General features: G+C 34.3%; 4 protein-coding genes and 1 pseudogene across 4 annotated transcripts; 3 read left to right on the top strand and 2 right to left on the bottom strand.

The window, feature by feature from the left end:
• Positions 1 to 10365: 10365 nt before the first annotated feature.
• LOC133185682 (uncharacterized) lies at positions 10366 to 14220 on the bottom strand (annotated as a pseudogene).
• Positions 14221 to 22825: 8605 nt separating this feature from the next.
• LOC133185794 (serine/threonine-protein kinase PknD-like) lies at positions 22826 to 25412 on the top strand. Its single transcript, XM_061321087.1, has 2 exons — positions 22826 to 22908; positions 23008 to 25412. Exon 2 carries the CDS (start codon positions 23948 to 23950, stop codon positions 24686 to 24688), a length of 741 nt encoding a protein of 246 aa, XP_061177071.1. The 5' UTR covers positions 22826 to 22908; positions 23008 to 23947; the 3' UTR covers positions 24689 to 25412.
• On the top strand, positions 23028 to 23603 carry LOC133185683 (E3 ubiquitin-protein ligase TRIM36-like). The gene has a single exon (XM_061320988.1). The coding sequence runs from the start codon at positions 23028 to 23030 to the stop codon at positions 23601 to 23603; it is 576 nt and encodes a 191-aa protein (XP_061176972.1).
• A 4634-nt stretch (positions 25413 to 30046) lies between the features above and the next one.
• Positions 30047 to 51265, bottom strand: LOC133185194 (translocator protein-like). Its single transcript, XM_061320287.1, has 4 exons — positions 51152 to 51265; positions 39950 to 40053; positions 37009 to 37224; positions 30047 to 30711 (listed from the first exon to the last, which is right to left on the bottom strand). Exons 2-4 carry the CDS (start codon positions 40049 to 40051, stop codon positions 30529 to 30531), a joined length of 501 nt encoding a protein of 166 aa, XP_061176271.1. The 5' UTR covers positions 40052 to 40053; positions 51152 to 51265; the 3' UTR covers positions 30047 to 30528.
• Positions 51266 to 51609: 344 nt separating this feature from the next.
• LOC133185199 (uncharacterized) lies at positions 51610 to 109683 on the top strand. The gene is made up of 23 exons (XM_061320291.1): positions 51610 to 51730; positions 54404 to 54493; positions 55291 to 55361; positions 56321 to 56423; positions 56981 to 57127; positions 57446 to 57561; positions 57764 to 57822; positions 58439 to 58458; positions 60286 to 60347; positions 60549 to 60617; positions 60831 to 60932; positions 81774 to 81846; positions 83160 to 83225; positions 99369 to 99496; positions 101208 to 101387; positions 101770 to 101801; positions 101982 to 102141; positions 104018 to 104080; positions 105154 to 105261; positions 105466 to 105524; positions 105727 to 105808; positions 106043 to 106195; positions 106346 to 109683. Exons 1-23 carry the CDS (start codon positions 51628 to 51630, stop codon positions 106457 to 106459), a joined length of 2160 nt encoding a protein of 719 aa, XP_061176275.1. The 5' UTR covers positions 51610 to 51627; the 3' UTR covers positions 106460 to 109683.
• Positions 109684 to 124985: the final 15302 nt, after the last annotated feature.

Raw genomic sequence — 124985 nt, forward strand, 5'->3', positions numbered from 1 at the left:
TCATTCTCTAAAATATTTCTTTTTTTATATAGATTTTCATAGAATAATTCAGTTTCATTCAAAATGTCATACTGTTCAGAAACAATAGTACCATTTTCTTTTTCTATTCTTGGTATCTGTTTACTTATATAGTTTCTAGATTCCAACTGACTAAAATATTTGGTTGGTTTTCTCCTTCATCAATCCATTTCATTCGAGATCGAATAACCTGTCCCTTCAATCTAGTCTTATGTATACCTTCAAGTTCTGATTGCTTCTTTGTAAGGGTTGCGAGTAAATTTTCCGTCAGATTTTGTTCTAAATATAGAATCTCTTTTTCTAAATTTAATTCTCTTTCGATCATCTTTTTTTTCTTATATGTTGAATAAGAAATAGTCTTTCCTCTAATTTCCATAAGTAAAAAAAAACAAACAAGGATTTGGTGATCCATCTAAAAACTACTGGATTGGTAACATTGATTTTTACTTATCTAATAATAAACTTTATTTTCTCCAATTATAGATGCATGTTAACTGGGTATATTATTTATTTAGCATTATTTTCTTTATATCCGGAGGCTTTCCTGGGTATTAAAATTTCTTCTATTATAGAAAGCAAACAAGAAAGATACTCAATCTACACCCATTTGTTATTTCTTGTTAATTTTATTATACACCGGTTAGAATAAAGCTATTTCACTTGGATTTTAGATAAACTGAAAAGTGTATAAGACAAAAACCATTTGAAAGAAACATTTAAAATAGTTTTGCTTCTAAATAACTGAATATGTTGCATAAATACGCAACTAATTTGGCATCCACTTGCAAACATTTGCTTTATAAGAAACCTGTAATCATGAAGTTTGGACAAGATTCTTGATCAATCACTTCGAAGATCCGATTTCGGTTACTACGACAGAGAAAAGAAAACTTTGATAAACGTGATGACTTCAACTTTTCTAACATCAATTTCCTATTTATGAAGGAATAAACCCTTATCACCTGCATATGCGGTTTATGTCTCCAGTTGATTCGATACGCAAGAACAATTTCTAAAACGAGGAAAGCTATTGACAAACAAGTTGATGAAACAAGGATATCAACAGAATCGTTTGAAGTCAACATTTCGCAAGTTCAGCAAAGTTGTGTAGACATTTTTATTCTTTATATTTTCGACTATTTTTGTATTGATATGAGCTAAATATGATTTCGAAATAAACAAAATAACAAAAATACCCGTACTTGTGATGAGATAAAAATGTCTATTTTAAAAACCGAAGTTTATCTATATCATTCTAATTCGAACATCAGCAATGATGATAATATGCTTTAATAAACAAAATAACAAAAACAACCGTATTTGTGATGAGATGAAAAGTGTATTTTAAAAACCGAATATAATCTATAGCATTCTAATTTAAACGTCAGCAATGCTGATTATATGCTTAAATGCTAGTTATGCTTATATCAGTAAAAGGTCCCTTCGCTTTAATGATGACCACTCATATTGTTTATATTGTGTTGGAAGGTTTTATTATTCAACTGTTCTTGTTTGCTCGACAATTTAATTTTAATGACATTTCAAGCTACACATGATATAAGGGGAAAAAATATTGCATAGTACTGCTTGGAAAATGGGATAGCAATAATTTGTAAAGAGAATAATTATATATTCACTTGTGCTCATATTCATCGTGCATTAATCCAAAATCGCACATCTCATGTAAATAAAGTCTTTAAAAAAAATCGAGACTAAGACATTTAACAATCAAATATCGATAAAAAGTGGGAAAAAACTTAAGAGAAAAATACTACAGTAGGCATAATTAAGTATGATTCATTGAAAAACTCAATTCCTGTATATGTGTCATTTATACTGTAAGCTTCCCTCTCACCATGGCCGAGACCATCCGAGGGCTGATGCCAGGGTCGTGATCAAAACAGTGGTGTGGTGTTGTTTGTATCATATACAATTATTAAGATATTTAACTTTCTAACAAAAGGTTGTAGTAAGAGTTATCTTTCTTTATTTTCGATTGATCTTCATCAAGTAGGTAAAAAAAAAGCTGCTTGACGAAGGTGATTAATCATGTAGAGAAAGGATTCGCCTGGTTTGGTCATTTTAATGATTAGTCCTGGTGTTTTAAAATGTTACTTTCCAAAGCATATTAGATTATCATTACAAAGACCTAAAAGGTCCCAAACTTTTTGATACTGTAAAATCACTTGTTTTCGAGGGGGCAAATTTTCGTTGTTTAAGGAATAATTACTGTTTCGAGGGGGTTTGAATTCCGGGTTTAAGAAAACCACTGTACTGTAGTACGAAATTTTAATAGCGAGCGGCGCGAAGCGCCGCTCGTCACTGCGAGCTCTAACGACAACGCCTGGGCGAAGAGAAAATTCGGACTACTGCACATTCATTCAATAGAATTTTTTTCCGCAGTAATTCTGGACCCACAATGCATCGCTTCTTGTTCTCGCTGCTAACTTCGTTCGCACGGTAACAACAACTAAAAATTCACAAAAAATAAACTCACCTTAATTTAATGGATATTGCAAACAGATAGTAGTTTAAACGTTCTTTGTTAGAATTTTTGCACTTTTCAAACTTCGTTTATGAAATGCAGCTAACATACGACGACATGTGACGTCACAGTCTAGACGTTGCAAATGTCTCGTGCGGTTTGAAGAGACGGATCTAATTGAACAATGCGCTCGCCCCAACGGTCGCACCGTCAACATATTACATCGTGGGGGATGTGAATTCGTGAGTCTCTTATCACGAAAATTATTGATTTCAGAGCAACAACTTTTACTCTGAATCGAACTGGGTTATAATATGTTCGATGAATTGTTACAGGTCCGGGATTTATAGATACTGTGACTGTTTGTTTTGTTAACGATTTATATTACACTAAAAAAAATGACACCTTGAGGGAAAACTTGGTATTGTCTTACTGTTAAAGAAAATAAACGTCAATGTAAAACAGAAATGTTTATGTCACTTCAATATAGCATGCGTAAGAAAGATGACAGACATTTAATGCATAACACGTGTTATAATATTAAAAACAAAAAAAGTAAATTACAGTCGTAATATGGTAGATAATGATGACAGATTGACATAAAAGATCTCAATTTCACTGTTCTTTAGTGTTTGTTAACAATACCTCACAAGACAGTCTAGCAATACAAAATTTTTTATCTGAAAATGTCAACAAAGTAATTTTGCATTACTTTAATAAAAATTAGCATTCGAAAGACTATTTACCATTGAGTAATATGCCTGTTTTACCTTTTTCTAAGGAAATGACATAATCTATGAGTTGACAAAGAACAAGGACCAGGAACTCCGTGTTGAGCTACAAAGTTTTGATGGCGCTGAAGCATACGCTCAGTATTCCACATTTTATGTCGGGGACGAAGACAGTAAATACAAACTCACTGTATCGGGGTATTTAGGAACCGCAGGTAGGTCTACCCATAATAATATTACATAATGTTCAGTTAACACAAGAGATTGGAACATCAGTGTGTAATTTAAGTATGCTTACAACACCCATTTGACTGGATTGAGAAATTAGTTTATATAGTGTGAAATGTGTTGCCTGAGTCAAACTTTGACTTACATCGGAAGAATTCAAACCGCATGACGTAACACTTATTACGCTATTTAATGCGAATAAACCTTTATCTACAAGATCTCATTTCGGTTTGATTATTTTTATCATCTTTAATTTTACAAACATACAGCTTAGTGACAAAATTTAAAAAATAAAATAAAATGATGTTTGAGATTAAACTGTTATGATAATTATAGACTATAATATTATCATGCTCTGTTCTAGGTGACAGCTTGGATTATCACAATGATATGAAATTTAGCACTAAAGATCAGGATAATGACAGCCGGATTGATAACTGTGCTGTAGAGAGACACGGAGCCTGGTGGTACAATGCTTGTGACTCCTCAAACCTGAACGGAGATTCCGCCCAGTCTGCTTTGATTGGTGAAAGGTACATGGTATGGTATCGATGGAAAAGTAAAGATGTAGCACTTCAAAAGACCCTGATGATGATCAGGAACAAAAACTAGAGATCATATATGATCAGATCTGACGTGTTATTACAAATTTCGATATTTTATTTTTGACAAACAAACAGCAACTTCATTTTGTTTACTACGAACACCCATTGGGCTCATTTTCGAAAGTTAAAAAAATAATTTTTTTGCGTTATAACGCGAAACTTTCGCGAATAAACGCGAAACTTTCTAGTTATATCGCGAAATTATATGCATATAGTAATGTTACTCAGGAACCTTGATCTTGACTGACAGATAAGGAACATGAACGCAGACGGGAACTTCTGTGAATTCCTTTATAAATGTCATTTCCTCAGAAAATGTACTGGAGAAATGATGCGAGAATAGGATAGATTTGTCTTTAGAATTCTTTAGACTGATTATTTTTTAAGGAAAATCTCCACTTAACACTTTTCTCAAGCTGTTTTTTTTTAAGTTCACTACAATTGTACCACTAGTAAATTAAGCAATCCATCATTTTGGACTAAAAATTATACCCTGTAGAAACACTGCTTAAAAGTGAGGGAACAATGTATCATTTCATGACCTTAACGTCCCATATGATGCTTTTTAAATAATAATTATAATTGGATATTAATAATTAGAAATTTTTATGAGGAGGAGGGGTCTCACTACTAAGTCAGAAACGTACTGACATTCCCATTTTTTTACTGATAAACTTAGACAATTACTGACAATGTGCTGTCTTTACTGCAAAACTTAGACAATTACTGACCTTTTTACTGCCGGTGCTGAAAAACTTAGAAAAGTGCTGACAATCTTAGTCGGTGCTGATAAACTTAGACAATTACTGACCCGTTTTACTGTCCCTGCTGAAAAACTTAGACAATTGCTGACATTTACTGATAAGTACTGTCCCTATTGTTCTCGCTCTCGGGGTGACTGCAGTGGCTACTTTTCTTAAGAACAAGGTACGATTTTAATACAAAGCTGGCCCTGTTTATTTTCTAAAATATAAAAGTGATGTAAGAAATTAAAATTGATGCTTTTTGAATCGATGAAATCCCATGTAGTAAGCATATACAAATCGTATTTCTCATTTGACCTCCTAAATGCTAATTCTGACGTCATGAACATGTGCATTTTCCCGTATTTTCTTAAAATGTTGCAGAAGACATCAATTTTCGGTGGAATTTTTTTTCAGAAAAAATAGAGCACATACATCGCCCACAAAGATTTTGAGATACGTGATTTTCCAAAGCATTTTACACAATGTATCCAAAAATTGAAGTGGGCGACGGCTGTGGACACTATTTTCTAAAGGAAAATAAACACAGAAATGAGTCATTTTGAGGCTTTTCTGCTTAAAACTTAGAAATGTACCAAATTAATGACGTCATATTTCCAAAATGGTCCTCCTTCATGCCATATTCTTTAACGATTTATCATATTCATCTACTCAACTCATATTAAAGCCAATTTTATAACTTTTTAAGAACATAAAATGTTTAGGGCACAATAAAGCCCAAACCGTACCGTCTTCTTTTTCTCCAATATTTATATATATACGAGGGATTATTGAAAAGGTCGTGGACTAGCGCCATAAATTAAAACTATTAAGGTGTACAGCAAAGAGGTTGTACACTTTGAATATTAACAATGTTTTCGTAAGCAATGGTATGACCACGTGGCGCAACCTAAAAATACGATGTCGTATTTCTACAGTGAGTTTAACGGAGACAAATGAATATTTGCCATCCGATTTTTACCCATATGGTGGAACAAAATTGACAAATTTACCTTATTTTGTCAATCTTCTGAGATCTTAATCTTAATTTTATTTCAAAATTCTCTAGAGATTGTTTAAAAATGACTCAGGAAGGGGGTGATCTTTTTCCCGAAATTCATAATGATAAAGTTTCACTTTTGGAAAAATCCAATAGATTTTGAATTGTTTGAACAGCGTTGAGAAAGACAAAATATGACGGTAAAAAAGATTTAGAAAGAGGAAAGACACATCCAATGGCAAGAAAACTTAAAATTGTAGCTTGTGGATGGTCCAAGTTCAAAATAGCCTTTTGTTTTTATAGAAATGAATAACCTAGATGATAAAATCAAAAGAAAGTTGAGATTTAGGCAAAAGTCTTGGTTAAACAGCAAAAGTTTCGCGTTATGACGCGAAAGTTACGCGTTTGTCGCGAAAGTTTCGCGTCAATTCGCGAAAGTTTTGCGTTATAACACGAAATAAATTCGCGAAAGTTTTGCCTTATAACGCAAAAATTTTATTTTTTTAACCTACGACAATGAGCTCAATGGGCTTTCGTAGTTTACTTTTTGCAGTAAGGATTTATTGACTTTTTCCTTGTAATACACAGTTACATTAAGTCCTTTCTTATTCAGTATTTTTAACATTGAATTGAATTTTAAACAATCATGTTTTCTTCATACGAGAACATAAATGTTGTTCTTAATAAATGAACTACATAAGTATGACACGTAAATATGCATACGATTTCAACGTTGAATTTTATCAGTGATATATATATATATATATATATATATATATATATATATATATATATATATATATATATATATATATATATATATATATATATATATATATATATATATACATAAAGCACTAAAAACCAACAACACTGTATACCCCAGGTATCCTAAGTGTCGGATCTACTAAGTAGATACAAGGTCACGGATGGAAATTTATATAAAGCACTAAAGATGACTAACGACACGAATAATAATTGTCAAATTTTCGGGACGACCTGTCCCTTCCTCAGGACAAAGAAAAAAGTTAAGAAGTCATAAAAACAAAGGAAATAGAGAAGCAAAAACAACTAGCACTACTACTAAACTACCAAACACTAAATATTTACAATGTTACATGTTTAATTTGGAGTTTATAAACAGTTGTGAACAAAGAAATCCGGAGCACTAGGAATTGCGTCCGGTCTATCGGGTGTACTCTGGTGAAGTGTGATTTACATAATTGAACGAATTAATTATCGCTAATTAATTACGACCAACAGTAAATCGTACATTGTCTTATTCTCTCAAAATAGCGTAACTCTACATGATAAAAAGAAATTAAAGAAAGATAATATGGAAGGACAATTTTGAAATATGAATTTGGATATATTATAAATTTGGAAATCGGAAAAAGGAAATAAACAAAAATGTAAGCTGTAAATATTTGGGTAGGTTGTTCCAGGATTGCTTATACGAATTAACGGTAAAATTTACACTATATAGAGAGAATTAACTTGTTTGTTACAATCCGGGATTGGGTCTAGTTCACGTTCATCCTGGTGAAGTCATTAAGTTTGTTAATACCATTAGGGCGGGATGACTTCAGCCTGTGCATCCAGAACTTTTCCTTGCCTTTTCTCTGCGCGTCTGTCCATCTTGGATTATGGTCAATAACCACTACTGTCATGTCCTCCCATTTGTGACCTTCAAGGTTGAATTGTTCCCCAACGGGTTCATTAAGTTTCTTGGTCCTAATGGTAGAACGGTGATTATTGAGTCTCCTGCGGAGATCTCCTGTTTCACCAACATACTGTTTGGAGCAAACTTTGCAACTGATGAGATAAATGCAGTTGTCTGTTTGACAGGACAAATTCCCCGAGCTTTCTTTCGGAGACTTCGGTTGAAGGAGCACTTTTCTAGAAAAAACTCCGAAGATGACTCATATGACTCTTCTCAGCCACAATTGCACGACCTAGAGGAACACAAACTCTATCGGCCAAAAAGTGACTGGGAACCGGCACCGGGCAAATGCGGAGCCCTTGAGTCGTATATTGACGGCGTTGAGTCAGACATAGAGAAACTCCTTTCAATGCCAGACAAGGCTCCCGACAATTTGAGTAAGGAAGAGAGATCCGCCTTACAATCATTAAAGAATCGGGATGACATTGTAATCAAGAAAGCAGACAAAGGCTCTACAGTAGTAGTACTTGATAAAGAGACGTACATGGCGGAGGCCCATAGACAACTCTCAGACGAACGTTTCTATAAGAAACTGGACTCTGACCCTACTAAAGAATTCTCCACCGCCATCACCAAAACTCTTGACGAAATGTTTGAGAAAAACGAGATTGGTATCAACGTCTATGAGACACTCAATCCTATTGACTGTAGACCAGGTCAATTTTATCTGCTTCCTAAGATACACAAAGAAGGTATGCCAGGTCGCCCTATAGTTAGCGCTATTGGACACCCCACGGAGAAAATTTCTGAATACATCGATTTACATCTCCGTTCACACGTAGAGAATTTGCCATCCTATCTCAAGGACACCACGGACTACATTAACAAGACGCCCTCTACTGGCCTTCCAGATCATACCCTTCTCGTGACTATGGACGTCACATCTTTGTACACCAATATTCCGCACGATGAGGGTATCGAAGCCTGTAGAGAAGTCTGGGATAGTAGATCCATACAAATTCCTTCTACCGAGTCCCTTGCCAAGCTCCTTGAACATGATCTCAAGTATAACAACTTCATGTTTAATGGAGAACATTACCTGCAGGTTAATGGCACTGCTATGGGTACGAAAATGGCACCATCTTATGCCAATATTTTCATGGGCAGACTTGAACGCAACTTGCTACTTCAAGCACCATTTAGGCCCCTTAGCTGGTTGCGTTTCATTGACGATATAGAGATGAAGTGGGTGGAATGTCGCGAGAGCCTCGAGGCATTCATTTCGTTTGCCAACACCTTTCATCAGTCTATCAAATTTACAGTAGACCTATCTAATTCGAAATACATATTCCTAGATACTACATCTACCCTGACTGATGGTGAAATCGAGTTCAGTCTCCACACGAAACCCACAGATTCCCATCTGTATCTTATGCCAACTAGCTGTCATCCCCCACACACATTTAAGGGTGTGCCTAAGGGTCTAGCCACCAGAATTCGGCGCATCTGTTCATCCCCTTCCTTATATCAAGAACAAAGCGGTCTCCTTAAGTCCCACTTATGCAATAGAGGCTACAATGCCCTCACCGTACAAACTGCTATTGATGAGATGGCGGAACATGACAGGCAAAACCTATTACGCTACAAGGAAAAAGACAATAGCGGCAGGGTCCCTCTGGTAACCACATACCATCCCGTCCCTAAGAACCTCAGCGGTATCCTTCAAAAGAATCTGCCAATTCTCCACTCAAATAAACGAATGGCAGAGGTCTTTAAGAAGCCCCCATTGGCTGCATACAGACGCCCGAGGAACCTAAAGGACATGGTGGTAAGAACCAGATTGGACAATCCATTACCTAACGGGGGCTTTAAAACTTGCTCTGACAGAAGATGTCTTCTCTGTAAGTACAGCTCTGACACAGACGGTTTTAACAGCCCCGTTACAGGCCGCAGCTACAAAATACTAGGGAATTTGTCCTGTCAAACAGACAACTGCATTTATCTCATCAGTTGCAAAGTTTGCTCCAAACAGTATGTTGGTGAAACAGGAGATCTCCGCAGGAGACTCAATAATCACCGTTCTACCATTAGGACCAAAAAACTTAATGAACCCGTTGGGGAACAATTCAACCTTGAAGGTCACAAATGGGAGGACATGACAGTAGTGGTTATTGACCATAATCCAAGATGGACAGACGCGCAGAGAAAAGGCAAGGAAAAGTTCTGGATGCACAGGCTGAAGTCATTCCGCCCTAATGGTATTAACAAACTTAATGACTTCACCAGGATGAACGTGAACTAGACCCAATCCCGGATTGTAACAAACAAGTTAATTCTCTCTTTATACAAATAGCAAGAGCAATTGAAATTTCAACATTTATTAAAACAAATCAAAACATGAAACTACAATGTTCACAATCACTCAACAAGCTACAAAACTTGTACACACACAAAAAAAAAATCATACGTCCATCTTGTTTTATACCACATATCTTTGGCCTTCTCGGGGGCTACTCACATATAAAGTAAAAAAACAAATTTCTGGGTTGACACCATCAGGAAATTGTTACGTAACCATAGAAACCTGGGTTGACACCATCAGGTTGTGAGTAAGGGTACCCGGGTTGACACTATCGGGTTTTAATGAATGGGACCTGGGTTGACACCATCAGGTTTAATTTTTGAGATACCTGGGTTGACACCATCAGGTTTACATGAAATGACCCGGGTTGACACCAGCGGGTAGCTATATTTAATTAATTACATAATGCAGAAAAATTGATCTGAATTGGGGGTAAACAGGCCAAAATGAATGAACATCATATTATAAGTGGGCATTAAGAATTGATGTGAGTGAATGCCCCCAAGAAGATAAATGAAGAACAGAAAATCTTAAGATAAGCACGTTTTTGTTTGTGCAGACTGAATAGTATTTTGATTGATTCTAATATATCTTGCATAACAGTCTGAATTCCAGCGACCTAGTGACTGAATTAAATGATCTTGAATACCAACAGCAGCTGCTGTAGTGGCCGCTCCAATTCTGAAGGAATGGCCCGAGTACCTAGTATCATCTAAACCTAACCTAGATAGGACTTGTTTTACATGAAGTAGGAAAAAATTTCTAGACATTTGATTACCTTCATCATCAACAAATAGAGCAGCATTGTTTTGTGTGTGGCAAACATTTAACCGACCCTCCAGATACGTTTTCATAGTTTTAACTGGCTTTAAATGAGAATTTTCAAACACTTTTATATCAATCCCCTGTCGAAAAGGATCTGTTTTAGAGGAATTAAGTTTCAAGGTATAAAAAGAACAATCTTCTGCAAAAGTGACATCATGTATGGTTAAATAATCTTTCTGCTTATGAAAATTTGTTGTAAATTCTCCACATCTCAGAAAGCCAAAGAAAGCCATTTTACGCATACAACACAACATGAGATCTAACCAGGGTGAAAAAACACCTTTGTCAAGACAATTACATATTTGAAACAAAATTGAGAAAGTGATAGGTAATCTTTTCGATATGCTGTTGCATTGTTGCTTTTTGACACCTCGCAGAACACAGTGAAGTCTCTCAAAGTCTTTAAACATAAGCCATTGGCCCTCTTTCAGGTAGAAAAAACGTATACCTGCGAGGTAAGTTTTGATTGTTTCGTGCCTTAATTTCAAATGAAGTTGACAATGTGTAACAAAATATACAAGTATATCTTCATTTATGACAGGCAGTTTACCTAAAGCTAGACACACGCGAGACATAACAAGAAATCTTTTAAAACATTCTAATCCCGCTCTGTAGGTTGCTGCTGTGCTAGGCTCAATGGAGGCATTAACTAAAAGTTCAGCATGCTTCTTTAGATCAAGATGAGGTTCGAATATTCTGGGCACGGTTTCGGTAGAGGGTCCGCTTGTGGGGCAAGACGACGGAAACGATCCATCTGAAATCGAGACAAGGCATCAGCAATGCAGTTTGTAATTCCACTTATATGACGAGCATAGATAATAAAATTGTTTGATGCTGAACAGAGAGTTAGTTTTCGCATGAACTTCATGATTAAGGGAATTTTCGAACGACCTTTATTAATAATATGCACTGTAGCTTCATTGTCACAATTGAAAACAATTTTTAAACCAGACCACTGTGCCCCCCGGATGCAACAACGATTGGGTACAGCTCAAATAAGGCCATTGACAAAGATTTGTCCTCCGACATCAGTTCTTCTGGGAAATAACCTTGAAACCACTGATTGTTGAAAAAACCTCCGAAAGCGGTATCTGTGGCATCGGTGAACAGATGTAGATCAGCAGCATCAGTAGTAGCATTGTCCATGAAAAAAGATCTACCATTCCATCCCTTTAGGAATTTGGACCACATATGCAGGTCAAGTCTACATTCCGAATTCAAAGTGACATGATGATGTAATTCCCGAGCTTTGGATGAAAGTTTGATCAGGTATGACACAAATGATCTTCCCGGAAGAACCACACGACTGGCGAAGTTAAGGTGACATAGAAGACTAAGAAGTTCACGTTTTGTGCAGGATTTCCGGTTTGAGAACTGTTGTACTAATTCAGATATTCTGATTAGTTTTTCTTCCGGTAACCTGGCCTCCATCCTTACGGTATCAAGGGTAATGCCCAGGTATTCAAGTTCTGTACACGGTCCCATTGTTTTCTTAATTGATAAGGGAATACCAAGTCTAGCAAATACGTGGTGTATCAAGGCCATTGTTCGCATTGCTTCAAAGTCTGGTGGATCGATCGTTAAGAAATCATCAAGTAAATGAAGAATATTTGAAATCCCATAATTATTCTCGAAAATCCAGCACACCACAGATGATAGATAGTCGAATATTTTGGGGCTTGACTGACTACCAAAGACTAGTCTTGTGAAGAAATAATATTTGTTGTTGTTTTTAATGCCATGATATGGCCACAAAGAAGGGTGGATCGGAATGAGTTTGAAGGCGTCCATAATATCAGCTTTGCAGAGCCAGCTTCCCTTACCCATTGATTGAATTACATGTATTTGAATCGCATGGTCAATAGTCACATATTGGAGAGAAAATCCTCTTTGTTTATAAGATCATTTAAACTTCGGTGGTCCAGACTGTTATGTGGTGCCGACATATCGACTATCAAACGTTTCTTTTTTGAATATTTACTTTCAGCTAATCCTATGGGGTTAATTCTGTAAATTTCAAAAGGTACCTCGCCATATGGTCCAATGAGGTAACCGTTCTCCAGTTCTTCAGCTATCAAACGGTTAATGGTGAGAGGATCCTGTTTCGCCGATAAAAGATTTTTACATTCCAATGGTTCAGTTGGTAGGGGGTAAATTCCCGTATGAAAACCTTCTACTAATCCTTTAATAAGAAAGTTTGCAAACTCTTGATCTGGATATTGTTTTAATTCCTCCCGCAGCACAGATATTTTAATAGTCGATGGTACACATATCTTAAGGTTAACCCCGCTTAATGTCTCCAGCGGGGTGATTGCCCGTTTTTTGAGTCACTACACTTTTGAGCTGTATGTCCCCCCTGGCAGCGTAAACAGGCATGGGCGTTTCCACATCTTGCATTGATACAACCTTTCTCAGAGTTAAAATTGTTACAAATTTCCTTGTCTTGGAACACTATTCGAGGTCGACCTTGGCTGTCGGACTCCCGTCCCTTCTTTTGAGTAGGTCCTGCTGAATAGTTCTTAATCGAAAACATTGGACAAAAAGCAGCAGTATGGTTGATACTGCTACAGACATAACATGCGGAGGGTCGCAAGTTTGCAAATATATTGCAGAAAAGGGTATTATCCCTCACCGACCAGTCAACAGGAATGTTGGAATATCTCAAATGAGCAGCTGCCCGGGCTGAAAAGGTTTTATGGTACTCATAAAATCCTTTACCACCATAACGATTGGACATGTCAACAATGTCTCTCTCATATAAGTCTAACTCTTCTCTTCTTTGAGGGTAAGTTTCGCACATTATGTTCTTATAAATGCCGAAAGCATATATAAATTCCGAAATTGAAAGGTTTTTGTGAAGTCGGGGGTCTTTCTCCGGTTTCTCATCCGCGTGTTTCCCTTTTTTTTCCCTGACCGCGATGGCGTTTGTCGTCGGAATTAAAAGCTGCGCCAAATTTACATCTTTCCCTTCAATTATGGCCTTTCGTAGTGAAGGGGGCACAGTTTCTATGAAGGGCAACGACTCTATGGCGTAACCGAATCTAGTTTTTTGTAGGAAACCAGACCTACCCCCATTGCTCTGCCATGGACTTGGACTCTGTAGCGCTGACTGTAGCGTGTATCCTTCGTCCGCAGTTTATGTCCGTTCTGGAGCCGGGAGCTGAACTGGATTCCCCGCCGCAGCTGATATTGTAGAGGGATTTGAATTCACTTTGTTGGAAACAATCCTAAGCTCCTCCTGCAACTTCGTGACTGTATTAGTAAGTGTTGAGATCGATTGTAGAAGTGTTTCTAAGTTTTTGGTGCCGCCATCTTGGTTGTTTGAAGAGGAACTCGAGCCCGAGCTCAATTCCACAGGGTGATCCTCCGATGAAACATTATCACTGCCACTGAGAAGTTCTTTAACTTTTTTGACCAAGACACTCTTTTTGTCCGATTGACGAAAGGATATATTGTTCTTATTCAGTTCCTCCCGTAACTTAGACAGTCCAGTTCTCAGGTCTTGTTAGGTCGTACGGGGCACTGGATGAGCTTGCCCGTGCGCTGCGGCGTTCGGCCATAGTTAAGACACAGGTTATCACAGGAAAAACAATCAATTCAGTTAAAAATAGTTGATCAACGATTTCTAATAAAACAGTACACCATAAAAGATCTAATCCATCTAATAATAACGAAACAAAAACACAGAGCATGTACATCCAGCTTAAGATAAAACAAAGGAATAGTGATGGTAAGTGAAATTTGATGCGGATTGGTTTTCAAGGTCACGTGACTACTGACCACTAGAGATGTTGCTGCCCATTACGCAATGCATTACCTAATATGGTCAAGGAATACTGGTTCCTAAGACAGATAATCTTTTCTAAGAATAGCCTCCTTATCAAAGTGTCAAACAATGATTGTTTTACGAGTTCAATTAGATGTACACAACTTTACATAGACTAGAATGTAATCCTTACTACATGGCTCTATACAATGAATGTTTAACCAATGCTTCGTTAATAGTACCAACAATATATATATAGAGATAATATTATGTACACATGAAAACTAATAAGTTATGTATAAACAAATTTTTTTCTTACAAAAAAATATCATTATATAGTGTAAACTTTACCGTTAATTCGTATTAGCAATCCTGGAACAACCTACCCAAATATTTACAGCTTACATTTTTGTTTATTTCCTTTTTCCGATTTCCAAATTTATAATATATCCAAATTCATATTTCAAAATTGTCCTTCCATATTATCTTTCTTTAATTTCTTTTTATCATGTAGAGTTACGCTATTTTGAGAGAATAAGACAATGTACGATTTACTGTTGGTCGTAATTAATTAGCGATAATTAATTCGTTCAATTATGTAAATCACACTTCACCAGAGTACACCCGATAGACCGGACGCAATTCATAGTGCTCCGGATTTCTTTGTTCACAACTGTTTATAAACTCCAAATTAAACATGTAACATTGTAAATATTTAGTGTTTGGTAGTTTAGTAGTAGTGCTAGTTGTTTTTCCTTTCTATTTCCTTTGTTTTTATGACTTCTTAACTTTTTTCTTTGTCCTGAGGAAGGGACAGGTTGTCCCGAAAATTTGACAATTATTATTGTTCGTGTCGTTGGTCATTTTTAGTGCTTTATATAAATTTCCATCCGTGACCTTGTATCTACTTAGTAGATCGGACACTTAGGATATACAGTGTTGTTGGTTTTTAGTGCTTTATATATATATATATATATATATATATATATATATATATATATATATATATATATATATATATATATATATATATATATATATATATATATATATATATATATATATATGTTTGTGGTAGTTGAACTTAGTTTTATTTTATTTTAATTAATGCTATATATTTTATTTCAGGAATTTCATTCATTCATTCATCCATACATCTATACAAGCGCTGCGCCTGCATTACTAATATATAATTTATTTATATGTTTAAATCATAAACATCCCTATTTAAATAATGGTTTAAACCAAAGACTATGGGTTAAGGTAGATATATGGATTAGTCCATTTATAAATAAGGGTATTGTTTGTTTTCATACATTCTATTGGTCAGTTTGTATTGTTTGGTCTGAGTTGTCCATTCAGGCGGGAAACCTTAGTTTAATTATTCTATTCAGAGATTTTTGTCTAAGAAGGATGTAGAGATCTGGTTGTCTGTTATAATTTGATTTATATATATACTGGAGTATATTAAACATAAGTAAATAGTAAGTAAATCCTTTTCTTAAACTGATTAAATGACCATAAACTAAAATTAAAGGTAATGAATGAAATAATAAAGTATTTTAATATAAACTTGCTAAATGAGTATGAATGTGCTAGAGTGAAAGTTCTAAAGTTATTAAAGTTAAGATTGATATTGTAAAGTAAGAGCAAGTTATGTTTTAATCTAATTCATGTAGATCATTGGAATTAAGATCTGGGTTTGAATTATTATGATTTTATAATTTATTAATCCATTAGGTCATCATGTAATAACTCTTAAAGTCATCCTGATCAAGAGATAAATCACTCAGTTCCATACACTGGTATGTTAAACTCATTTTTTAAAGTAGTAAATATTTCAGTATAGAGAAATATAATTTAAACTTGAAACTTGAAACTTGAAACTTTTATTTTCACTAAAGCCCCCACATGGGGTATGTTCGTACAATAAGAGTTTAACAATTGAACAAATCAACATGTGAACAGTTAACATAATGAACCACAAAAAGAACTTTGATATGGACAGTACTGACGGTTGTATAAAAAAAATCGTTTAATGTTTACATTGTAGGAAGTTCAGGCATGAAATAATTCAAGAACAGTTTTACAAAACTTAGCTAAACCTATTAGTTCATATATATCAGAAGTATTCATCAAATTATAAAAAGATATTGTATTTGGATTTGTGTAAATATTGCTAGGTATAAATTTCTGTCTTTCATTCTTAAAAAAAAAGACACTTAAATAAATAGTGAAACTCATCACCAAGTTCATTGTTATTGCAGAGGTTACAATGTCTCTCAGATCTATCAATACTATAAAATCTACCAGCTTCAATTGGCAAGTTATGACTGACACAACGAAATTTACATAAATATAATCTAAGATCATTTGGTAACATGTTTAGATAATTTTCAAAACCAAAATCACACTTGTACATTCTATAATTAAGGCATTTTGGAGAATTTAATACATTTACATTCCAGTCTTGGATAAAACTATTTCTTAATGTATTCTTAACCAACACACCAATTTTGCATGATTTATCAACATACTGAGCATTCCACATTAGATCCAAATTACAATCATGTAAAATATTCTTAATTTCCATGAGCCATTTTGAATGGTAAAAACCTTTTGAGCTAAACTGATACAAAATTGAGTACAATGTGAAGGAAATTTTCTCATTTTTACCACACAAAATCCTTTGCCAGAAACCAGCCATTCTAGACTTCACTAATATACTAAGTGGTATTCTACCCAGCTCTCCATAAACAATACAATGAGGAGTAGTTTTTTTAACTTTCAAAATTTTTTTTTACAAAATTCCATATGAAAGGATTCTAAATTTCTGCAGTTTTCAAAACCCCATACTTCTACACCATAAACAAAATAGGTACAACCATGGTGTCAAAAAGTTGCAGTTGCATATCAATAGGTAAATTTAATATCTTGGATTTTCTAAGAACAATATACATAGCTTTTCTGGCTTGTTGTACCAGATGTGACTTTGCGTCATTAAAAGTACCTTTACTAGAAAAAATTATTCCACGATATTGAAAGTTTCTAACAATTTCTAGTCTATCACCATTATAAGTAAAATGTAAATTATCAGTGTTCATGTTAGAGCGAGAAAAAATAACAACTTTCGTTTTAAGAGAATTAACTTGCATCTTCCAAGTTTGACAGTACAAGTACATTGCATTTAAAGAAGCTTGCAGTTCAGCAGCTGACTCTGCTAAAATAACTGTATCATCAGCATACAACAACAAATACAAACGTAAATAAACAGTTATCTCGTCAGTATCTAATAAGTGAGCTGCCGTGTTCATATCTACAAGACCATTATAGGCATGTGACATAAATTCAATCAAATCATTAAGGAAAATGGCAAACAGAACAGGTGATAAATTTTCACCTTGACGTACACCAATATTTGAAATGAAAAAATTGGAACAAGAACTGCCTTGCCTTACACAAGACTTTGCATTACTGTATATATTTTGTATTATTTTTAACATATTTTCATCTATAGAATGTTTCAACATTTTTTGCCATAAATAAGCCCTTCGTACAGTGTCAAATGCTTTACGATAATCAACAAAAGCACAATACAATTTTCTACCTCTATGTAAATACAAATCAATTAAACATTTAAGATTAAATATATGATCTGTTGTGCTATAGCCTTTTCTAAACCCTGCTTGTTCTTCACAGAGCATGCCAGAGTTTTCTAAATATTTATGCAACCTATTATTTAAGATACAAGTGAACAATTTTCCGTAACAGCTTAGAATGGTAATACCACGATAATTATCTACATCATTAGGATCTCCTTTGTTTTTGTATATCGGGCAAATATAACCTTCTGACCAACTGTCAGGCACAATACCAGTCATAAAAACAATATTAAAATTTTTTACAAATACAAGCATTAATTTTGCAGTTGTATTTTTCAAGAATTCATTCAATATAAGATCACCACCACATGCTTTGTTGTTTTTCAGTGATTTTATAGCATTCAACACTTCCGTTTCAGTAATAGCTTGGTTCAATTCAATATTAAAATCAGTTACATTAGGAAGCTGATTGACATCATCATCAGAATCATTATCTAAAGCATTCATATTCTTAAAATGATCATAGAAAACATCAAGAGCAATTTTTCCAACATTTTTACTACCCTTTCTGTCACATTTATTTAATAATGACAATATGCTTTCGCATCAGTACTACGTAAATTTCTCAGTTTGTTAATAAAATTTTCTGATATTCTCCAAACTGTTTATTTAAAGTTTTTTATAGTCTCTACTACTTTGTAATAAACTCTGTTCTGTCTCAGCTCTTTTAAGTCTCCAATGGAGATTTCTACACTTGTGATACTCTTTACGTTTCAAATAACATTCTTTGTTGAAATAGGGTTTACATAGTTTAGAACTTACAGACCTCTGCACATTGTTATTAGTCACAATAAACATATCTGCCTTTTCTGCTGCATTCTTGATTATAGAATTACAATTAGTAACAACCTGATTTACAAAACCAATATCGACTTGATTCATGTCAACATTCTCAAGATTCATAAGCAATTCATTTATACTCTCTTCACTTAAATTTTCAATAAATACATGTGCATTGTTACTTTTCCACTTTGGTTTTAAAACAACTTGATTTTCTACAGTATTTTCTTTAAACTTACAAGAAAGCTCATTTATATCTGTTTTTGTCATAAACACAATATCAAAGTGCACAATAACAGGACAATGCATATCACTCAACATAGGATCAAAATTACAAATTTTGAAAGAAGAAATACTATCAAATAAAGATGGAGACACAATAACATAGTCAATAACGGTATCTTTACTTGTGGTTGCAGCACCTACAAAACTATCATCACCGATTCTACCATTTGCAATATATATATCTAAGCTTTTACAAACTTCAAGTAGTTTATTTCCATAATTATAAACACGCTTGTCCTTTGAATACCTCTGTATTGGAATACCGAGTTCGTATAAGGAATTCAAACTGTTCATATCCTTCCTCGAGTCTTCATCAATCAGCAGAATATCGAGAATAGTGTCATTTACAATAATATAGTCTGCAAGAGACCCTGTATGAGCATTAAAGTCTCCAAGTAGGCACACTTGGTAATTTTTATCAACTGTAACTAACTTATTAACAATTTCATCAAACATATCAACAGAACTATAAGGACTATTTTCTGGGGGGAATATATACAACCCCAAATAAAATGTCATGTTGCATAATATTTTCAACAGAGAATAAGTAAATGCATTGACTAGATGTATCAACGACCTTAACATATCTATAAATTTCACTTTTGACAAAAACTGCAATACCACCTGATTTATGTTTACAATTCTGACGAATGATTGGTGGTAGTAATTCATAATTATGAATACCTATATCATCATAAACATCAATTTTAGTTTCAGTGAAGCATAAAATATCAAATTGTGAAACATATTCAATGAAATCAGGGGTTCTAATTTTAGACACTATCCCACATACATTCAAATGCAACACTTTAATCTGCTTATCAGATTTCTGAAATTTACAAATTGGTACAGTAGCATTTTCACCAGAGTCTTCTTCATTTGTATCATCGTCTTGACAACGCAAATCACCGGAACTTCCTTCCTCATCCTAAAGCACGCTTTCTGACAGTCCCAAGGCTTTAAAATCAATCGCATCAATTCCCAGCTTAAAGAGATCATCTGGTGTATCGACCACTTCCTTCTTGTCATCCTGAAGGGTGCAGATTATTTTCCCATCTTTTGGAAATGCAGATTTAACCTGGCTTTACATGTACATATTGTAGCAATTTGAACTTCAACTGGGACAGATCTTCGGAAATGAATACTTTTTCAAATTGTTCTGTTTTTCGAAGATCGAACCGGTTACGAAGTAAATGATGTCTAGGTTCAAGCTGTACAAACCTTACTATGATTTGTCTCATTTTACCTGGGCGTTTTTGCCCCATCCTATGGATGTCGTTTATGTTTTCTGGTTTGATTTTTACGTTTATTGGATCATAATTTACATCATTAATTCAATGAGTTTCAAAGAGTTATCGCCCTTTGAATGCGTTTGTATGAAGTGTAAAGTAATGGCCTAAATGAATGTTTTATGTGTTTAAATTGTGATCGTTTTTGTGTTGTAAAGTGAATGTGCTTGTTTATATGTTGTTTATGTACTTATATGTTGTCATTGTTATTTTAGGGTTGATTTAAAACATTTATTTCATCTTGAAATCAACTATATATCTCCACGGCATAAATATTAAGAATTCAACCCTATATACCATCTTGCAGTTATTTTTAATTTCTACAAGAACCGGTTATATATATATATATATATATATATATATATATATATATATATATATATATATATATATATATATATATATATATATATATATATATATATATTTAAGGAATGTTTTTAAGTTTTGTGTGAGTTATTGGTGTGTAAATCACACAGACTTGTCACGTAGGCATATTTCATGAAGCGCGCTAGCACTAAGCTTAAAAACATTCCTTATATTTACATTTTACAAGTTTAAAAGCACCAATAATATACTAAATATTTGAATTTCTTGCTGCCCTATATCGTTACATTTTTATTTACGTCTCTGTAGCCTCATTGTGACGTCACTTTAGCACGAGTTTCACCGTGTATATTTCTACGCGTGAGTATACACAAAAATGACTTTCAAATCAATTTCACAGTTGGCTTAGTAGAAAAACCAGCAAATGTAAATATATATATATATATATATATATATATATATATATATATATATATATATATATATATATATATATATATATATATATATATATATATATATCCCCGGGTTGGGGCATAAGTGGGTATCCTTGTAAAAAGTTATTTTTCTGTGCTCTCTCTCTCTCTCTCTCTCTCTCTCTCTCTCTCTCTCTCTCATTGATGTAGATTAAATATTTAAAATATTTAAACGTTCATTGAGCTAAATCAGTCACAAATACGTTTTCAATTTTCACGTCCAAGAGTAGTATAAGTTTATAAAACTAGATGTTGATTCACTAATTTCGAGCCATTTTAAATGTGTCTCAACACATAATGAATTTCACACTTTCTCCGTAGATGTAAACTTAAATCCGTCTATACAAAGAGTGCGCGTTACATGTGGTATAACTTAACTCTGAAATGATCTTGTTATATTTTGTTCATTGCATATTCTAAAAAGTGATTTGGAGAACCCACCCCGCTTATGGGAGGAATTACCACTTTAATACCACCCCCTAAACCCCTTCCATTTCCAAATATTTTATTACAACAAACAACATTATTTTGAATTTGAACTTTCGTCCTAGCTGAATAGTGAATAGACTTGATAACTAACAATAGTTTCTTCCTTGTGGGCCTGGTGCATAAACAACGTTGTTCAACGACATTGAAATAGCCTTAAATGTTCTTTGCCTATCATCCGGGATTTAGCTCAATACCCCGCCTACAGCAAAGCCTAAAGCGCCATGAACACAAACGGGAGGGTTTTTTTTTTTATTTTCATTGCATTTATGTCCCTCGAGTCACAGTTTACCTTTTGCTATCTTTTTTTGTCCCTCGGTTGCGTCTCTCCCAGTGTATTCTTAGCAGAAAAACTGTACTGAATGGTTATGATGACCAGGGGTGCCACTCCCAAAATTGTGAAATACTAGACCCAAGAGTCGGGGCTAGATATGAATCATATTGTGGAATTTTTTTTTTTTAAATTCTCCCTCTTGGATAATTAGCAGAGAAAAAAATATCCCTAGGAAATGCGTGTCGCAACTCAAGGAGATGCAAGCTTTACACATAAATAGGAAAAATTCTTTTCTCGAAGAACAGTATGGGCAAGGTTACTCAGATGGGGGTTTTGACGAAATGCTTATAGTGCTTGTTTTTAAAGTCATCATTTCGTAAGTTCTATGGTCGATACAATGACCTTGTCAGCAAATACAATCTATCATTAAGTCAAATGCTGACTGACTTTTTTCATACTAATTTTTAGGCCATTATTTACACACTGAATTGTCGACGGATTTTTCCGTTATTTCCCGATCATGACAATGAGCACACGGCGGGTGTGACCGGTCGGCAGGGGATGCTCACTCTTCCATGGCACCTGAGCCCACTTCTGATGTCTTAGAGGTCCGTGTTTGCTCTGCTCCTATTATGTAATGTTTAATGGACTTTTGAGCTCGAATACTGTTCGTTATCTCTACATGTTTCATTTTAAAAATATAAATCACCTGAATTGAAGCTGTAACATTTGCAGGTGGCCCTGACGAGCTTAAACTAGATAAGTCTACATTTAGAAGTTGAAATACGTGTTGGTATGCATATAAGTGCATATAAACATGCACTAAATGCTGAAACCGAAAGTAAATTATTAGAATTATGAAAACACGATTTAGTGTGAAAATACTGTTTCAAAGATAAACAGGTCAGTACAGAATTCTGTTCGGTATATATAGAAAAAGTATCTTTTTTCATAGATACTGAGTAAAGTATCATTTTATGAATATAAATTAATTTCTTGTAGGTATCGATTTAAACAACAAAATGGCGACGGGTGGTGATCCTGACATTGGGTTTGCTCAGATGTTGATACGGTGCAAGTGCTGCCCTAACAAAGCAGAACTTTTCTGTAAGACTTGTGACGTAAAGCTGTGTAGCAATTGTGTTGGTTCACATACTAGTACACTGTCTCTAGTACAGAAACACGCTGTTATTAAATATTCAGAAAAATTTGATGTTTACCCCAAGCCATGCTGTCCCAAACACTTTGAACAAAGGTGCAACCTTCATTGCCAAGTTTGTGATATTCCTGTCTGCACTGAATGCATTGCATCAGGAGAGCATATACACCATGAGATGCAGAGAGTCAGCGAAAATCAGAAAGCAAAAGAAGGGGCTGTGGTCAAGGAAATACAATTTCTGGAAGAGAAATTAGTTCCTGAATACCAAAAAATCATCCAGCTAATAAAGAAAGATTTAGATGAGTTACCAGCGATAAGTTCCAATTTGAAATCAGAAGTGTCAGAACAAGGTGAAGAACTGCACAGCGCAGTGATAGGGTCATCAATAAACGACTTTGTGAAATCGATGCTATGGAAAACAAAAATTTGGTTGAACTAAAGAAAAGTCTGGCTGAATTCGAAAATCGTTTAGCTGCTATTCTGGAAATTATCAGGAAGAATAAAGAACTTCTGCAATTTAGAAAAACTGACGTCACCAATGTCCAGTCTGACTTGATCAAATTTAGCCAGGTACCGCCAAGGAGGAAGATTTCATCAGGATGATTTGAACCAGAATCAGTAAATGACGAAAAAATATCTTCATTATTTGGTAAGCTGCATCCTTCGTCAGTGATAGCTATAATTGAAGACAAAGCTGGGAACAGAATAACAGAAGAGCTGTCGTTTCTACAGTGCTACCAAAGAGAGTTGCTTGACCCACCAGAAATCATTGCTGCAATAGATATGAAAATCAAAGAACCCTGCCTGGTCAGTTGTCTTGGAAACAATGAGGCTTGGATAAGTGGTGGTCGTGGTAATATGACACGGGTTGACAGTGAAGGGTCAGTTCTAGAGACGGTCATCACAAAATCTGGTGGATATCCCGATGGTCTGGCGGTGACCAGCGATGGCGATCTCCTATATACTGACTTTACCAATAAGACCATTTGCCGTGTAAGGAACGGGAAAGCTGATGTCTTGATTCGCACTGAGGGTCACCCGTCTGGGATCTGTGCCACTTCGTCTGGAGACATATTAGTCGTTTTGTATGACACACATGTAAAAATAGTACGGTACACGGGTACTTCAAAAACACAAGACATTCCTTACGGTGAATCAAAACGAGCTTTGGTCGAAAATGATGAATTCTGGCTACAAATAGCTGAGAATAGAAATGGAGATATCTGTGTCAGCGACTTGAACTCTAAAGCTGTTGTTATCCTCAGTCAAGAAGGAAAAGCCAAATCTAGATATGTCAAGGTCACTAATCCACATTGTATTACCACGGACAGTCTTGGTCATATCTTGGTGTCCGACAATCTCAAACACTGTGTCCACAACCTAGACAGTCATGGTGCAGGTCTGTCGATCATAAATAACTGTTTACTGAATGTTCCTGTTGGTGTCAGTGTTGACAATGACGACAGACTATGGGTGGTGGAAGAAGACTCTGGAAAATTGAAGATCATCAAGTACATGAAATAGTACATTCTTTCACTTTCCACCCCTGATATGGGTTAAATTGGCAAGAATTGGACTATCTATTAACAGCTGAAAAATATGTGATGCACCTAGTGACAGAAAAAAGAACACAGGCAATAGTCTCAATGAAAGGGAAAAAAACGCTTACAAAGTTAACTTTAAATGACAGGCAATAATGATAAGGTTCCAAATGATCTTTTTAAAAAGAAAATCCTGATATGAACAACCCATCAATCGCAAGCATCTGTTTAAAATGTTTTTCCTTACAGATGGGATCAGAGCATGCAATATTTCTCAAGCAATCTTAGATTTTTAGAGATGGTTACTGTATAAAGTCCTAAACACTAACGGAAAAATACACACGTTTTTTGAAGAACTTTTTCCCCTTTTTCGCTACCATAATTTTTGTAATAGAATTTATTTTAGTATCAGAAATAAAATGATACAAACTATTCTTGGGCAGAGTGATAAAGACATGGTTGTTGTTGTTCTTAAATATGAATGTGATTAAAAAGATTTTGAAGCATTATGGTTAATAACTTAATATGCATAAAAAAATCAAGTCTGTAAGTTTGTATTTGGATGTATATTGTAAGTACACAGTTCACAAAAATATGTGTAAATCTTTACCAGATGCATCAAGTTGTATGCTCCGAACGGCCTCAGCCGGTCGCGGAAGCAGCCATTGTATCTTTTCCAATAATCAAGTCTTTCAATATTTTTGTAATTTTATTATATTCACTGTATTTAATTTATTTATTATTTTATATCAATTGTAATATTATTGTAGTATTTTGTTAATAAAGAAAATATTGATCATAGTTTTAAAAAATGAGGCATATTTCCCTAGAAATATCAGGGGTCACAAGCATAAAAAGTAGGTCATCGACTAGTTATTTGAAAGTTAATAATAACACTACAATCATAAGTCTACATTGTACATTAACTGGTGTTTCATTCCTATCAGTGGAATTTTTTTTATTATTTGAGTAAACGTCATCCTTAAATTCTCGAAAATCACGGGCCCGAAATTCGCAGAAAGCGTACCTCGTTCTTTAGTATCATATAGCATCCATAGCTTAAGAGGAACGAAATTTTGAATCCAATGGTCTCTGCTTCCCTGAGGCCTGAGGACTGGAACAAAACCATCAAAAACATCCTTTTTTTCCCTCACTCCTGATTCAAGTTGTCGACCTTTTGCCACGATTTTAATAAGCAATATGAGCTCTCTACCAAGATTGCAAAAATCTATGGCCCCATTAGTCCATGGTTCAGGCCATAGGATAGAGCTACGCTAGAGGGGAATATTTATTTATAAAAATAAATAATTATAATCGTTCTAATATTCAAGCATTCTTCGGTTGAGTAAATTCAAGTTTGCTCAAATAATGGTTTACGGGGTAGTGTGAGGCCAAGATAGGGGGTTAAAGTAAATGTAAAGATAATGAATATTAGAGTCCAATTAAACAATACCTGTTACTATTTGGGAGCCGAGCCAGCAGAGCTCTGAAAACATCAGAGGTGGTGTCACGTGCCTTGGAGAACATAGGAAATTCAGTCGTTAGAAATATCTACTCCAGAACAGGAGGGCCATCGTAAGTCATTTTAATATATATAAGTATCTGTAACTTATAAGCATCCAGAGATAACATGGATAATGTAGACACAAGTTTGTTCAAATCATGCCCCCTGGGATAGGCAGAGGCCACAATAAGTGATCAGAGTATTCATTGGAAATTTAAAAAAAAAATCTAGCATGGACCTTGGGTTTAGAGTGAGGCTAAAATTGGGATAAAATTTTGCATAATGCAAGCAAGGCAATGTAAGTTATATTATTTTCAAAGCATCTCCATGTTGCGTGGATTCAAATCAGGGCCAATCTTAACTCATTTGGGCTAGGCTGGAGAATTTTGTACAACTGTTCTTGAAAAGAAGATGTTTGTTTAAGGTTTTTTCTGAATGAAAAGATGAAGAAAACGAACAGTGAAAAAAAATCTATAAACAATACTAAACTGTTAACAGGGCAAAACCACGGATCCCCAGGAATTCAAGAGATGGGATCAGGTGCCTAGGAGGAGTAAACATCCCCTGTTGACCTGTCACACCCGCTGTGGGCCCTATGTATTGATCAGGTAAAGGGAATATTCCATAGTCGAATTCAGTATAAAAACGAAGGTCAAACAATTAATATGAAACACGTCAGCCAAAATACGACCCAATGATAGGTTATATTTGCTAACAAGGTCATAACAAGACCATAGAATTTAAGAAATGCTGACTTTTAAGGGGGTTGTTAATATCCCTGTAACATCAACTTATCTGTCAGTAGCCTGTCTCGGTTTAAAAGTTGATAGTACTCCCAGCATGCTCTTGAGTAGTAGGATATTACTACATAAATAAGGAAAGTTGACGATGGAAAAGCTGAAGTCATCTCAATTGTCATACAATTTAGTTGTTAGTTGGCCTTTAACGTCCATCCAAATATGAAATAGATGTGGCAGACTCTGTGGTAACTTTTATTTCAAGTTCACTGGAATATATCTAGTCGACATGTGAATGGAAGTAACCATTGTTAATTGATAATACTTGCCGATATATCTAAATTTCGAATTGAATGCCACAACAAGTTTCTTCTCCTCGCGTAGAAGTTTCTGAATAAATTGTGCTTCATAGGAATATAAAAACAGATCAGCTAACAACGGGGCACAATTAGTGCCCATCTGAATTCCAACAATTTGTTGGAAGACCTGGTCTTCGAAGACTACATAAATGTTGTCAATGAGGAACTCCACAATCCTTTTAATATCAACTTTTGTGTAGAATCAGAGCGATTTTTAACAAAGTAATTTTGTTGATGACCAATTTCTGAGGTCCATTTTTTTTTTTTTTTTTTTTTTTTTTTTTTTTTTTGGAAGAAGCATGCATTTGTCGATGATATCAAAATGCCTAGTTAATAATTTATCATGAGGAATAGTTATACATGTATAAAGTGTAGAAAAGTCGTACGCTTTGATGTTAATGACTTGAAAAATTTGGCAATATTGAATTTTCTTAAAAGTTTTTTGGAGTTTTTGAGAATCCACATCTGACTTAAACCACTTCTAGAATATGCTGTAGCACAGTGCGTCTGAAGTTTCTCCTTAACAACAGTTCGTATTTTTATGCCCCCGTATCGAAGATTCGGGGATATATAGTTTTAGCCCTGTCCGTCCGTCTGTCTGTCTAGCTGTCTGTCTGTCTGTTTGTCCGCAATAACTTTAACCTTGCCCATAACTTTTGATTGGTTGGAGCTATCGCTTTCATATTTGACGTGTATTTCTTGTGGCAAGACTTTTCTTTGGGTACCACCATATTTGACCTGTTGAATTTGACCTTGGAGTTTGACCCAGTTTTGCAAAATTTTACCGAACATTATCCTTGGCCATAACTTTTGAACAATAGTTGCTAGGACTTTCATACTTCACATGTGTAATCCTTGTGACAAGACCTTTCTTTGGATACCAACAACTTTGACCTTTCGACCTTGACCTAGGAGTTTGACCTACTTTTGAAAACTTTAACCTTGGCAATAACTTTTGAACTGTTAGTGCTAAGGCTTTCATACTTCACATGTGTAATTCTTGTGACAAAACCTTCCTTTGGATACAAACAACTTTGACCCTTTGACCTTGACCTTGGCTTTTGACCTACTTTTGGAAAACTTTAACTTTGGCCATAACTTTTGAACGGTTGATGGTAGGGCTTTCTTACTTCAAATATATAAACCTTGTGACAAGACCTTCCTTTGGATACCAACAATTGTAATCCATTGACCTTGACCTTGCAGTTTGACCTACTTTTGAAAAACTTTAACCTTGGTCATAATTTTTGAACGATTGGTGCTTCGGCTTTCATATTTCACCTGTGTATTTCTTGGGAGAAGGCCTTGAGCACCATTAATTTTGACATTTGACCTTGATGTTTGACATACTTTTGAAAAAACTTTAACCTTTTCCATATTTATTCAATGGATGCTGCTAGGGCTTTCATATTTCATAGGTGTATTTCTTGAGACAAAACCTTACTTTGGGTACCAACATATTTGATTTGCATTTGAGAAAGTTTAACGTTTGCTATAAGTTGCCATACGGGGGCATCAGTGTTTCACAAACACATCCTGTTGTAAGGAGTAAAGATAGGGGCTTGGTAGAGCATTTGCTGGACCCAGCAATGTATCTTTGTTTGTAAGGACTTTTATGAACATATTCCATTTCTAAAGCTTTACACCCCATTTTGGCCTGAATCTAGGCTTGGGGACCATTATTTGAACAAACTGGAACCTTCACTACCTGAGGATGATACGTTTAGAATATATGCATATTTCATGAACATTTTGGAGAAATGGTTTAGGTTAAACATCAGAGAAAATGTTATGTGAATGGTAGCATTAACTTTAAATTAAATGATGATAACATACTTTCAAACCTCCATCTACTACATCGTAGCCATTTCTCTGAATCAACCATCCAATAAAAGCACATGAAGTTTTAATACTTAAATGACTAAATGTTGCCCTCTGTTTTCTGAGTTTTGTGTATATTTCTGCATTAAACTTTGACCTTCTCTTGTGACCCCACTCTATCCCCAGGAGTCATTTGAATGTTCACTACATGGGGATGCCTGTATCAAATATGACTAATTGTAGACCTGGGGCCCATTTCACAAAAGAACTTACGACTAAGACCAAATTCAATTCTGGTCATAACTTTCTAATTTACACTAATTTGAACATGGTTTTAATCTCTTTAAACGGAATGTAGAAAGCTATTTTTACACAGGCAATTTTAAACAGAATCATTAATTTTGGAAAATTTTACAATGAATTGAAGTTGTTGGTCTTAGTCGTAAGTTCTTTTGTAAAACGGGCCCCTGTTTCCCAACATATTCCTACAAGACTTAGACACCTTATAGTTAACCACCCTAGCCTTAGGCCCATGATTTGAACACATTTGAGATTCTAAACCCTAAAAGGAAGATCAGTCTTTTCTTTTTCTGTGGTTATTGAGATTTTTTAAATGAAAACACTCAAATTTTTACTATTTCTTATTTGTCCCCCTTTGAAAAGGGCCACAGTCGTTCATTTTAACAAATGAATCTATAGAAGAATAATATTTTGTGTCATGCTCGATTGAAATTCAACCCTGTGGTTCTCAAGACAAAAGAAAAAATGTGAAAAGGTAACAGACAGATGGACAAACAACTAGACAATGGACAAACTGACCAGAAAAGCTCTACTGAGCCTTTCATTCTGATGAGCTAAAAACCAAATGCTTACATCCACACAATTTTAAATAAAAGTCTTAAAAGCAAAAACTGAGCATATAAAATGAAGAATCATCATTTTTTTTTATTTTTAAGCCCTTCTTTTACATACAGGCTTTCTTTCAGATTTGCAGGAAAAATTCAAATGAAAGTTAAATAAACTTGAAGAAAGCTATATCTGGAAAGAAATCTTGAAAGGACACTTTTTGAAAGAATGTAAACAAATAAATGGATTCACAGGTCAATTTTATGTAAATCAATTGAAATACAATTGAAATAAAACACTTTATCTGTTTTGTTTTGAAATTTACATGTATTTGATTTTAATAATAGTACATGTTGCATAACTAAAAACCATTCAGTCTTATAACTGTCATCAAACAGTATACTTCACTTAAATGCATTAAAAGGTTCATCAATAACCTATAGTAAACAAAGAAAACACAATTCAAATACACTAATCTCGACATTAACTTCTTGCACAAAATGCCATCATGACTAGTCTGTCTATATCATAACAATAACTAAGTTGTATTTTGTCTCTATGATGTCTTTGTATCCTTATCCTCTTTGTTCATTCTCCAAATTTTAAAAGTCAGTGCTGAGGCGAAGGTCACCCAGCCCAGGTAAGGGACCAAGATGTAGGCGGCTGTGGTGTTGACCTCACGGAATGCGAAGATTGTGGCTACAATGGTCCCCCATAGACAGCCAATCTCTATGGTAGCCTAGAAATATCATAAACAGATGCTAATTAAGAAATAATTTTTAAGCACCTTTTTTATGAAGGAAGAGCTACCTGTATCTCTCTATTTCAACAAATTATGGACTTGAATTAGAAAAAAGAGCCGGATGAATAAAAAGTGTTTTCACTCTTACATATACTTATCAAAGGCTTTCATTGAGATACAAATATACATTTATTTCCTAGTGTTTGGAGTACATGGCAATTTACACTCCTAAGAACACTTTTATATTTGCCATTGGCCTGCTTATAAGTTGGAACAATTTTTTGCCAAAATCAGTTGCTAAATTCAGATATTAAACATTCTCAGACTGTTGTATTAACCTGTGTTTTGAAGTATGTTTCAGGGTTTGACAGCTATATTTTATCTATCATTGTAATGAAACAATGTTGTGAAAAAACATACATTTTTAACAAAAATGGCTGTATTTCATTTCTGATATTTATGCCCCCAGATCGAAAGATCCCGGGGGGTATATTGTTTTTGTCCTGTCTGTCTGTTTGTCTGTTTATCTGTTTGTCTGTTTGTCTGTTTGACTGTTTGTCTGTTTGTCCATTTGTCTGTCTGTCTGTTGTCAACTTTAACCTTGCCCATAACTTTTGATTGGTTTGAGCTATGACTTTCATATTTCACATGTGTATTCCTTGTGACAAGACCTTTCTTTGGGTACCAACATATTTGACCTTTTGACCTTGACCTTGGAGTTTGACCCACTTTTGCAAAATTTTATGAGACTTTAACCTTGGCCATAACTTCTGAACAGTTGGTGCTTGGGGTTTCAAACTTCACATGTGTATTCTTTGTGACAAGGCCTTCCTTAGGATACCAACAACTTTGACCTTTTGACCTTGACCTTGGAGTTTGACCTTCTTTTGAAAAACTTTAAACTTGGCCATAACTTTTGAACAGTTGGTGCTTAGGGTTTCAAACTTCACATGTGCATTCCTTGCGACAAGACCTTTCTCTGGATATCAACCACTTTGACCCTTTGACCTTGACCTAGAAGTTTGACTTACTTTTGAAAAACTTTAACCTTGGCCATAACTTTTGAATGGTTTCAGCTAGGGCTTTCATACTTAACATATCTAATCCTTGCGACAAGACCTTCCTTTGGATACCAACAACCACTTTGACCTTTGACCTTGACCTATGAGTTTGACCTACATTTGAAAAACTTTAACCTTGGCCATAACTTTTGAATGGTTTCAGCTAGGGCTTTCATACTTCACATATGTAATCCTTGTGACAAGACCTTCCTTTGGATACCAACCACTTTGACCCTTTGACCTTGACCTAGGTGTTTGACCTCTTTTGAAAAACTTTTACCTTGGCCATAACTTTTGAATGGTTGGTGCTAGGGCTTTCATACTTCACAGGTGTAATCCTTTTGACAAGATCTTCCTTTGGATACCAACCACTTTGACCTTGACCTTGACGTTTGACTTTTATTTAAAAAACTTCAACCTTCGCCATAACTTTTGAACAGTTGTATCTAGGTCTTTCAAATTTCACAGGTGTATTCCTCGAGACAAGACCTTTCTTTGGGTATCAACATTTTTTATCTTTTGGCCTGGATTTTGACTTGCATTTGAAGAAACTTTACCCTTTGCCATAAGCTGCCATACGGGGGCATCAGTGTTTCACAAACACATCATGTTTTGAAAATGTTTTCTTTTCTGGCAGTTTTTACTTTCCATTATCATTGTTAAATACAGTCAAACCTCGTTATCTCAAACTCCATGAGACTGAGAAATCAAATGGTTTAAGATATTGAGGGTAAAATACTTAGAGAAAAAGGGCTTGGGACTTTCAATTCACTTTGACATATCCATGGTATTCAAGATATCAAAGTTCAGCTGTATCAGTTTTCTGGCAAAAAAAGGAACTGAAGATTTCCTGTATTAATAATTAAGAATAAATCACTGATATCCAAAAAATAAGCTTTGCTTGGCTTTTAAAATCAAATCGGTATACATATATATATTTGAGAACAGATAGAGATTGAGATCAGAACACCCTTGGAGTTTCCAGGGGTCCATGTTTTATACCCTGTTCACGGATTTGTATTGATTGTTGATTTTTTTAGATCAATCACTTCATTATCATTACCTTTTTCATAGATTAATATGGAAAACAATAGAGGTTTTGTGCAAAATCGTACAAACCTTTTAATTATTGCAGCAGTTTGTACAAATATTGTGATGGTTTTATTTTGTGTTTTGAAATAAATCTAATAGTAAGACACTGGTTTTTTTTGTTCTACTTCCGTCTGCCTGGCCTCACCCTACCCCCGGGGGTCATAATTTGAACAATTTAGAATCTACACTACCCCAGGATGCTTCCACATAAGTTTCAGCTTTTCTGGCCCAGTGGTTCTTGAGAAGAAGATTTCTATGCCCCCGGATCGAAAGATCCCGGGGGTATATTGTTTTTGTCCTGTCTGTCTGTTTGTCTGTTTATCTGTTTATCTGTTTGTCTGTTTATCTGTTTGTCTGTTTGTCTGTCTGTCTGTTGTCAACTTTAACCTTGCCCATAACTTTCGATTGGTTGGAGTTATGACTTTCATATTTCACATGTGTATTCCTTGTGACAAGACCTTTCTTTGGGTACCATCATATTTGACCTTTTGACCTTGACCTTGGAGATTGACCCACTTTTGCAAAATTTTATGAGACTTTAACCTTGGCCATAACTTCTGAACAGTTGGTGCTTGGGGTTTCAAACTTCACATGTGTATTCTTTGTGACAAGGCCTTCCTTTGAATACCAACAACTTAGACCTTTTGACCTTGACCTTGGAGTTTGACCTACTTTTGAAAAACTTTAACCTTGGCTATAACTTTTGAATGGTTAGAGCTAGGGCTTTCATACTTCACATATGTATTCCTAGTGACAAGACCTTCCTCTGGATATCAACCTCTTTGACCCTTTGACCTTGACCTAGGAGTTTGACCTACTTTTGAAAAACTTTAACCTTGTCCATAACTTTTGAACGGTTAGAGCTAAGGCTTTCATACTTCACATATGTAATCCTTGTGACAAGACCTTCGTTTAAATACCAACAACTTTGACCTTTTGACCTTGACCTAGGAGTTTGACCTACGTTTGAAAAACTTTAACCTTGGCCATAACTTTTGAATGGTTGATGCTAGGGCTTCAATACTTCACATATGTTATCCTTGTGACATCACCTTCCTCTGGATACCAACCACTTTGACCCTTTGACCTTGACATAGGAGTTTGACCTACTTTCGATAAACTTTAACCTTGGCCATAACTTTTGAATGGTTGGTGCTAGGGCTTTCATACTTTACATATGTAATCCTTGTGACAAGACCTTCCTTTGGATACCAACAATTTTGACCTTGACCTTGATGTTTTACTTACTTTTAAAAAACTTTAACCTTCACCATAACTTTTGAACAGTTGCAGCTAGGGCTTTCGAATTAAACATTTTTTATCTTTTGGCCTGGATTTTGACTTGCATTTGAGAAACTTTAACCTTCACCATAAGCTGCCATATGGGGGCATCAGTGTTTCACAAACACATCTTGTTCCTACATGTATATATTTCAATGTAAAACTTTGATTCCCTATTGTGGATCCACCCTACCCCTGGGGGCCATGATTTGAACAATTTAGAATCTACACTACCTTAGTGGGCTTCCAAATAAGTTTCAGTTTTTCTAGCCCAGTAGTTCTTGAGAAGAAGATTTTTAAAGAATTTTCCTATATATTTCAATGTAAAACTTTGATTCCCTATTGTGGCCCCACCCAACTCCAGGGGTCAAGATTTGAAAAATTTAGAATCTACACTACCTCACAGACTTCCTTATAAGTTTCAGCTTTACTGGTCCAGTGGTTCTTGAGAAGAAGATTTTTAATGACCCTACCCTATTTTGTCTTTTCTTGATTATCTCCCCTTGGAAGAGGGCTTGGCCCTTCATTTTAACAATTTAAACTCCTCTTTACCTAAGGATGCTTTGTATCAACTTTCAATTGGTTAAAATTGGCCCAGTGGTTCTTGAGAAGAAGTTGAAAATTTGAAAAGTTTACAGATGGATGGAAGGATGGATGGATGGACAAAGGGCAATCAGAAAAGCTCTCTTGAGCTTTCAGATATAGTGAGCTAATTTTATTTGTGGTATGGGAGAACTTGCAGATAAGAGATGGATACCCACAATGTTATGGAAAGAATGGCAGATTTTTGCTATAGGACACTCCAAATATCAATTCCATTGAATTGAACAGTAGGAGGTACACAATGGCACTATGTAATTAACATTCTGTGAAAGACTCACTAAATTTATTTTGTGGTATAGGCAAAGTTGTGGAAAAGAGATGGATGTTGTGAAAGCACAGAAGAATGTAGGGACGGACATCCCCATCACTATATATCTCCCACTTTATTAAGGGGGGGGGGGGGGGGGTATAAAAAAAATGCCGGTAATGTAAAAGATAAATGCTCAAAATGAAATTAGAAAAACATAGGAAATTGTGAGCATAATATTGGAAATGAAAAGACAAAAATAAAATAATTAAAATCTGTAGGTACTTGTCCTTTATACATATTGTAATCAAATTATTGTAAATGTTCCTTTTTTGCATGAAATAATAATATGATCCCAACTTTTCTCAAGGATAATTTTGTTGTCCAGTAAAATACTGATAATTTGAGGACTCGCTTGTAAGTTCATCCTCACAATACTGTGATGTCAGAGGTGCTTTTTTGGGCTTGCTTCTTTCACTTACAGTGGCTGCAACGTTATTGTTGACAACTTACACGAACGATCACGTTACACGAACGATTCCGCACGATTAACGCACGATAAAATCTGTTACACGAACGATCCTTCACGCACACGATTCTACACGTTACACGATCTTACACAATTGCTAACGCAAACGCACGATTCTTCACGCAAAATAGTTCAAATTCTTTAGGAATGGATATTTTCAAAACGAAATAAGGCTTTAGTTAATACTTATTTTAGATCTCAAATAATTATTGATATTATTTCATTGACTTTGAAAAATGAAAAACAAAAATAGAAATGGATGTTTCTGGAACTAAGTACGTGTAAGACTTATTAATTATTTTAGATTACAAATAATTATTTACGTAATTCTCCGACTTAAGAAAACTGATGTTTTTTCGTTCTATCAGAAGATGTACATGTAGGTGGACCGTGAGTTTTGATTGAATTGGATTTCATAATATACAGAAAGGGATAGGTTTGAAAAAAATGGGATGAAAATGAATTAAATTATATAAATTATATCCATGTTTCCATTTGTGATCTCTAAATGAACAATTATTTTACAAATCATTTATTTGCAGAAATTATAAAAATAATTAAAAGTAAGCTCCAGAGATAAACACTGATAAACGAAACCCCGACATGTCGTGTACATGTACATTCACCGACTAAATATTTATGTAAGCATTGAGAATTGTTTATTTATTTATTTGTAAAAATATCTATTTTTGATATATTGATTTTTAAAATATCTTGACCATAATAAGCAGTAAACATAATTAACATTAGAGAATTTTTTTTAAACATCTAAGACTTTAGAACGATTTATCACAAAACATCATGCTATTTGACGAGAACACAATATTGTACGACTTACTATATTGCTTATTTCCAAGCGATAATTAGTTCGTTCTACTTTCAATTATGTAAATCGTGTTTGATTTATTTTATTTAGATTGAGAAAAAAGAAACAGTCAAGCGAAATGCTTGTATAACAAATAACATTCCGATAAAAACTTACAAAACGAAATTTACACGTTTCTTAACGCACGATCACGCACAATTAAAACCGCAAACGATTGAGTGTGATACACGCACGATCTCGCACGTTACACGAACGATCACGCACGTTACACGAACGATTCTACACGATTGGTTTGTCAACAATAACGTTGCAGCCACTGTAGAAGCAGCAATAATTTGAGGCTTTTACATGTAGACAGAAAATGTAAACAGAAAGGGAGCAGTTGACATTAACTCTATACAAGTTACAGGTTGTTTATAAGAAAAGCAATCAGGATTTGTAATTTCTCCATTGTCACTGTGGTCAGTCCATAAAAAAAATGAAGTTTGTCAGGGGTCCGACTCCCAGACCACAAGTGAACTCAGGACCCCTGACCTTGTGAGTAGTAGTCAGACAGAGAGTTTTGAATTGACCAAGGTTTTACTCAAAAAAAATATGACTTATATGCAAGTACATAATGGTAAATATACTATTTATAAGTAATCAAACAACATACAAGTCCCAATCTGTGGGCTCCAAAGAAGATGGGGGTCCATGCCCAGTTCAGAGCCAGCTGAGTGCCGTACAAAGCCAGGGGTAAGGCTGCATCCCCCTGGAATCCCCCTCCATCCTTCCACACCAGATATGAAGCATAACCCATACCTCCATACAGAGCAGTCCACACGGGTCCAAAAAGATAGTTGGGGGGCCTCCAAGAGGGGCGCTTGATATTCTGTAAGAAATAGATATTGTGCGTTTTGTCAATATAAAGTGAACAGTTATAAATTCAGATCTGCCAAATCTCTTAATTTCAAGATTTTAATTTTATATATAAAGAAACAAGAGGCCCATGGGCCACATCGCTCACCTGAGCACTTTGGCTAGGAAAAAGCATAAATCAGTTCAGTATTGAAAAGTTCATGATTTGAACAAACTTGATTCTACACTACCAATGAGAATGCTTCCACATGAATATGATCAATCAAGGCTTTGCTGTTCTTGAGAAGAAGATTTTTAAAGATTCCAATGTAAAACTTTGATTGCCCATTGTAGCTCCATCCTACCCCTTGTGGTCATGATTTGAAATAACTTATTAAATCTATACTACCTGAGGATGCTTTCACATAAGTTTCATATTTTCTAGCTCAGTGATTCTTGCGAGATTTTTAAAAGATAACATTAATTTTTCACTAATTTGTAATTATCTCCCCTTGGAAGAAGTTGTGGTCCTTCATTTAAACAAACTTGAATCCCCTTTACCCAAGGATACTTTGTGGCAAGTTAATTTGAAACTGGCCCTGTCCTGGTTCTTGAGAAGAAGTCGGAAATGTTTAAAGTTTACAGACAGACTAACAGACAGACAGAGGCTGGACAAAATGTGATTAGAAAAGCTCAACATAAATATATTGACAATGATGACCTTTATCAATAAGATAGAATGTGCACTGAATCAAATGTGCTCTCTTCCTATTGTAATTTTGATAGACATGATAATGACGAAGATAATACAGTTAAACCTCATTATCTCGAACTCAAAGGGACAGAGAAAAAAACTTTGAGATATCCAAGGATTTGAGATATCCAGGGTAAAATATTTAAAGAATAAGGGGATAGGACTTCAAAATCACTTCTACATATCCATGGTATTTGAGATATCAGTGTTCAAGATACTGAAGTTCAAAGCATAAAAACAAAGCAGTGATGTATATATACCACATTCACTTCCCTAAAATTATGATATACATTTTGTATTGTGTAAATATAAACTAATCAGGAAAATAGAGTTTGTTGTTGGCCCTGTGTGGAGGAAATCAGAGACCTGACACAGGATACAACCACTACAAACTCTGGAATTCTAAATATGAACACGATCAAGAAACTAACACGGTCTACGGACAACGGTAAGGGGAAATTTATATTTATCATTAATCAAACTTTCTTGTCAGATTGGAAAAGACAAACTTAAGATTATATACATGTAGATTTAACTATATGTGATGCATTGAAGAACAGTTTACTCTTAGCTGGAGGGAACTCTATAGTGAATATACAAAATCTATTTCCTTATTTGGTTCTCTTTCTTTCTCTCTTCTCTCTCTCTCTCTCTCTCTCTCTCTCTCTCTCTCTCTCTCTATCTCTCTCTGGCACTCTCTTAAACACAATCTCTGTCAATTGACACCATGTTATTTGTATGCATTACAATTTTCCCTTTCACATAAAGATTATTTGATAAAGACTTATATCATACTTTCATGTAAATTAGTTGAACATGATTCATCGAAAAACACTCTAACCTACTGAATGATGAAACCACCCCCTCCAATGTGATAGAACTTAGCAATAGTCAACATTGCTTGACGAGTGATATTCCCAAAAATTGTTGACTGTGCAGAATTTATGTGTACACAGTTCACTGTTTATTTAGTGTGGAAAAAAATCAGTATAATATAGATATTGCATGTAATTGAGGTAACATTGAAACCTTAACGGTGCCTCACTTGACAATGGTTTTCTTGGGGTGAAAATTTTCCATGTTACCCTCTACTAAATGCAATAATTCTATGTTATACCACTTGAATATTTTTGGAGAATACAATGAGATAATTTTCTGTGTTATGTAACAGCACTGCATGTACATGAGACATTCTGTGATACAAAACAAGATTGTTCATCCTATCTGTGTGGTATTATCCCTTTAGCTAACATTGAAAACTTGTTTTTCTATGTACATGTATTGTTAGTAGATCTCATAACCATGATGACATCATAAGATATTTATATCCAATGAGATCACAATGAATTTGAAATCATTTTACATAGCAAACTTGTTCCATATTGAGAAATATTCCATATAAACATATAGTGAGATATTATTATACATTCACCCATAAAATTTATTCCATGAGTTTCTAGCAAAATTGTTTTCTTATTATTGATATAATTAAACCACTGAGATATTCCCTCCAGTTTACAGTGACATTTTTTCTATACTCTTCACATATCACTGTGAGATAATTTTATTACAGTGAACTAGCTATTTGTATGTTATCCTCATTCTACTGTGAGGTATTTTTCAATACCCACCTAAAACCAGTGAGATATTTTTCCATATCCAGCTCATACCACTTTGAGACATTTTACCCTGAGATTACAATGAGATATTTGTATATTCATTGTGAGATATTTTTTCTACACTCTCCTTTTATCACTGTAATATTTTCTTTTTCCTGAGATTACATGGAGATATTTGTATACTTAATTACCTCATACCATGGAGAGATTTTTTGCCTCATACAGCTGTGAAATATTTTCTATACTCATCTCAAACAACCGTGAAATATTTTTTTACTCACCTCAAACAACTGTGAGACATTTTATTATACTCATCTTATACCACTTTGAGAATTTTTTTCATAACACTCATCTCAAACCACTGTGAGATATTTTTCTATACTCACCTCATACCAGGGTGATTTATTTTTCCTTGCGATTATGGAACCAAATGCTCCTCCAACATATGGCAATGCAATGGCCGCGGCGGGCTTCAAATACTCTGACATATCTGTAAGATGCTGACATTATAACGGAAAACCAAATTTTTGATGAAATGTCAAAGAAAATTATAGCATTGATTTTACAAGGAAATGAGGGTGAATTGACACATCTTACAGGAAACCAAAGAGGATAGAGTCGAAAGTTCACATCTACAAATAATTAACTTTATCATAAACAGGTTAACAAACTACTGTGTGAGTGGATTTTCTCGATGTGCACCAATTTTGGATCATTAAAAACCTAAAATTTTGTAAAAAGTTCCACGGTGTTCTTTAAAGTTTTAGGAGTTGATCGACCGGTGTAACCGTGATTTCTGTCGCTAGTGCTCAGGGTCGCTCTTAATAGAATATATAGGGAAAAGAGCGACTCAAATCACTGGCCTCTGCGCATGCCTGGGGATTTTAGTCGCTTCAAATCAAAGCGGTGCTCTACTGGTTTTAAATCCACGGTAATAGTATCCGAAGTCTTAGCTTTTCGTGTTTTATTTATTTATTTTAATCCTAAAAGTATGCAAAACAATTATATATGTTATTTAAAACTTAATATTGAATTTTCTTCGTATAGGATTATTAAATGATGTTTTAGATTTCTAAAATCTATTTATTTTCTAAAAGAAAATAAACGACTTCAAATTTAATTAAAAATTTTGTAAATTGAATATATATTTAAAAGGAAAAGAAGGGGGGAAAACATGCTACGGTTAACAATCTCTCAGTCATTTGTTTCAACAGGTGTGAACCATGCCCAGGGCGTTATCTTAGACAGGTGTCAACAATTACCTGTATGTTAATAACTCACAAACACAGCTCCCCGTGGTCAATTTTTACCAAAGGTGTGAAGTGTGTTTTTATAACCACTTCATTATATACACTTGTATTTTGTCTTCAATGAACCATAAATACCTGTATTTCACCAGAATATAAAGTGATAATTCTTATCTCATTTCGACCTATTTTTTATTTAACAGATAAATTAAATGACGGGAAAATAATTCTGAACAAATAAATAATGACGACATAATAATTTTAAATACGTTTAGGGTGGTTGGCCACTTGTCCGGCGAAATGATAAGAAAAAGTGAAAAAAAAAAAAAAATGGATGTGGTTTTAATTTTATGTAGCTGATATAAATTTTGAGTTTAATAAATCTGAATATGAAGAATTGAAGAAACATTATCTTAAACAAATCAAGAGCGTCGGTGATTCCAGTCGCTCTTCAAAATTACGGTTTCATGTTCAATTGTTTTAAACGAACCGACTAGTATGCCATCTGTTACAACATTAAATAGTAAAACGGGATGCAGTTTTGATTTAAAGTAGATTATCTGAGTGTAGTTCAATATTTCTAGGGAAAAAATCGGAAAACGTTATTTTAAATTTATTTAGTTATTCGGTCGCTCTTCAAAAGAGGGTTTCATAACCTACCAGAATTATATTTCCATCTCTAACAACTTAAAAAATTGGATACAGTTATGACAAAGAGTAGATGATAAAAGGTTAGTTTAATAATTCTAGAGAAAAAAATTCGAATAATAATTATTATGAATAAATTATGAGCATCGGTGATTTCTGTCGCTCGTCAGAAATCCATCAGAAGCTACTAGTTCACGGTCTGTACCAACTTAAGGAAATTAAAATGGATGCAGGTTTAGCTTCAAAAAGAAAATCGAAGTGTAGTTTAATAATTCTAGATAAATATTTGGGGAAAATAATTATTTTGAATTAGTCATGAACATCAGTGATTTGAGTCGCTCTTCAAAATGGCGATTTCAGAATTTATCAGAATTTATCAGAACTAACATATTTATCGCCTGTAAAACCAGTGAAAAGTGGAATTTGATGCCGGTTTCATTTGAAATAGATAACCTAAGTGTAGTTTAACTATTCTACCTGAAAATATTCGGGAAAATAATTATTTTGAATTAGTTATGAGCATCAGTGATTTGAGTCGCTCTTCAAAATGGCGATTTCAGAATTTATCAAGACTGACTTATTTATCGCCTGTAAAACCAGTGAAAAGTGGAATTTGATGCCGCATTGATTTGAAATAGATAATATAAGTGTAGTTTAATAATTCTACCTGAAAATATTCGGGAAAATAATTATTTTGAATTAGTTATGAGCATCAGTGATTTGAGTCGCTCTTCAAAATGGCGATTTCAGAATTTATCAGAACTAACATATTTATCGTCTGTAAAACCAGTAAAAAGTGGAATTTGATGCCGGTTTCATTTAAAATAGATAATCTAAGTGTAGTTTAATAATTCTACATGAAAATATTCGGGAAAATAATTATTTTGAATTAGTTATGAGCATCAGTGATTTGAGTCGCTCTTCAAAATGGCGATTTCAGAATTTATCAGAACTAACATATTTATCGTCTGTAAAACCAGTAAAAAGTGGAATTTGATGCCGGTTTCATTTGAAATAGATAATCTAAGTGAAGTTTAACTATTCTACCTGAAAATATTCGGGAAAATAATTATTTTGAATTAGTTATGAGCATCAGTGATTTGAGTCGCTCTTCAAAATGGCGATTTCAGAATTTATCCAGACTGACTTATTTATCGCCTGTAAATCCAGTGAAAAGTGGAATTTGATGCCGGTTTCATTTGAAATAGATAATCTAAGTGTAGTTTAATAATTCTACCTGAAAATATTCGGGAAAATAATTATTTTGAATTAGTTATGAGCATCAGTGATTTGAGTCGCTCTTCAAAATGGCGATTTCAGAATTTATCAGAACTAACATATTTATCGCCTGTAAAACCAGTGAAAAGTGGAATTTGATGCCGGTTTCATTTAAAATAGATAATCTAAGTGTAGTTTAATAATTCTACATGAAAATATTCGGGAAAATAATTATTTTGAATTAGTTATGAGCATCAGTGATTTGAGTCGCTCTTCAAAATGGCGATTTCAGAATTTATCAAGACTGACTTATTTACCGCCTGTAAAACCAGTGAAAAGTGGAATTTGATGCCGCATTGATTTGAAATAGATAATCTAAGTGTAGTTTAATAATTCTACATGAAAATATTCGGGAAAATAATTATTTTGAATTAGTTATGAGCATCAGTGATTTGAGTCGCTCTTCAAAATGGCGATTTCAGAATTTATCAGAACTAACATATTTATCGCCTGTAAAACCAGTGAAAAGTGGAATTTGATGCCGGTTTCATTTAAAATAGATAATCTAAGTGTAGTTTAATAATTCTACATGAAAATATTCGGAAAAATAATTATTTTGAATTAGTTATGAGCATCAGTGATTTGAGTCGCTCTTCAAAATGGCGATTTCAGAATTTATCAAGACTGACTTATTTACCGCCTGTAAAACCAGTGAAAAGTGGAATTTGATGCCGCATTGATTTGAAATAGATAATCTAAGTGTAGTTTAATAATTCTACATGAAAATATTCGGGAAAATAATTATTTTGAATTAGTTATGAGCATCAGTGATTTGAGTCGCTCTTCAAAATGGCGATTTCAGAATTTATCAAGACTGACTTATTTACCGCCTGTAAAACCAGTGAAAAGTGGAATTTGATGCCGCATTGATTTGAAATAGATAATCTAAGTGTAGTTTAATAATTCTACATGAAAATATTCGGGAAAATAATTATTTTGAATTAGTTATGAGCATCAGTGATTTGAGTCGCTCTTCAAAATGGCGATTTCAGAATTTATCAGAACTAACATATTTATCGTCTGTAAAACCAGTGAAAAGTGGAATTTGATGCCGGTTTCATTTAAAATAGATAATCTAAGTGTAGTTTAATAATTCTACATGAAAATATTCGGGAAAATAATTATTTTGAATTAGTTATGAGCATCAGTGATTTGAGTCGCTCTTCAAAATGGCGATTTCAGAATTTATCAAGACTGACTTATTTACCGCCTGTAAAACCAGTGAAAAGTGGAATTTGATGCCGCATTGATTTGAAATAGATAATCTAAGTGTAGTTTAATAATTCTACATGAAAATATTCGGGAAAATAATTATTTTGAATTAGTTATGAGCATCAGTGATTTGAGTCGCTCTTCAAAATGGCGATTTCAGAATTTATCAGAACTAACATATTTATCGCCTGTAAAACCAGTGAAAAGTGGAATTTGATGCCGGTTTCATTTAAAATAGATAATCTAAGTGTAGTTTAATAATTCTACATGAAAATATTCGGGAAAATAATTATTTTGAATTAGTTATGAGCATCAGTGATTTGAGTCGCTCTTCAAAATGGCGATTTCAGAATTTATCAGAACTAACATATTTATCGCCTGTAAAACCAGTGAAAAGTGGAATTTGATGCCGGTTTCATTTGAAATAGATAATCTAAGTGTAGTTTAATAATTCTACATGAAAATATTCGGGAAAATAATTATTTTGAATTAGTTATGAGCATCAGTGATTTGAGTCGCTCTTCAAAATGGCGATATCAGAATTTATCAGAACTTACATATTTATCGCCTGTAAAACCAGTAAAAAGTGGATTTTGATGCCGGTTTCATTTGAAATAGATAATCTAAGTGTGGTTTAACTATTCTACATGAAAATATTCGGGAAAATAATTATTTTGAATTAGTTATGAGCATCAGTGATTTGAGTCGCTCTTCAAAATGGCGATTTCAGAATTTATCAAGACTGACTTATTTATCGCCTGTAAATCCAGTGAAAAGTGGAATTTGATGCCGGTTTCATTTGAAATAGATAATCTAAGTGTAGTTTAATAATTCTACATGAAAATATTCGGGAAAATAATTATTTTGAATTAGTTATGAGCATCAGTGATTTGAGTCGCTCTTCAAAATGGCGATTTCAGAATTTATCAGAACTAACATATTTATCGCCTGTAAAACCAGTAAAAAGTGGAATTTGATGCCGGTTTCATTTGAAATAGATAATCTAAGTGTAGTTTAATAATTCTACATGAACATATTCGGGAAAATAATTATTTTGAATTAGTTATGAGCATCAGTGATTTGAGTCGCTCTTCAAAACTAACATATTTATCGTCTGTAAAACCAGTAAAAAGTGGATTTTGATGCCGGTTTCATTTGAAATAGATAATCTAAGTGAAGTTTAACTATTCTACCTGAAAATATTCGGGAAAATAATTATTTTGAATTAGTTATGAGCATCAGTGATTTGAGTCGCTCTTCAAAATGGCGATTTCAGAATTTATCAGAACTAACATATTTATCGTCTGTAAAACCAGTAAAAAGTGGAATTTGATGCCGGTTTCATTTAAAATAGATAATCTAAGTGTAGTTTAATAATTCTACATGAACATATTCGGGAAAATAATTATTTTGAATTAGTTATGAGCATCAGTGATTTGAGTCGCTCTTCAAAACTAACATATTTATCGTCTGTAAAACCAGTAAAAAGTGGATTTTGATGCCGGTTTCATTTGAAATAGATAATCTAAGTGTGGTTTAACTATTCTACATGAAAATATTCGGGAAAATAATTATTTTGAATTAGTTATGAGCATCAGTGATTTGAGTCGCTCTTCAAAATGGCGATTTCAGAATTTATCAGAACTAACATATTTATCGTCTGTAAAACCAGTAAAAAGTGGAATTTGATGCCGGTTTCATTTGAAATAGATAATCTAAGTGTGGTTTAACTATTCTACATGAAAATATTCGGGAAAATAATTATTTTGAATTAGTTATGAGCATCAGTGATTTGAGTCGCTCTTCAAAATGGCGATTTCAGAATTTATCAGAACTAACATATTTATCGTCTGTAAAACCAGTAAAAAGTGGAATTTGATGCCGGTTTCATTTAAAATAGATAATCTAAGTGTAGTTTAATAATTCTACCTGAAAATATTCGGGAAAATAATTATTTTGAATTAGTTATGAGCATCAGTGATTTGAGTCGCTCTTCAAAACTAACATATTTATCGTCTGTAAAACCAGTAAAAAGTGGAATTTGATGCCGGTTTTATTTGAAATAGATAATCTAAGTGTAGTTTAATAATTCTACATGAAAATATTCGGGAAAATAATTATTTTGAATTAGTTATGAGCATCAGTGATTTGAGTCGCTCTTCAAAATGGCGATATCAGAATTTATCAGAACTTACATATTTATCGCCTGTAAAACCAGTAAAAAGTGGATTTTGATGCCGGTTTCATTTGAAATAGATAATCTAAGTGTGGTTTAACTATTCTACATGAAAATATTCGGGAAAATAATTATTTTGAATTAGTTATGAGCATCAGTGTTTCTAGGTCAAAGGTTAAGGTCATAGCAGAATTATATGAAAATCCTTGTCCGGACCATATCTTCTCTCCGCTTAGTCCAATGTGGCTCACAGGGATGGGGTAATCGTAATCGAGTAATCGTAATCGATTGTAATGATTACTGTTTTTCAAGTAATCGACAGTAATCTGTAATCGAAGAGATTTTCGATTACTTGTAATCGTAATTTAATCGATTGCAGCTAAAATTTTCAATGTAATTATAATTACTTTTTCGATTATTTTCGATTATTTTATACATAAATGGATGTTATTTTGGAGAATTAATTCCAGTCAATCACACATAAATATCAAATATAAACCACCTAGTGTAATGTTTGGATTCCTAACTTTTCTTATCATAAGTTTATTAGTTTAATAATGTTCTCAATAAAATTTGCATTATAGACCTACTGGTCTAGTATTAAATAATTCAGAAGTGTATTTCATCAACCATTTATTAATAAAATATACAGATTTTTCGTGTGCATTTTACATTTGACCCACTGTCCTCTTGCTGCATGTCCTTTTTCATATTTCAGATGTTGAAAAACTTTGTCTTGTAATAGAAAATTATAAATAGCAAAAACAGATTTAATTGCTGTATTAAATATAAATAATTTTCTAAATAAACTACATAGTACTCAAAAAAAAAAAAAGAGATGGAAATACTTATTCACATCTGAAAATGTTTAAACAACTTCAAACTTGTGTTTTAGTAACTTTAAAATTTGCAAAATCATTCTCATGTTTTCATTCAAAATTGTAAGGTTGCTTTTATATCAGTGAGGGGTTATAAGTGCCTGTAAGAGAGGGAGTAAGTGTCACTGTGTTTGCTTATCTTAATTGGCTAATTAATTGACTGAGACATATCCCTGATTGCAGATAATAAGGTGTAAACTGTGAACTACTTTGTGTTTAACTATCATTCCATTGAAGACAAACAATATTATTAAAAGAATTAATAGCTCTCAAAACACTTATTTCAATACAGAATGAAACTGTGTTACATGTATTAGTTAAATTACTTAAAGACACATTTAATTTACATGTTAATTACTAAGAGTTCGTTCTAATTTACTTATTTTTTTTGAAAAAGACACGTACAGGAATGTTTAATGTGTACAATCAACATACGGACAGCCCAAATACTTCTAATGAGGTAATTCACATTAAAATATTAAATAATTTTTTCAACAAGTCAATAAATATGGAGGTACAGATCTAAGGTTGAAAGGAATAATTAATTCCTTGGCATATTTTATTGTAGGAATCATGTCTCCACTTTCCATGGTAGAAAATCCCTCATTTGGGCATTTAGTGAGAATGTTAGCCAGAATAAAACCTTAAAAGAATCTGCACTGAAACTGCAGGAATACATTCAAACTTCAGTGGATAACATCAACATTTACCATTTAAATATTGCTTTGATATTTGAAGGGATAAAAACTTGGAAGTAATCGATTATTAATCGATTACATCTTCCAAAGTAATCGATTACAATCGATTACAGGACAAAAATGAGTGTAATCGATTAATAATCGATTACACAAAATTCCTCTAAGTAATCGATTATTAATCGATTACATTTTTTCAGTAATCGTGCCCATCCCTGGTGGCTCATACTTCACTCACAGAGTGCCACTGGTCAATGGATGTGCAGTGACCTTGAACTAAGTTTCTAGGTCAAGGGTCAAGGTCAAAAATAGCCTCTCTGTTCAAAATTTTTGTTTGGTGCATAATTTCTTTCCCTTAAGTCCAGTCAGCCTCAAACTTTACCAATTAACTTAGGGTACGAAACATTTGTGATTTTCCTTCCATATTTTGATAGAGGATGTGCAACATTCGTAATTTTTGTGCCGTTTTTTTGATAGAGGGTATGGAGCACTCGTGATTTTCGTGCCATTTTTTATTATAAAAAGGATGACATGGAAGCCCTTTAGACTCAAACAACACATCCCTTAATAGTACACAAATGGTCCTCTTCAAAATAAACCCTTTTCAGCTACCTTACATTTTTATGTTCATTGCTGAAAGCGGGGCCCTTTGAGATGGCCACCATCTCAATGATATCTAGTTCCAACTACCATCGGACTGCAGTTGAAGCCCTAGATGTATATAGCTACTGGATTGTTCAATAATGTCCCCATTTCCTCCAAAATGTCTGGAAAAAGTCGCTGCTTTCTTGTAAAATTAAAATCTTTAAAATCTACAGCCCAAGAGTTGGACCATTTCTTTATTTTTTCAAGATCGGCTGTAAGAGATAATGTAGGAGTAAAAATATCGGCGCCTATTATAGCAAACAATGATGTTTCCGCAAATAAACGAATACCATCATGTATGTCTTCGGTTACTGTATATCATTAATGTATATTAAGAATAAAAATGGGCCTAGCACAGATCCCTGAGGTACTCCCGCATCAACAGTTTTAAATGTTGATGAAAAACCTTCAATATTTACTTTTTGTTGCCTGTCAGTTAGATAATCTTTAATCCAGCCCAAAATATTATTTTGGAAGCCTATTTTTCTCAAGTTTAAAGATAAGTCCTTTATGCCAAACCCTGTCAAAGGCCCTTGAAATACATGTATTACAGAATATAAATCTAACTTCCCGGCCTTTATCAAGATTTGAAATAATTTTATCATATATTTCAACTAGTTGATTTACAGTAGAGTCACCAGGTTGAATCCCATATTGGTTTTTTGATAATAATTCGTAGTCTTTTATATGATTAAACATATACTTGAAAAGTATTTTACCATGACTTTGCTATGAGGCGCCGTTTTGGTATTAACTGCCAAAAAGTGATATTGCCTATTGGAATAGGTGATATCACCTATTCAATTGGTGATATCACCTATTCGAATAAGTGATATCATCTATTCAGCTTCTGAATATATAATGAATTATTAAGAAATGGTTTTGTGTTTCAAATATCTATGACAAAAAAAGTATGATATAAAACCGGTATGATAAAAAACGAATTGTACTGTATTACCTATTCGAATTATAATTGGCTACTTCATAAAGCCGTTTATTTCTTTATTATAATCTCTTTATTTTATATAAATGGAAGGACGGTATCGCAAGCATTTTTGATAATTTTTTTTTAAGTTAAAGCTGTTATAAATATTTCCTTTTTACAGCTGTATTTTCGTTATTACATTAACTAGATGTCTTATTAACTGTATCTTTTTTTTTTAATTTACTTTCTGTATGAACTACTTTCAATTTTAAAAAAAAAATAATTTTAGTTGTCTATTTATTATCTTATTTCGTACACCATTGCCTTATGGTTCAATAACTTGGAAATAAATCGAACATATCAACAAACACTGCATAACAAGGATGAAAAAAAAATATTTTGGTTGCGTCGCCATAAAGGCCTTTCTGTATTTTCTTTTTTTTTTTTAAAGAATAAGCCTAAATATGTTTATTTTCCTTTTTCATTTTCCTAATTGAATACAATTATTATTTTAAATATTCACTTATCACACTTTTAAACAAATGAGTTTGATTTTATAAATCCTTCGTGCTTTCATTTCGTCTACCATTCTTTTTACGTTCTTGTCGCTGTAGCTTCATTAAAATAAAAAAAAACCAAACAAACAAACAAACAAACAAAAAACATTTTTTCTCTTGACCGAATGATCAAACAAACAATTAAAAAATAAGTTATTATTTTCTTATTTATTTGCTCACTAGGAAAAATACATTGAAAAGTAATCGGTAGAAGTGCACACAATTAGTGCAAAATATTACTTAATTTTTGTGCGCGTAATTGTTTTCCTTTAAACATAAATTTTCCATCAATGTGTAAAAACGCTTTTTAAAGGGAAGTTACAATCAAGAAAACGGTAAAGACAGCTTCAATTCCATCTACAATGTATAAATGTTTACAATATATATTGACTGCAAAGAAAGATTTCCGAAATAAATATGTCAAAATGTTACAATTAAATAGTCCGTTTTCACTTATCTAGAAAATAAATAATATGCAGCCATGCATGTTCTCAAAAACTTTGATAATGAATAATTTGCCCATTGCGGGTGCTATCCCCCCCCCCCCCCCCACCTTGTTTTCTTGTCAAACTCAAACTTTTTTATCGAGGATCTAGAAGAAAAGCCGACTGCACATGAAATTCTGGTTATCTGCTGAATAAAACTGGTTCATTGTTGTAGACCTACTGTATAAGACAGCAAACTGTTGATACACGTGTGAATTTAGGCATATCTGGACTAACGGGATTAGATACGGTTCAATATACACAGCTTAATTTTTTACCTGTGCACGTGTGATGACAGTAAATGATCGAAATTTTCAAATGTTTTATAGTAAATAACGAAAGCATAGAAAGACGTCAGTCTAGATAACGAGACCATGGCAAGAAATGTACAGTATGTGTTTCTTTTTAAAAAATAACAAACTTGGATGAATACACATGCACGGAGTACGCATTTTATTTAAAAAAAAAGAAAAAAAGATTAAACTGGGCTCTATGTGTAATTTCCAGGTGGCATATTTTACCTGCAGGTTTCAGAGAATAAAGCAAATGAAACTGGAAAATGCTTTAAATAAAAATTAATTCTGACATATCCAGATTTTTTTTTTTTTTTGACTACTGTACTTGTATTAAACTGAAAATTCCATGCGAAAATGTGGCGATCGAACTTTTTGACAGTATGTTATATTGGCGATAACATCTTGGGTTGATTCAATTTATGATGACCTTAACGTTTAAACTACAGTGGAATCTGCGTATTTATGAATAACTATCGACATGCTCAAAAATACTTAAAAACTTTTTTTCTTAAGAATTCATTATACTTAATGAAAAGAAAATCCCACCTGCACGACTGTGTAACCGGACAAAATCAGCTGATTTACGTAAAAGCAGGTGCTCTTTCCTCACTTCCTGTAGCAGACGAAATTGACCTTTGAACTTTTGTGTTCCTCTTAAACAACTTCCTGTGGGTAAACCGGTTAATGATTATAGTTAAATTTTTTGTTTAGATAAATAATTTGTTGAATACTGATTGATAAAAAATATATCTGCATTTATCTTTAAGCAAAAAAAAAATTTTTTTGGGAAATTAAATCCGGGAATTAATTTTCCTACCGTACAATAATATTTTAATATTTTTGTTAATATAGAATCGTTTATTTTTGTAACCTTTTGCAATTCTCTGAGTTTTATATAATTAAATTTCAGATATCGATATTTAATTCAAAGTAATTTAGTCAATCGCAAATGGTAAACAGTTCATTCTCCTTTGAGACCACTTCTGTAATTAGTTGCTCCAGAGGTAAACCGGAAACGAAAAATGGCTACCTCTCCAAATAGTACTCTGACTCCAAAAAAGAAGGAGGAGTCGTTTCTAGATAAGTTAGGAGGAACTCTGGCCAGGAAGAAGAAAGCAAAAGAAGGTCCTAAAGTCGTTTGTTTGTTTATATTAGTATTATAATTGTTTTGGAAACGTAATTAAAATCAAAGTTCAAGATTTGTTTACATCTAGTTTCCTGAAATGTTTTCCAAATAAGGCCAAAACTCATGTTTGATTAATGCATATGTGTATTTCGGTTCTTTGATAGGTATGAAAAACCAAATATTGGCAGGATAATTGATTATTTGCTGCTAAATTTTCCAAGATTATTAAAAAGACTAGATTAGTTTATCATGTGTATTACACAGGTCCAGGAAAATCACTATATTTAGCTATATAGCATTATTTACCTATATAATATAGCTTTATTTAGCTATTTTAGAATAAGTTTCTGTTTTATGAAAATCAAACAAAAAGTCGCATGAAAATTATGGCTGATATTTTTTAAAAAAGGTTTGATAAAAACAACCTAGGGCATCGATAGTAAAAACATTGCCTCTTTTAAACACTTTTTAACCAAAAAATGCATCTCTATTGTTTGGATAGCTGTCCATTACTGGAAGTGTGATGAGGCATGACTAAGTGTGATTGCCTTGCAATGTGCTGAATTATTACCAATCAATTATCTTGTTGACCAAAACTGCTTTTCTTTGTTAAAGTAGCTGCTTATTCACAGATTAACTGTTATACATAGCCCCAAAACTTTTAGATCTTTGATTGCAATTGCACAATAGGATAAACATTTTTAAAAGTGGGTTTTTGGTGAATTGTTTTCAGTCCATTTCATTTCATTATGCGACTTTTTGTCTGCTTTTCATAAAACAGAAATTTACTCTGAAATAGCTAAATAAAGCTATATTATATAGGTAAATAAAGCTATATAGGTAGATTTAGCTATATAGCTAAATATAGTGATTTTCCTAGACCTGTTACAGGGATCGACACTAACTTTAAAACCATAGAAGCCAGCGAGCCAGCAATTTCTAATTTCCACTAGCCCTGTTCATGAATTAGTTATCCAGCAGCCAAAGGCTGCTGGCCAAGTCGGGAAGCAGCGAGGGGGGTAGGTGCGAGAGGGGGTTTCCCCCTCCTGCTGGTGGGGGTAGGGGGGCCTCCCCCAGAAAATTTTGAAAATAGAGATGCCAAATCCTGCATTCTGGCTGTATTTTTGGGTAAAATTATATGTCACTTCATGACTGTATCTAAGGCGTTTTACTATTTGAAAAATTCCATATGTATAGTCAATTAGAATATTCTACATCACCTTTTACATTTTGACTGCAAAGAATTAGATTAACAAGTTTATAACTGGTTATTTGGTGTTAAAGGAAAGCCAGGTATCTCCATTACACAGCAAGTCCATCTTTGATTCAATGACCTGAAGGGCAGTTATATTTACTCACCTTTTTAGTGTATTGCGGGTCACTTCTGGGTATTTTGAATCACCAAGAGAACAGGTAGAAAACGACAAGAAAACACTTATATAATTGATTAATTATTTATTTGGTATTGTTTACAAAAAGTCTCCCAAAATAAAAAAAAAATCATTTACTTTTTGATTTTTCGTGTTGATATTAAGTTAATTACTTAGTGTGCAACGTGTGCAATATTTGTTCGACTGCGGTCATGTACACATGTGATTGGAAATTACCCAAATTGTAAGGGGGCTACAAATGCAGCAATTGATGCTACGACATCTATGATGAAAACCATGCATGCAATGTTTTCAAAAGGGGTGTCTCTTAAATAAAGATAACAAGTTAATGAATTAAATTGTTAACCTTTTAATTAAAGCATGTTTACCTCTTCTTTTTTTTGTATCTGAAAAGTATATGCTTTAAAAAAAACCTGGTTGGTTGTCACATATGTGGAAGTGTCGTGCTAGGTACAGTGATAAGGTAAATTACAGAGAATAGCGAAACGCGGGGTGATTTGGAATACTCTACATGACTGTAACAAAATCGAAACTTGTACTTTTTAAAATTATAAATCTTTACAATTGCTCTGAGTAAGTGTTTGATAAAAAATTTCAGTAACCCTGCCGGGCAAGCTTGAAGACATGTTTAGTAGCCTGACCTTAATTTTCAGTTGTCCAGGGCTAGCGGGTTACCGTTACTGTCGAATCCTGTATTAGGATTCACTGAGGCTAGCTATGTTTTCAAAAAACACTTATATGTATCAAATGACTTGAGTGAATACAAATACTGTATAGTAGGAAAATTAAATGTAAATTACAAACAACAAATAATGTAAATAACATTACTTTATGTCAGTATTTCTGCATTTAAGATTGGAATTTCTTTACTAAATATTGAAAAAAGCTAGTGAGGGTGTGGGTCACCCATGTTGCTGGATTCTGTAATTTAAGTGTGTGACTACATCTTCTTTCTCTTTTTAAAGTGCAGGGCCTTGTGGGCATCATCACACCTGATTGTTGTGAAATACTTAACATTAGCAGGATAATTTTAAATTCTTTTCTACTAGATACCTATGCTTGATACCTCATAAGAGGATTTGACCCTGAATCTAATCAACTGTTTAACAATCTGTCATTTTTCCTCATCTCACTCTCACTCTCCTCTATATTGTTCTTTCTTTCTCTTGAAACCAATTTGATTAAGATAGTTTTAATTGCTGCATTCATCTTAGTTTTAGGCTTTTAAATTAAAACTATGTGGTCAATTTTTATTTACAGTTTTATTATATTTTATTTCAGTGAGTGAGCTTCAGGAGGAGGGAAAACATGCAATTGAGTCTCCAACCAGCCCCACAGTCCCCGACATTGGACCTGAGGGATACACTTTGGGTAAGTACCCTCCCATGGTCCCACCAGCCCCACAGTCCCCGACATTGGACCCGAGGGATATACACTGGGTAAGTACCCTCCCACGGTCCCACCAGCCCCACAGTCCCCGACATTGGACCCGAGGGATACACACTGGGTAAGTACCCTCCCACCAGCTCCACAGTCCCCGACATTGGACCCGAGGGATACACACTGGGTAAGTACCCTCCCACCAGCCCCACAGTCCCCGACATTGGACCCGAGGGATATACACTGGGTAAGTACCCTCCCACCAGCCCCACAGTCCCTGACATTGGACCCAAGGGATACACACTGGGTAAGTACCCTCCCACCAGCTCCACAGTCCCCGACATTCGACCCAAGGGATACACACTGGGTATGTACCCTCCCACCAGCCCTACAGTCCCTGACATTGGACCTGAGGGATACACACTGGGTAAGTACCCTCCCACCAGCCCCACAGTCCCTGACATTGGACCCAAGGGATACACACTGGGTAAGTACCCTCCCACCAGCCCTACAGTCCCTGACATTGGACCCAAGGGATACAGACAAGGTAAGTAGTCATCCACCAGCCCTACAGTCCCAGACATTGGAACTGAGGGATACACACTGGGTAGTCTCCCTCTAGCCCCAGGCACCTATAGACTGAGTAAGAGAGGTCTAAATCCTTTAGCTACAAATTGAAGTTTGAACAGATCTGAACATATGAATCTAGAGATATCAGAACATTTTAGATATCTGTTGCAAGCTATTATTTTAGGCAATGACTTAAATTTGAAATCACTCTATTTTAGATGAAAATGAAGAGAGATCAATGATTGAACCACAGTCCAGAGATGATCCCAAAGTTAAAGAGCTGATAAAGGTAAACATAAAAGTCCAGAGGTGATCCCAAAGTTAAAGAACTGATAAAGGTAAAACTCCAGAGATGATCCCAAAGTTAAAGAACTGATAAAGGTAAACATAAAAGTCCAGATATGATCCCAAAGTTAAAGAACTGATAAAGGTAAAACTCCAGAGATGATCCCAAAGTTAAAGAACTGATAATGGTAAGCATAAAAGTCCAGAGATGATCCCAAAGTTAAAGAACTGATAAAGGTAAAAGTCCAAAGATGATCCCAAAGTTAAAGAACCGATAAAGGTAAACATAAAAGTCCAGAGATGATCCCAAAGTTAAAGAATTGATAAAGGTAAAAGTAAATGAGTTCCCTTTAAGGCTGTAGATAAATGTAAATTTATAATAAGAAAGTTTGATGAGGGCTCCCGGTAGAGCATGTTTGATTAAAGTAAATCTTGACAAGATTAAGGTTTAAAACATCTGTTTCATCAAGTTTTAGATGTTAATGTTTCTCTTCAGGAGCTGTCTGTCTTATTGTCGTGATGGATCTTTGTGGATATAAGATCTATTTGCTGTATATTGTGTTGTTTCTGGACTCTAATGTTATAATAATTATCTTTAAACATGTTAGATATTGCTGGAATGTTTTGAACTTTGTAGATATTTATGCACAAGAATGCTTAACTTTCTGCACAATAATGGTTGACTGAAGATCTTTATACATGGTGGATGTTGCTAGAATGGATCAGTGATGTTCTGGTTGATGACTGGATCTTCATTTGATTGTTGATTTTTATATACTGCAGATGTTGCTGGACTGGATCAATCTTTATACATTGTAGTTGTTGCTGGACTGGATCAATCTTTATACATTGTAGTTGTTGCTGGACTGGATTAATCTTTATACATTGTAGATGTTGCTGGACTGGATTAATCTTTATACATTGTAGATGTTGCTGGACTGAATTAATCTTTATACATTGTAGATGTTGCTGGACTGGATCAATGATGTTCTTGCTGATGACCGGATCATCGTTAAGGACATTGAGGAAGATTTGTTTGATGGTCAAATTCTTCAGAAGTTGATTGGTAAGTATTAATTAAGGAAGCTCAGGATAAATTAAAGTCAAGGATTTATCTACTTCAAATACAAAACCCAGCAAAATAGAAAGTTCCAGAATATTGATTTATATCAGACAGCAGGCAAGACTCACCCAGACTGACATAATGTCAGGAAGGATGCTCTGTACAATGAGTAAAAGAATTCTGCATTTTACATTCCCTGTATATTACACTCCCTGCTTATTACACTCCCACATATTACATTCCCTGCATATTACACTCCCTGCTTATTACACTCCCTGTATATTACACTCCCTGTATATTACACTCCCTGCTTATTACACTCTCTGCTTATTACACTCCCTGTATGTTACACTCCCTGATTATTACACTCCCTGATTATTACACTCTCTGTATTTTAATACTGAGAATAGAATGAAAAGTTTACAATAAAAGCAAACATTTTTGGCTGCCACATAGATGTGTAATTGGTGCTTTTACCTAAATACTGATCAATTTCTATCTCAATTCGTTCTTCAAAGTTCTTAGGTATCATTGAACTCAGGAGTTTTCTCCCTTTGCAGAGAAACTGGCAGGGTTAAGGGTTGAAGTTCCAGAGGTCACACAGTCTGAGCAGGGTCAGAAACAAAAACTACAGATCATCTTAACAGTCATCAACAGAATTCTACATCAGAGTCCTCCCTGGACCCAGAGTAAATGGAGTGTAGATAGTAAGTTATTTATAGAATCCACCCATTTATCCACTAGTCAGATATGGATTATGATTGATTGTGTTCTGTAGATGTGCAATGTTTTAGGATTTTCATTTTCACCCTGGGGCAAATTGGGGTCTAAAAATGATGATTTTCTACAGCATCTAGTTTTTTTTAGTAAAGATAACAATTACTCAATCTTAGGTAAAGTTTGTTTGAAAATCATACTGATTCATATTTTGTTATTGAAGTTATTTAATTTGTGTAGCATATGAATTGTGCATAAAATGTACCTGTTTCTGAGAATTTTAGAACAGATGACTTTTATTGTTTTAGGTGTTCACTCGAAAAACCTGGTGGCCATTCTTCATCTGCTAGTTGCCTTGGCAAGACATTTCCGAGCACCAATCAGATTGCCAGAAAATGTTTCTGTGAACCTAGTTGTTGTCACGGTAAATAAAGGAACTGTTTGTAGTATTCAAACAAAATGTGGAAAAATAACATTGTATTTCCATTTTTTAAAGTTACCTGAATGGCAATACAACTGAGAGGACTAGGGTGTTTCACAGTATTTTAGATTTAGTTTTTGCAGAATTTTGTATCCTGTTGTGTATTGAAATGATGTCCAAGTAATGTTATTTTTGAATTGAACAGAAAAGAGATGGAATGTTACAACCACGTAGGGTTGCTGAAGACATCACAACTGTTAACGAGTAAGTCTTCAGAATGTCTAGTCATACACGAGAGTCAAAATCATGCTTGGGGAATTTTCATGCAAAAACAGTCTTGATCAAATGTGGGAGTGCACAGCCCCCCCCCCCCCCCAAAAAAAAAAAAAAAAACATACTTTTTATTCTATGTGCTTGCCTTGCTTCTTAACCCATATAAATTGTGTCATACTTTTTAAAGTTAATCTGTCCACATTGCATCATCATTATTAACTCTTCCAAAATTTTGTGTAAGGAATATATGGTAATTCATGATTTCATTTTCCTGACTTGTATTTTCAATTTCATTTTTTATAAGACTGATTTAAATCATTTTTTTCTGATTGATCACTGTAAGATTTATTGCTTTGTCATTTTTCTCACAATATATTGAATGACCAATACAAAGGGAAGCAAATTATTCTTATTACCCTCACATTTTTCCTAAGACTGCAGTAAAGATGAGTAAACTACTTGTATATCTGTAATAAAGTTTAGTACTATTTTCTAATTTTGATGAAAAGAAAAGTATTTCAGCTTTTTGGGCATTGCACGAAAGTAGTGTGCACACATACAAGTGAACATTTTACTGTATACATGTATCTATTGTTCTCTCTTTCAGAGACATTGGAGCTAGATTTGGTGAGTCTTTTCCTCTCTTCTTTATTCTGTTTATTTTAACTGTAGATTGAGGTTTACAGTTATACAGGTCTATCAAGGAGAAGGTATGGTAATGACCCAGTTGCAATTTGGCCCCTTAATTGATATGAAAATCAAAACACAGTTAAAATTTTGATAGCTTGCAGTTGCTTGTTTTAAAACCAGCACTAACTTTGATTCAAAGCATACATGGAGGCCACAAGAGGGTGCCCAAGTAGGACATTTTACCAAATTTCCTCAATTCTGATGGATTTTCATCAAATTTGAGATACTTTTCACTTGGAAATCATGAAGCTCAAGCTTGCCTATCTGTGATTTTTATACACAAGATGCATCTTAAACTAGTGCATGAAATATATAAATAGGGTAGATAGGCAAGCTTGTGCTCTGTGTTTTCTAAAACCAAATGTGCTGTGAAATTTATGGAACTTTGCAAACAGATTAGAAAATTGGGAAACTGGCATATTTTGTGACCTTCCTGTGACCTTTGTGTATCCCATGAATTAGAATCAATAATTATTTTGTAACCGGGATGAAAGGATGACATGCAGCATTGTTAAGGTGTACTTTGAAGAAATCAACAATATATAAACGTGCATTAATACATATCTTTTTAAACTGAATTTATTTTTGTAAAGGTACTATATCATCACATGACTTTAAATATTATTTGAAATAACATTGTATACGCCGCTCTGTACTGAATTTGGTTTGGTCACGTAATTTGACAGTTATGTGATAAATGCATATAATGTGTACTGTATGTAGGTCACAAACAAATTTCAATTTCACAAGGGCATATCCTAGTTAAAATTAAAAATTTAAGTAATAAATTGTTTCTACATTACTTGCAGTTTATGGAAAGTGCTGCTGCTTTAAATAGAATTCGCATTTTATAAGTTTGAATTTCAAGTTAACTGGCTTATGCCGAAGTTGTGTGACCTTTACCAAGTATTTTAGTATTTATTAAGTTATGCTCTCGATTTCAGGAAAGTAGCAGCACTTTTCAAGTTATGGAATGTGTCCGTTATGTATATTCAAAAAATGGTCAAGATCTATTAAGTGTATGCCCTTGCGAAAAGGCGATATAATGAGGCATCTCGGCGAGAAACATGCACAACCTGTAGACAAAAACACGGTAGAATTAATTCAATACATTCTCTTGATAGTTTTTAAATAATGAGACTAAACAAATGTTTCAGATTTGTATTAATGGTTTACCTAGGATTTGCTAATAATATTCTGTTTAATAATAAAAAGCATTTTTCACTGTGAAAAAATTACTTGATCTGCCTCTCACTGCACATAAAATGCGTCAAATTTTACAATGATGATGTCATGTCGACAAGTGCATTGCGATCAGTGACCTGTTTATACCTTGCTGTGTGGGGTTTAAGTAGGGATAAAAATGAATGCAGTGGTAAGTTTTGATGTAGTTCATTACTCTTATGTGGTTTAGAATCACACATTATTTCATTTTCTGTTATTGTGAGGAATTGCTATATTTGTGTGATGTCACGGTAAATTTTTCCCGTATAAATTAGGCCCCGCCCCCTTTATGCAGCCTTAACAGAGCTGCACAATAAGTTTTTATTGATTAACTGTTGCATCATTCTTGGAGACACCCCAACTTGGGGCCAAAAAGGGTTCTTAGTCTATCTTGTCCTTTCAAGTCTGTTTCAATACATGTAAAACAGTATCAAAATTCATCATTTTCCTTATCATTAACTGTTTCTATACAGAGGAAAACCTTTATGCTGCTTGAGTACTCGTAGTTTATAATACATTTTAAGCTCCTTGGCTTTTTAGAGAGAGATGCCTTTGACACACTGTTTGATCATGCTCCAGACAAACTGAATCTCGTCAAAAAGGTAATCAGTCATGTCTTGTCCACTCAATATTGCTGAAATGACATTTATAAGTCACACAGTATTCGATTAAGAAAGTGTGTCAGTGATGTAGAAGGGAATATGTATTAATTATCTATGATATATCTTGATATCCAACATTTATTTTGTGGTAAAATTTAAATCTAATTTCTGAGTTAAACATTGTTTTATTTTTTTTTTCAGACGTTGGTGACTTTTGTAAACAAACAATTAATGAAAATTAATTTAGAGGTCACTGACATCGAATCTCAGGTAAAATTAAATAGAAATTAAAATATGTTATACAGTACTTTCTAATTTCTATGATGATAAATCAAGATAAACTTTTCCAAAAAAATATTTAAAATTTTACCACCTAGTACATATTTGTTATAAAGTAAATGTATGTGTAAGATGTGACATAAAGGGATGTAACTCTTTTATTCTTGTTGTGATGTAGGGTAACTGTATTCTTTTTGTTGACAGTTTCATGATGGCGTCCACCTCGTTCTGTTGATGGGGCTCCTTGAGGGGTACTTTGTTCCTCTGTATGACTTTCATCTCACACCTGTTGACTTTGATCAGAAGGTAAAGGTCATTCATGGCTTAATTAATAAACTGTATGTAATTTTATAGGGCTATATTTTATTATAAGATACAAATAAACCTGGAACTGGAGTTTGATAGTGAAAGCTTCAATTAAGCTTGTTTAGTATGAGGTTTTCCCCGGTAAATATAGCTTTGTGTCTAAGAGATAATTGTTTACTGGTTAAATCAATTATTGTAAGATCAGGCTTCGGGGCCACCAACGCTGAGATTTTCTCAAATCTGAGATTTCTCAGAAAATTTGAGTTTTTCTCACTGATCTGTGCCACCAAACAAATATTTTCTCAAACTCAGACCTATCTTTTGAGTTTTTTCTCAAATCTGAGATTTTTCCTAAAGTCTGAGATTTTTCTCATACATGCGTGCCACCAACGTTTTTTTCGACTCAGCTGAGAAAAAATTCTGAGATTTCTCAGAAAATCTTGAGTTTAATGTATACCAGTCTCAAACAAAATCTCACAGAATTATTTTATGGTAAAATGATGCAAATGTTATGACAGTGCACATTTTAATCCATGAATACACGAAATTAACATAGGCCTACAAGCACAGAAAGAATGTTAATTTGTACCAAAACTTGATCATCCCGTGAGGAGGGGGGGGTGTCTTAATTACGCACTTGTAATTATTCTTATTATAGTATTTTCCATGCATGGAATCAAGCACTTTAAACTTTACTAAAAGAAAAAAAAATGATAATGATAATAAAGAAAAAAGAAAGAATTAATTTACAGGAATATTCTAGTGACACTTTATACATAACATGTACATGTATATCTTCATTCATTCAGGAGGAATTAATTTAATTAATAATTAATTAAATGCATATTTAAGAGTGCTATTTGTGCCATGGCAAATTTATTACATGTAATTTACAATATCCATGTATATCAGAAAAGGAAATATGACTAGATAAAATGTCAAACCTACCCAGCCCCTCCTTTGTTTTTTTTCTCCGGTAGTTATATTTTACTTGACGTACAATATACTTATTCGTGTAAATTATACGCAGATATTTAAAGAAATCTGTCTAAAATTCCATGAACAAATATTTTGTTCTTTCGAAATAATATATAAATCACCATTTATTTCACTGATGATAGCAGTCTAATTTGGTTCTTAAATAAATCTATAAAATTCTTAATTGAGAATGGGGATCGACTTTATATACTCACAATGCATTGTGCGTAAACTTATATTCTTGACCGTTTATATTATTTATAAGAATAAACTTGACTTATGACCATTCTGAGGTACATGTATAAATCACAACAAAAATTGCATATATTCAACTGCACTTGGCCGAATGGAATTTTTTTAAACAAACAGGTTTTTTTTTTTTTTTGTACAAGTAACACATTTTAAATGTTAAAACAAGTATGGACCGTAGTTGTTACGTTAAAAATATTACATCATTACGCAGTGAAACTTTTATAATAATTTACGATATGAAATAAGTGATTACTCAATTTCTGATCAATTGATGAGCGTATGCGAGATTGACTTGGTTTTCAAGTGTAACGATGAATATTGGTCAAATGGTGCTATATTCGTTGTTTATTTATATTATATATATTTAAAAAGAAATACAAAGACTTTCCGTAACATTTTCTCACAGGGGGTGACCTGAAATTCCTGACAATTAAAAATTCCTCTCAGATTTCCTTGATAAACAATCCTGTAAAATGTTATCCGCTCCTGGATATGTTCGCTGTCCATCTTATCATACTTACGCACAATTACGAAACACTCAAGATATTTATTTCAGCATACATGTATAAGAATGTAGCTATTTATTGACTTTTTTAAAAAATTTTGAATCTGCTAGGGAAAAAAATCACTCAGGTTTATTCTAAATGCAAAAAGTCCCTATAACTGAAATATTTTTCTTTTCCTACGGAGAATTAAAAGTAAATTTATATATCTGACATTTTAAAACAAAAGAAAGAAAAATCGGTCTGCGAAATATAGTTTTGATCCGCCTACCTACTTTTCGTAATCTTTCAACACTAACGTCACAATGGCGGAAATGACGCCTCGATGTACGTTTTTGTGTTTTTATGTCGTCAGACGAGCCAAGACTGCAAAGTTTGGATATGGTTTTGTGTTATTCTTCTGTAGGGACTTTTGTACGGGGATTTGGTAAACATTTATTGTTGCAAAGGTCGTAATGGAATCCTTTTCGTTGAATGACTCGAAACAGCAAATAAAAGACGAAGGAAGTTGAGAATGTGTATTTTCGCCATTATACACCAAAACATTGCATAAACAACAATTCAATTATTGATTCAAAAACTCTGTGCAATATAGGAAAAAAGGTCGCATATAACAACGAGAATAAGTCTAAGATTTTTCTCAAATCTCAGCTTACGTGAGTCGAATCTCAGAAATGTTGGTGGCACGAAGTTTTAGGAAAATCTCAGGTGAGGCAGAAATCTAAGATTTAAGTTTGAGATTTGAGCTGAGATTTTTATAAGTTGGTGGCCCCGAAGCCAGATCCATTCAGCATTTAAAAGGGAAAGCTGCTCTAGAAGTATTATGATCCCAGTGTATAATTGTAAAACAGCTTTTTCTTAAGAACTGAATTCTAGTATAATATCATTAGGTGAATTGTAAGTTAAATGAAGATATGCCATGAAACAATTTGGTAATATATAGAATATCTTAGACATGCGTACCTCATTAAAATCAGGAAGAGCTAGCAAGTGATACGATTTTCATTGTGTTCATATTTTAGTAGGATTTAAGACACGGGGGCCATCCGCAGCATAGGGGCTTGTCTTCCGTGTTGTTAAATGTAAAATAAATTAATAAAATATTGAATCTACTCTAAATACACTTTAAAAGTTGATACAATAAAGATTCTGACACTTTCAGACAAGAAATACCATGTTTTAAAAAAAAAATGTATCACACATATACATAAACTCTACAAGGGACAAAAGCTGTCATCTTGGAAAAAAAAAAATACCCCCACCCACTTCAGCACCTGTTTCTGGACTCTAACACATTAATTTATTTCATTGTTGTGGTTCTATTCCCTACACTGATGATTTTCCTAAATGTTGATGTGTCCGTCAGTTGTAAACATGTGTTCAATCAACGGAAAACGGATACAATTTCTTTGTGTTGGAGTCTCATCTCTCCTCTTGTAGAGTTTATTTAAATAGGTGTGATACGTTTTTAGCTCACCTGAGCTGAAAGCTCAAGTGAGCTTTTCTGATCACATTTTGTCCGTAGTCCGTCTGTCCGTCCGTCCGTCCGTCTGTAAACTTTTCACATTTTCGACTTCTTCTCCAGAACCACTGGGCCATTTTCAACCAAACTTGCCACAAAGCATCCTTGGGTGAAGGGGGTTCAAGTTTGTTCAAATGAAGGGCCATGCCCTCTTCCAAGGGGAGATAATTAAGAATAAGTGAAAATTTGTTGTCTTTTTAGCTCACCTGAGCTGAAAGCTCAAGTGAGCTTTTCTGATCACATTTTGTCCGTAGTCCGTCTGTTCGTCTGTCCGTCCGTCCGTCCGTCTGTAAACTTTTCACATTTTCGACTTCTTCTCCGGAACCACTGGGCCATTTTCAACCAAACTTGCCACAAAGCATCCTTGGGTGAAGGGGGTTCAAGTTTGTTCAAATGAAGGGCCATGCCCTCTTCCAAGGGGAGATAATTAAGAATAAGTGAAAATTTGGTGTCTTTTTTTAAAAATCTTCTTCTCAAGAACCATTGGGCCAGAGAAGTTGAAACTTATGGGAAACCTTCATTACATAGTGTAAATTCAAGTTTGTTCAAATCATGACCCCCAGGGGTCGGGTGGGGCCACAATGGGGGATCAAAGTTTTACATAGGAATATATAGGAAAATTCTTTAAAAATTGTCTTCTCAAGAACAACAAAGCCACAATTAGTCATATTGATATGAAATCATCCTCAGGTAGTGTAGATTTAAGTTTGTTCAAATCATGACCCCCGGGGGTAGGATGGGGCCACAATGGGGGATCAAAGTTTTACATAGGAATATATAGGAAAATTCTTTAAAAATCTTCTTCTCAAGAACAACAAAGCCACAATTAGTCATTTTGATATGGAATCATCCTCAGGTAATGTAGATTCAAGTTTGTTCAAATCATGACCCCCGGGGGTAGGATGGAGCCACAATGGGGGATCAAAGTTTTACATAGGAATACATAGGAAAATTCTTTTAAAATCTTCTTCTCAAGAACAACAAAGCCACAATTAGTCATTTTGATATGAAATCATCCTCAGGTAGTGTAGATTCAAGTTTGTTCAAATCATGACCCCCGGGGGTAGGGTGGGGCCACAATGGGGGATCAAAGTTTTACATAGGAATATATAGGAAAATTCTTTAAAAATTTTCTTCTCAAGAACAACAAAGCCACAATTAGTCATTTTGATATGGAATCATCCTCAGGTAATGTAGATTCAAGTTTGTTCAAATCATGACCCCCGGGGGTAGGGTGGAGCCACAATGGGGGATCAAAGTTTTACATAGGAATATATAGGAAAATTCTTTAAAAATTTTCTTCTCAAGAACAACAAAGCCACAATTAGTCATATTGATATGGAATCATCCTTAGGTAGTGTAGATTCAAATTTGTTGAAATCAAGATCCCCGGGGGTAGGGTGGGTCCACAATGGGGGATCAAAGTTTTACATAGGAATAAATAGGAAAAATCTTTTAAAATCTTTTCAAGAACAGGAAAGCCGTGATTAGTCATTTTGATATTGAAGCATCCCCAAGTATTGTAGATTCAAGTTTGTTCAAGGCATCCTCCAGTAGTAGTGGTGGGGCCATAATGGGGATCAAAGTTTAACAAAAGAATATATATAAGAAATATCTTAAAAAATCTTCTTCTCAAGAACAACAAAGCCATAATTAGTCATATTGATATGGAAGCATCCTTAGGTAGTGTATATTCAAGTTTGTTCAAATCTTGAACCCCCCCTCCCTTCCTACCCCCCAGGGTAGGATGGCAAACATCTTTAAAATTCCGTTTCAAGAACAGCAAAACCATGATTAGTTATATGAATATAGAGCATCCTCAGAAAGTTTAGATTCAATTTCATTCAAAACATGGCAACTGGGGATAAGTTATGCCTAGAACAGTTGATCAAAGCTTTACGTATGAATATATCTAGAAGAAGAAATCTGCTGACAAAGAACAGCAGGGCCATATTGACTCAGGTGAGCGTTGTGGCCCATGGGCCTCTTGTTTTAAAAATCTTCTTCTCAAGAACCATTGGGCCAGAGAAGTTGAAACTTATGGGAAACCTTCATTACATAGTGTAAATTCAAGTTTGTTCAAATCATGACCCCCAGGGGTCGGGTGGGGCCACAATGGGGGATCAAAGTTTTACATAGGAATATATAGGAAAATTCTTTAAAAATCTTCTTCTCAAGAACAACAAAGCCACAATTAGTCATATTGATACGAAATCATCCTCAGGTAGTGTAGATTTAAGTTTGTTCAAATCATGACCCCCGGGGGTAGGGTGGGGCCACAATAGGGGATCAAAGTTTTACATAGGAATATATTGGAAAATTCTTTAAAAATCTTCTTCTCAAGAACAACAAAGCCACAATTAGTCATATTGATATGGAATCATCCTCAGGTAGTGTAGATTCAAGTTTGTCCAAATCATGATGCCCGGGGGTAGGGTGGGGCCACAATGCGGGATCAAAGTTTTACATAGGAATATATAGGAAAATTCTTTAAAAATCTTCTTCTCAAGAACAACAAAGCCACAATTAGTCATATTGATATGGAATCATCCTCAGGTAGTGTAGATTCAAGTTTGTTCAAATCATGACCCCCGGGGGTAGGTTGGGGCCACAATAGGGGATCAAAGTTTTACATAGGAATATATAGGAAAATTCTTTAAAAATCTCCTTCTCAAGAACAACAAAGCCACAATTAGTCATATTGATATGAAATCATCCTCAGGTAGTGTAGATTTAAGTTTGTTTAAATCATGACCCCTGGGGGTAGGGTGGGGCCACAATAGGGGATCAAAGTTTTACATAGGAATATATTGGAAAATTCTTTAAAAATTTTCTTCTCAAGAACAACAAAGCCACAATTAGTCATTTTGATATGGAATCATCCTCAGGTAATGTAGATTCAAGTTTGTTCAAATCATGACCCCCGGGGGTAGGGTGGAGCCACAATGGGGGATCAAAGTTTTACATAGGAATATATAGGAAAATTCTTTAAAAATTTTCTTCTCAAGAACAACAAAGCCACAATTAGTCATATTGATATGGAATCATCCTTAGGTAGTGTAGATTCAAATTTGTTGAAATCAAGATCCCCGGGGGTAGGGTGGGTCCACAATGGGGGATCAAAGTTTTACATAGGAATAAATAGGAAAAATCTTTTAAAATCTTTTCAAGAACAGGAAAGCCGTGATTAGTCATTTTGATATTGAAGCATCCCCAAGTATTGTAGATTCAAGTTTGTTCAAGGCATCCTCCAGTAGTAGTGGTGGGGCCATAATCGGGGATCAAAGTTTAACAAAAGAATATATATAAGAAATATCTTAAAAAATCTTCTTCTCAAGAACAACAAAGCCATAATTAGTCATATTGATATGGAAGCATCCTTAGGTAGTGTATATTCAAGTTTGTTCAAATCTTGCCCCCCCCCTCCCTTCCTACCCCCCAGGGTAGGATGGCAAACAATCTTAAAATTCCGTTTCAAGAACAGCAAAACCATGATTAGTTATATGAATATAGAAGCATCCTCAGAAAGTTTAGATTCAATTTCATTCAAAACATGGCAACTGGGGATAGGTTATACCTAGAACAGTTGATCAAAGCTTTAGGTATGAATATATAGAAGAAGAAATCTGCTGACAAAGAACAGCAGGGCCATATTGACTCAGGTGAGCGTTGTGGCCCATGGGCCTCTTGTTTAAACATGTCAGAAACTTTATTGTAACAATTTTTTAATTGTATTTAAAGTAGATTCAAAATTTTATTAATTTATTTTACATTTAACAAACCAGAAGACAAGCCCCCATGATCCGCAGGTGCAGTTTTAATTATTATGTGTAATGTTCAAAGGAAGGTAAACTAATCTGTATTGAGAATTTGAATTAGGTCTAATCAATCTAGAATGGAGAAAAAAATACTCATAGAATTTTAAAGACTGAATTTTGAAACTGTAAAACATTGAAATGAATTAGAATTGGATATGAATACCATGTAGGTATATATATTTGATTTTTGCAATTAATTACCTTTGTTTCAACTGATTAGTTTGCATTTGTCATCCCTATTGGGACTGACTGGTAAATAACTATTAATTGATGATGATTAATTTGTTAAACAGTTAACAATCATCATTCCTAATCATACTAATCATCATAATATATAATCATAATGATGATTAATTATGATGATTCCTAATCATAATAATTAGGTAACCATTTAGCAATTGCCATCCCTGTTTATATTGCCCCCCCCCCCCCCCCCACAAAGAAATACACTTAGTCCAGGCATGGGGCAGTGGTATTTGTCAGCCCCTGTTAATACTAATTATTTCTTGACTAGTCAGGATATGCCAGGTCTGCAGTTGGCATCTATGTTGGAACTTAACTTCTTTACTAGAGGCCCTGACTCAAGATTATAGATTGTTGGGTACTGTTGTCAAGATATGTGATACAGAGGGATATATTTCATATTTACCTGTAGTTTACTGCATACACACTCTGTAATATGATTGCATCAATGAATATTGATTGTCGTGTTGATCTGGGAAAATTTTACAAACAAACCTCCATGTTGATAGAATTACTAAATATGACATGTTCTGAATATCATGCCTGCCCTGTATTGGGGCAGATTGGTTTTAGTGATGAATAATTACTAAGATGTACTTTTAAATGAGAAATCTGATGACAACTTTTGACAGGTGGTTTTCCCTGGTTTCCCCCTAGGAGCCCCTATCTACAGTTACCATTAGATATTTATTACGGAGTTTATGAAAAAAAAGCTAGGTTTTCATCTTATCAGCGTTCAGGGTGAATCAAAACTAATTTGTTTAAAGCTGTTTTCATCTGAGCTTTAACATCTCTGTAATGAAGTTAATTCTACAACTTGTGTTTCTAGGGCTATATTTAGCTGATGTATCTTAACAAGCCACAGGTTGTACCTTGTGGGGGAATGAAGTTAATGAAAATTCAGATCTGTTAGAGATACTATGTACAACTGTCAGGCTCTGATGAGATGATAAATGGTGGACATCCACACCGTTGTCACAAATGTAATGTGCACTTTTACATGGATCTTCTGTTTACTAATTAAGGTGTGACATTGATACAGTCCCCTGTCAGGTCAGTCAGATGTGACCAGGTGTGACATTGATACAGTGCCCTGTCAGATCAGTCACCTGTGACCAGGTGTGACATTGACATGGTCCCCTGTCAGGTCAGTCAGATGTGACCAGGTATGACATTGATATGGTCCCCTGTCAGGTCAGTCAGATGTGACCAGGTGTGACATTGATATGGTCACCTGTCAAGTCAGTCACTTGTGACATTGATATGGTCACCTTTCAGATCAGTCACCTGTGACCAGGTGTGACATTGATTCAGTCCCCTGTCAGGTCAGTCAGATGTGACCAGGTGTGACATTGATATGGTCCCAATTAGGTCAATCAGATGTGACCAGGTGTGACATTGATAAGGTCAAATGTCAGGTCAATCACCTGTGACACTGACATAGTCCCCGTCAGATCAGTCACCTGTGACTAGTTAGAATAATCTAACTGTGTCTCAGGACAGGCCTCATCACAGTTAGAATGCCTCCCATAAACCTGTAATGTAGCAGAAAATTGCAGAATTGCTCCGATTGACAATACACGGAACACATTCTATCGTTAAACTGGGTCCATAGGACATTTATCATTTTAACGATGGAACATTCTATCTAACCTGTGACCTGATGTATCTTAATCTTAATAACTCGGCCACTATAATAGCTGATGATTTTTGATTTGTTTTGTAAAATATATATAACATAATGAAATTAATTTCTAACTTTGTGTGATCTTGAACATTCTGAATATGTTGTATTAATCAATGTGTAAACCTTTTTCCTATTTGCCCTGCTGTATTTCTGTCTGTCGGTAAAGGATAATATGTACAATTTTACAATATCGTAATTCGTACAATCTCTGTTTAATACAGATTAGTATAGTAGATTTAATGTCTCAGAGATAAATGGCACAGTCCTTCAGTAAATTGGAATAAACTGAACAGTATTTCCTTTGCTGGTTTTAATGCCAATGTGTGTGTGTGTGTGATTAATTGACTAGAGTTCTGCAGTGCTCCAAGTTGTGGCTAAAATGGTCACATTTACAACCAAAAAATTAATTTTGCGACTGGAAATTAAAACTTATTTGCATTTTCATGACCGAGAAAATTTGGGCCTGCTAGTGTCCATTTTTATGATCGAAAGCAAGATTTATTTTTTCAAAGATTCTCTGTCAAGAAGATGTTTGAAGACATTCCTAAATCTTTGAAAAGCGTCACAAAGACTGATATTATGTAATGTTATAACAGCATGCTGTATAGAATGGCTGCCAAATGTCGTAGACCTTTAAGAACCCGACCTTGTTAATGGAGCATTTGGTCAATATTGCTTGCATATCATCTTGCTTTGGCAATGGGGGGGGGGGGGGAGGGGGGGTTCAGTTGTTAGTAAGCTACAGCCTTCATTGAGTGTCTAGTAACAAGGTCCATCTGTATTTTAATCTTTACTCTGGATTCTGTGTCAAAAACAATAATCTTATTCCTTTGTCTTTCTGTCTGATAAATAAGAGAAAAGAATTTGTTACAGTAGATAAATTCAACATTCACCAGGGTTCAAAGTTGCGAGTAATTAACTCGCAAATGCGAGTTAAATTCAGATTCTGCAAGTTCAATTAAAAGGCGGTCGTCATTCCGTGACCAAAAATATCAAACCAGCTTTTTAATATTTTTACATTGTGTTCAAACCTCAGTCAAAAAAGTCAAGATGGCAGACTTCGAGAAACAAATTGGTCTGGTCGTGTTTGAATTTTCCATCCTATGGTCAAGAATGGGAAAGAAACACAAAGACAGTATATCAGTTAACTTCTTTGTCTGCATTATCCTCAGAATCGGACCTGGAATCTCACAGAATAATTCCAGGAAAATAATTATAAATTATTGTAGAATTTTCTTGGTTTTGGTACATTTGCCTATCTTATTATAATAAGATACATCGTATACTTATTCACTGAGAGTCCTTGTAACCTGAAGTCTTGCTTGCCCAAATATTATATTATTAAATCCTGATTTAATAAAATAGGTATGTTACGATATAAAATAATATTTAATATACTAGTAATCTTAATATTGAACAGCTTTACATCATACTAAAAATGGGAATAAAAGGAGATATATTCAGAGCAAATTTTTGTTCAAAAAACATTTGCAGTTTAAAAACCATACTGATTGTTAGTATTAATTAACAAATTAAGAGGATAATGGATGGTCCAAAGTTTTTGACTTTCTTAAATTACTAATTAAAGATAACCAGGGTTATCAACTTCTTTCATTATGAAACACTCTATAAAGGAAATGTTTCTTATTATGCAAAATTACACTTATCTGAAGGTGACCTACAGTTTTACACTTAGCAACCTAAAGAATGGCCAGTTAAATTTAAAGTAGGTAGTCATTTGGCTACCTTGTCTCAAAGTCTACTTTGAGCCCTAATTCATAAAAAATTCCTTCTTTTGTGAGAAAGAAGTAATAAATACTTATTACCAAGACACAACCTTAAGTTCTAGAGCATGTACTGCAATATTTTTTACTGAAGTGTAGAATTCTTCTAAATACATTTGAACTTCATTTTCTCGAACACCGATATCTCAGACACCAGGGATATGTCAAAGTAAGCTGGAAGTCACAACCATGCACCTTAATTTTCTTTATGTTTTTTATCCTCATTATCTCAAATCCTCAAACATCTTGAAGGTTAATTTTGATCCCAACACGTTTGATAGAAGAAGGTTTGTCTGTATTAAATTCGACACTTAATTGATAAATTATAAGTACACAAAATGTTTAATACTGGTCTGTAAGTTGTGGGGTCAGGTGTAGATCATCCCTATCTGAGTATAACTACAGTACCGATCTGTGGGGTGTACCGTACAAGTAATTAATTTCTGAATGTTATTATGAAGGATGGAGTGTATATATATATACACTAATGGAAAGTAAAATTTCTTGCACTTTTAAGCATCAAATGTTGCATCATTTTTATAGTTATGCATCATAAAGACCTTTTATTTAAACACTGTTTAATTAAGAACTGTCAAGATTTGTAATGTTTCTTCATTCATAATATTCTCAAGAGAAACATTTGTCATTTTCACAACATAAACTTTGCTGTGTGGCCTCAATACAAAGGACTTTAAATTAAGATATAAGTGAAAAAATAATGAAAGATCATTTCAAAATTTATAACAGCTGTCCATTCAGTGACTTATTTTTCAGGTGTTCATGAGTTTATATAGAACAAGAGTTTCCCAGATTATTTTAATTATGTCATTTTTTTTTAGCAATACAGATAGGCATTGTGGCCCATGGACATCTTGTCTATTGATACACTGTATGTACATATTGAAACAAGATTAATTGCAAAGCCTCAGCCACTTATAATTCTCCACTGTACGGTTTACTTAAATGACAGGAAGTCGTGAGGGGGGAACCTTTCTAGTAATCCTCAGTTAAAACCTATGCTGCATTAAAATGCAATAATGGACTAAATGACAGCATTTATATAAATTAATGTTTTTGATGGATTTGAAAAATCTGACATGAGATAAGAAGATGTACAGATTAAGGCTGTCTGTCCCTGTCTGAAAACCTGGTGTCAGTCAAAATGAAGATGCATCCCTCTATCTACATCTCCAATGGTTCGGTGCATTTGAATAAAAAAGGAAAACTACTAAAAGAGAGGATAAGGGGGGATCATCTTTCCTGTGATGGCCAACTTTAATAGGATATCTTAATATGTCTAAAGATAGGTGAATTTACAAACTAGGTATTATTTTAGTAATCTCATTTTTCCCTGTTCTTTTTTTTTAATTCTAGCCCTTCTTGAACTTTAAATGTCAGGGCTCCCAATATTTTTTTGTAGATCACTAAGCAAAGCAAGCCTTAATTCTTCGTAAGAATTACTATGAACCCTCTGAGCTCCTATAATGAAATGCCTAATTTTCTGAGTATTTGCCTATGTGTTAATCCTTTCCTGTGTAATATCTTAGTAGAGGGTTTGTTATTATGCTGCAACATGACTGATGTTCTCCATATCAGAAACAAACCATGTATGATCTAACCTAATACAAGGGTCTGCCGAGAGCTGTGGGGCCACCAGGTACAAACTGATCGCTACGATTATTTGGCAGTGACGTAAGAAGCTGTTGTTTTGCTATCTACAAGGCCAAATAAATATAATTTTGTGTTTTTCCTATGAACAAGCTATTATTTCAGGGGTAATTCCATAGTCTGTCCATAGGCTGAAGGATGCCAGTTTCTGGTACATATTAGTAAGACCTGCATCAGCAGGGTCTAACTCATGCACACATCAATCAGCCTCTTTGTATTTGATATGATTTTAATTTTGATCTTATGTCATCTATGTTCTTATACAACCATTTAAATGGTTATGGTAAGGCCTTATATCCCTTCTGTAGTCAGCTGAAGCTCACATGAATTTTTTTATTGGTCCAGGATTATATATGAAATTCTCTTAAAATATTTTTTTTAACAAAATAGCAAGGTCAAGATTATTACAAACCTCTATACAAACATCTCTTGCTACATTCACTACAAGGATAAAGAGCAGTGTTACTTGGGTGAGTATTGTAACCCATGGGCCTCTTGTTTAGAATGAAATGTGAAGATAACAACAGTGATCATTCTTAAAAGTCAGTATCTCACAATTGTAATGCTTCTTATTAGATACATGGACAAGGAATTGATCAGAAACAGATGAGGGGAATAGGTCTCTCCCTTTTATTGTGAGGAATATATTCATCAGTTATACCTTTAAAAATTGGTTCCTATATAAATCTATACTAAAAAAAGTGTAAGATTTACAGTATTTTACTGAGCGGTCATAAAATAATCGATTTTTGACCGCTTAGTGAGATATTGGACTGTCGATGAGATGTTGGACCGCTTATGTCACAATAGGGTGGGATCAGCTAAATCTTATTTGCATTCGTTTGTGTTTGACAGTGACGGAATTGACCAAGTTTTACTGAAGTGCGGGTAAAGGAAATTTACATCATGGAAGTGAGCACAAGATACATGTATGTCAAAAAAATAAATAAAAGATATAGCAAAACATTTATTGACTGTGTTCTCGGGCAAAATGTGTTTTGACCACACTGTTTGCCTTCGGCCTAACATCCTTAGGCCTAACATCCTTAGGCAAACAGTTTGGTTCTTGGGTCCGGCAAAATGCATGTTGCCCTCAAACCCAGTCTCTAAATGTACAATATTGATAGGCATTGAGTTCTCTCTCTTTAATTGTGAGGAATATATATATACATTTGTTGATGGGCATAGTTCCCTTCCATTAATTTTGAGGCAAATATAGATATATTGATAGACATAGTTCTTTCCCTTTAACTGTGTGGAATATTTACATAATGTTGATAGAAATTGTTCTCTCCCAGTGTAGATCCCTTTCACAAAATAATAATAATGAATCACCCATATATTTACAGAAATATATGGCATAAATTTTGATTTTTTTTCAATTCTTGCTTGAATGTTTAATCAATATATCCTTGATTGAAAACACACCCAAATAAATAGAGCAGTGTATTACATATTTGCAAAATAGGAATATCATTTTGGCATTTTTTTTTTAAACTTTGCAGTACAACTATATAAATGTACTGTTTAATTTAATGGTAATGCTTTTGTTTACAGAGCTTTTGAAATTCGAATAGTTTTAAAACGAAAATTGGGTTTTGTTTGTAGTTAGTATTTATTCAAGAGGTACTTGTCAGTTGAAAGGATCTACGTGAAAGTGTTATTTTATACAGATGGAAATATTACCGTAACAGATCTTGACGGATTACAAAGTAATTGTTCAATATTAATAACATTAAAATCAAGTGAATAGAGAAATTGCAGATGTAAATGGAATAAAGAGCAATTTAAAGCCTGAAGTTTTTGCTGTATTGAACACAGTTGTATATATTAGTGGTATATGATGATAAATCAGTAAGAACAGGTGCCCTGTGTACACTGTAGATGACACACTCAGAATTATCAATTACCAAAGGTGCCAGGATTCCATCACTGAGACACAGGTATAATCTGTCAATCAGGACAGAATCAATCTGTACAGGGCTCATCATGGAAACTTTACCTGTCTATACATCATAACAGAATCAATTAATTCATATCCTGTCACAGTCCATCATTGAAAGAACCTGCAGTGCCACTTTGTTCTGTCTTAAATCAGGAGTCGTATAGGCCTCTACAGTCATTACCCTAAGTCAGGTCTGGAAGCTATCAGGAAATGGAAACTTAGTCTATAAGGAAGAAAAAAACAAGTTATAAGATTGTGTTGTTTGTCAAAAGTCGGGGGGGGGGGGGGGGGGACTCCACTGTTCAGTTATTGGAATCCTCAGGAAACAGGGGTCATAGTGTAAAAGTCATTTGTTTTTGGGTTTTTTTAAACATTAAGGACCAATTATAATCTGGAGACCATGTACAGTAATTGTCTATAGAAAAAGATAAAAAAAAAAAAAGTGCAGCCATTTATAGAAGTGAGAGACTGAATCATGCCTGCAGGTTTTCTACTTTGCTGTCCTCCCTCGCACTATTATGTAATACAGTGTAGGTCCCCCTCGCACTGTTATGTAATACAGTGTAGGTCCCCCTTGCACTGTTATGTAATACAGTCTAGGTCCCCCTCGCACTGTTATGTAATACAGTGTAGGTCCCCCTCGCACTGTTATGTAATACAGTGTAGGTCCCCCTCGCACTGTTATGTAATACAGTGTAGGTCCCCCTCGCACTGTTATGTAATACAGTGTAGGTCCCCCTCGCACTGTTATGTAATACAGTGTAGGTCCCCCTCGCACTGTTATGTAATACAGTGTAGGTCCCCTCGCACTGTTATGTAATACAGTGTAGGTCCCCCTCGCACTGTTATGTAATACAGTGTAGGTCCCCCTCGCACTGTTATGTAATACAGTGTAGGTCCCTCTCGCACTGTTATGTAATACAGTGTAGGTCCCCTCGCACTGTTATGTAATACAGTGTAGGTCCCCCTCGCACTGTTATGTAATACAGTGTAGGTCCCCCTCGCACTGTTATGTAATACAGTGTAGGTCCCCTCGCACTGTTATGTAATACAGTGTAGGTCCCCTCGCACTGTTATGTAATACAGTGTAGGACCCCTCGCACTGTTATGTAATACAGTGTAGGTCCCCCTTGCACTGTTATGTAATACAGTGTAGGTCCCCCTCGCACTGTTATGTAATACAGTGTAGGTCCCCTCACACTATTATTATATAATAGGCCCATGTGTGTTTACTTTTATCCATATTTCTGACAACTTTGCAATCACAGACAGAATGACATCAGAGCATGTAGTTATGCACAAATTATGATAAACAAAGCTCTTGACATTCCACAATATGTTCATAAATATTCCAAACATAACAACTAACAGTCTCTGTTTGATTTTGTAATAGGTACATCCAGTAAATGTATACTGTTTTCATACAATGCATACAATGTTAATTTGAAGTGCATAAAATACATGTGTACAAGTCAAAATAAAAAAAAAATGCATCTCTTTACAACTTTGTCATTGAACTTATTAGTAAAGTACTAAACACTTTAAAATCTTGAAATTCCTCCTAATATATGAAGGAGGCATGGCTATAAGTGTTTATAAGATGACGTACCAAGAGATATTTTCCGTGTGCTTTAGCCAGAGACTGTTTTGAGGGGTATTTGACTCAGGCAGATTTCCCGTTCTCCGATATAAAGCTCCAGTGTTTCGGCACGATAAGTGACAGAGGAGTCGTTAACTTATATGTATTAGATGGGCTTTTAAAGGGTACTTGAGTTTTGTAATGTGGAATGTGGTCACAGTAGGGATGAAACCTCTTCTTCCATTGTTAACTTCCTTGTAAGCAGCAGCAAATGTCACGGTCTCATGGAAACGTTTTCCAAATTTTTTTTTTTTAAATCAAAAAATTAACACACTGCATTCGAAATTTGACATTTTCTATTTATCTGTCAAAAAAACCTCCCCTGAAAATGATTTCTTTTCTTTCTTTGAGTGTTTACGTCAAGTAGAAACTGAATAGATGCCCTCCAAGATAAATGATTATGGATCACATCTCAAGGTCACAGACATAAAAAGGACATATGTCTGCATGACCTTGAATTCGTCACTCAGAGCAGTTAATGCCTCACTTCTGATAAGCATCTCAATGGCACTCAGAAGTTTTTGTTTTCTGAAGGGGGACCTATAATAATGTTTCAGTTTCAATTGTTGAATTATAAAGAATGGCTTCTTTGTCAGGCTATAGAACCTCTTGTTAAGTAGTGAAATCTGTACAAGTGGTTTGCTGGAGGACATTGTTGGTTCATCATCTATGCCTAGGAACTATCTACTGTATCTTCTTTTGTTTCATTTTTATCAGTTTGTCAATGTCTTTAGCCCTTTATAGTACAAACTTTAAAACTACAAAATTTGAGTTATTTCACTTTTTTTTTAAACACTAGATAAGGTAAGTGTAAAATTTGTCAAGGTCAGACTTGGAGGTTAAAGGTCAAATAGGAATGATACCTACAAAGGAATTAGCTCGTACTCCTGTAATGAAGATATGGGGCATGAGTGTATACTAGAATTATATTGTCTGTCTGTCTGTCTGTCCATCTCTTTTACAAATGTTAGCTCAGCATTTTACCAAGGTCAATCGCCAGTGTAAGAGGTACTTGTACATTGGTGTATCTATGATACAGTCATCAGCTACTGAATCTGGCCTATGTTCTTCATTTTATGCTTGAGAAATTAGTATAGAACAACACTTAGTGCTGCTTCATTGGATGCTGTATCTGACCTACAATTTAAACTTAAGTATCTGAAAAGAAGCAGAATCATTTAGTTTATAATCAGCTGATCACAAGTGGCAATATTAAGTAAAAATAATTTGTACCTAAAGATGTTGTCAAAGCAATATTTGAAATGTGTCATGTTTTGAATGTGTTTCCAAAAGGAGTATCAGTACCTATTGCTAGTAGTTAGGTGTATGAAGCATATCTTCCAATAACATGCCTCTAACCGCCAAACCATTAAAGTAATCCTGACAAACCTCAATGCAGAGACTCTTTTTCATACACACACGGTTTGTATTCTATTTTCTAGATCCAACCTGCCCCTGCTGTCCTTTCTCTAAATTCACCTCCTGCCCCTCCAGTGGTGACAGCTCTTATCTACTGGTGACCCTGGGGCAAATATTGGAGTATAATGTCACTACAACCAGCATTGATATTTATACAACTAAACAGCATTGATTTTATACAACTAAACAGCCTTGATATTTATACAACTAAACAACCTTGATATTTATACAACTAAACAGCATTGATATTTATACAACTAAACAACATTGATATTTATACAACTAAACAGCATTGATATTTATACAACTAAACAGCATTGATATTTATACAACTAAACAACATTGATATTATACAACTAAACAACATTGATATTTATACAACTAGACAGCATTGATATTTATTCAACTAAACAACATTGATATTTATATGTCTACCTAAGCAGTACACCAGACGTTTATGCACATAATTACGTAACATTTTAGCAGCAGAGCTAGATTCTCCTGTTATATTTTAAGGTTCTTTAGTCCTTTTATCTGATCAACTTTTGTCATTCTGCGGAAATGACTCATAGAAGTTTGTTGAGCAACTTATTGAATTTCGTGTACGGTTAAGATTCCCAATTGCAGATAAGACAGACTCATCTATGAAATGGGGTGTTGACCCAACAACCTTAAATTTAAAGAGTTTGAAACTTCAATTCAGTATAAGTATTGATTTATTTAGATCTGTATCTGAAATCTGTTCAATTTGCACAATTGAAATTAAGAGTGAATCAATATGTGCTGTCTTCCTAATCCATTTCTCTTTATTAAGAAAATTTGAAATCAACTTTTTGTTAACATTATGATGCTAATTAAAGCATAGGGATAAAGCTTTCCTGTACCAGGTTAAGAGTATAGAGAAGTTCATCATAGAGAAATGTATAACCTTTAAAGGAAGTAATAGCTCTCTCTCTCTCTCTCTCTCTCCTTTTACACCCCTCTAAGTCTTGTCAAACATTTAGAGACCTGAGCAATGTGTTGATGGATGAAGACAAAGTCATATTAGCTTCTACATCCAGTCTTGTGAACCTTATGACTGAATTTCACTTAATGAGTAAAATTTGAAGTTAACTTATGGTAAGAAAATATTGTGACTGGATTTAAAAAAAGGGCGAGGAATATAATGTAATGCTTTTGTTTGTTTGTTTGTTTACACATATACTGGTTTTTCCTCTCTTTGTAGGTAACAAGTGTGTAGTACTAATTGTATTGTAAAAATTATGTATGATGAATGAAATTCTCACAAGGACTGCATGAGAATGCAAAATATGACAACTGATGTGAAACAGTCTCACTGAAAACAAAATACCCCTAATGAGGAGGGGGATAATTCTGCTACAGAATACTGCTAAAAGGGGGGGGGGGGAATTCTGCACAGATTGCAAAAAAAAATTAAATATTCAGAATATTCAGTCTACAGGAGACTGCTTTGAGAGTGAAAAAAAATTCTTGATATTCTGTTTTAAATGTAATGGTACTGATGTCCCATTAGAACCACAGAACCTCTATATGTCTATATCCTACAAACCACAGACACCTTTATACGTCTATATCCTACAAACCACAGACACCTCTATACGTCTATATCCCACAAACCACAGACACCTCTATACGTCTATATCCTACAAACCACAGACACCTTTATACGTCTATATCCTACAAACCACAGACACCTCTATACGTCTATATCCTACAAACCACAGACACCTTTCTACGTCTATATCCAGGTGTGATTAAAATAGTTTGTTAAAACTTTGACAGTGGGTTATGTTAGACAGATGCAGTAGAATGAATTGTTTTCAAACTTTAGAACAAACTCCAGTATTGTAATCACTGTCACTATACAGATCATAGAAAAAGTGAATCAAGTTTAAGTCTGATTTACCGAAAATAAAGTAAACTTGGATGTCAGAACTGTGCAATGATTTATCAAAACTCAGATTTCCCAAACTTTAGAGCCCCACCTAGTGAGTGAAATAAATGTGAAAACCGTGTATTATGTAATATGTTACATTTGTTTACATTTTTAAATCATCATTTGGTAAATTCGTACTTTATCTCGATTTTTGTGGCTGTTTAATGTCAGTTAAGCTAACATTGAGTGGGAGGGTACTGGTTATTTTACACTACATTGTGTTCCAGACCTATAGCAGGGCTCTATATTGACGTGCATATTAAGATAATACATCGTGTCACCAGAACTGAAGAAATTTGTTAGTACATACATGTAGAGCTATTTAGAAATTAGTGAATTAGTAATACATAATAAATGAATCAGATTGAAAAAAAAAAAATTAAATTTTATAAATATTCTGAATGCGAGATATGACTTTTAATCTTATAGTTATTAGAATTCCTTTGTATTGGACACAGATGATTCCATCATGTCTCCTTAGGTCTCTAAGTCGAATCTGTAGAACAGTCAATTTAGTGAAAGCTCAGCTGAAATGCCAGTTATATTGACAAAAAAAATGTCATGTATAATTTATATGGAGCACTTGGGAAACTGAATTAATTTTCACCTGGAATACATAATTGCCACAATATACAAAGAATTAATGACAGGAAATTGTGTGTATGTATACTTTTATGATAACTAAATTTATTTAATTTGACTGCATGTTTTCAAGAAAATACACTGTCTTTATATAAATATGAATTGAAAATGATTTTTTTGTTGTTGTTAATTTATTTCCTAAATAGAAGGGAGACAGTGGAAAAAATTAATGAAAGTCAAAAATTATTCCATTTCCATTTCATTAATAATTCATAGAGTGAGAAGGTTTTTTTTTATATGGTTTACTTAAAATTCAGTTTGCTAATGCATTACAATACCGAAAGGCCATTAGAGCAAAATAACCGTGCATTTCAGGTAGACGAGGTGTGTTTAAACACAATGGCCATGTTCACCATACTTCAGCATAAAAACAAATCAGCACAACTCCATTTGCATAATGCAGTTATTACCAAACCCAAGATTCATTCACAAAAACTTTCAATTTGTGTAATAAAAACCTTGGACATTTAAACTGGATGACTGACTTCGATGCCTTTTTTATTGCAGTATTTTCGATGGAGTGAAATTAGTTATTATACGTAGTGTGTTCATTGATAATTTATCGCCCCACAGAAAACAATCACTCAGGCACATTCAGTAGTTTATGTTCTCCCCACCATTCACAATGTCTCCCCTCAGCCAAGACAGGGGTATAGTTCTCAGGCTCTGGCACAGTTTTACGATGGAATCTCTCCATTTTTATGCCCAGGCTTGGATTTTTATGACAATTCTGTTACTTTTCCGTGATTGATTCATGCATCTTTTCACTCTCTCTGTCTTTCAGGTCCACAATGTGAACTTTGCATTTGAGTTGATGCAGGACTCGGGACTGGCCAAACCCAAAGCCAGACCAGAAGGTACAGCCCTCAAGTTCTCCACCAACTTCTGAAGTCTTAGTCTACATAAACTTAATTTCTTTTCTTTTTTTTTTTTGTTTGTGTGTGTGTATGTGTGTGTGTGTGTGGGGGGGGGGGGGGAGGGAGGTATATCTACATAGACTTAATTTTTAGATTCCCATCCCACCAAATTAGCCAAAAACATAAGAGATGGATGAATGTTATTTTAGTCTTTAAATGTCTATCACACAATCATTTCATACCATTTTTTAGGCCTTTCCTTTTATACTAAATTTGACTATGGAATGTACCATCTACCCGATCAACACATAGGGCTCATGGTGGTTGTGACTGGTCAACAGGGGATGCTTACTCCTCCTAGGCACCTGATCCCACCTCTGGAATTTCCAGGGGTATATGTTTTATTCCCCTGTTCACAGAATTGTATTGTTAAAAGTTTATAGGTTTTTTTTGTTTTTTTTCTTTTTAGATCTATCCCTGTTAGTTATCTTTGCCTTTTTCATTCATACAAGTTGCTCAAACTGTTTACATTGTTAATGCTAAAAATGAGAACCATTTAAGAATATAAGTACATTATTTCTTACTTTTTTAATACCAAGTCCATTTTTTTAACCTATATTTAAAACAGTATCTGATATTTGTTTTATTGGACAAATTGATTGAAATTTAAAAAAAAAAAAAAGATTTTTTTTTTCATTGAGACTTTTCAGTGTCATCATAATTATAAATTAAAAAATGTCCACACAAAGTGTAGATGTTTTAAAAATATAATTAAATTAATGATGTTTTGTGGAGTAAATGAACCTCATCAGACAGACAATAGATCAGACAGGACATCATTTTGTTGAAGACGATTATTACATTAAGAGATATGATTGCCTTCTGTAATATTTAACTTGAAAAAGTGATTTTCCAAACAATAAATGTTTATCTTAAAAAGATAAAAGAAAAATTGATAAATCATAAAATGTGTTCCGAAATAAAAGTTCAACAAATCTATTTTGATCATTTGTTTCATTATGTTTAAAATTTAATAAATTCAATGTACGGAGTGATGAAGCGTTACGTGGGTGGTGAAGGGATTGAGTATCAGGTACTGGTGATTTTACTCCGCAAAATTGATCTTATCTAAATAATGTTAAAGAAAATAAAACTACAAGTTTTGTGATTTGATCAATCATTAGATATTGTGCTGAAATGAATCCTCTTTTCCCTCAGAATCTATTTAATTTTATGAGAATTACAGTGCTGTTTTAGATAATAACTGTGTACTGCAAGATGTTTAAAATTAATTTTTAAATTTTTTGTTGCAGATGTTGTTAACCAGGATTTGAAGTCCACACTTAGAGTCTTGTACAACATATTTACCAAGTACAAGGGTCAAGGTCTGTAACCATGGAAACAGTAACCAAGGACAATCAGGATGCTAAAAATACTCAATAAAACATACGCAGCAATCAGGAATGCCATGTTCCAGAAGTAAACGATTCAATCCTGGAATTTCGTTTTTGACCGTTTTACTGAAAACAGATTTTTTTAATGTAAATTAGGTGATTGAGATATTTGAACATGTTGAATTTTGAATGATTCTGAAGTTTATAAAACTTGATTGTACCCCTTGCAAGTTTCCAGAAGAAAACAGCTGGATAATATAGATTAAGGGTTATTTATAGCTATTTATATTTTAGTGAAACAAGATGAAACCAGATAGGCATTATACCAAAAAATTTAGTTATGAAATGCATTGATTGGAATAAATTTCTTATTGCCTGGGACACAGATGCTGTAATGGACTATAGGTATATTATAGGCTATGACATTTATATGTAAATATCAGGAGCCAAAGCTCTCTCCCTGACATATGAATGAAAATTGGCATTTTTCTAAAATTTTACTCAAATAATTATAAAATAATCCACTGTATTTTATTTAATCATACGTAGTACATTACACATTACAATTGACAAGATTGGGTTCTGAAGTTTTCTACCAACAAAAAAATAAGGTACCTACTTAAAGCAAATAGAACAATATGAGATTTTGACATCTAGAAGATTAGGACATCATGGTTAATGGATTAATATATTTGTACAAACATATAACTGGGTCAGTTGTGTGTTTGAGTTATGATAGATTGACATGCTTAATCCAGGTCAAGTTGGTGCTTCACCCTCGGTAAAATAACTTATCTCCATGTTCCAAAAAAGTCAAATGAATCACTGTTAAGGAGACTTTGTACACTTTGTTACATAATGCTTACAATCTGTCCACACTCCCCACCCCACCCCCTCCCTGAAAAAAAAAAACTTGTACATGGAACCTTTTTTTGGCCCTAGTACAATGTCTTTTACATATGATGTCTACAATTGAAATTCCAACCCTTTTTTCCCAAAGTTTGGAATACCTTGCATGCTGTGTGTTGTATAATTGTTTGTACAGTCTTTATTCCCCTAACATCCACACCTATTCTACCAATGTCACTAAAATAAAACAGAAACTCTGTTTAACCAGTGTTCATTTTAAAGAGAACACACTAGTGCAACCCCTAAACCCCCCCCCCCTACCCCCATCCCATCCTAAAATTTGTTGTTGTTTTTTTTTACTTGCATAAAAATATTTATGATTTTAAATTGTAATGCATATTTATCTATTTTTATCTTATAACTTTTGTAGCATTACAACCATAAAAAAAAATTAATATAATATCCTTTTTTTGTTTGTCAATAAGTTTTGATCAAGCATGTTCCATCTGAGTGGAAATCTTAGATCCACCACAGCTTTCATCATATCTACTGGATCCCCTTATCCGCTTTGATCTGCACTAGAGTTTGTTTTAGATCTTCATATGTTAGTGTGTATTATATTACCCTGTGTGTTTGTTCTTTTGTGTTTTGTATATTTTTTAATAACAAAAAAATAAAAGCCAAATTCACTGTTGCTGCAGTCACAGACAAAATGTGCTGAGAAACTGAAAATGCATATAAACAAAGGAAGCTTTGTTAATTTCTGAGGAATCGTAGCAATTACAGCGGACATTTATACGACAGAGTTACCACATTTTGTTATACCTGTCAGCAATTGTTTACCATATTGTTGTGTTAATGTTACCAGAGTTAGGTCTGTTTACACATAATGCTACAGTTTGGTGCCTCGGAGTGCATTGCCGTAATTAAGTTAGTTTTACTTTAATCATTTTATCAAGTGCGTTTTCTAATCCAGTCTAAATGCTGCTGATTTTTAAACGTGGTTGTAAGTTTAGTTCTTGTTTTAAGTTAATTTCTATTTTCAATTACTGCAATTGCTGAAAAATAGCTGTTATGGCTCCTAGCTGAAATGAATCACACAGTTATTGTAAACGACATGGCATTACAGACGTGGCAGACATCCCTTTAAAATGGCTGCGTGATGTTGAGATTATCGTCAGTGATTGACTGGTCTTTCCTTATACCAGTATTTTACCATATTTTTTGGTACATCAGTTCCCTGGGTAGATGTGTGGAATGCTAGAAGCAAAATTACATCAAGTGCGCACATAAATTTTCTGCCACCTTAAGTAAGTTGTGCTGTAACTTAAAGCACATGGAATCATCCCAAGTGTTGGAAACACCAATGTTCATGCATTGAGTATCAATGTTAGACCAGTATATTGTCTGCAGAATGCAATAAGGGTGTAAACTATAGGATATTGTTCCTTATTCTTTAGAAGAAAAAAGAATTCTGATTTTTATTGGTGTCAAAACATTGCTTCCATTTTTCTGTGATTTTTTTTTAACCATGATAAGATGTTCCAAAAAATGAAATCCAGGGAGGAATTTTTGGGTCAATATTTGCTCTCTGAGCTAATTAAGTATTCTTTACATGTGCTTTGATTTGATATGTGTCAAACATTTACTTTGTTTTTTGTATTATTAATGGTGCTACTGTAACCTAATTTAAATAGTCTTTCAAAGCCAAGTGTAGATCATGTATATTAATAAAAGCAAATAATAAGCTAACTTCTGTCTCTAGAGTTATATATTTATCAGTTTTTTGAAAAGTGTTTCCTATTTTTATCATGTTTTGCATGTTAAGTGTAGAAGTTTAAGGCTGCTTACCCATCATGTAGGTAGTGTTCTGCATGTTAAGTGTAGAAGTTTAAGGCTGCTTACCCATCATGTAGGTAATATTTTTTAATGTTCTTGGTTACATCAATAATGTTTGAATTCATAATTATACTGCTGAACTGTAGGTTTGAGCAAGGCCTGGGTTGTCTGCTCATGATAAAAAAAAGTCTATTTATGGATGATTTTGCAACATGATCAATAGTTTTATTTGTCTAGCTATTGCTAAAATTTGACTATTTCTATATACAGAAATAAATTATCAACATAGGATTTGATGCAGTTTCTTTGAACCATATTTCAGTAGTATAAGTCTTTTTTTTTAATCTTTCGTCAAACACTTTCTATAATATAAAAATTCCTTATAGCATCATTTTAGGGACTTGGAATGTGTTGATAAATTCTGACCAGTGTGTTATATCATGATTCCAGGATTTCAGGGAGAATGCATTGATGAGTTCTGGATCTTGTGTCCTAAAATTTGGACTAAACAAAGAAATCTACTTATTGAAATTGTGTATGAAGTTTCTTTTATTTTTTTAAATCAAAACCCCAAGATTAATGGCTAGGAACATCCCAAACCATATGAGCTACAATTGTTGTTAGATTTGATACAAAGGAAATATGTCAAGGTCATAACAAAGGTCAAGGTCACAGTAAATGTGTTTGTAAAACTCAACACAAAATAAGGAAATCTGATGTCAAGGTCAGAATAGAGACAAGGGTCAAATAAAATGTGGTACCAAGGTTTAATATTCTTGAAGAACTTTATTTATTGGGCCAAATATGAAGCTCTCTCTCTCTCTCTCTCTCTCTCTCTCTCTCTCTCTCTCATGATAAGTCCAATAGTGATGGTTTATACTTTTTGTGTGTTGCTGTGCACTTTTCCGCGCGCTGGTTATCAATCGCCGGTATCTCTGTTTTTTCTGACAAAAATCATCTCTTTATAATGTACAGATAGTTTTAGATATAAAAAAAAATATCATATAGAGAATAATATTGAACCCCATACATCTATTTAGAAAACTTTTTTTGGTTCAATAACAAAAATTAATGCCTGTTAAATGGCATTTTTTTTAATAATAAAATGCAGATATAAGATACACATCATTCTAAAGAAATAATCAATACCACACTAGTAAATAAGTGATTTTTAAGTACACAATATATTTTTATTATCCCCCAATTCCTTTTTCATATGATTTCTTTGTAGCGCATATAAACATAGTCTCCCAATTATTTTACCAAATATTTCACTATAAATTTATATAAGCCTATATAGGTATAGTATATAGATCACTGGTTTTATTTAATATATACAACATAATAACACGCATCCCCCTTTACCACTTAAGCTTATTGTGTATTTTTCGTTTTTGCAAGAGATTCAACCTCACAGAGATGAATTTTGGAGGGGTTCACCCACCCCCACCCCAGGATCGGTCCCTGCCTCTTAATCCATGTGCATATGTTTGAATTTTAATAAACACAAAGCAAAACAAGGTTGTTTTGCTCATTTACATACAAACCTACTTACAATGTGTACTCGCACTAGTAGAAAGAGTTACCATGGGTGGATCAAGGTTTTCTTGGGGGGGGGGGCTGTTCATACACCCACTCCCCCCCCCCCCCAAAAAAAAAAATTTCGACAAGCAATTTTTATTCAGTAAGTGTATAAAAAGAATCCATCGGGGGGGGGGGGGGACTGACCCCCTCCACACCTTCCTGGATCCGCTACTATATTACCTTGGTCGGTATATCCTAATGTATATCTAGCTCATATTGTTCGTGTTATGTTATCTGTCCCTGGAGACCACGTGTTCCACACATGGTTTCACTTTACAGCATCATTATGTGTCGAAAGCCATGGCAATTAATGTAAAGAAATCGAATGAAGGCTTGTTTATTTATTTATTTATAAATTTATTTATTTATTAAATTAATTATCTTTACTTAGATTATCGTGTTTTTTAATTCACCCCCCCCCCCCTTAAAAAATTGCATAATACAAAAACAGGTCAATGCTCTTTCTGAGTTAATTCGTTGCACGAAAAAAAGACCAATTCAATTATTCCCCCTCTGTACTTTTGGGGGAGACATTCGTTCTAGGAATGACTGACATGCAGATTTTGTTCCCGGTGAAGGATAAACGCCACATTAACGGGCAGGGGGTGGCTCTTGTTCTCTAGGTGTTTTCGGTTAGTTAATTAAAACAGGGGGAACTTGATCCAAAGAATGCGTGTAATTCCTCCAATCATCATTAGAGCTCCGTCAGTGCTGGCCAAGAATCCACGGAACATTAATTTCAAAGATAAACTTCTCTCAAACAAAGCTTAGAACGTCGTCATCTTGTGTGTAGCTTTCTTCACTGAAAATATTATTGTAAGAACTCTTGTACAAACTGGAAGGCGATAAGGACAACCGTTCAGGGTTTATTTTGTGGCGGAGGCGAATTTCATGGTGTAAAGTATATTGTTCCTGTATTCTCTTTAGAGAAGTGGACAGGCTTTCGCCTACATCCATGACATACACCATTTCGGAATTTTTGTACAGTACAAGAAAAATATATATATACCCCCTTTTTTCTAGCTAATTTAGCTAATATATATATATATATATATATATATATATATATATATATATATATATATATATATATATATATATATATATATATATATATATTCGTCTTTTAATGCTTTGTAATCCGGATTTACGTGATGTCTGGCGGCATTTTGACATAAGATTTTGATTTATTTCCCCGGGATGCTCTGAACTTTAATTGACAATCTGTCAATGGCTGTTATATGCGGATTTTCTGGTAGAGGAGCTGTTTGAAGTGTGAGATGACTTGTGTTCTTAATGGCCAGAGGTCGCAAAATCTTGTTAAAAAGTGACGAACGATCTTTAATGCTGATAGGAAAATATTGACCCATGTTGTGTCCTATCACTGCACGATCTTCTATCATATTGCGCAATCAGAGTATAGTGCTGTAAATTATATGCAACTTTTTTTCTGTAATTAATTTGAAGATTATTTCAACAAATACTAGTAACCTAACACCCCCCCCCCCCCCACACACACACACACACAATTTTATGTACGTATCTCAGATTTCTGACCTAAATGTATATGTGATTTTTTTTTGTTACGATATAGTGTTAAAACCAGTAATTTCAAGATACACAAAAATCATACGAAGAATATGTTTGCTTTACGGATCATTTCAATTTATTGATTTTTCAGTTAAAACGAATTTTAACGTACATTTATTTTCTTTAAAACACACACACACACACACACACACACACACACACAAAGCTGGTAACCTATTTTACGTTTGATTTCGCCTACTAAATACCTAGATACTTCTTAATTTTTAGTTAAAATAAAAGAAATGAAATAATCAAAGACAGAACGCTTTTTTTTTCTTTTTCAAGTAGAAGTGACCAAAACATGGCAGAATGTCATAATAAAATTAATGAATTAATTTAAGATAAGAAATCTGTACTTACTCCCTATACTTCTGTCATCTGACAGTGTAAAGCATGTTGTGTATATATATACTCGTATATATTATATATACTACATATTGAAATGGGGAGATATTCAAGGCCACCTATTCCTAGAGAAAAACGTGTTTGTCATTCTTGAAAACATTTATTTTGAATGAAAAATATTTTGTACTTTATTGTCCTAGTTATGATCAGTATAGATTACGATATTGTGATATATTTTATGCTCAATGTTACATGAAGGAAAACCCTATTATTGACATTATCAACCCTCCAAGTATTAAAATTGCTAGAAGATTAACTTTCTGAAAAAGTGCTTTGATATTAGAAAAGAAAAACTTCAACATAACTGATATGCTTACTGGAATTTTTATTGATGTTATTGTTTGTTGTATTCATGACTATATGTCAATGTATGATGGTGTTGTCAAATGTGTTTGTGTTCATATTTTCAAACTATCAAAGTTGTAATTGTATTCTGATTTTCTGTCGTATGAGGGTCCAACTTTGGTCCTTACGGTGCATGAGAGAAAGCATAATACATGCTTAATGACTGACTGGTCAGTTTATTCAAAAGATAATTCTTTTATTATTTTAACTCCTACAGGTTTGTTCTTTAATTCTCGATAATAAATACAGTTTAAACTTTTAAATGGACAGTGTATTTAGTTTACAATGAAAAGTGTTGATATTACCCTATTGTTAATTCTTAAATATCACATAAAAGAAGATTGAAAATGTAATCGTAATTCAATAAAACCGTATTAATTATTTTTCAGTTGTTATCCTTTCTAAGATTATCCCATCAGTACTTGAATATAAACGTAGAGGTAGTTTGCATGTGATTCACTGTGTTATCATATCGATATATCTAGAGTGATTCCACTTTTAAAACATATGTATATACAGTATTCAAATGGTGTGTTTGTGTGCATGTTTGAATCTTAATCTCTCAGTACATCCTAGACTTGCTCAATTAGAATAATTTGATTGTAAAATTTACATAATGCTTTATGTGAATCATGGCCGTATATATAGATTACTATAGTAAACAGAGATGCTATATGCTTACAAGTGCCCCCTCATTGAAAACGTCTGTTGACCCTTTTTGTTTTGTTTTGTTTGTTTGTTTGTTTTTTTTTTTTTTTTTTTTTTTTTTTTTTTTGTTTGTTTGTTTGTTTTGCTTGTCAGGAAATTGTTGGTAGTGCCCCCTCAACTGTCAACTGAAAATGTATGGTGTGCCCCCCCCCCCCCCAACAGAATTTGTTTTCTGCGGGCCTGTGACTGTATGCCAAAATGTTTGCCGAAATTAGGACATTATCATACACCAATGAATAAAATGTAGTGAGTATTTGACTTTCTTGAAAAAAAGAAGAGAAAATTAAAAGATTGTAATATGCCCCACCCCCTCCCTACAAAGTTACCACTACGACTACATCGTGTCCTCTCCATCAGAAATGGTATAGGCACCTTTCAGGCCCGTAGAAAGCAATTTAACTTTGAGGGGGCACAACTATACATTTTCATTTGGGGGGGGGGGGAGAGCTCTATGCACTACCAAAATTCCTTGACAAGCAAAAAAAAAAAGGTCATCAGACGTTATTATTGAGGGGGCACAAGCTTATAGTAGCTATGTTTTCCATAGTATTCTATATATCGGCAAAATTATTGGGGGCACGCCCCCCCCCCCCCCCCCCCCGGTTCCTACGGCCATGCCTTTGCAAAACTGAAACAGAAGTCATATGCAATTACTTTCCTGGCTTTGTACAAATTTGCCACTGAATATTCATGTATAGATCTTAGATTCTAAGTCAACCTTGTGGAAAAAAATAATAACAGGTATTTTAATCAATAGAATCAATTTCAATTCCTATTTCCCTTCTGTTTCCAATTTCCCGCGTTAGAGTACTAATTACCTGTTACGCAGGAAAACAAAAGCCCCCGCTACAAGTGTCCAAGCACGAATGCTTCTACCTTTGGGAGAATATGAAATCACGTGTTCGCTATTGATGGAGAAACCTGAAATATGATATATAGTCTAATATTGTTATTATTTCTAAAATGCTATACCCAACACATAGTTTTAATCATTAAAACGGGTTGTTTTTATGAAATAGATATGTTTGTATATATTTCATGTTTTGTAAACATTTTCGTACTGCCCGTCTAAGCTCCGCCCATGCGCAAGGTGAATGCGCAGTAAGTCAGTACGTTGTCCAGATTCTTTGTGCCATTCCTCGCATACCTCGAAGTGAGTCTTTTTTGAGTTTTTAATTTTAATTTTTTCAAATAAGTTGTTAACAACATCTGGATTAAACTTTGAAAGGTAAGTGTATGCTTGTTACAGTGAATTTTCTGTCATATTCGGCCAAGAACCCGCGGTCTATGCGCGGCATGGCTGAAATGTCGTGAAAAGCTTGGCATCCCTGGAATAGTTGTCATACTTCTTCGCATAACTTCCGGCCTCTATAAAGTTCACCTGAGTCGTCTTAGCACTTTCCAAGGAATCGGTTGATTTGGAAAGCCAGATATATGGCGATGTTTATGGAATATTTTATTCAGAATTTGAATGTTCGGGAGAACGAACGTGACCCAAATCTGAAAGGTAGAGTCCCGTGAACAGCTCGAATGGCCGACCGCCGAATGCATATCAGAGGTGTAGTGATGGAGGTATGCCAGTCGGGCCGACCGTTCTGTGTGCAGGAATTCATATCAGGATTTTGTAAATTCGTTTTATTTTAATTCCATTTTATAGAAGATATATTCTGTCCATGTGCTGAAGTTTTAGTTATGAATTGGGATCAGCTGATTAATCAAGGTGATATGATTTTGTTATGACATTTTGTCTGTCTGTTTACAATGGTCGCATGTTAGTGGGGCGTATTATGACAACTCTCTTGTGGAAACATGAATTGGGATATCATCTTTTCTTTTAATAATGGATTCACATTTTCTCCAACAGTGTTTTTTTTAAACCTGTTTTAACAACAGTTTCACAACAGGGACAAATTATCAAGATAATAAATTTGAGCAAATTAGATAATTGATTTTTGAACATCATACAGCATACAAGTTATGAATGTGATTTTATGAAATGTTTTTTACATCAAGTTTACATGCGGACATGTTGGAAGGTACAGCATAAACAGAGGAAAAATGTGTTTTATAACGTACTTGACAAAATACGGGACAGGGATACTTGAAATCTTGAGAGGTTTTGAGATTGGTATGTCCGGTTTAAAGTAATGCGATGAATAAGACACTGTATACTGAAAATTGTGTGTCACCTTACAAATGGCTTGTTTTAACAAAATGGTTGTTAAGGGAATATGTTTTAAATTTTTAATAAATTTAAAACTCCCAACTTGAAAAATAAAATATTTATTATCTTCTGCAAGACTCCATTTCGAATTAAGATGAACAGTTGTGTCATATAAGTTTCGAGTTGTGTTTTGTTTGTTTTTTAAAACCATTTGTGTTAATTATAGAACTTGGAAGATGATGTAATTAGCCACCAAACTATAGACATTAATTTTGTTTAAATGGAATCAAGAAGAATACTCCCCACACAAACCTAATTGTATAATTGCTTTGTTAATGACCCCCTAATTATTTACTAAACAAAGCAGTGAAGTGAAGCGAGGACTTTTGATCAATGATTTGTTTTTACAGATAGCATTGGGGTCATACAAGTAAACCTCAATATGTTTTGTGTGGGGACGTCTTGCTAAATCTTAAAACAGACACTTAAAACAGAATGAAAAAATATATACCTATTACACTTGTCACTTATCAAGGTCATTGTGAACAAAGACCTGTTTACCAAGACAGTTGATAATTAATTAAGCTTTATAGTAGAAAAGATTAAGTTGAAAAATTGCAGGAAAAATTCCTATTAAGAATTACATCAGCTACCTATCATACTGTCATTTTTGCATGCACTTTAAAGTAAAATTAATTTTAAATGATGGCAAATTAAGAAAAGATTTGGTAAGTGTAAGTTAAAATAATATGAAAAATAAAAGTTTGTTCTTGACCTTCTGTGGAGACATATTCTTTGATTAACTCACTAAAGCCATATATATATGAGTATTGTGGTCAGTTAAATACCTGTATAGTATTTTATCCCTGACTGGCTTAATGGTGCATTAAAGGGAAAGTTTGGTTTCACAAGCAATGCTAAGTCTATACTCCACTCCTACATTAGCACAAGTTTTGCTTTTTTTGCTTTTACCTTTTTTTTTTTTTACTGTTCTTTATGTCTACCTGTGTTTTATAGGTGAGGGGTGTGGATGTCTTCCGCGTGGAACAATGAGAACCTGGGGGCAGACCCCCTCCCCAAAGATGATCCAGATAGTCCGGAGACCAACAATAATGATGACCTTTCAAATGATGCTGAAGGGGTGTGGAGCCCAGACATAGAACAGAGCTTTCAGGAGGCCCTCGCCATATATCCACCCTGTGGACGAAGGAAAATCATTCTCTCTGATGAGGGAAAGATGTATGGTAAGTAATTGAGTTACAAAGGGAGGGAACTGAGGAAAAAATGTGAAGGGAAGAGCTATAAAAGTAGGGAACTTTAGAGAAAGTAGAGGGGAGGAGTTAAAAAGGTAGGGAACTTGAGAGAGAGTAGAGGGGAAGAGTTAAAAAGGGAGGCAAATGGAGAGAGAGTGGAGGGGAAGAGTTGTAAAGGTAGGGAACTGGAGAGAGAGTAGAGGGAAAGAGTTATAAAGATAGGGAACTGGAGAGAGAGAGTAGAGGGGAAGAGTTGTAAAGGTAGGGAACTGGAGAGATGTAAAGGTAGGGAACTGGAGAGAGAGAGAGTAGAGGGGAGGAGTTATAAAGATAGGAAACTGGAGAGAGAGTAGAGGGGAAGAGTTATAAAGATAGGAAACTGGAGAGAGAGTAGAGGGGAAGAGTTATAAAGGTAGCGAACTGGAGAGAAAGTAGAGGGGAGGAGTTAAAAAGGTAGGGAACTGGAGAGAGAGAGTAGAGGGAAGAGTTATAAAGATAGGAAACTGGAGAGAGAGAGAGAGAGTAGAGGGGAAGAGTTATAAAGATAGGAAACTGGAGAAAGAGAGAGAGTAGAGGGGAAGAGTTATAAAGATAGGAAACTGGAGAGAGAGTAGAGGGGAAGAGTTATAAAGGTAGCAAACTGGAGAGAAAGTAGAGGGGAGGAGTTAAAAAGGTAGGGAACTGGAGAGAGAGAGTAGAGGGAAGAGTTATAAAGATTAGGAACTGGAGAGAGAGAGAGAGAGAGAGAGTAGAGGGGAAGAGTTATAAAGATAGGAAACTGGAGAAAGAGAGAGTAGAGGGGAAGAGTTATAAAGATAGGAAACTGGAGAAAGAGAGTAGAGGGGAAGAGTTATAAAGATAGGAAACTGGAGAGAGAGAGAGAGAGAATAGAGGGGAAGGGTTATAAAAGCAGAAAACCGGAGGGATGGAGTGGAGGGAAGAGTTATAAAGGCAGGTAACTGGAGAGAGAGAAGAGGTAAGAGTTATAAAGGCAGGGAACTGGAGAGAGAGAGTGGAGGGGAAAAGTTATAAAGGCAGGGAACTAGAGAGAGAGAGAGAGAGTGGAGGGAAGAGATATAAAGGTAGGGAACTGCACAGAGAGAGAGAGAGAATATGTACACTATTGTAAGTTGTGTAGGGAAGAACTTCCAGGGGAGAATTTTAGAGAGATGGGTTTTGGGGGAGATGTATGGTAAGTAATGGAAGGGGAGAGTTTAATAAGGGAGTAAATACCAGATGGGAGAGACTATGGAACTCTGTTCTTTTGTAACAGTTGTATTTGAGTACAGAAAGGTCACTTTGAGCAGACCAGGGGTTAGGGTTCACAATTCAGAAAATATTATTGAAAAGATATTTGAACAAGAAATCAAAATTATTTTAAAAAAAACCTTCAATAGATCTAATCTTTGAACTAAATATTTGAAACTATCATGGTCAGTAGTTTTATGTTTCTTGCAAATTCAGTTGAGTTCGAAATAATACCATTGGGGGGATTGATCATTTAGGAAGTACAATAAATTGTCTGTTTAACATAGGAGTAGACAGGAATTACTAAGTCACTTTTAGGTGTCTTTTTAATACTGACAATTCAAATACTGAGGGACGTCAATTCCAGGTAGAGCTCATTGTTATGTTTGTACTCTTAGTCTCGGCCAATAATTAGATTTTGATGGTAAGGCGTAATGCAGTAAATCACATTTGACAGCCTGTAACTTCTCCTGATTGCTTAATGCGTCAATATGGTAGGTCATTTCCTTCTATTAGCCCGACCTTTTCAGGTGAGACACAAAGATGGCCAGCCTAGTGTGGCCTCCTATCTTAGGTTGTAGCTACTGGTTTGCTGCTTGCTTTAGGAATGCAAAATTTAAATTGTAACATTTTGTTTTTCCTCTTTTTTGGGAAAATAATCATGAAGTAGAGCTATTGACTGGATATTAATACAGAAGATGGCAAAGGTGTGCAAGAAACATTGAGGAGTTTGACATAAATTTTATTATTGGTAGTCAATGCAGGAAAATGGAGAATTATTTCTGATGACACTGTAAATCAGATATTGATGTCACAGGGGTCACATTGATCATGGAATGAAATGTCAACGCTCAGCTGTGACATGTACAAGAAGATATGTTGAATATGTGAAACATTTGACAGCATTTCAATCATCACTAACCCTCCCCCTGATCCCAAAGGACAGCTGGGTTTATTAGGGGAGGAAATGATAGAGAGATTGTCTTTATCTCTAAGTCATTCTCTCTATCCACTAACCACAATTCTCTTCTTGGATCATTGAGGCTTCTTTTCTTGGCAGTCTGAATGTTTTTATTTTTGGCCCATATCTGCTGAATGTGCATTTGTAGCTCAGAGGGGTAAATTTGATCTCCCTTCTTCTTGACCAGTCATTGAGGTTTTGTTCAGGTGGGGATAATGAGAGGGGGATCATACCTGGCTAATCTGACCAGGTGATACAGAACACAAATAGAGATTTAGCTGTGATAGGGTGACTGACTTCAGATGAAGTTTCCCGTTTTATCAACACTCCGAGACTGGGCGACAACAAAGGCCATGTTTGTTCGTAAAGAGGGGGCACTTATTGTAGAAGTACTGTATGTGGTTTGACCTGGGGGTAATACCCATATCTGAGTGATCTCCACACAGACCAGCTTTGAATAAAACTGATCAGCAGATAAGATAGACATCTAGTTCTCTCCTCCTGTTTAACAGATAACAGTGGTCTCCAGATTTTAATTCATTTCATTCATTGCTTCACTCTCCATTAGTATGAATTACAAGGCATTCCTAATGATTTTAAATTGAATTTGTAAATACTTCAGTGGTAACTCTGTTTGGGTTGTGTATTACACAATCTTTTGATAACTTTAATAAAAAATCCGCCCACTTCTTGAAATTTGTATTCAAATAGATGTACTTGTACGATATGTTTATCTGTCTTGTGTTCTTTGCTGAGAACATAAAAAACGTTATGTTTCAGACATGTTTTTTGCCTGTGTTACAAATCTTAGTCGGTATTTTGAGTTTTATTGTTGAGTCTTGTTGAATGAGAGCTCTTCAAGTTTCCAGATTTTCGTAAGACCCAGGGACAATAGACAGGTAGAGGAAACCACATAAGAAATAAAGTGCCTTTTTTTTTTTACACAGATGAGTCATCACTCAATGCCAAGGTGTATGTATAAATGATGACTAATTCCTGTTACCTAAATCAGGACCCAGTAAGTGAGAACTCCATACAACTGTTTACTAAAAGTTTATTCAGTTCAAGAGCAGAGCAAATACACTTAATTCATACTGTCCAGTTCTTTAAATATGCCACAAAAATAAATATCTTGGTGGTCCCAGTTAATGCTTCCCTCTGCAGGGTCAGTAGAGCCAATCTATTCCCCCTTCAGGTCCCCCATGTAAAAACCCCTCTGACAGTATGCAAATAGATCAAGTGTTGGTGCTCTGCCAGAAGTTTACCTTACAACCTGGTTAAAAAGCTCTAAAGAACACACCACAGAACAGAAAAAAAAATAGGGCACACTAATACAGAGGTGTATTGTCTACTTGTCTGAGTGATAGCACAGGTTGTAATTCTACCTGTAATCAGGTAACCTTGTTTGTTAGCCAGTATACCTGTCTTGTAGAGTTCTCAAAATAGCCCTTGGCCTGATGTTACGTGTGTAACTAAATATACATACATACAAAAGACATAGAGCATTAGAACCTGTGTGTGTAAAGAATACCTAGAAAATAAACAGAGGGAGAAGATTGAGTGATCCGTACCGAGATAAAGAACACCTGATGTGTTTCTGTTTATTGTTGAGGCAATTCTCTTGTTTTACTGAAGGTTTCCTCTCAGTTTTTGGTGCATGGCAGATTTAACACAGTCCTTTAACACTTGAAGATAATTCCTTGGGTACAGAACAATGTTAGTGAGACTGGTGGTCTTATAAAGACCAGTGGAGACATTTATGATGGGGGATGGTCAATTTCAGGGGTCCTTTGTTGTTAAGTGATTAGTCCTTCTTTATTAATATTAATCCGTGCAGACCAAAAGAACTAGACACTGACCAGTTAAAAGGTGACCAATACTGGACATTGACCAAGCAGAACTGGTCACTGACATACAATACATGTATATGGACTAACAATGACCATGAAAAAGTTATGATTAAAACATATTTCTCTTAAGTAAATAACTTCTGTAGGACTCTTATGAGGATTAGCTTGACATGTGTTGCATATTGTTATGATATTATAGTAAAAGCTGCTCAGTTCCTCTTTATATACAAATTAAATTTAAGGGGATAGCAAGATTTTCTGCATACAGTGTCTAACTGTTTGGAAATTGATTGCAGACAGAAGCAACCTGAAATGGGTTTGAGCAAGATAAAGTAATTAGCATTACTCATAAGAGAGACAAAGAGGGTGGGGTGGGGCATCACACAACATATATACACATGAGAAGCCAGGAAATTTGCTGTTGTGGAGACAGATCAATATAGGGGGCTGCCCCAGAGGATCTTGACATCTTAGAAATCCTAGATGCCCCTGAGTCCCAATACCATTGTTGCCCTGCCTTTGGTAGATGCCTGAATCCAATAGTGTTATCCATGGTAATTATCAGTACTTATCAGGCCAACATAGCCTATACTTGGGACAGAAGTTTTGTCAGTCAGACAGAAAATTAATATCAAAGCAAATAAATCTACCTAGGCAGCAGTAGGGTGCGAGAGTGGCCGGCGGCAATCAAAAGGAGTAGCTAGGAGCCATTGGTGGTGTCAATCGGACCAGAGTTGTCTGGGGTTTATAAGAAGTTAACAATCAATAACAAACTTATCTTAATGACATTGTCAAGCAGACAGGTGTGCTGCACACCTGAGATTAATCAGCAATAAAGATTTTGTGTAGATTTTGAAACAGCTGTATATCCTTCCAAAATAGTATTGTATTGTTATGAAATGTCAAAATGGTGAGAATTGCAGTTTGATGAAGTTTTTGCTTTTTGTTTTTTTTTTCTTCTTATAATATGAAGTTTATACCCCAGAAAAGTGTCAAGTTGACTTTGTAAGGATTTGATGAATAACCGAGTAAACACCTGGACAAATCAAATCATAAGTTTACTATTTATAGACGTCTGTAAGAGCATATGTAGAATTGATGTTTCATGACATTGTGTATATTAATTATATCAAAGCCATACATATTGACTTCATTATAAATGAAAGATCTTTACTGAAAGTACAGTTGGATGTAAACTATATATATAAACAGCTTTCGCTGAACATTGAAGGTGCTTGTTGAAGACAATTTTAATGCTGAATGATCTAAGACAAGCAATTAATGAATTAGCATGCAAATCTAAAGGTACACATGCCTATTTTTTAATTCCAGGTCGAAATGAGCTGATTGCCCGATATATCAAACTGAGAACGGGGAAAACCCGGACGAGGAAACAGGTGTCCAGCCATATCCAAGTTCTGGCCCGCAGAAAAGCCAAAGAAATTCAGGCACAACTTAAGGTAAACCTAACTCTAGTTCCCACTCAAAAGTAAGGCCAGTTTATAGATAAATAGAGAGGTAAACTCAACTAGTTTCCACTCAAAGGAGTAGAGCCAGTGGGTTAAAGATCTACTACCCAAAGTCTGGTCCATTTGAGAAATAACGAAATATATTGAGAAGTGACCCCCACCCATATCCCCCTCCAAAGTTTGAGAATAGTCGAGAAATACTGGTATTTTTTTATCCTGGCTGCTTCAAAAGAAAGGCTTTTAGAGATAAATTAATGCATGTGGCCTATATACTGAAGAAAAAAAAGCTTTTTTACATAAAATGATAAACAGGATTTTTCAGAAAGTTAACAGCTATTAAGACGGGCAAATACTTAACTTGGCAAGCATTAATTTGTGCAGAGTATTCAAATTTTTCTGAATAAAACAGTTACGGGGGGGGGGGGGGGGGAGAAAAAGGGTAGTAGCTTCAAAGGAATCTGAGGAGTATATCTGCTGTGGGATTAGTGGACTGGAGTAATGAAGGAAGTGTTCCCTTATCAGCCTGTACCAGATAACCGCGGCTCAGAGATAAACCAAAATCTCTATGCGTGTGTGATTTATTTTTGTACTTTTTTTGTAAGTGTTTTGAAATATACATACAGGGGTACAAACTCTGTTGCTGTGGATAGGTGGGGAAGAATGGAACTGATGTTTGTAAATTGTCCTGCTGTTATAAAACCCTTTCATTATTTGTACAGTTACTTTAATTATGAATCTGTCTTAAGATTGGGATTTAAAAAAAGTGGTTTTGAGTCACTGGTTTAATTAATGAAAAAAAAAATCTCTGTCTCTCTGTAAGATGTACTTTTGACACTTTTCAGCAGGGAAACCTGCCTCGTTTGTCCCTCTGTGACTAATTTTATGCTATACTGACGGTAGACATGATTTATGTACAAGAAGCTCTTCTCAAAATGCCCTCACATTGTGCATATTAAAAAGAAATTTTGATTTGATCAGATATATATAGAATTATTAGAATTTGCAAATCAAATGTCATTGGCCGTTTGGTGTAAATAGCCCAGTCACATTTCTGCAAGTGATGAATCATATCACATGCAGTCTAGAATTTTAAGATTGGTTTTGATCCTGAGGGAATTATCACTTGAAGATAAATTCTGGAAAAATAATTTTTTCTAACAAGAAGAATTTTTAATTGAGTAAAATTTGGGAAAGGACATTGTTCACTCATGTTGTTATATGTTTTTTTTTCTAAAAAAAGAATAAAATCCACAACCATTAAATGTCAGATTTTTTATTTTGATGCAATAGTACAAGGATTAATAAGATCTCATAATGATTTTCTTTTTTTTATGAATCTCTGTAGGAAAATCAATTAAACAAGAAAAATAAACTTTAAATAAAAGATTGAAAGGCAGATATGATGATAGTGTACTTGTATCTAAATTTGATTCGGCCTGCCTACACCTCTGCATTTAATCAGTCAGACCAGTAAAAATATACCTTCTGTAATAATATGTTTGATGTATGATGGGTACATATTTTTAAAAAGTAGACCAATTTGTTTTAGTTTAATTGAAGTTGTTCCTCAATTTTGATTATTTTAGAATATGCTGAATGTTTTCATGATTTGACAAGGACAATTTGAAATCAGAACAAACAAGAGTGATTTTTATTTTTGAACAGGGAGATGATTATTTGTAATTTTTCTGATTATTTTCAGTCAATCCCAATGCAGGATCAGGCCGCCAAAGACAAAGCTCTCCAGAGTATGGCCTCTATGTCCTCCGCCCAGATCGTGTCCGCTAGTGCTATCCATAATAAGGCCCTTGCCCAGGGCCTGCCAGTGCCCAACATGGGCAGTGTACGACCGTCCTACCCTGGGGGACCCAGTGGGTCTCAGGTAAACATGTTTTGTCACCCCTCAGATGGCCAGGTGTCAAATTTGAAATCTGACCGTTTTACTTTTTTTTTTACGTACATTGTCAGCCTAGTGTTTGAAGAAAAATCCTTGAATATTCCTTTTTCGGGTTCAGTCCATATATTTTAAAGGTTGTTGTTCTGCTAAGTCTTTTGTTACTTGGAAGGTTTTCCAGTCCATTTATCATTGTCAACTGTTTGATTTTGAAATATTTTTTTGAAATTAAGAAAGAAAAAATTGAAGTGCTCTTGTAACCTTTACTAACCAGAAACTTAGTTTTGTACAGAATCATTTGATTTAAAATTATTAAAAAAGATTAAAATGATGAGAGTTTTTTGTTCATTTCATCTTTTTCTGTTTACAGTTTTGGCAAAACAACATGGGTCCCCAAGAAGAGTAAGTACTGGCAGTAGATCCAAAAAAAAAAAATCTTTGTTCAACTCCACCCTCAATATTATGAAGTTCTGTCCACCATTTTCTTGGTTTTTAAAGAAGAAATGATGTCCCATGTAAGATTTACAAAACACACATCAATAATTGCATAATTTTATCAGCACCTTGTACTTTTTATTTCAGTGTGAAGCCCCAGTTTGGTAACTACAACACAGATGTGAAACCCCCATCATCCATGAATGAATCAATGCCCCCCGCCTGGCAGGGACGCTCCATTGCAGGCCCTAAACTTCGCCTCGTTGAGTTCTCCGCTTTCTTAGAACAAACCCGAGACCCAGATACTGTGAGTATACACTGCAGTCAAGAAATGTAGGGTCATTACAACGTAACATTCTACATGATTGAAACATCATTAAGATTTAATAGGCAAGGTTCTTTATATCAAGATTTAGACTTCATTTAAAAAAAAAATCTCCGACCAAGTCCATAAGTTTTAGAATATAGTTTTTTCAATAATTAAGTAAGAATATACTTACGTAAAAATCACATGAATGACTTCTTATTATTCACATTAAAATTGAAAACCAGCATAAAGAATAAAATAAATTTCAGCAATGTATAGTTTAAGGGTGCAACGATAAACCGTTTGACGGTATATCGCGGTATATTTTTCCACGGTTCAATTCACGATACGCTAAACTGATATCGCGGTTCGGTTCAATCGGTCCAGAATTATCCGTTTTGTCCGTTTTATTTCCTTCTTTACTATTTCAAAATGGCTTCCGCGCAAAACGTGAGGTCGCCGATAATGCATTTACGGCAGTTAAGCTCATCTCCAGCATCTTACAGACCTCAGATTTAACACGGAGAAGAATTTAATGTGATTATAAGTTATAGATGTTAAGAGAAATGATAAACCCGTTAGATCTAAACGTATTCTTTGGTAATACACGATATTCCATCACGTGTGTATTTCGATGAAAATTCGCTGTCTTGTGACTAAAACCTATTAAAATATGACAACTGGTTTTCTACATAAATAAAAGGAATAAAAGAATGAATGTCTTCCTTTTTCATTCCAATTTAAAAGGAAGATTATTAGCAGGGACCTATATACTATAGGTCCCTGTTATTAGGAAAGGTCCCTGTAGTTCCCTGTAAATGTTCATCATTGGTTTAGAATTTTGTCACAACTCAAAGATCTACCTAACAATCCAATTCAAGTTAACAAAATGTTATTTTAGTTATTATTAAAAAATGTGAACATTTTGTATAACACTGTCAAGTTTAAAAAAAATATGATGACAAACTTGAAAGACTTTTTAATCTTGTCATGTATCGTGATACGTATCGTATCGTGAACTGAATACCGTGATACGTATCGTATCATGAGGTTAGTGTATCGTTGCACCCCTAGTATAGTTCTAATTTCTTTTGCAAAATGGGGTTCTGATCTGTATTTAATGATGTGTTTTAAACAGATAAATTTATTTCACTTGCAATGCCTGTGGAATTTTTTTTAATAAATAAAGTATGGAGATTCATGTAGAACATGAATTTAAGTCCAACAAGCAGTGTTACTTGTATCCAGTGTTACCTTCATCCTAACACAGGGACTTTATCCAAAAGCTAACAACACAACTACCTGTCTGACTCAACAGGCCGATTGTGTAAAGTCTGATATCACACAGTTATAATTTCTTCCCATTTTCTAAAGGTCAAGTCATTCAAGAGATATTAAGTAAGGCAGGATAAAGAGGCTTATAACTACACTGGGCTATTGATTTCTCATTGATCGCAGCCCATCTTTGATCAGTTGTACCTTACCAATGATTACCTGGGGTGCATGCATGTATGAATTCACAACTATATCTTAATATCAGCCGAAACATGATAAATAATTAACTGGGGAAGAGAGATATAAAATCAGGATCAATTTTATCATGTAAAGTTGTTAGGTTTTACATTTATCAGAATACTAGCAGATCCTGACTTAGCGGAGTTTTAGATTGTTCAACAATATCAATTTCAGTTGCAGTGAAAATTGATAAAAATTTCAGACAAAAAAAGTCTGGTAAATTTATCATATAAAATATGAATGATACCTTGGGGGGAAAAAAGTGAAAACTTAGAACCAGGTGGTAGAGTCAAATCTTCTATTGTCAGTTTATATTACCCGTATGTGTTTACGTTTTACCAAGTTGTTTTCTTTGTTTCAGTTTCACAAGCACCTGTTTGTCCACATTGGATCCAATGCAAGCTACTCGAACCCACTGCTAGAGGTATTATAATTGCTCAGTGTAATTTATATGAAGATATTAATAAAGAGTTAGGATTTAGTCTAGAAATGGGGTTGATTATTGATTCATATAAATAAAGTGGGAACAAAGTTTAAATTTTGTGGTGAAATGCTCTGATTGTTCATGGATAGTGGAAGCAAAATGACCTTGTGTGTGACTCCAGTTAAACTCTGTTATAACCATGAGGACTGTGAGTTTACTATATCAGTAAATTCCTTATATTTGTATAATGAATTTCCTACATGTATGATTACTGAATATATTCAGGAAAGTATTAAATACAACACTTATCTTGGAGTACTAAGGCTAAAAAAAAAATGTGTTTCCGGTAACCCCACTGACCCTAATTTTTACCCACTGACCTTACTACTTTTTATGCAAAATCCGGATTTTTGAATTGTACTTTTGTTCACTAGGACAGTCAGTAAAATGCATGTCTCAGATACCCGTATAAACATGTCTATCCAAGTGTTTTAAAGAGTACACTCATTTTGCTGTGTATGTTTATTCATGTATGTATATATGACAAAAAACAGCATATTGAATAATTTAATGATGTTTTCAATATAAAAAGTAAAGTTTAATAAAGTTATTGCCTACCTACCTACCCTAATTTTTTTTTTTTTTTTTTTTTGGCATGTTACTGGAAACACGCATTTTTTTCATTTGGCCTAAAGTTTTCTGAGGATTTGAATTTTAAATATAGATACTGATACTTACCATAAAAGTCAGTTCAATATTTAAAATTATGAGATTTTGAAAAATTATCTATAAAAGATATAAATTTCATTGTTTTTAACCCATACGGCACACAAAATCAGTTTGCTATATCCATAAAGTCATTATACCAGAGTGTGTTGTTCTTTATAACTGTAAAAATTTACAAGGTATTGATAAGAAATTTGTTGGGGATCCCAAAAAACTTTGCTATGTCTGTAAATTCGCTGTATCATCCATGCTGTATGAAACAAGTTTTACTCTATGTGTTTGAATAAAACAGCTGTGTTTACAAGATACGAAAACAAGAAATCTGAAGGAATACTTCTAATTTGTAGGCAGTTGATATCCGGCAAATTTACGACAAATTTCCCGAGAAGAAGGGAGGCCTAAAGGAGTTGTATGACAAAGGGCCGCAGTCCGCTTTTTTCCTTGTCAAGTTTTGGGTGAGTTCAGAAGCAATGCAGCAGGGGGGAAAAATCAGATTTATTCTAAAGTATCCATATACAGATGCTTGACCTAAAAGAAAGATTGAATGACTATATAACTATTTTTGTTTCTTGGCATTCATCATATGAACAAACCTAAAATTACTCTTATTGAGATATTTATCTAAAGGAAATTTACATTTCAATTTTTTGTGTTTTTAGGCGGACATAAACACAAATGTCCAAGATGAGACGGGGACGTTTTATGGGGTCACAAGTCAGTAAGTATTAGGGCTGAGAACTAGTTTAGAGGATCAGTAAAGCTTCAAAAAAATTTTCTATTCATTTTGAATGCACGAAAATTTGAGGTTTTACACTAACAAATATGTCTTGCCTTTAATTTGCTTTTTATGGCTACTTACTACTGTTTTAGTTAGGACTTGTAATTTTATCTTTTAAATGTTTGTGAAATATGACTTGCAGGTATGAAAGCAATGAAAATATGGCAATAACTTGTTCCACCAAGGTGTGTTCATTTGGAAAACAAGTCGTGGAGAAAGTAGAAGTAGGTCCAAAGATTCATTAAAAAGAAAGATTCCTCCAAATATTCAATTGTTCAGAAAGCAATAAAACCATTCTGTGATGCACATTTAGAAACTCGTAGTGAAATATTTAAAATGAATGAGGTACCCAGAAGTAAAAATTTCTTTGAATTTACAGAACATTTGTTCATTTATTAAAAAAAAAAAAAAAAAAAAAAAAAAATTAATTTGATAATAATTGTGACATTTCATTTCAGACTGAGTTTCCCCGTTACGAGAATGGTCGATATGTGTACAGGATAAACAGATCACCTATGTGTGAATACATGATCAACTTTATACATAAACTTAAACATCTACCAGAAAAATACATGATGAACAGCGTGCTAGAAAATTTCACCATTCTACAGGTAAGGACGGTAAATCGCCAAACTTCATTATAAGCGTGTTTTACTGTATGAGAACTGTCTCGCACAAATTTGGATGAGTAATACTGAATGAGAAATTCTAGAAATGTAATCTAAAGCCCTGATTTTATTTTTATTTGTTTATATTTATAGGTTGTCAGCAATCGTGACACACAGGAAACGTTAATGTGCATATCCTATGTATTTGAAGTCTCTACCAGTGAACATGGCGCCCAGCATCACATATACCGCCTGGTGAAAGACTAGCCCCACCCCACACCTAATGCTTTAAATAGCCTCAGCATCTAGTGCCACAAGAGAAGTCACCTACAGAATGTGCCACACCCCCTCTGTTCTTCCATCTGATTGGGTGAATTCAGAAACACCCACTTCACACATCAGAGTTTTCACATAAGGCAGCTCCCAAACTGCTAACAGTGACATTTTTCTACTGCTGTTGTTTTTGACGGAGGCTTTCATGTTAAGTCTCGCGTAAATCTTATATTTTTATACATATGCAAATTTATTTATTATTAAGAAGGAAAATGAAATCATTGCTATATTGCTGTTTTATCCCTGACTTTACAGTTTATTTCTGTAAAAAATGTAGAGTTATAAATTCTCTCATTATCCAACACACCCAGCCTAAATGATGTGAACAATTTATTGGCTGTGTTTTTAGAATTTTTTTCCTTCATCTTTGAAGTTTGTATAAAGATATATCACACAAAAGAAATGCCAAATATATCATTTTCTCAAGATGCATTGTTACATCCACACACAAAAAACAAGATTTTTTGACAAGTGAACTTTTCACCCTGTTCATTAAACCCAAGATTGTGAGAGCTTATAAGCTTAAAACATTGTTTTGTTGTCTTGTAAACATGACACTTTCACACGTAAAAGTCTGAGCAGCAGAGTAAATTTACACCTATTTTTTACTGGTACATGTATTACCATTATATTTGAATAATGAACGTGAATCTAGAAATTTATTGCAAAAACAATGTCAGACATTGTTTCTATTTTGTAATGCTTGTTTATAAGTTTTAGGTACCAATTCCATGTAATCTAACTGTATTAATCGTAAGCAAAAGTTTGGTCACAGATATATACATATATATACTTGTATATTGTAAATGAGAAATTAGTGTACCAAATTATTAACTATGAGATGTAAACAAATGATCTTTTGAAAATTGTAAATATTAAACATTCTGTAGGGCTTCTATTGTCTGAATTCTTCCATGCCAATCAAAGTCTGTGTATGTATGTGTATTAGAGCGAGAGAGAGAGAGAGAGAGGGCCATAGGTGCCTTTCAGAAATTTTGAATAAGATACATAATAGAATATAAACATACTGTTTTGGATGAAGAAATTTAAGTGACTTTGTTTGGTCAGCTGTTAGTTTATGCTTCACTGTTGATTTTTTTTACTATAACTTTTTTAATGAGGAAGTTTTAAATTTTATGATGAAATGGTTGAGAATATCTTGTTAAGATTTTTACATATTTTGAGAATGACTGTTTTAGGTTGTTAAAGGTCAAAGGTTGTAGTACAAATGGGGGCATGTGATCTGTGTTTTATGAATTCACTTATTTTTGGGTAATGAGTAGACATTTTTACAAAGGGAGTTAACGAGTTTAAGAATTTCACTTAGCATAACAAAGAAGAACACCATACAGAACTTCTCCAGTAGAGAGCACTGATTAGGAGGGAGAGTTCATTATTGTGTATGTTGGGGAGGTGCTGTTGTAAATTTAGAGTGAGGAGCATTTTAATGTTTACATTGATCTCAGTTGTATATTACTGCATTTGTATATTGTGGCATTCAAACCTTACACATTTACAAACATTGATGTAGAATTATTCACGATCATTTGAGTATTTCTCCCCTTTCAACTATGCATGATGTCCCGTCTGTATGTCTGCTGGTTATCTATAGGCGTTTGTTAAGTGTGTACCTTGCATGTTTGGATTTTTTGTTCATTGTATAAAATCCTGTTATCTATTCATATATTACTCCAATATACCACACAACTGGTAATCTTGGCAGTCCATACCACACAACTGGTAATTGTAGCAGTTCATTTTTCTGCAAATTGATCCATCAGGTAAAATTCAGATTTCTGCATTTGAATTTTCATGTTTCCATTCAAACTGCTATCCCAAAAATATTGAAAGAGAATATTTTGCGATATGTTTTTTTTTTTTTTTTTTGTAATTTTGACGGAAAGAAATAATTTTTCAAAAAAAAAAGGACAAATGCAAAATTACTTGTTACGTGGTATCTTCTGTCTGGAATGATTTAAACTAGACTTCTTCCCCCCCCCCCCCTTTTTTTTTTGAAAAAAGTTTTTTTGTCACATTTATTTTGTTCAGAGTGGGAAATGCTGGAGTTGTTGTTGTGGACATATATTAATCTTGCCTTTACCAAAATGGTGTATGTGAAACTGTTGATATAGACATACCTATGCAATCTCTACCTTCAGACTTTTTCTCTCAGGTTGCGTAATCTTTTGCACTATGTCCCATGGTCAAAAATAACCCAAATATAATTGAAAAAGAAAACAAAAACATGCAGCTATTTTATTTATTGATAAGTGAGGTAGTGATAGATAATGGTTTCTTTTAACAGGGGTGGGGATGAGGAGTCGTAAGAAAAATTGATCATTTTTATATATTTTACACAGAATTCTTTTATGTTTGAAGGTAGAAATAGCCTAATGTGGTGCTAGTATGGAGCACCCTCAATTTTTTTCTAACTTTAAATCGCTACTGATTGTTAGTAAAAGAACACAGATTGTGACCTATTACATTTTAGGGAACGGGAAATGAGAGTTATGAAGTTACCGCGATTTGATGACTTGTATTTGTGAAGTAAATCTTGGTGCATTTTGAAATAGCCAATATATTTTTGTGTATTTATGATGAAATGTATATGAACGGATATTTGCCCCACCAATTGCTATATAGTGCCTTTATAAACTTGCGTCCAACTCTGATAGAAATTTGTGATGGCATTTTCTTTTAAGATTTTTTACATTCACAATTTCTAGATCATCATATTAAAATAAGAAAAAATAAAAATAAGAAGTTAGGAAAGTCTCATAAAAAATCGACAGACATTGAACAATACTAATTGAAGTAGTTCTATTGGAGTATTTTTGATAGGAATTTATGTATGAAGTAATGATCAAAATGTATATATTTTTAATCATGATGTAATATTTCTCCATTGGGATGACGCAACACTTTGAACTGGTGCACATTTTTATGAATACTTACATATTTGACTGATTATAGATGACTGCTAACATTGGGACCCAGCATTCACACTTGTAGTCAGTTAGAGGCCATTGTACATTTGACAGCTGTATAATGCTTTGTTGGAGAATGGTTTATTTTACCTGATTACACAGGTATTAATGTTTTGTATAAAATCAAGGAAAAAAATACAAACAATAAAACAAAATTATATATATTCATTATTTCCTGTTCATTATTTTACTATGGAACATGTTCAAGGAAGACGACTCGTATCTTATTTGTGAAGTTGTCTTTGCCACTGCAGAAAATACCAATGGGCAAAAAATGTATATTTATCACTGTAGCCCCCCCCCCCCCACCCCATCCCCAAGATAGAAGAATGATTTAATAGGTTAAGAAGTAGGTTTCTTATAACAAAAAAGCTTTGTCATTGGAGGTTGATTAGTAGTTAAGAATCGTTTAATCATAAGAATACTCAGTTAACGCATGCTTTTGGTACCTGTGTTTCTAAATTAATGAAAATCTTACTGTGAAAATCATCAACCATAGATTCAACACCATGCAAACTTACTGACCACATCCTTTAACAATTTTTTACACAATACTGTTTCATGCATTAAGGTAAAAACAGTCTCCCTTCTTGCAGATGATGAAACAATTTCTTCCACATGTGATGTAAGACCTTCTTAAGCGCAGTGAATTACATTAATTACATTGATTCTTCTGACTTTACTGTCCAAAAACATAATTAAAAAGTGGTGTAAATCATGTGAATTCTGAAAAACTCCAAAGACCTTTTAGTAAAGGAAATGGGCAAACAGGGTCTGTAAAATGCCTATAGCTTCGAGTGCATAAAAGTCATATTCAATTTGAATTAAGTATATCTAGAGTAAAGTTCTTATCAATCTTATAAGAATATTTTTATTAGAAGAAGCTTCTATAATGACGACATTAAATCACTTATCTTAAAATGGCAATAATTTGTAGGGAACCTCGATCTTTCAACTAGCGACAAAATTTCATAAAAATGAATTCTGTCGAAGATTATGTCAAACAATGGTTCAGATATGAGGAAATCCTTGACACTTTGAAAGAATGGATTAAAAGTATTAGGATGTTGAAATCTCGTGTAAAACGGTTAAGACAATGTTTACTTAGATTGACTTCTACAGAAATTCAATTCTAGAATTTTTTTCTCTATGAGTTAAATATTATTTGAGAATATTATAGTTCAAGAATCAATTCATTTTTAAATTTGGTAAAATTTCATAAATGAGAAATATATATACATACATTTCATTTTTTTTTTGTCTTTTATATCTTGAAAAGCAAGGCCAGATTCCCGAAGACTTTAAATGTGTCTGAGTCAAGGTCTTTTACTATTCCTACCGTTTATGCTTCCATCGTCAAAGCCAGTATATAGTAAATCCCCCTCTCTAGTTACCGCACTGCAACACGGACTGTACCCAGACTTGGTTCAGACTGATCCCCTTCTGTTTATTTGTGCCATTATGATATTATCCCCCACCCCACCCCCACCCCCACCCCGTTCCAGGACTGATTCTTTCAAAGACAGCTGACGTTTTACAGCTTAGTATGTTGATTTCTACAGTAGAGATTTTAACTGGTTTGTCTAGCAAAGCCATCTCGCGGAATTCCGATAGGGAATGTTGCCTTGTTCGCCATGCCATGAAATATGAAGAAAATGAACGGCAATCATTCTAAAAAATGCATTGAAACAATACAAGTAGGGAGCAGAACAAACATGGACCTCTAAAATCTTCAGCTTTGGGATCAGGTACAATTGAGGACAATCATCCCCTGTTTACCGGTCACACCCGCCGTATGTTCCTTGTCATGATCGGGGAAACGGAAAATCTGTAGACAATTCAGTGAGAAAATAATGGCATAAAAATGTATGAAAAAAGTCATTCAACATTCGAATTTACGACAGATTATATTTGCTGACAAGGACATGGTCATTGTATCGATCATAGAATTTGCGAAATGTTGACTTTAACGAGGCTGTCGATATCTTTGGATCATCAACGTATTTGCCATTGGCTTTTCTCGTTTTTAGAGATGGTGCGTACGTAGCGTATGCTCTTGCGTATCGAATCAAGTGGGAGACATAAAATCCATATGCAGGAAATAATGGTATATTGCTACATAAATAAGGGGAGCTGACGATAGATAAGTTGAAGTCATTACGTTTATCATGAAGTTTTGATGTTAGGCTCCCATTAACGTCTTTTTCTATTAAAATATTTAAATATGAAACAGATGTGTCAGACTCTGTGGTGTCTTTTATTTCAAGTTCACTTTAAAAAATTGAGGAACAATATGAAAAACATCTATCCTTCTGTCTTCTGGAACAAAAATTAGATAGATTACCCGATCAGTATGTACTGGTCCCCGCTGACAAAGCCGGTAACAACATTGTCTTTGTTTTTAAGGCTCATAATTTGAATTTTATTTTAGAGGAACTAGGATTTAATTCTCCAAGTAATCCAACTTACACCCATACCTCCCTTTCTAAGGAGGAAATTCTTCAAAACCATATCAGTCTTAAATATTTTTAATATTCCCAACAATCAAAACGAATTTGAATTACCATACCTATACTGGATTCCAAAACTCTATATAAATCCTTACAAACAATGATACATAACGGATTCCAGTAAGTGTTCTACCAAGCATCTTTCTTTATTCCTCACTAAAATATTAAGAGCAGTGAAAGAGAAACTTCAGGGGTACTGTACAACAGCATATTTGAGATGTGGTGTAAATCAGATGTGGGTACTTAAAACCTCCCAAGGAACTCTAAGAAAATTCGAAATCATAAAATTTTAACAAAATCAATAACATCAAAACGTACGACTTTTCATCACTTTATACAACCATTCCGCACGATAAATTCAAGTCCAGGCTTTTGACATCATAGATAGCTGCTTTTTCAATAAAAATGGAACTCGTATCTATCATCAGCTTCCCTTACTTATGCAGCAATATACCCTTATCACCTGCATATGGGGTTTACGTCTCCCAGTTGATTCGATACGCAAGAGACTGCTCTACATACGAACAATTTCTAAAACGAGGCAAACTGTTGACAAACAAGTTGATGAAACAAGAATATCAACAGTCTCAGTTATCAAGTTATCATTTCGCAAGTTCGCATGGTCGATACAATGACCTTGTCAGCAAATAAATTTATCATTAATACGAATGCTGTCTGACGTTTTTCATACTAATTGTCTACGAATTTTCGGTTTTCCCGATCATGATAAGGAACACACGGCGGGTGTGACCGGTCGACAGGGGATGCTCACTCCTCCATGGCACCTTATCCCACATCTGATATATTTAGATGTCCGTATTTGCTCCGCTTCCAATTTGTATTGTTTCAATGGGCTTTTGAGCTTGAATACTGTTCGTTATCTCCATATATCATTACAGAGAATGTACTCTTGCGTACAAATCATTATAGAGAAATAGCCACCATATGCAGGTGATAATGGAATCGGATTTGACGATGGAAAAGTTGAACTCATCCTGTGTGTCATGTTGTTTGATTGTTACCTTGCCACTTATGTCTTTATATAAGGAGCGGGTGTGACCGGTCGGCAGAGGATGCTTACTCCTCCATGGCACCTGATCCCACCTCTGATGTTTTTGAGGTCCGTGTTTGCTCTGCTCCAAAATTTGTATTGTTTCAATGGGCTTTTGAGCTTGAATACTGTTCGTTATCTCCATATATTTCATCACTCATACGTGAACTCTGCACATCTTTTATCTTGTGTTAACTGAGATATATAAAGTTGCCACATGAATAAACGTAGTTGATATATCTAAATATCGAACCGAAGGCAACAGAAACACCTTTTTCTTCTGTTGAAGAAGTGTTTGACATCCGCTTCATACAAAGACAGGATTGCTTATAAAGGATCACAATTTGTGGCCTACGAAAGAGCCATTGTCTAAGAGGAACAGCAATTATAGTTCTATTTTTATTGAAGAATGTTGAAAAGTTTGGACTGCAATTTTTGATAAGAAATGGTTGTAAAAAGTGTTGACAAGTCATACGTTTTGATGCTATCTTTAGGGGGAAATGTGATTTATCTGAAAGTTAAAATTCCACATTTAATTTACTCAACTTCTTGAAAACATTTTAACACGGTACGTCTGCAATTCCTTCCTTATAGTAGTTCAAATATTCTTGCTAGGACGAAGATGTGGGCTTGGTAAAACATTTCCTTGCAATGTATGTTTTTAAAGGAGTTTAGGAATCCAGTGTTCACGGTAACTCAAAGTCACTTCTTTACAAGTATTTAAAAACTGAAAAGTGATTTGAAGAACTTCTTCTTTTGAAACGGAAACTGTGGATATAAGTTGGATTGTCAGATGTATAATTAAAGTCAAGCTATTCCCGGATTTCAATATGCATCTAAAACTGTTTATTCATCATAATAAGGTGTTGAGTTCTTCCTCTTCATATTTAGCCCCTCGTTTGACATAGCTTTCGACGGAATTCATAATCGAACTTAAAGGGACGTAAAATGACACTGATTTGAAAACTTAATACATGTACTGTTATAAGAGTTGCTTCCCATTTGATGTTTTAAAGCATTGCAAGTCGAATGCGCACCCTAACTACCTCCGCCCCTTTCGTTTGGGTTTAAGTTTCTGTTCGTAATTAGTGTTGTTCGTGTCTGATAAATAAAATCTTGAAATTTAATTTATGTTAATTTCAGTTTGTACATATTCTTTTGTAATTTAAATAAATTTACTAAATTTTTTGGAAAGCAAATCGAAAAAAAAATTGTTTGTGGTCAGACTACATTACTAAATATTCTGTTAATTATAATCTGAAACTTAAATCGACGAAAAACATATGAGAAGTGGCCTTTTAAGATATTGAAATGTAGACCATCTTAAATTAAAACATTGTACTAGTATATAAGAAGTAAAATCAACACACGTATAATGTTTTCGTTTGTGACTTTCTACGACCTCCCTCAATAAAGATTCTTTATCTTTATATGGGGCGAATCCAATTTTTTTTTCGGGGGGGGGGGGGGGTTGGGGGGGGGGGGGTTGGAGGATTTGCATCCCAGACCAAAAAAAAAATCCAATCCACAAATTTGTTGACAAAATACATAAATAAATTTTAAAAAATGAAAATAAAACGTTTCCCAATAGTGAAACACTATTTCGGGAGGAGGGAGGGTTTTTCCTTAACTTTTTATCCATGGTTCTTCCTACCAACTTAACAGGGGGAGGGGATGTCCAAGGTCATTTTTAGTTACTTTACTATGAACATTTAATAACTCCGCAAATCCAGACCCCCCTTCTCCGCCAACCTCCTTCTAGACCCTCGTATGTTTGTAGGTGTCTTGCCGAGTATAAAACGTTATGAGGAAAACACTGTTCATTCATTAAAATATGAAGACTAAAACATTGCATTCAAATGACAAATGTATGTTCTTCTGTATGACATATTTTTCTTTAGAAAATGCCGAATGAGCTCAAATGACACAATCTTTAATAAAGGATGAATTCTTCAACTTATTATTGTATTTAAACAATATCACTAAGTGCTGGTATTTAAGATAAACTATCAATCTGGACCGTTTAATTTTAGTAAAATAGGTGGGGTCAGGCCATGTTTTTCCTCGACACTAAGGATAAAAAATAATGTAACAATTCATTTAATACTAGTACTTCAATTTTGAAACATGACATGCATGTTCTTATTTTTACATATAATACCATATACATGTAAGGTCAGATTACACTACCATATCGAAATACAAAATAATAAAAGTACGTAAATTAGATATCGGCTAACTCGAATTTCCCCCAGTTTTCTAAAATGTTTAAGGAATAGTTATTGTTTTATTCTTCTGATGTTTAAATTTGATTTTTTCTTATTTTTAAGTCTAGTAGAAGAAGTCATAAGCAGATTCAGAATGAAACGAAAAAAAATCAACGTTTAAAAAGAGAGAAAAACAGTTTTTACTGAATATTCATGCAAAACGGTTTATAGATCATACTTCAGGAAATCCTTTTAAACTTGATTGTTTAAAACTGTGAACAAAATTCATCCCTCTTTTGTAAATTTGAAAAGCAAAACGTATTGTATTTTCCTACGCAACTGTTCCGCCAAAAGTATAGTCCCTGTTAGATTTTTAATTCACCGTACCATTTCCTTGGTACGTTGTACAGTTGTAAGAGGTAAAAAATCAAGCTCAAAAATCCATAGAAACAATACAAATCGGGAGCAGATCAAACACGGACCGCTAAAAAGCATAGAAGTGGGATCAGGTGTCATGAAGGAGTAAGCATCCCCGTTATAGGGAGTTATAGGTATAAGTTGGATTACCACTTGCAGATTTAAATCCCATTCCCTCTAAAATACAATAAAAATAAGCATTACAAACAAAGACAATGTTGTTACCTGCTTTGTCGGCTGGGACTAGTACATACTGATCGTGTAATCTAATTCTTTTTTTGTCATATCTGAAAAATTATTGAAGACAGAAGGATAGACGTTTTCATATTGCGCCTCAATCGCTTGATGCGAGATTTTAGCATACATCTGATACATATAATCCATTCTGACAAAGTGGCAAGGTCCTTTTTTCATGTTTTGCCCATCGCCTGGCGTAATCTTCTACAGAATTCATAATATTAATGAAATTATGAGGCCAGTTGAAAGATTGGGGTTCCCTAAATTTTGGTCCTTCTAATATATATATATATATATATATATATATATATATATATATATATATATATATATATATATATATATATATATGGATTATATGGACTATAGTTTGGAAGCAATAGTCGAGGTATCAACTTTAAATATGGTGGAATACAAATATTGATTAAGATTATTCCTTATATTCCTTTGTTGGCATATTGAAGTTTAAGGAACAAATTTATCTGATAGGAAATTTATTTTTAAAATACCAACAAATGTTTTAATGAGTATATGATTTTTTTCCATGATGCATATTGCCAGATATGGTACTGAATAAGGGGCATGACAAAGTATGACATCTCCATGTCATATCGTTCACTCAGATGGACATTCCAAAATGGAGACCATTGTTCATCAGTCTGCACGTGTAGTCGGTACTTTTAAAATATTTCGTCCACAATACTAGTAACTATAATGCATATCAGCGCAATACTTACCTTTTCTTTAGTACACCGTTTTTACGTAAGCGCACACTGTGGTAGCTCATATATCTTTGATATTCTTTAAATGACGTTTAAGATTAATTTAATTTTTTATATTCTTTTTAGGGCAGGAAAATGTAATATGGTTAAAATAAACATACTTACTTCACACAATGATTTCATTAAGAGTTATTGGACTCTTTGATTTAACATTTAGAAACAGCCCAGAGTTCAGAAGTGTCGTTCAACTTTAAGTTAAATTGTGTCCTTGATATTAAATCTTTATCAAAACAATTAACTCATATTAAATTTCAACAAAGAATTCGCATAAATATTATTGGAATAAAAGTGCAAGCTATAGAGGTTAAGCCTGCTAAAATCAACATCAACAAACTAAAAGCCTTATCCTTTACCCGTGTTTTCTTTCTGGTGGGTATATTTTCTTTATGATAATTTTTTTATATATCTGATTAACGGGAGAAAGCATTAAATGAAGTATTTAATTCACAATGTTTTCAGCATTCAGTACAAAACCATACACACGAGGGGAGACACTCTTCAGACGAAGACAGAAATATCGCGGGAAATTACCCCCCCCCCCCCCCGACAAGAATGGAAGAAGGAGATGTTTAATGTTTGCTAGACTGTCTCTCCACAAGAAATCTTGATAAGCTTATAAACGTATTACAATAAAAATCTTAGACCTAAGAGAAAGGAAAAATAGTGAAATCTGTCTAATCCGACGCCTGCGGAATCCGTTTCACTGCAAATTCCGACTGTTAAATTCCCATTCTTCTGTCTCCTATGTTCTTAACACTGTGCAATCCGACATCCTGTCTATTCCGACATAAAATTTGTCTCTCAGTGCATGTTTCCTGTATATTATACTTCTATGTCGCACATGCAGATACTTGACTTCCCTAGATTTTATTTCAAATAGATGTTGCGTGGATTCTTTAATAGTAATTTACCAATCAGAGAGTTACAATATATTCATGTAAGTGACAGAGGTCAGTTTTCTTTGATGCACGTTTTACTTTATTTACAGATGTATTTACAATATATTGTCATCTGCATAAAAACCTTTCAACATAAGTCAGAAAATTAGCTATTTTATTCGTAATAACAAGACAAACCCTTACATCTCATGGCTCAAAGCTCTGGAGTACTAATAATTATATAAGTACTATAACAAGGTAAACACTTACATCTCATGGCTCAAATCTCTGAGATCCTGATAATTGTATTCGTTCTTAAACAAGGTAAACCCTTATCCAATGGCTCAAAGCTCTGAGCTAGGTACTGATGTATCATTACAAAGAAAGGGAAATTTAAATCATAGGTTGAGTTCAAGGTCATTTGTCAGTAAGCCCGGAATTTTAAATGTGTAGTGATAATTGTATTCGTTCGTTTGTTTGTTTGTTAACGTCCCTTCGAGAATTTTTGAATCATATATATTGAGACGCATCAAATTGCCGCTGGAGGGCTGCAAATTTAAACCTGTACTCGGCACTTACAGTCTTTGAGCAGTGAAGGATCTTTTCCGTGCCAGCACCTACTGCGACACGAGACCTTGGTTTATAAGGTCTCATCCGAAGGACCGGTCTCCACTTTGCGCAGTGGGATTCGAACCCGCAACGTAAGAATCAACTCCTTACTCTGCGACTCTAGAGAAAACGTTCTAACCACTGCACCACGCTGTACCGCTGGGCTACGCTCTAACCACTGCACCACGCTGTACCACTGGGCTACGCTCTAACCACTGCGCCATGCTGTGTCAATGCGCTACACTCTAACCACTGCGCCATGCTGTGCTACTGCGCTACGCTCTTACCACTGCGCCATGTTGTACCACTACGCCATGCTATAATGATAAGTAATACATCCCAATTATGTATCAAAACCAAGTACTTCCCAATTATATATCAAAACCAACTTGTACATCCCAATTATATATCAAAACCATGTACACCCCAATTATACATCAAAACCAAGTACATCCCAATAATATATCAACACCAAGTATACCCCAATAATATATCAAAACCATGTACACCCCAATCATATATTAAAAGCAAGTACACCCCAATAATATATCAAAACCATGTACACCCCAATTATATATCAAAACCAAGTACACCCCATTAATATATCAAAACCAAGTACACCCCAATTATATATCAAAACCATGTACATCCCAATTAGATATCAAAAGCAATTGGAATTTATATTTATATCAAAACCAAGTACACCCCAATTATAGACCAAAACCAAGTACACCCCAATTATATATCAAAACCATGCACATCCCAATTAGATATCAAAAGCAATTGGAATTTATATTTATATCAAAACCAAGTACACCCCAATTATATATCAAAACCAAGTACACCCCAATTATTTATCAAAACCAAGTACTTCCCAATTATATATGAAAACCAAGTACTTCCCAATTATATATCAAAACCAAGTACATGTGTACATATCAATAATATGTATCAAAATTAACCAAGTACACCTTAATTATATATCAAAACCATGTACACCCCAATTATATATCAAAACCAAGTACACCACAATAATATATCAACACCAAGTATACCCAAATAATATATCAAAACCATGTACACCCCAATTATATATCAAAACCAAGTACACCCCAATAATATATCAAAACCATGTACACCCTAATTATATATCAAAACCAAGTACATCCGTAATTATATATCAAAACCAACTTGTACATCCCAATTATATACCAAAGCCAAGTACATCCCAATTATATATCAAAACCAAGTATATCCCAATTATATATCAAAACCAGCTTGTACATCCCAATTATATATCAAAACCAAGTACATCCCAATTATATATCAAAACCAACTTGTACATCCCAATTATATATCAAAACCAAGTACATCCCAATAATATATATCAAAACCAAGTACATCCCAATAATATATATCAAAACCAAGTACACCCCAATAATATATCAAAACCATGTACACCCCAATTATATATCAAAACCAAGTACACCCAATTATATATCAAAACCAAGTGTTTGATAGAGACTGAGCAATATCAGTCGTTTCAGAAGGCACAGGGTGTGATACAGAGACAAGGCAATTCTCATGCATGCCACATATCAAAACCCAAAATATATCTCATAATTCCATAAAATTTTCATACCTCTTTTTTATGCCACCGCATCGAACATTCGGGGGTATATAATTTTCCCTGTCCGTCCGTTTGTCTGTTTGTCCGCAAAAACTTAAACATTGCCCATAACTTTTGATTTGTTGGAGCTATGGCTTTCGTATTTCACACATGTATTCCTGTGACAAGACATTTTTGGGGGTACCATCATATTTGACCTTTTGACCTTGACCCAGTTTTGCAAAATTTTACCAAACTTTAACCTTGGCCGTAACTTTTGAACAATTGGTGCCAGGGCTATCATACTTAAAATGTGTAAAATCCTTGTGACAAGACCTTCCTTTGGATATCAACAATTTTGACCCTTTGACCTTGACCTAGGAGTTTGACCTACTTTTGGAAAACTTTAACCTTGGCCATAACTTTTGAACGATTGGTGCTACGGCTTTCATATTTCACATGTGTATTTCTTGTAAGAAGGCCTTTCCTTGGGCACCATTAATTTTGACCATTTGACCTTGATTTTTGACCTACTTTTGAAAAACTTTAACCTTTTCCATATCTACTCAATGGTTGCTGCGGCTTTCATAATTCACAGGCATATTTCTCGAGACAAGACCTTACTTTGGGTAGCAACATATTTGATTTGCATTTGAGAAAGTTTAACCTTTTCAGAAAGTTGCCATATAAGGCCATCGGTGTTTCACAAACACATCTTGTTTTCTAAAGACATAGGACTGCCTACGAAAAGATTGAAACAAAACCCTGCCTCTCACTTTTCAAAAGACGGGTGTGGCAAACAGAAAGACATACCTCCTAAATATAGATGCTCCACATCTCATGTTTCAAAAGATATAGGGTTGACCTTTAGACAGACAGTGCAACACGTTCAAAATATGAATACACCGTCTCTCATGCTTTAAGGCATAGGGTATTGCATATACAAGCCAGATTTAAACATACATTGTACTGTCTTATCTAGAGTACGGCCTACAGACATGGACAAACTGACAGATATAGAGTACGGCCTACAGACATGGGCAAACTGACAGATATAGAGTACGGCCTACAGACATGGACAAACTGACAGATATAGAGTACGGCCTACAGACATGGACAAACTGACAGAGATATAATAAAGTAATCCTCATATAATACACTACTTTACAGGACTCGAACCAGCACTTCTGATATACTGAAAAAGAGAAAACAAAGTGATCTTCTTATTACGCATGACTTTACAGGACTCGAACCAGTCATTCTGACATATGATACAGCATTCCGTGCATGCGCGGATCTAGAGGGGTGTTGGGGGTCCGGAACCCCCCCCCCCCCTGAATTTGCAGATTTATTTAAAGTATATACTGAAGCAAATAAAACACAACTTTGGGCTCCCTGGAAAGCGGGGGCCTCACCACCACCACCACGAAATTGGTGTTTTCCACATTTGGGAAATGGATTTTACCTCTTTTTTTGGCTTGTCAAGAAATTTTCTGGGTTTAATACGTTTGGAAAGGGAATATAGTTTTTATCTTTTCTTTTGTTTGTCAAGAAATTTTTGAGTGGAATTTTTTTTCTTTGACTGGGGTGGAACCCCCCCCCCCCCCTTTGGAAAAAATTCCTGGATCCGCGCCTGCCGTGGTAGACTTATGCAATGTCCAAAGGTGAGTTGATCGTATATTAATATACCAATCAATCTCATTAAACACTTTCAAAGCAATTGTGTGTGTGTGTGTGTGGGGGGGGGGGCATCGGAAAAACAATGACTTCCAAGGATGAAACCTCGATGCTATCTCAATATAGTAATACATTCTATTAATGGATAGTCCGCCTTAAAATTCAAATCTAGTGTCCTATCGTTTTTATTCTTCCCTTCTTAGTCTAAGGGTGTTGTACTGATTTGAAGCAAGGATAAAGAAAGAAACAAAAGTCGACATCCGACAGATAAACATACGATAAATGTTTGATTGTCTCTGCAGAATGCTTCGCCTCACTGTCTACTGCAACAATGAGACAAAACCACATGGAGAGATCGAGGGAGTTTCAGTTTTCACGCTGTGTAGGGTTGTACAGATATTGATGCCATGGGGTTCCCTGCACTTTACCGATATTATGGGGACCATACAGACTGTTTCCTTACTTTGTGAATTGAGGTGTCGTGTATACCTATAAATCTGGAGCCTGATCACCATAGCTCTGGGTTTTTGGTTATGAAATGCTACCTGATATTTTTATAATAGACGTTTATGGGAGTATGCAGACTGAATGTTGAGGCTTTGTGCTGAGAGAAAGAAATAGAGATAGGGGGTATTTACTTGTAGCATGCTTGTTCTTCCACTATATATGTAGTACTAGTGACAACACAAATATTCAGTGATCGATCTCAAAATTTGTAAACAATACAGATCAAAACACGAATACCAAAATTAGCACAAAATCAATTTTCTTAAAATTGCAAGTAAACTTATCAGTCAAAAAACGGCTCAACGATATGTTGTATTTGCAAGACCATTAAATTGATAGAATTTGCAAATGCTAACTTTAAGGAAGCTTTAAGCACTACACACTAAAAGAGTTCTAGTTGTAGAGTAGTTTCATGTAGTTAGAGTGATCTGCCCTTAGAAGTAAGATAGAACAAACAGGAATTTACAGTTAATGACACAATTTTTAATAGATTTTTCACATTATATTAGACCAAGAGTGAGTAATTGAACACACTTTTTTCCATTTATTTTCTCAATATACAGTACACAGTAGTGATTCTTGTTCACAATAAGTCCATTGTCTGTGAACATTTTTCCTGTGGAAATAAGGCAGGTACTCCATGTTGAAAATGAAGTAGATAGACTCATTATGTTCATTCCTATAAGATATATCTTTCTCAAAGTCCAAAAAGTTTTCTTTAGTGTTTAGAGCTTCCTTAAAATAGCCCTGTTTCATCTACTTATTTGTCATTACTCTTCCTCTGTTTAAAAATTCATCGAACTCGATCAGAACATACTCTTGATCTATTTCAAATTGGAAGACATAATGATATGCAGGTGATACTGGAAATTACTTCACAAACAGGTGGAAGTTGTCAATGGAAAAGCTATAAATTAAGCCATCACGTTTGTTACAGAGTTTATTTGTTACTGTTACTTTGTCATTAACATCTACAGTCAGTAAAACATCCAAATATGTGGCAGACTTTGTGGTGTCTTTTATTTCGAGTTCAATAAGGTATATCTATAGGACATATGCGGGAAAATGAATACTGTTAAATTATAATAAAAGTCGTCGATACATCTAAATCAAAGCCACTGTAAGAGTTTTCTTCTCATATAGGCCTTTTTGAATGAATCTGCTTCATAAGAATAGGAAGAAAAGTATAGCCAGCTATCAAATAATCACAATTAGTGCCCACCGGTATTCCAAGAGATTGTTGGTAGACCTGGTCTCAAAAAAGCAATCAGTACCAATAGTTGTTACGAAAATGCAATAATTACCGCTAGTTACAATGAAAATGTAACCAGTACCATTAATTATACAATGAAAATGTAACCAGTACCATTAATTATACAATGAAAATGTAACCAGTACCATTAATTATACGATGAATTACAATCAGTACCACTAGTTATCATGAAAATGTAACCAGTACCACTAGTTACAATGAAAATGTAACCAGTACCACTAGTTACTGTGAAAATATAACCAGTACCACTAGTTACAATGAAAATGTAACCAGTACCACTCATGAAAATATAACCAGTACTACTAGCACAAACGAAAATGTAGGAAGTGCCACTAGTAACAATGAAAATGTAATCAGTACGACTGATTACAATGAAAATGTATTCAGTTCCACTAACTGCAATGAAAATGTAATCATTGCTACTGGTTACATTTTCTCATTACTACAAGTTACAATGTAAAAGGCCCTCAGTACCACTAGGTACAATGAAAATATAATCAATACCACTAGTTACAATAAAAATATGATCAGTATCACATGTTACAATCAAAATGTAATCAACACCATTAGTTACAACGTAAATGCTATCAGTATCACAAGTTACAAAGAAAATGTAATCAGTATTACAAGTTACAAAGAAAATGTTATCAGTATCACAAGTCACAATGAAAATATAATCAGAACCACTAGATACAATGAAAATGTAATCAGTACCACTTTTTACAATGACTTTGTAATCAGCACCACTAATTACAATGTAAAGGATCCTCAGTACAACTAGTTACAATGAAAATGTAATCAGTACCACTTTTTACAATGACTTTGTAATCAGCACCACTAATTACAATGTAAAAGGTCCTCAGTACAACTAGTTACAATGAAAATGTAATCAGTACCACTTTTTACAATGACTTTGTAATCAGTACCACTAATTACAATGTAAAAGGCCCTCAGTACAACTAGTTACAATGAAAATGTAATCAGTACCACTTTTCACAATGACTTTGTAATCAGTACAACTAATTACAATGTAAAAGGCCCTCAGTACAACTAGTTACAATGAAAATGTAATCAGTACCACTTTTTACAATGACTTTGTAATCAGCACCACTAATTACAATGTAAAAGGTCCTCAGTACAACTAGTTACAATGAAAATGTAATCAGTACCACTTTTTACAATGACTTTTTAATCAGTACCACTAATTACAATGTAAAAGGCCCTCAGTACAACTAGTTACAATGAAAATGTAATCAGTACCACTTTTCACAATGACTTTGTAATCAGTACAACTAATTACAATGTAAAAGGCCCTCAGTACAACTAGTTACAATGAAAATGTAATCAGTACCACTTTTTACAATGACTTTTTAATCAGTACCACTAATTACAATGTAAAAGGCCCTCAGTACAACTAGTTACAATGAAAATGTAATCAGTACCACTTTTTACAATGACTTTGTAATCAGTACAACTAATTACAATGTAAAAGGTCCTCAGTACAACTAGTTACAATGAAAATGTAATCAGTACCACTTTTTACAATGACTTTTTAATCAGTACCACTAATTACAATGTAAAAGGCCCTCAGTACAACTAGTTACAATGAAAATGTAATCAGTACCACTTTTTACAATGACTTTGTAATCAGTACCACTAATTACAATGTAAAAGGTCCTCAGTACAACTAGTTACAATGAAAATGTAATCAGTACC

The sequence above is a fragment of the Saccostrea echinata genome, unplaced genomic scaffold (genome assembly GCF_033153115.1).
Source record: "Saccostrea echinata isolate AGI-Se365-2 ecotype Australia unplaced genomic scaffold, CSIRO_AGI_Sech_v1 ptg000012l, whole genome shotgun sequence".
Taxonomy (NCBI): domain Eukaryota; kingdom Metazoa; phylum Mollusca; class Bivalvia; order Ostreida; family Ostreidae; genus Saccostrea; species Saccostrea echinata.

What these genes read in the sequence shown, in the direction of transcription:
- LOC133185194 (XM_061320287.1), bottom strand. Translation starts at nt 40,051, where the DNA reads ATGTCAGAGTATTTGAAGCCCGCCGCGGCCATTGCATTGCCATATGTT. An exon ending in ATAAATCACCCTGGTATGAG is followed by an intron (nt 37,225 to 39,949) that starts GTGAGTATAGAA and finishes TATTTCTTACAG; the next exon opens with AATATCAAGCGCCCCTCTTG. An exon ending in GAGCCCACAGATTGGGACTT is followed by an intron (nt 30,712 to 37,008) that starts GTATGTTGTTTG and finishes TGATATTTCTAG; the next exon opens with GCTACCATAGAGATTGGCTG.
- LOC133185794 (XM_061321087.1), top strand. Translation starts at nt 23,948, where the DNA reads ATGAAAATCAAAGAACCCTGCCTGGTCAGTTGTCTTGGAAACAATGAG.
- LOC133185683 (XM_061320988.1), top strand. Translation starts at nt 23,028, where the DNA reads ATGGCGACGGGTGGTGATCCTGACATTGGGTTTGCTCAGATGTTGATA.
- LOC133185199 (XM_061320291.1), top strand. Translation starts at nt 51,628, where the DNA reads ATGGCTACCTCTCCAAATAGTACTCTGACTCCAAAAAAGAAGGAGGAG. An exon ending in GGGGACCCAGTGGGTCTCAG is followed by an intron (nt 101,388 to 101,769) that starts GTAAACATGTTT and finishes TTCTGTTTACAG; the next exon opens with TTTTGGCAAAACAACATGGG. An exon ending in TTTTCCTTGTCAAGTTTTGG is followed by an intron (nt 105,262 to 105,465) that starts GTGAGTTCAGAA and finishes TTGTGTTTTTAG; the next exon opens with GCGGACATAAACACAAATGT.